The 133412-nt window shown below is 45.3% G+C and overlaps 2 protein-coding genes across 3 annotated transcripts; one reads left to right on the top strand and one right to left on the bottom strand.

The window, feature by feature from the left end:
- Positions 1-2633: 2633 nt before the first annotated feature.
- g0s2 (G0/G1 switch 2) lies at positions 2634-3599 on the bottom strand. Its single transcript, XM_070859443.1, has 2 exons — positions 3441-3599; positions 2634-3181 (listed from the first exon to the last, which is right to left on the bottom strand). Exon 2 carries the CDS (start codon positions 3166-3168, stop codon positions 2881-2883), a length of 288 nt encoding a protein of 95 aa, XP_070715544.1. The 5' UTR covers positions 3169-3181; positions 3441-3599; the 3' UTR covers positions 2634-2880.
- A 52892-nt stretch (positions 3600-56491) lies between these two features.
- On the top strand, positions 56492-130310 carry LOC139227894 (laminin subunit beta-3-like). Of its 2 annotated transcripts, XM_070859027.1 has the most exons (24): positions 56492-56512; positions 74189-74275; positions 74680-74741; positions 78238-78401; positions 87463-87589; positions 96528-96601; positions 98178-98363; positions 98634-98697; positions 101257-101450; positions 102778-102898; positions 104545-104733; positions 106163-106321; positions 108777-108973; positions 110222-110330; positions 112690-113059; positions 114544-114713; positions 116350-116558; positions 118028-118216; positions 118510-118654; positions 120010-120217; positions 121334-121475; positions 122373-122549; positions 125590-125740; positions 129985-130310. In XM_070859027.1, exons 3-24 carry the CDS (start codon positions 74717-74719, stop codon positions 130122-130124), a joined length of 3510 nt encoding a protein of 1169 aa, XP_070715128.1. In that variant the 5' UTR covers positions 56492-56512; positions 74189-74275; positions 74680-74716; the 3' UTR covers positions 130125-130310. The 2 variants fall into 2 exon arrangements, with proteins under 2 accessions (XP_070715128.1, XP_070715129.1); XM_070859028.1 differs by lacking the exons at positions 56492-56512; positions 74189-74275 and adding an exon at positions 74294-74312.
- Positions 130311-133412: the final 3102 nt, after the last annotated feature.

The following is a 133412-nucleotide window of genomic DNA, read 5'->3' as shown; positions in this document are numbered from 1 at the left end:
TCCCGTTCCTGTACCATTATCTCTGGGGTGCTCCAACAATCTATCCTTGGACCTCCTCCTGCTTCTCATCGACATGCTGCCCCTGCAGCGACATCATCCAAAAACACAATGTCAGGTTCCACGTGTATGCTGACGACACCCAGCTCTACCTCACCGCCACCTTTCTCGACCCCGCCACTGTCTGTCCGACCTTGGTGTTGCATTTGACTCCAAGATGAGCTTCCAACTATATATCCACCCCATCACCAATACCGTTTACTTGCACCTCCAAAACATTGCCCAACTCCACCCCTGCCCCAGCTCATCTGCTGATGAAACCCTCATCCATGCCTTTGTTGCCTCTAGACTTGACAATCCAAAGCTCTCCTGGCCAACTTCCTCTTTCAATTTGAGCTTATTCTAAACTCGGCTGCCCGTATCCTAACTTGTATCAAGTCCCGTTCAGCCATCACCCTGACCTACATTGGTACCCGGTCCAGCAACACCTCAATTTAAAAATTCTCATCCTTGTTTTCAAATCCCTCTATGACCTTGCCCTTCCCTACCTCTGTAACCTCCTCCAGCCCTACAGCCCTCCGAGATCTCTGCGCTTCTCCAATTATGGTCTCTTGTGTATTCCTTATTTAAATCGCTCCACCATTGGCAGTCGTGCCTTCAGCTGCCTGGGCCCTAAGCTCTGCAACTCCCTTCCTAAACCTCTCCACTTCTCTTCCCTCCTTTAAGACATTCCTTAAAACCTACCTCGTTGACCAAGCTTTTCTGTCAAAATATCTCTTTATGTGGCACGGTGTCAAATTTTGTTTGTTAATGCTCTTGTGAAGCACCTTGGGATGTTTTACTATGTTAAAGGCACTATATAAATACAAGTTGTTGCTGTTATTGTTGTTTGTATGCATCAGCCAAGATGTAACAGGTTGAGAGGAAGAACTCTTTAAGCAATCACTTTGTCCTTGCACTTTTTAATAGGGAAATGCTAGATAGCTTTCACCTTGGCAGATATTCAGAGGCTATTAAAACTTTTCCTCATCTGCTCCCAGATCCTCTAGACTGTTGACAACACAGTGACATTTTCTGTGTCTCCCCACCCCCCATAACCTGGACTGCTCTCCCGTGGGTGCCCTGCAATTCTAAATAAGGGCAATCCTCCTTCAGGGTTTTGACATGCTCAACTGTGCATTCGTCATGGTGTAAGTTAGCTGTGTACCGCTGTGTTCCTTGTTTGTACTTCTATAATTATTAAAATATAATAATGTATAAATGTCCATGTTAGCTTAAAAATATCTGAACTATTGCACTCAAAAGTGTCCCCTGTACACTATAAATTTGATCACCTGCATATCTGTCAGTGATTAAAATTTTACATTATAAAAGCTTCCTTGCAATCGCAATATAAGTTTCATAACTCAGCAACTAGTATCGTGTTCTGCACTAAGTCTTGCTCACCCGTCACTCTCATACTTACTGAGCTATTCTGACTCTGTCCCTCAACATTCAATTTAAAATTCTTGCTTTCTTCAAATCACTCCATGGCCCCACTTTGCCTAGCAATCTCCGCCAGTCTTACATTCCCTCCTGAAACTTTCAGTCCTCCAACCTTTTTTGCATTCCCCCTCCTTTTAGTACAATGTCGGTGCTAGCGCTCTCAGTGACCTCTGCCCTACTTTCAGGAACTCCTGCCATAAACGCCTCCACTTTGTCATATCTCTACCTTCTTTCTCACAACCTTTCGGTTATCTCTCCTCACACATCATGTCTTGACCTCAACTCATTTGCGCATTTTATCTTTTTTCTTCTTCCTATGAAAAGTGTCTTGGGGAGTTTTCTACGTTGAAGGTTCCGTGTAAAGGCGAGTTATTGGTCTTCCAGATGAGATGTTAAAGCGAGGCCCTGTAGACCTTAGGCAGATGTAAAAGATCCCATGGCACTGTTTCGAAGAGCAGGGGCGTCCTCCCCGGTATCCTGGCCAATATTAATCCATTAACCAACACCCAAAACACATTATCTGGTCATGATCACACTGCTGTGTGTGGGAGCTTGCTGTGCACAAATTGCCTGCCGTGTTTCCCACATTACAACAGTGACTACGCTTCAAAAGTATTTCATTAGCTGGAAAACACTTGGGTATGTCCTGACAGGTCGTGACAGGCGCTATAAAAATGCAAGTCTTTCTTTTTATAGTTAATTCTTATAATAAACCTGATTTTAAAAGAATCTTGCACTGTGCATTGTAACTTTCATTGTAGAGCATGGCTATAAATTGACATTGTTTCAAAACTGCCGTCAAAATTTTAAACTGTAATCAGTGATAAGTACAGTACAGTGGGGCAAGGTTCTAACCACAGAACACCAACTCCTAAGAAATAATGAATCCTTTTTACAATATGTTTCTATTTTTCCTTTGGATACAGTCATAACTCAAAGCTATTTTTATGCCCAAATGTGATACTTGTTAAAGTCATATTAAAGGGTTACAGGAAAGGGCAAAAGAGTAGATATGAGGACCTGGCATCAGATGAGGGGCTGAATGGTCTATTTCTATATCAAAATGTACATGATTCCAGCAGTATTTGTTGCAGTTTTTCTAGGACTAACCGCAAAGCCACTTTAAGCACTTAAGACAGGCAGGCCAAATGTGTTTTTATGCTTGATTAAAAAATACAATTTATTAAATGTAGAAATGCATATATGAAGTACAACAGTATTAAAAAAAAAGTATTCACAGGATACCGGAATGGTATAAACATGTAATACTGCTGCACAGCAGCAAATTGCTAGTTCAACGAGCTATTTTTTTTACCGAAACTCCCACATGGAGTTTCCAGTAAATTATTACAACTGAGTCACACGTGGCTGCCCCGCAGTCCCGTCCCATTCACCGCTTCAGGATGCGTGCTTCCTGTGCACCCCGATCCTGGCCGCCGTCTCTTGCTTTTCCAGCCGCTTTCGCTGCTGCTTGCGCAGTTCTAGGGGCAGCGTGTCCTCCGGTGGCCGCTCCTCGCTCTCGCTCTCACTCGACCCGAACGGGTAGCACACCGTCTCCACCAGGCCAATGACCACGCCGAAAAACGCCAGCACCGTGCCCAACACATAAATCTTCACCATCTTCCTGTTGGGTCTCTGGCTCAGCATTTCCCTGGCGAACGGGATCAACTCGCTCACGGTTTCCATCTCGGTTCGGATGCTGAAATTCAAAAGTCACACACATACATTAATGAATGAAGAAGCCGACAGCCATTAACTGCAGCAGACCGCGTGAACCCCTCAATAGTTCCCTCAGAGTCACATCATCTGTGTTAGATATTATACGATTACATTACAAAGTGCAATTGTGCCATTATCAAAAGATGAATCAATAAACACGATGCCTCAATGTATCATTTTCCAAACTACCAATTTGAAATCTCCTTAATAAAAACAGAACATTCTCAGCAGGTCCTTACCTCGGTTATTTCCTTTCTTGGTTGAATAGTTGACTGAAAGTTGCAGTATTCCCACAGGCTGTGACTGCACTGCGCTGCGCTGCACTGGCCACCAGCACTGTTTCTCGTCCACCACAGTGTGTGAGGCTCCAGACGCCGCTCGGGGCTTTTTATGCCGAGCCTTCCACAACGCCCCGTCCGCGTCGTACTCCGTGTGCTGGGGCCCCTGGCAAATCTGAAGGCAGGTCACGTAGCGCACACGCTAACAGCACGCATTGGGCAAAGGAGAATGAGCCCAGCCCCCCCATCCCAGAATCGAGCCAGTACCCAGTACGAGCAGGACATTTTTCTTTCAGCTCAAATGAGATTCGGAATCTGAGAAGTGAATGGCTGTTGCTTCGCGAGAGGCAGAGAATTCAGCTTTTCGCTCTCTGAGAAGTTAGCTTCAGTCAGTTGGTAACACCTCCCCCTTTCCCCTCTTCATAAATCCGGAATCATGGAATGCTTCAGCACAGAAGCAAACCATTTGGCCCATTTCTTGTGTCATAGAATCATAGAATAGTTACAGCACAGAGAGAAGCCATTTGGCCCGGCGAGCCCGTGCTGGCTCTCTGCAACAGCACCTCAGCTAGTCCCACTCCCCCGCCCTTTCCCCGCAGCCCTGCAATTTTTTTTTCTTTCAAGTACTCATGCAACTCCCTTTTGAAAGCCGTGATTGAGTCTGCCTCCACCGCCCTTTCAGGCCGTGCATTCCAGATCCTAACCACTCGTTGCGTAAAAAAAGTTTTTCCTCATGTCACCTTTGGTTCCTTTGCCAATCACCTTAAATCTGTGTCCTCTGGTTCTCGACCCTTCTGCCAATGGGAACAGTTTCTCTCTATCTACCCCGTCCAGACCCTGTGTGTCAGCCGTGGCTCAGTGGGTGGCACTCTCCCCTCTGAGGCAGAAGGTTGTGGGTTCCAGCCCAACTCCAGACACCAGCACATTATCTAGGCTGGCATTTTAGTGCAGTACTGAGCGAGCGTTTCACTATCAAAGTTACTGCCATTCAGATGAGGGAAAGTTCTTTGGGACATCCTGAGGTCATGAAAGATGCTATGTAAATACCAGTTCGTAAGTCTGTGTCAATGGCGTTCTTGACATGATCCACCTACTCTAATCTCAGTTTCCTTCTGGCACCCCTCACTCTTTAATATTCCTCTTCATGAAAAAACCTAATGCAGGCGCAGTCCATTTGAAGCAGTCCCAGTAAATCCCAGGGCAGCATAGTGGAGCCAGATTCCTGATGTAACACCTTCTCTCCACAACACCTGAAAGCTGAGCATTCCCCAGGTTAAGCAATGAGGAAAATCGGCTCCATTTTGTTCTGTTGGACAATCCTGGATGGAGTGTTGACAGACCATTCCACCATCACTGCATTCCTGAATTACCCAACATCTACATGGGTGCATTTTCCAACAGGAGTTACTGGATAGAGATCAGGTTCCCCAAAATTACAACCTGGATCAAAGGCAGAAATGGTATGGAGGGGGGCAGATCGGCTGCCTGTGGCAGGTATTTGGGGCAGCCATTTTCCAATAAAGGGCAGGCGGGGGAGGAACTAGATGGATATTCTGTCGTTACTCCCATGTCAAGGGAGGGGTGGCAGGGAACCCCAGGAATTCCTCCCTTTATACCCGTGATTTCAATTTCTATTGCCCAAAAGCCAGGCAATACTGCAACAGAGTGTCGGGCATTACTCAATCCCTGCAAACTTCTGCCTTCTCCCCACATCCTACAACATGGTACTCAACCACCTCAGAAGGATGAAAGGCTGAGTGAAACCTGCTAGAATTCAACCCTTAGACCTTCTAGCCCCAAATCCCCCGCTTAACCAACAGAGCTGCGTAAGTTTGTGTATACAAAAGCCTTCAATGTTCCAGTCCTAGCTCCTCCAGATCAGTGTATGAAAGAACCCTGTGAAATTTTGATCAGAATTTTACGTGCATTATGGTCATGACTATCTCCCCTCCCTTAGTTTTTCCCTATTTACTTGTCCTCTTCCCCCAAAAGTGTCAATTCGATAGAGTAGCCATACAGAAGATGTGTCAACTTGTGGGGGGGGTCCAAAACTAGGAGCCATAAATCTAAGATAGTCACCAATAGGTCTAGTAAGGAATTCAGGAGAAACTTCTTCTTGCATAGAGTGATGCGAGTGTGGAATTCTATACCACATGGAGTGGTTGCAGCGATTAGCATAGATGCTTTTAAGGGAAAGCTAGATAAGTACATGAGGGAGAAAGGAATAGAAACATAGAAAATAGGTGCAGGAGTAGGCCATTCGGCCCTTCGAGCTTGCACCACCATTCAATAAGATCATAGCTGATTATGCAACTTCAGTACCCCATTCCTGCTTTCTCTCCATACCCCTTGATCCCTTTAGCCGTAAGGGCCACATTTAACTCCCTTTTGAATATATCTGATGAACTGGCCTTAACAACTTTCTGTGGTAGAGAATTCCACAGGTTCACAATTCTCTGGGTGAAGAAGTTTCTCCTCATCTCGGTCCTAAATGGCTTACCCTTTATCCTTAGACTGTGACCCCTGGTTCTGGACTTCCCCAACATCGGGAACATTCTTCCCACATCTAACCTGTCCAATCCCATCAGAATTTTATGTTTCAATGAGATCCCCTCTCATTCTTCTAAATTCCAGTGAATATAAGCCTAGTCGATCCAATCTTTCTTCATATGTCCATCCTGCCATCCTGGGAATCAGTCTGGTGAACCTTCGCTGCACTCCCTCAATAGCAAGAATGTCCTTCCTCAGATTAGGAGACCTTGTACACAATATTCAAGGTGTGGCCTCACCAAGGCCCTGTACAACTTCAGTAAGACCTCCCTGCTCCTATACTCAAATCCTCTTGCTATGAAGGCCAACATTTCATTTACCTTCTTCACCACCTGCTGTACCTGCATGCCAACTGTCAATGACTGATGTATCATGACACCCAGGTCGTGTTGCACCTCCCCTTTTCCTAATCTGTCATCATTCAGATAATATTCTGCCTTCCTGTTTTTGCCACCAAAGTGGATAACCTCACATTTATCCACATTAAACTGCATCTGCCATGCATTTGCCCAAGTCACCCTGCAGCCTCTTAGCATCCTCCTCACAGCTCACACTGCCACCCAGTTTAGTGTCATCTGCAAACTTGGAGATATTACATTCAATTCCTTCATCTAAATCATTAATGTATATTGTAAATAGCTGGGGTCCCAGCACTGAACCTTGCGGTACCCCACTAGTCACTGCCTGCCATTCTGAAAAGGATCCGTTTATTCCTACTCTTTGCTTCCTGTCTGCCAACCAGCTCTCTATCCACGTCAATACATTACCCCCAATACCATGTGCTTTAATTTTTCATTGTAAGGATAAATTGATATGGTGGGATGTAGTAAGGTGGGAGGAGGCTCATGTGGAGCATAAAGACAAGCATGGACCTGTTGGGCCGAACTACCTGTTTCTGTGCTGTAAAGTTCAATTAATTTTATGTTGGAGTACATCTCTTCTGTGCCTTCTGGTACCTCATCTAAGTGGCTATTTTTCATCTGCGATGTGAGGCAGTGAATATCAGCAAGTCATTCAACTGTGGATGTGTTGCTGTCTATTCCAAGCCTGTCCTCACCTTCTACCTATATGCTTGTACTTTCTATTGTGGGTCAGTGTTAGTGAAAATAAATTCACATAGACTCTGGTAAGGGAAGAGAGACAACTTTATTGCTAACAGAGCTCTGGGAGAAGAGTTGAGGTCCCGCGATCTGCGAATCACCTTCTCCCCGAGTGCCTTGTGCCACGGGGTTATAAGCAGTTTACAGGGGGCGGAATACAATCATTTAAATTTATTTACATACAACCAATCAATCCATATGGCAACGCAATTCATTTACATACAACCAATCAATCCATATGGCAACGCAATTCATTTACATACAACTTTTTAGTCCTAGTGAAACCTGATAGCATGGCGCGAGTTTGGGGGCCCTTCCTCTGTATCTTCTTTTGTGGTTAGTTATTCTGTTGCAAAGCTTTCTATGAAACAGTGGCCTGCACCTGGCCAGAAGTCACTTGTTGCTGCAGAGTTCATATCAGGGACAGCAGATAGGCTTCTTGGTACAAAGTTCATTTAGTGGTGGCTTACCCCATCATGCTTTGCTATGTCTGAAAATCCACTCCAACAGTTCCCCCTGTTGGTCCTGGAGGATGTTCACGAAATCCAGATGACCACAATGAAGGTGGCTCAGTGCTTACCTTCGAGGCAAGTTACTTCCCTGCCTTGCCTGTAGCTCTAGCCTACCCTTCATAGGTAGTGGTCTGTGCCTGCGTCGTCTGCTCCATCTTCCTCTGTGTCTCCGGGTGTTCCCATCAGTTGTTCTTTTCCGATGATCATGCTGGCAACCGGCACTATTCGGGCCATCATGACTTTACAGCAGATATTAAAACATCCGATAATCAAGCAACAAGTAATTATTATTACAACAAGAATAACTACTCCATGCGTTAAATAGGACCCCCAGGATCCCCCTAATAGCCAGTCAAGCCAGCTATTCCCCCTTTTTGGGCCTTGTCTGAACTCGTCAAGCTGCTTTCTTATGGCGTCAATGGCTTGGGTGATATTGTATGATTCATCCGTAACCTGCGTTATACATTTGTCTCCTATTTTTGGCACTAATTACCCCCGCTGATCCCCCCACAGACAGGGCCCCGAGGAACCCGTGGCCGAGTGATGATCCCAGCGTGATAGGATCCTCCAAATCGGCACAGAACTCCTTGCTGATGGCCCGCGTTACTATCCTTCTCCGGGTATGCCCCCTTTGGGGGAATGGAACAGTGAGTGGTCCTATAGTTCCTACTGCAAAGAGGACCGGGAGGGTCAGTGTTGCTGTCTTGAAGGTGCCGTTGAGGAGGAACACGAATCCCTCCTTACCTCTATAACACTTTGCGTCGGTGTTGCTAACACTCGTGAACTGCTTATACCACCAATTGCTCAGTTCCCTTGAATTTGAGCCCGATCCTACCAATTGTTAAGCATCAAACGGGTATGTCCATGTTTCTGAGCTGACATGAGTTCCGTTGCACTGACCGCAGGTAACTTGCCTCCCTGCGGTCACATTCAGGCATCTTTGCTCGTTACAGGTGCAAGTAAACTGGTCTCTATGCACTCGACGCTGACGGCACACTGCGTCTGCACACAGGTGGCGTTCTCGGGGACCAGGGCATATACACACACCCCCATCCTTGCCCCGAGAAGCAAAGCGGGTAGCTTGCATTGTCTGAGCATACCGTTTCGTCCTTTCCCTGGGACCCCCTGCACACAGGATCTGTGGGATTTATTAATTCCATGCAACTTCCCTGTATACCCCTTCTATATTCGCCCGTTTGTCCCTCACAGGGTGCGTCCGAGGTATCCGCCGTATATAAGTCACGGAGGGTCCACCCAGTGGTGGCCACGATCAGGGCCTCTACTGATTGGGCTAGTGGGTAACATACGGTTCGATTGCCGTGTAAACGTATATGGGTCTTGAAAAACAAGTTATCTTCTAATCCTATTAGCTTTACAACTGTGACAACATAGAGTAACGCGATTATATACACTATCTTAGACATGTTTGTTACGCTCAAACAATACAATATTTACACATTAGCAGTAGCCGTAATTTGGACTTGATTGCAGTCGTCACCTGTTCGGGGTGCATAAACAAGTATCCTGGTTACATTATCGTGAATCACATGTCTTATGTTTACTCATTAGTTTCTTTGTACAATTTCAACTGGGTCCAATGTTTCCATACACTCTTCCCTCTTATGTCCAGACAGGCACAGGTGTCTCCATTGATTATGACCTCATATGGGCCATTCCATTTTGGTGCAAACCCTGGTTTTTCAGGTAATGTTTTTACCATGACGCGACGTCCCGCCCTCGGGACGTCAGGGAGCCTTTCAAGCTCTTTCTGAGCGTCTCTCTCTTCCTGATTGTCTCTCACTAATTTACGCATCCCTTTGAGTTGAGTGCTTAGTTCCAAAACATACCGTTTAATTTTGTCTTTTAATGGGCCTACGTCGGCCCCACCTGTTATGATGCTTTCTGGTAATTGCATCGCCCTTCCTGTCATTCGTTCATAAGGGGTTATTCCGGTTGTCCGGTTTACCGTGGCTCTTAACTTCATTAATATAATAAGGTAATACTTCTGTCCACGTTCTTCCTGACGTTTGCATGGCCTTGGCCAGGGCATTCTTAAGGGTACGGTTCATGCGTTCTACCATTCCAGAACTCTGCGGGTGGTAGGGGATGTGGAATTTTTGTTTTATGCCCATTAGCTAGCATACTGTTTTTGCAATCTTCCCGGTGAAGTGGGTGCCTTGGTCGGAATCTATCTGAAGAGGCACTCCCCATTGGGGAATCACCTGCTCGGTCAATATCCTTGCCACTGTTGAGGCAGTGCAATCACGTGTGGGGAAAGCTTCCACCCACCGGGTAAATTGATCTATAATGACTAGGCAATATCTTTTTCCATGCGATGGGGGAAAAGGACCTGTGAAATCAATTTGTAAATGTTCCCATGGCCCCCATGGACGGGGCTGGTGTCCCATTTTAATTTTAATGGGCCTGCCTGGATTATATTGTGCGCACGTAATGCATCGATGGCAATGTTTGGCAATATCTCTCCCCATCCCCTTCCACCACTAATCTCTTCCAAGACTCCCGGTCATGGCCTCTCGTCCCGAATGGGACAGGCCATGGTGCAACTCCAATAAGGTATTCTGTATGCATTCAGGCGCCATTACCTTGTTGTTTCGTCTCCAAACGTTATCCTTCCCTTGCATTGCGCCCTGCTTTGTCCACATACCCCTTTCTTCCTCAGAAGTGTCCTGGTGTAGTTTCTCGATACTTATCTGTTCGTCTCGGACCCCAGCGGCGCTGACTGAGGCTTTCTCACACTCCTCTTGTTCTAATGCCTCTTGTGCAGCTAAGTCCGCAGCTTGATTTCCCTGGTGACTCAGCCAATCTGGACTGGTTCGGTCCAGTTCCCTTTGGCGGGCTTTAATTTTAATGACCGCTACCTGTTTTGGTTTACTACTGGCTGCTAAGAGAGCTTCTATTCTCAGCTGGTGTTTTATGGGATGTCCGCTGGCTGTGATAAAACCGCTCCTCCCCCATGTGTCATATAATCGTGTACTACCCCGAATGCATATCTACTGTCCGTATAGATATTAACGATCTTACCCTCTGATAGTTCCAGTGCCCGGGTGAGGACTACCAATTCTGCCACCTGAGCTGACGACCCCCACTAATTCGCCTTGATTCGACAGTCTCTAGATCCTGGTGAACTACGGCCCATCCGGTACGAGGTAGTCCCTCTACGTATTTTCGCGAGCCGTCCACAAACAAGGTTTGTTCTGCGGTTTGAAGGGGCGTGTCTTTTATTCTATCCTCTTCCATGTCCATATCCACGACCCGCAATCGTGGGGCTCTCCCTCTTGCACTATGCCCTTCGCGGGGTTTTCCCCAACATCTCTAATTATAGTTATTGCTTTGTTGGGTGGCAAGAGGACTGCTTCCCACTTTGCCCGTCTCATATTAGAAACCGTTCTCAGTTTTCCTGTGTTTAACATTTCTACCAACGTGTGTTTGGTGTGGAGAATGATGTTTCCGATCATTAACATGGGCTCGCTTATTTTTACTGCCCAAGCTGCGCAGTCTAGTGCAGCTATACATCTGGATAATCCGGTCACCACCGGACCTTCGGCGGTGGAGTAATAGGCTATAGGTCTCCTTTTATCCCCGTGATCTTGGGTGACCACGGCCGTATAGAATCCATCTTCATTGTTACAGTGGATGTGGAAATCTTTACCCATGTCAGGCAGTCCCAATCCAGGTGCGGAGACTAGTTCTGACTTGAGTTTCCTATACGCCTGTTCTTGTTCAGGGCACCACTCTATAAGGTCTAGGGCCGGTTTTCCTCCTTTTACGAGTCTTTGTATAGTCTCGGCAATCTTTGCAAACTCAGGGATAAAGTTCCGGCTGTAATTAAAGAGACCCTGTACCTTCCTCACCCCCCTTACCATTACTGGTCAAGGCATGTCCTTAGCAGTCTTTTTCCTATCCGAGGGAATTTCTTTCAATCCTAGGTTCAGGACTTGGGTTTTCCCTACCTGGGCTTTCTTGGGGTTAACCTTAAGGCCTGCCGTCTCCAAAGCTCGTAACACCAGGTATAGGGTTGCCTGATGTCCCTCCTTGGTTTCTGAAGCTATTAATATGTCATCAACATATTGTAAAATACTATTTCCTGCCGGTACTTCTATTTGTTTTAGTATGTCGCTCATGACTCGGTGGAATATGGCAGGACTATTATGGAACCCTTGTGGTAATCGGGTCCAAGTATATTGTTTATCCTCCACCGTGAAGGCGAATTTCTCTTGTGATTCTGGGTCGAGGGGAAGTGCCCAGAAGCCATTGGTTATGTCCAGGACTGTAAAGATTTTATGTTCAGGAGATAATCCATTAAGGATTGTGGAGGGACTGGCCACTATTGGGTATAGTTTGGGGATGACCTTATTAAGGGCGGTGTAGTCAATGGTTAGTCTATAACTCCCATCTGACTTCCCTACTGGCCATGTTGGGGAGTTAGTGGTGCTAACAGTTTCTCTTAAGATACCTTTTTCCACCAGTCCCTTTACTATTTCTACAAATGCTGTTCTGGCTTCGGGTCTTATAGGGTATTGCCGGTGTGGTTTATGAGATGGTCCAGGGACCTTAATAGGGTCCATGTCCGCCTTTCCGGTATCCAATTTTGTCTGTGCCCAAACCCCGGGCACAGAGGCACAAATGCCGCCATATCCCCCAGTTTCGGTATGTCAGTTGGTTTTTGTGGCTGTTGCTACACTTAAGCTTTCCATATGGTGAGCTATCTGTCCCAAATCTCCCTTACTGCCATCTGCCTTTGGCCATGTTAATTTCCCCTTGCCACAATCAATCAGGGCCTGAAATTCCATCATTACGTCATCCCCCAATATTGTTCCCTCACGATTCTTGCATACGTAAAATCTCATGGGTATACATAAATTATCAATTTCCACCACTTGGGTGGTGCTTAGGTAGGCCGGTGTTGGCCGTCCATCTATTCCATTTATTAAAGCCTTTTTGTCGGTTACGGGAAGGGGTAGATTGGTAATGGATATTGAGGCTCCAGTGTCCACTAGCCTCTCACACTGTCGGCCCCCTACTAGTGCAGACACATATATTCTTTCCTCCTTTTTACTTTGTACAGGGGCCGCCGGGCATCACTGGGTGGCTTTGTACTCCTGCCACTGCTGATATTCCTGTTCTGACAGGGTCCTTGCCTTATTAGGATAGTCATTTTTACTATAGCATGTCACGTCTAAATGTCCCTTTTTGCCACAATATGTGCATTGATTTTCCATGCGTTTCCCCTTACATTCTTTGGCAAAGTGACCCACCTTCCCGCAGTTATGGCATGTTCCCTTTTTCTGTCCTCCCCTCCCCCCCCCCCCCCCCCCCCGTCCCTGCTGCAAAAACCTTTTCTTGTTTTATCTTTGTTGGGATTTTTCATCGCCCCCTCCCTGGACGCCACTAGCCCACTCGACCAGTTCATCATAATCCTGGGTTACAATTATTCCCATTTTTATAATGGTCTGGTGTGCAGCGGATAGACCGTCTTTAAATGCCTGGATAAATGCTCGGTCGCCGCGGCCCAGGTTTCCATGTCCAGAGCATTCTTGATATATCTGGAATAATCGTTCCCCATACTCTGAGGCTCCTTTCCCCTTTTGTTGTTTGGTTGTAGTCATTTTACTCCAATTAGTAGAGGCATTACCTAAAGTGTAGTTGGTGGCCCACCCAAACTGTATCCAGCTCTGGCCAAAATTTGGTAGTCACACACCGGGGTTCTAATTTGCCCAGGGATGCCATTATCTGCTGTCTCTCGCCGGGGGTAAATGGTTTATAGGTTGCAGTGGGATTCGCTGCAGTTCCTTCCCTGGTGACTGGCGCCGCCGGGAAGGTTTCTAGATCTTCCTGACCCGTGGCTGTTGCCTCATCTTGGTAATCTTCGTAAGGGGGAAGTGAGGCTGTTTCTCCCCCCCCCATTGGGAACGGTTCTGAATCTGTTGTTCTAACGCCAGGCATTTCTTTTCCCATTCCCTACATTTTCCTTGTGCCTGACTTAATTGTTTACTTTCCTCTTCCCTTTTCTCTCTAATGTCCTTTACTTGCTCAATTAGTCCTGCTAACTGATGTACTAGTAATACTCCGGCCTTTTTGGTTTTATCTTTCTTTTGTTTTGCCATCCAATTTCGTTGTTGTTCTAATTTCTGGGATACATCCCAGCCGTCTTTCTGCATTTTTTAATTAAGACTTGTCGATCGGTCATGTAAGAGTTAATTAGGGACCCGGGCGGTCCACATTTTACGGCCGTTTCCTTACCTGCCATTGAAGATGTTTATTCTATGTTCCTGTATTCCCCTCTAGTTTATGGAATTTCCGAACTTAAATACCCACGGCCACGATTCACCTCGCAGAGACCTCTTGTCTTGCTCGCGAAGATTAACGTGTTTCCTTACCACCGGAGTCCGGCTCTTGGTTGGAGTGATCAGCTCCCTTCCGCACCAATTTCTATATCACCTTCTATGAACATTGGACTAAAATAATCAACCCCCGCATCACTAATTACTTTACTTTCAGTCTGTGTTGTACGCCACTACAGTCTGAATTTCTTAACTCTAATCACATACTATCACATACTATCAAGTTATGTCTCTTTCCTCACTTAATCTATTTTATTCGTTTGATACCACTTCGCCAGCCAGCTGCTTCCCCCAGTATAATTTCTGGGTGGTCAGAAATTGACTACTATCCCATTCTACTGGGTCATACGACTATCCAGCTCTGCGGTATCCTGTTCGTGACGCCAATTTGTTAGTGAAAATAAATTCACATAGACTCTGGTAAGGTAAGAGAGACAACTTTATTGCTAACAGAGCTCTGGGAGAAGAGTTGAGGTCCCGCGACCTGCGAATCACTTTCTCCCCAAGTGCCTTGTGCCGCGGGGTTATAAGCAGTTTACAGGGGGCGGAATACAATCATTTAAATTTATTTACACACAACCAATCAATCCGTATGGCAACGCAATTCATTTACATACAACCAATCAATCCATATGGCAACGATATTCATTTACATACAACTTTTTAGTCCTAGTGAAACCTGATAGCATGGTGCGAGTTTGGGGGCCCTTCCTCTGTATCTTCTTTTGTGGTTAGTTATTCTGTTGCAAAGCTTTCTATGAAACAGTGGCCTGCACCTGGCCAGGAGTCACTTGTTGCTGCAGAGTTCATATCAGGGACAGCAGATAGGCTTCTTGGTACAAAGTTCATTTAGTGGTGGCTTACCCCATCCTGCTTTGCTATGTCCGAAAATCCACTCCAACAGTCAGTCAAGAGCAGAAACCCTACTCAATCCCGACCACCCACACCCATCCCCCACCCTCCCGCCCTTGGTTTGGGTACATTGATATCACTTTATAAGCTCCGATGTCACCTTGGCTAAGACCAGCTAACTCAGCAGAATCCAAAGACTCCAAACTGGGACCATTCTGACTGTATGACTCAGTATCATACAGTGCATTTACTCAATTAGCCAGGAATCCTATTTTGCTATGCTAATTACTTGGTAATGGCTGCCTGCATCCTAACTCGCACCAAGCCCCATTCACCCATTACCCCTGTGCTCGCTGACCTACATTGGCTTCCAGTTAAGCAATGCCTCAATTTCAAAATTCTCATCTTTATTTTCAAATCCCTCCATGGCCTCGTCCCTCCCTATTTCTGTAATCTCCTCTAGCCCCACAACCTCCTAGATGACTGCGATCCTCTAATTCTGGCTGCTTGAGCATCCCTGACTATAATCGCTCCACTATTGGTGGTCGTGCCTCCTGTTGCCTAGGCCCTAAGCTCTGGAACTCCTTGTCTAAAACTCTCCACCTCTCCACCTCTCTTTCCTCCTAGATGCTCCTTAAAACCTACCTCTCCATGCGCTAATTTCTCCTTATACGGCTTGCTGTTAAATGTTTATGGCATAATACTCCTGTGAAGCGCCTTGGGATGTTTCACTACGTTAAAGGTGCTATATAAATACAAATTGTTGTTGTTGTAACTACAAATACATTTCTCCATTTTTTAATCTGTTGTACCTTTGTTTAAAATTCAGCCAATGGGAAGGGGAGGGCGGTGAGGGGTTGAAATTTGCTGCATTGCCATCTAGGTCTTAAATATGCCTTGAAATCCAACTTTTCAAAAACAAGATTGTAAAGAATCAATTTACAATTTTATTGATGTTTGTAAGTATTTACTTCACTTGAGTTAGTAAGTAGTAAATTACTCATGTTCTTTCAAATCATGAATCCATAACATTTTGTAAATAAGATTACAGATCCGCTGTACAGTTGGAATCAATACCAATTGTCCTTGTTCTTTTGCAAGCTGCCTACGTGAAAATGAAACAGTTCACCAAATCTCACTCACCCATCACCCCTGTGCTCGCTGACCAACATTGGTTTCCAGTTAAGCAACACCTCGATTTCCAAATTCTCATCCTTATTTTCAAATCCCTCCGTGGCCTCGTCCCTCCCTATTTCTGTAATCTCCTCCAGCCCCACAACCTCCTAGATGACTGCGATCCTCTAATTCTGGCTGCTTGAGCATCCCTGACTATAATAGCTCCACCATTGGTGGCCGTGCCTCCTGTTGCCTAGGCCCTAAGCTCTGGAACTCCCTGTCTAAAACTCTCCACCTCTCCACCTCTCTTTCCTCCTAGATGCTCCTTAAAACCTACCTCTCCATGCGCTAATTTCTCCTTATAAGGCTTGCTGTTAAATGTTTATGGCATAATACTCCTGTGAAGCGCCTTGGGATGTTTCACTACGTTAAAGGCGCTATATAAATACAAGTTGTTGTTGTTGTAACTACAAATACATTTCTCCATTTTGTTTAAAATTCAGCCAATGGGAAGGGGAGGGCGGTGAGGGGTTGAAATTTGCTGCATTGCCATCTAGGTCTTAAATATGCCTTGAAATCCAACTTTTCAAAAACAAGATTGTAAAGAATCAATTTACAATTTTATTGATGTTTGTAAGTATTTACTTCACTTGAGTTAGTAAGTAGTAAATTACTCATGTTCTTTCAAATCATGAATCCATAACATTTTGTAAATAAGATTACAGATCCGCTGTACAGTTGGAATCAATACCAATTGTCCTTGTTCTTTTGCAAGCTGCCTACGTGAAAATGAAACAGTTCACCAAATCCCACTCACCCATCACCCCTGTGCTCGCTGACCAACATTGGTTTCCAGTTAAGCAACACCTCGATTTCCAAATTCTCATCCTTATTTTCAAATCCCTCCATGGCCTCATCCCTCCCTATCTCTGTAATTTCCTCCAGCCCCACAACACCCCTAGATGTCTGCGCTCTCTAATTCTGCATTCCTAAGCATCACTGATTATCCCGCTCAACCAGTGGTGGCCGTGCCTTCTGTTGCCTAGGCCCTAAGTTCTGGAACTCCCTGCCTAAAATTCTCCACCTCTCGACCTCTCTTTCTTCCTTCAAGATGTTTCTTAAAACCTACCTCTTTGACCAAGCTTTTGGTCACCTGCGCTAATTTCTCCTTATGCGGCTTGGTGTCAAATTTTTATTGCATAGCGGAAGATCGGGGGAGGTGGAGCGGGACATCGGAGAGGCCTACAAAAGGCCCAGCATCATCGACCAGCCAGGGGGAGATCGGGGGAGGCGGAGCGGGATGTCGGAGAGGCCTACAAAAGGCCCAGCGTCGACGACCAGCCAGGGGGAGATCAGAGGAGGCGGAGCGGGATGTCGGAGAGGCCTACAAAAGGCCCAGCATCATCGACCAGCCAGGGGGAGATCAGAGGAGGCGGAGCGGGATGTCGGAGGCCTACAAAAGGCCCAGCATCATCGACCAGCCAGGGGGAGATCGGGGGAGGCGGAGCGGGATGTCGGAGAGGCCTACAAAAGGCCCAGCATCGACGACCAGCCAGGGGGAGATCGGGAGAGGTGGAGCGGGACGTCGGAGAGGCCTACAAAAGGCCCAGCATCATCGACCAGCCAGGGGGAGATCGGGGGAGGCGGAGCGGGACGTCGGAGAGGCTCAGCAGGTGCAGCTGCAGCAGGGAGGCAAAAAGAAGTAGAAAGAAATCGAAAGGTGACATCACAGCCAAGTGGTTAAGTGATTGGCTGGTGATAGGTAAGTAGTTTTTCTTTTTATTTTTCTTTATCAGTAAGTAACCTTTCAGCATTGTTGTTGCCAAATTAAGTTAATCTAGGGGTTAAGTCATGGCAGGAGAGCTCGGGCACGTGTTATGCTCCTCCTGTACTATGCGGGAAGTCAGGGTCGCTTCCAGTGTCCCTGACAACTACGTGTGCGGGAAGTGTATCCGCCTACAGCTCCTGACGGACCGCATTGTGGCACTGGAGCTGCGTGTGGATTCACTCTGGAACATCTACAACGCTGGGAATGATGTAAATAGCACGTTTAGCGAGTTGGTCTTACCGCAGGTAAAGGATACACAGCCAGATAGGGAATGGATGACCAACAGGAAGAGCAGTGCAAGAAAGGTAGTGCAGGTCATCCCCCCTGCAAAACAAATACACCGCTTTGGGTACTGTTGGGGGGGATGACTCATCAGACTCACCAAGTTCATGGCACCGTGGGTGGCTCTGCTGCACAGGAGGGCAGGCAAAAGAGTGGAAGAGCTATAGTGATAGGGGGTTCGATTGTAAGGGGAATAGATAGGCGTTTCTGTGGCACAACCAAGACTCCAGGATGGTATGTTGCCTCCCTGGTGCTGGAGTGGAACTAAACTACAGAACCACTGGGAACCTGTTCAACCTTCGCTGTCTCCAGGCCAGGTCCAAGACCACCTCAACCTCTGTCACCGAGCTACAGTACGCGGGTGACGCTTGTGTCTGCGCACATACAAAGGCTGAACTCCAAGACACGGTCGCCGAAAGCATGGGCCTTATGCTATACATCAGTAAGACAAAGGTCCTCCACCAGCCTGTCCTCACCGCACAGCACTGCCCCCCAGTCATCAAGATCCACGGGGCGGCCCTGGACAACGTGGACCATTTCCCATACCTCGGGAGTCTCTTATCAACAAGAGCAGACATTGACGACGTGATTCCAGTGCACCAGTGCAGCCTTCGGCCGCCTGAGGAAAAAAGTGTTTGAAGACCAGGCCCTCAAAACTGCCACCAAGCTCATGGTCTACAGGGCTGTAGCAATGGCTCAGAGACATGGACCATGTACAATAGACACCTCAAGTCGCTGGAGAAATACCACCAACAATGCCTCTACAAGATCCTACAAATCCCCTGGGAGGATAGATGCACCAACATTAGCGTCCTCGACCAGGCCAAAATCCCCAGCATTGAAGCACTGACTACACTAGATTAGCTCCGCTGGGCGGGCCACATTGTTCGCACACCAGACACGAGACTCTCAAAGCAAGCGCTCTACTCGGAACTCCTTCACGGCAAACGAGCCAAAGGTGGGCAGCGGAAACGTTACAAGGACACTTTCAAAACCTCCCTGATAAAGTGCAACATCCTCACTGACACCTGGGAGTCCCTGGCCAAAGACTGCCCTAAGTGCAGGAAGTGCATTCGGGAGAGCTCTGAGCACCTTGAATCTCATCGCCGAGAGCATGCAGAAATCAAGTGCAGGCAGCGGAAAGAGCATGCGACAAACCAGTCCCACCCACCCTTTCTCTCAACGACTATCTGTCCCACCTGTTACAGGGATTGTGGCTCTCGTGTTGGACTGTTCAGCCACCTAAGGACTCATTTTAAGAGTGGAAGCAAGTCTTCCTCGATTCCAAGGGACTGCCTATAAATACAAGTTGTTGTAACTACAAATACATTTCTCCATTTAAAAAAAAATTCAAGCAATGGGAAGAGGGGTAGGGGCTGAATCTGCTGCATTGCCATCTAGGTCTTAAATATGCCTTGAAATCGAACTTTTGAAAAACAAGATTGTAAAGACTCAAGTTACAATGTTATTGATGTTTGTAAGTGTTTACTTTAGAATAACGTATGCCCAGAGTTAGTAAATTACTGATATGTTCTTTCAAATCATGAAACCATAACCTTTTGTAAATAAGATTACAGATCCGCTGTACAACTGGTATCAATACCAATCGTCCTTGTTCTTTTGCAAGCTGCCTACGTGAAAATGAACCAGTTCACTCAAGAAGGAGGAGGGGGAAGGGAGGAGAGAAAGCATGAAGATATGTGCAGGGGTATCGTGTGTCAACAGACAGTGGCAGGAAGGGACTGGGCCGTGCAGTGAATTTCCAGCACAGCATTCTCAATCAATTCACCGATCGACGATCAGGGTTAGATTCAGCCAGCTTCAGGGGAAAAGGACAAAAGACCCCGCCACTCTCTCACACATACTCAACCCAGCGAAACCTGCAATTTTCAGAATAAACCTGACTGCAAATTAGGGTAGCCAGCCCTCCCCAGGATGAGGTATGGATCTCCCGGGCGCCGGATCATGTTCGCCTTTTCAATTTCCCGCCGCTGTGGGATTCGAGGAGGTTCGAGAGTGGAGAGGGTGCAGGGGATTGGGGGAGAGAGGGAAACTGGGGAGAACATAAGAACATAAGAATTAGGAACAGGAGTAGGCCCCTCGAGCCTGCTCCGCCATTCAACAAGACCATGGCTGATCTGGCCGTGGACTCAGCTCCACTTACCCGCCTGCTCCCCATAACCCTTAATTCCCTTATTGGTTAAAAATCTATCCATCTGTGATTTGAATACATTCAATGAGCTAGCCTCAACTGCTTCCTTGGGCAGAGAATTCCACAGATTCACAACCCTCTGGGAGAAGAAATTCCTTCTCAGCTCGGTTTTAAATTGGCTCCCCCGTATTTTGAGGCTGTGCCCCCTAGTTCTAGTCTCCCTGACCAGTGGAAACAACCTCTCTGCCTCTATCTAGTCTATCCCTTTCATTATTTTAAATGTTTCTATAAGATCACCCCTCATCCTTCTGAACTCCAACGAATAAAGACCCAACCTACTCAATCATAAGGTAATCCCCTCATCTCCGGAATCAGCCTAGTTAATCGTCTCTGTACCCCTCCAAAGCTAGTATATCCTTCCTTAAGTGAGGTGGCCAAAACTGCACGCAGTACTCCAGGTGCAGCCTCACCAATACCCTATACAGTTGCAGCAGGACCTCCCTGCTTTTGTACTCCATCCCTCTCGCAATGAAGGCCAACATTCCATTCGCCTTCCTGATTACCTGCTGCACCTGCAAACTAACTTTTTGGGATTCATGCACAAGGACCCCCAGGTCCCTCTGCACCGCAGCATGTTGTGATTTCTCCCTATTCAAATAATATTCCCTTTTACTGTTTTTTTTCCCAAGGTGGATGACCTCACATTTTCCGACATTGTATTCCATCTGCCAAACCTTAGCCCATTCGCTTAACCTATCTAAATCTCTTTGCAGCCACTATGTGTCCTCTACACAATCCGCTTTCCCACTAATCTTTGTGTCATCTGCAAATTTTATAACACTACACTCCGTCCCCTCTTCCAGGTCATCTATGTATATTGTAAACAGTTGTGGTCCCAGCACCGATCCCTGTGGCACACCACTAACCACCGATTTCCAACCCAAAAAGGACCCATTTATCCCGACTCTCTGCTTTCTGTTCGCCAGCTAATTCTCGATCCATGCTAATACATTTCCTCTGACTCCGCGTACCTTTATCTTCTGCAGTAACCTTTTGTGTGGCACCTTATCGAATGCCTTTTGGAAATCTAAATACACCACATCCATCGGTACACCTCTATCCACCATGCTCGTTATATCCTCAATGAATTTCGGTAAATTAGTTAAACATGATTTCCCCTTCATGAATCCATGTTGCGTCTGCTTGATTGCACTATTCCTATGTAGATGTCCTGCTATTTCTTCCTTAATGATAGCTTCAAGCATTTTCCCCACTACAGATGGAGAATGGGGGGAGAGAAGGAGACTGGGGGAGAAAGGGAGAATGGGGTGGGGGGGGGAGAGAGACTGGGGGAGAAAGGGAGACTTGGGGAGAGAGGGAGAATGGGTGGGAGATGGAGATTGAAGGAGAGAGGGAGACTGGGGGCGAGAGGGAGACTGGGGGAGAGATGGAGACTGGGGGAGAGATGGAGAATGGGGGGGGAGAGATGGAGAATGGGGGGGAGAGAGGGAGAATGGGGGAGAGATGGAGAATGGGGGGGAGAGAGGGAAACTAGGGGAGAGATGGAGAATAGGGGGAGAGAGGGAGAATGGGGGAGCGATGGAGACTGGGGGGGAGAGAAGGAGACTGGGGGAGAAAGCGCGACCAGGAGAGAGATGGAGAATGGGGGGAGAGAAGGAGACTGGGGGAGAAAGGGAGAATGGTGGGGGGGGGGAGAGAGAGAGACTGGGGAGAAAGGGAGACTGGGGGAGAGAGGGAGAATGGTTGAGAGATGGAGAATGGGGGAGAGATGGGGAAGAGAGGGAGACTGGGGGAGAGATGGGGAATGGGGGAGAGATGGAGACTGGGGGAGAGAGGGAGACTGGGGGAGAGAGGGAGACTGGGGGAGGGAGGGAGACTGGGGGAGAGATGGGGGCGGGAGGGAGAATGGGGGAGAGAGGGAGAGAATGGGGAGAGAGGGAGAATGGGGGAAAGATGGGTGATTGGGGAGAGAGAGGGAGAATGGCGAGAGAGGGAGAATGGGGAATGTGGGTCGGGGAAGGAGAATGGGGAATGGGAGAGAGGGAGAGTGGGGAATGGGGTCATGGGAGAATGGGGAGAGATGGGCATGGAGTCAAGGGAAAGCTGGAGAATAGAGGAGGGAGGGAGACTGGGGAATGAATATTGGGCGAGAGAGGAAGATGGGAATAGGGTCATGGGATGGGTTGAGAAAAAGAGACTGGGGAATGAGGGTCAGGGAGAGAAGGAGAGAGGAATAGGGTTGGAGATGAGGAGTGAGAGACACTGGAGATAGGGCGATGAAGAGGAGAGGGAAAGTGGAGTTATGGGGAGAGAAGGAGACTGGGGAATGAGGATCGGGGAGAGAAGGAGAGAGAAATAGGATTGAGGATGAGGAGAGAGAGTGACATTGGGGAGCAGATGGAGAATTGAGGTATGGGGAGAGAGGGAGATTGGGAAATGGCAGTCGAGGGAGAGAGAGAGGTGCTGGGTGTTGGGAGTATTGGGGCTTGGGCAGGGTGGGGGGAGAAGAAGTCTGGGTTGGATGGGGACTCGTATTTTCTGCAGAGCTTGGAGCAGCAGCAACAATGTGGTGAGTTAGAGTGGTGTCGTGAGAGGAGTGAGTGAAACCTGAGGCCTTTACTATGGGTAAAGATGGAAAAATTGATTCCACTACTGAACAAATGGGGACCAAGGGGATGGAGACTGATGATTCTAACTGAAAGAAGCAAAGAGGAAGGGAGAAGGTAACTTTAGGGTTATTAGACCATGGGATGCTTCACCATGGGGTAGAGACTAGAACATCATTTAAAAGAGAATGGGCTACATTTTTGAAAAAGGGGAATATAAAAGAATCTGTAGAATGTGGTTACAGGAGAGAGCGCCAGTACACGCACCAGGGACCGAATGGCCCAATTCTGTGCTGTAATTACTGTAATTCGATGAAAACGCTCCTTTATTGAGTCTGAGCCCATGGAGTGGTTTAGAAATGTTGGTGCTGAGCTGAGTTGAGGCCCCTGTGAGAAGTGCCTCCAAAACTGAGCCTGTTGCCCTTGGTGCGATTTCAGTTTCTTTCAGTGCTGGACGGTTTTTGCTGTGTGAAGTTCAGGTACAGATCGGCTCTGTGTGAAGTTTCTGTTAATATGCTGTCAAACATTGAAATCTTTATTTTCAATGCTTTGGTTCCTTGGACAGATTTGTGTGTACTTTTGGAAGAGGCTTAGTGAGTTGCAGTAAATGGTGATAATGGTACCCCCTGCCCCCAACCCCCGCACCCCCCGCAATGGTGAGTGTGAAAGGAAAGGCTTGGATATTGTAGGAATGCTTTATGGTGTTGGTGTGGGGTGGTGCCAACCTGGTGTATCACGTAGCAGCCAGGGTGTGCAGAGTCAAGTGAAGTAAATGTGGCCATGGTGAGGCCATCCTGGGCAGCAATGTGGTTAGGTGCTGATGCCCTCTGTCTTATGTAGCATCAGGTGATTGTGGAGAGGTTGGTGTGGTTGTTGGTGCTGCTGGTGTGCCTGATGATGCTGGTGTTGAGGCCGATTGTGGTCAGATTCTGAGGCCCAAGGTGAGAGAGTACAAAGGGCTCCCATGCTGATGGAATAGATGGCAGGTGAAGTAGAGATGACAGAAGCGATCTGTCAATGGCAGGAGAGGTAATGAGGTCAGACTGCATGGAGACTTTGAGTAAAGACTTTCAGCATACTGCATCTGTAGTGGAAATGTAGTTTAGAGATGATAGTGTTTAAGTGAAGATATCTGAATCAGCTGGGAGATTTGAGTTGACATTTGAAGCTGTCAACTCATCAGCTGATTCAATGGCCACTGAGCTCCTGCCTCAGCTTCACTGATGATGTCTAGGCAGAGCGGGAAACCAGTGGGAGACCTGTGAAAGGTCAATAGCTGGGAAAAAAATCATTGTTAAGTGGTTGTAAACAAGGCAGTAATGATTTGAATTGTGTCCCCCACCACTGCCTGTCAGCTCAGTGCTGCCAGACCCGGCATCGGGAAATACAGATGAGCGCGTTTTGACAGTGGGTTCCCGACCCACTGTCAATCATTTTAAATTTCACAGGTGATCGCCACCCATCACATCTGCTGAGCGCCAGCAAAATTCCGGCTGCAGAGTCTAAACCAGGAAGTATGAATTAGAACATTTAATTCATTGTAAAATTAAGTACAGAAAGTGAAACAAAGAGAAGTAAAGAAAGATGGGACTAAGAGAGAGAAAATGGACAGAAAACAATTTAATATATAATTTTTTCAAAATCTCCAACAATAATTAAATTCTGAAGGAATAAGACTCCACATTTGTAAAATTACATTTTCAGTGCCAGATAGGTTGTTTGGCAGTAATTAAGACTTAGCATCAATGTTCCCGCTAAGCGCCATGCAGTCACTGGCAAGGTCTCGCACAGGCCACTCACCGGCTTTTACATTGTAGGTACCATGTATGAGCAAGAATTTGAATGGGCCATGCATTGGGGAGGCAGGCCATGGAGGAGGCAGTGCGGCTTATGGAGAGAATTGTTTCCCACGGCGATAAAAATTCTCTTACACCTGAATGCACCAGTCCTAACCTTTTTCTGGTGTGTTTACTGGGTAACTAGTGGCCAGGGCCATTAGAGGGAGCAGCGTGCAGCAGCCCGGCCCGGAAATCGGCACGGATCCGGCCTGCAAGACCATCAGCAGGCCGGGGCCATTAGAGGGAGCAGCGTGCGGTGGCATGCCACTGCAGGGAGCAGCGCATGCTGCTGCAGGAGGGCGCCGGCTGCGAAGCCAGGTCGCTGATTGCAGTGCGGGCAGGCACAGCAGGAGGGGCGAAGGAGCGGCAGGAGTTTGCAGATGGAAGTGACCGGGGCCCAGCAGAGGCGTGAGTGTGGGGCTCGGAAGAGGCGAGGACTCAGGGGCAGCAGGGGCCAGCCCACACTGCGATATGTGTGCGCGCTCGGTCCGTGCAGCAGAGCTGGTCTCCAGTCGTCTTGGGTAATCCTTGCCACTGGACCAAGACCTAGCTCTGTCGAGCCCGTGTGGTGGTTGGTGTGCAATAGCCACTACACGTTTAAAAAAATCCACGCACAGGCATCTTCCACCCTTCAAGATGTAGTTCGGGATCTGGAATATTAGTTCGGGATCTGGTACATTGAAACACCTGTGAACTCATCCCTTTTTGTCGTGGAAGCAAGTCATCCTCGCTTCGAGGGCCTGCCTACGATGATGATGATGATGATGAGTGGGTAAGTACAGCTATTTCACGTCCTTACTTGGATTTCAATGCTTGAATCTCTCAGCGAGGTACCGGTGGAGCACTGCTTGTGGAGATGCAGGGCAACTCAGACAGCAACTTCCGGATTTCCGCATTTAACTGCGCATGTGCGGACTCCGGGAGCTGCTGTCCGATTTACTCCATAATAACAGTGAGTGTCGTTAGCCTCATCGTTATTCTCAACACAAAATTGGAGCGAATAATTCACCAAATATATCTCGTTGCCAGCACCTGAGACACTTCAATTGTATTTCATAGTTTGGAAAATATCAAAATTGAAAGAACAACCTGAAATAATAAATAGCACATCTTCTGCAAATCACATTTTTAATAATCGTATAATAATCCATTAAAAAACTTGCTTTTAAACACAAAATGGAGATGTTTCTGTAAGTGAACTGTGATTGACAATACGAATGATATCATCTATACCAGGTGAATGTCATTGCAGCCAACCTATTTTATTTTCCTGTTTGATTCACAGAAATCCAGCGCGTCTGCCTGGAAATGAGACTTAGCACCCAATCTCTATTTCATTGTTTACAGCAGTGAAGTGCCATTCACCGTGGTCAAGTTTAGAAAGTGCAAGCAAACCCATTCACCCCAGTTCCTGGACAGAATCCAATCTTTGACTCTCACTTGCTCTCCTCCACCTCTTGCCACCGAGAATCACTACATAACACGTGCTTCAGGAGGATGTGCTAAGTGATTGAGAGCCTGCTGCTGAGCAACAAGTTAAACTTTCAGTGCCAGACTGCAGTGCTGCTAAACTGCAGAGTTCGAATATCATGAAGTATAAATTGAGGTTGTGAGAAAAGTTAATGAGATTCTTAGGGTGACAAGCAATCAGGAATGTGCTCTTGTCACTTTAATGGCACTTTAGGATGAAACTTTAGGCGAAGGAGCGGCGAGACACTGTAGAGGGTTGTGATCGGGCCCCAGGTGAGGCATGAGTTCAGGCCCAGGGGCAACTCGGGCCAGCCCACACTGCGATATGTGTGTGCATTTGGTCCGTGCAGCAGAGCAGGTCTCCAGTAGTCTTGGGTAATCCTTGCCACTGGACCAAGACCTAGCTCTGTCAAGCCTGTGTGGTGGCTGGTGTGCAATGGCCACCACATGTTAAAAAAAATCCACACACAGGCATCTTCCACCCTTGAGATTGTAGTTCGGGTTCTTCTTTCGAAACACCTGTGAACTCATCCTTTTTTTTGGCGTGGAAGCAAGTCATTCTCGTTTCGAGAGACCACCTATGATGATGATGAGAATGAAACTAACAGATTTTTGGTCTTACATGCAGATGTCCACTAGATTTCAAAATAGATATAGAATTGGCCCATTAGCTCATCTATAGAAAGCTTTGGATTTATTTAGCTCCTTTCATGACCAGCGGAAGTCTCAAGGTGCTTTACGGCTAATTAAGTATTATTGGAGTGTAGTCACTGTTGTAATGTTGGCAATCCATCCAGAATAAGATGCATGTATTCTGCCCATAACAGATTCAACAGACTCTTGAATAAATCTAATGTTTTTACCTGCTAGAAAAGTACCAATAGAGAATTCCAAGTGTTGATCACTATGAAGACGTTTTCTCTGATTAGAACATAAGAAATAGGAGCAGGAGTAGGCCATTTGACTCCTCGAGCCTGTTCCACCATTTAATAAGATCATGGCTGATCTGATCATGGACTCAACTCCAATTCCCTCCCCATAACCCTTTATTCCCTTTTCACTCAAAAATCTGTCTCCATCTTAAATATATTCAATGACCCAGCCTCCATAGCTCTCTGGGGCAGAGAATTCCACAGATTTACAACCCTCCTCATCTCAGTTTTAAATGGGTGGCCCCTTATTCTGAGACTGTGCCCCTAGTTTTAGTTTCCCCTATGAGTGGAAATATCCTCTCTGCATCCACCTTGTCGAGCCCCCTCATTATCATATGTTTCAATAAGATCACCTCTCATTCTTCTGAACTCCAATGAGTATAGGCCCAACCTACTCAACCTATCTTCATAAGTCAACCCCCTCATCTCTCGAATCAACCTAGTGAACCTTCTCTGAACAGCCTCCAATGCAAGTATATCCTTCCTTAAATACAGAGACCAAAACTTTCACTAGTTTTAATTTATACTCCTTCTTCTAGTATCCTAGCATACCTTGTGGCATTAACCTTATTAGGTATCATTTCATACCTTGTGTACTGATATAAGACTCCCTTTCAGTTGCTTCCTTTCCTGTCAATGTGTAGCACCCTGCATCTATCTGTGTTCAATTTTTTTGAATTTAATTCAATTTATTTAAATGCAGATTTTATCTAACTATGTCTTAAACTGATAGTTACAGACTTCAGAAGGACTGGTGAAATGGGCAGACACAAGGCAGATGAAATTTAACGCAGAGAAGTGTAAAGTGATGCATTTTGGAAGGAATAATGTGGAGAGGCAATATAAACTAAATGGTACAATTTTAAAAGGGTTGCAGGATCAGAGAGACCTGGGGGTTTCTATAAAGTGACAAAGGTTCTACTTGCCTTGTTTAATTGATAAAACATATTCGGTTCTTTCTCACTTCTGAACCAAATGCCACTCAACAATCACAACGTAAGAGGAAATCAGTAAAGTGAAATCAGCCACATATGTTGTATTTGTCATAACGCATTGTGAGTAACACTGGGAACATTATACTATTGAATATAAATACAACCCTCAGAGTAACAAATGTAAATAATTTGATAAAATAAAGGGTTTGGTAGAAAGGATAGTTATAACTTCTGTTAACCAAGGGATCAGCATCCTGACATCGATTGGTTTTAATTTCATATTCTTATACAGCAGAGATCTAATTTATTCTAATATCAATTATATTACTTTTCCTAAGCCATTTCAAATAGGATTAGACTTTTTGGTAAAAGCACAGTAAAGTAGGTTAAGGTTCACACTTTTTGTATGAAGTAGAATTTGATTCCCATCGCCACTGCTTCATTTCCAGCAGTGAATTTCCATTCTGTGTGATTGAGTTGCATTGATGTAAATAACCCCATTCACCGCAGCAGGACAGGATAGAGAAGCTGGCAAACTGCCTCTGACTCACTTGTTGTGATTATGCTATCGGGTAGCACAGTGGTTAAGTTGCTGGACAAGTAATCTAGAGGTCTGGACTAATGATACAGCGACATAACTTCAAATCCCACCACGGCAGCTGAGGAATTTAATTTCTGTTATTTAAATAAATCTGGAATTAAAATGCTGGTATCAGTAATGGTGACTTTGATGAAAGGGAGCATTTGTATCAGTACACAAAATTCTTGAAAATTTCTCATGCAACTGACATAATGCTGTTTTGTATAAATTAAATTGAAGCAAAAGGTGGCATAAGATGAAATAAATGCAGGAAGAATGTTCCCAATGTTGGGGAAGTCCAGAACCAGGGGTCACAGTCTAAGGATAAGAGGTAAGCCATTTAAGACTGAGATGAGGAGACACTTCTTCGCTCAGAGAGTTGTGGGCATATGGAGTTCTCTACCACAGAAAGTTGTTGGGGCCAGTTCGTTAGATATATTCAAAAGGGAGTTAGATGTGGCCCTCACGCCTAAAAGGATCAAGGGGTATAGAGAGAAAACAGGAATGGGGTACTGAAATGCATGATCAGCCATGATCATATTGAATGGTGGTGCAGGCTCGAAGGGCCGAATGGCCTACTCCTGCACCTATTTTCTATGTTTCTAAACCATGGCTCCTACACAGGTGTATAAAGAAATAGGAGGCTATTATTTGGTTTAACTAAGGTAGGGTGGGTTATCTGTATAATTCAAACTTTGTCCAAGTATCTCACTCATTTATTCTGCCTGTGAAACCTTCAGGGCATTCTCATGCAATCAAACCTATGGAAAGACATTATTTGAAGATTTGAAGTCACCAAAGCAGGGTAGCAAAGTAGTTTACTGGACTAATAATCCAGAGGCCTGGACTAATGATCTGGAGATATGAGTTCAAATCCCACCACGGCAGCTGGGGAATTTAAATTCAGTTAATAAATCAAATCTAGAATAAAAAGCTAGTGTCAGTAATGGTGACCATGTAACTACCAGATTGGTTCACTAAAGTCCTTGAAGGGAAGAAATCTGCTGTCCTTATCTGGTCTGGCCTATATGTGACTCCAGACCCACAGCAATGTGGTCCAGCAAGCTGCTCAGTTAGAGATGGGCAATAAATGTTTTGCAGTGATGCCCACATGCCATGAATTAAGAAAAAAAATCCATTAAAATGTGTGCAGCAAAATTTGTTGTAAGAAACTACTTGACGTTGTTTTTAATACTGTTGAGCGGGTTTAGTTTACTTACCAAACAGAGAGAAGGTGAAGCAGATAAATAGGGAGGGAGAGGGAGTCCAGAAGGTAACAAGGATCTGAAAAGACAAATGGAGGCATTTCAAAAGACAAAAACAGACTTTTGGTTCACAAAAACATGGTTTTATTTTGGCTCTTAAGAGCTCAAAGTTGCAATTCAATTAATACAAGGTCTGGTTGAGGTTCACGATGGCAGATGTTGAAAGCAGCAAAAGAATATTGAGAGATTATTTCTCCACTTTCCACCCAATGGCTCGAGCTAGGATACAATTCAGGCACCAGCACATTCTGGAACATCAGCCAAGTGGCCTTTCTTAAAGTTTGAGCCTTGCAGACAGGTGTCGACAGACTATTTGAGCATGGAGGGCATACTGGATGTAGAGTACTTTTAAATACATTGAGGATATTGTAAAGTATTATGTAAATATATAAATGTAAGTTACTCTCTTGGCTGAATCCGATTATTTCCTTCTCCTACATTCATACATGCACACTTTCCAGTTGCGTCACTGGATAACAATCAAGAGTGGGAACCTTGGCTGAGTCCCCCCCCCTGCCAGAGACCATGGACACTGAGGCCTTTTGTACTGATACAATTGCTCATTTGAGTGAGATCAAATAACTTAGTAAAGACCAGCGATCAAACCTGGGACCTTCAGAACCTTCTGATCAATATGGCTGACTAACATACCAGATGGAACTTTTACCATTGAAGGAGCTGCATCATGAGATTTTTCATTAGAAAATTGAGAGAGTCAGCTACAATCAGCAATGTGAAGGGAGAAAAGTACCTGTTTCAGAGCAACATTCAGGTAGTGAATGTCTGATTGCTTGTTGCTTAATGTGAGCAGAATTAGATTTAAGTGTGGTCCGGGATTTTGTTTTATTTATTTTAAGAATGAGAGGTATCAAATACATTAAAATAGGGAAAATGCCATGGATATTTACGGACAATGAGGTGATTTATTCAATGTAACAGTTATAAAACTTTATTCGGTTTTAGATAGGATAAGCTTAAAATGTTAAAGTGAAACTGTAGTTTAGGGTTAAGTTCCAGCAAATATTGGTGGAAACTGGAAAAAGAATAGTTGGCAATGGGTCTGTTAATAGACTGTAAACATGTTGGCACTAGAGAAATCAAACAGACAAAGTGCACAGAATGCCCTTACCCTCTATCACTCCTGTGTGTCCGATCCCCTGAAGTGAGTTCCTCTGTGTGCAAGCTAATATGAGGGGAGGGGAATAATGGTCTAGGGTGTGTAGAGGAGAAACTGCACACCGCTGTTTATAAGAAATTGGGGAATGAGAAAAAGTACTTTGGCCTATCAGGTCTGTTCTGTCCACAGACCATGTACAAAATTATTGTGTTTCTTATCCAACCAACTCAATCTCCTGAGGGGTGCAAATAACCACCATTAAAGTAAAGCTCTAAGAAGGTAAAGTTCTGTGACACTTCTCCATAAGCTCCCTCCCCGAAAACAATTCCACAACATCCCACTCCAGGGACTTGAGCATAAATCTAGGCTGACACTCCGGTGCAGTGCTGAGGGAGCACTACACTGTCGGAGGTGCTGTCTTTTGGATGAGACGTTAAACGGAGGCCCGGTCTGCTCTCTTAGATGGACGTAAAAGATCCCATGGCACTATTTTGAAGAACAGCAGGGGAGTTATCCCTGGTGTCCTGGCCAATATTTATCCCTCAATCAACATAACAAAAACAGTTTAACTGGTCATTATCACACATTGCTGTTTGTAGGAAATTGACTGCCACGTTTCCCACATTACAACAGTGACTACACACCAAAAGTACTTCATCGGCTGTAAAGCGTTTTGAGATGTCCGGTGGTTGTGAAAGGCGCTATATAAATGCAAGTCTTTCTTTAATCCAACCTCACAGCCCGCGCTCTCTAGTGCTGGCCAGTTGCAGATCACAGATGCATGATCCCAGCAGCACAGCAACATTTATAATATTTGTTAACCCATGTCTAATTGTTATCCTTATAACCTCAAATCCGATTCGTAACAGATACCGAGGTTGTTTTTTGTCTTTCCTGCCTGTGTGCGAAGCATGGCCTGGACGGTGCACAGTAAGGAGGATTGCATGCCCGTACAGAACCTGATGGATTATCCTTCCATTCACTTCAATGGAAGGAAAACCAGGCAAGCTCAGTTGCCAGTGCGTAAGCCTCCCTGCCGGGTTTATCTTTCTGCGTTCTGCCCAGGTGATACTTAACGCCTAGGTGCAAAGACAAAAATCTATGCCAGTAATTCCATTCTTTTCAAAATAATTTGCTTTGTATCAGGTAGCTACTGACACCGAGATCTATTCTTATTCTGTGAATTGTAACCTTTCGCCTACTAAATCTGTAAATGTAGATGACCCATTGGTAAATGTTTACTATTTACCTAGATTGCCCTGCATGTAACTTGATACTGACACATGTACCACATCTAAGTAAATCATTACCGTTAACCCAGTTTACCACAAACACGACTTGACACCGGGTTAGAGTGCCAGATGTGAGTGAATTACTACAGCTGACTCAATGTTCACTCCTGGAGATTTTGGGGGCGAAATTGCATATCATCCCGTTTGGAGGCGGTAACCTTCGCAATGCGGGACTTCCTGTGCCCGGCGCGGAGGTCCTGCCCCGCGATCTAAATTGGGGTTACTGCCCCCCCCGAGAGGGAGTGGAACGCAATGTCGGGTGCTCCACTTCCTCTCGGGGGCGGGTCTGGGGCGCTAAACGCACGCAGGTCGAAGCCGCGTAGGGCTGACCTGATCACCGGGCCCTCCCCTTCCATCAAAGAGGAGAGCACGCTGCAAGCTCCGGGGAGGTTTCGAGGGGCCTTCACTAGGTCACCGGAACTGAAGCAGAATGCCGGGCTGCACCATCATGGCACGGACCGTGTGAAAACACCCACGGATGCTGGACCGGTTAGTCGGCCAAAAAATAAATATGAGGCCGCGCACCTTCCCTTTAAGTTTCGCCACGCCAGTGAAGTGTGGCCCGCTTTGTGACCCGTGAGGTTGGCGCCGATGTCGCCCGTGCCAGCCTCACAAGGCGCTGCCCAATTTCCGTGCGCGGCGATGATGTCATCGCTGGAGGCGCAGTTTCCCGGGACGCTACCGGTCTTGTGCCTCCGCTAATTCCTGCGCAATTCCACCCGCCCAGGCAAAAACACATTTGTGCCCCATTAGCGCCCCCCCGCCCCCCCCCAGCGGTGCTAATGGGAGGCGCACACCAGGCCAGTTTCGCCCCATGGTTCTCTACATGTCAAAATAATAATCTTACTAAAACAGTCTGTCGTCACAATTTTCAGTTTTGACACATTCTGATCCACTTGGCTCTATGTAGGTTAAGTGCGATATTCAATTTTTAAAAATCCAGTGACCTTGGACTATTACCAAGAGTGTTTGGGAATTGCTTGAGACAGGTGCAGAGTTACAGGGCAGACAGAACTTAATGTTCTCATGAACCTATGTTCATATCGATCTTTGCCCAGGGAAACCTGAGCACTACACAAGGCTTTCCTCTGACTTTTGTTCAACTGTTTTGTTTATCTCATTTAAATATTCTGTTGGCTTTGTTGATTGCTGCTTTGCATTGGTTGGATACGTTGAGTGTCAGGTCTACTCCGATTCCTACACTTCTTTGCTCAGACTCTGGTTGAATTTTAATGTTAGCAGAGAGCTTAGCTGTTCTCAGTCAGTTGGGACAAGAGTCAGGGCATTATCATCGGCTTCAGTGTTCCTGGGTTAAAAAGAAAGAAACACAGCCTGGTTCCCACTACCAATTGCTGTTGGAAAGTGCGCATGTGTGGCTGATATTGACAGGATCAGGCCTAGCTGTGATGCGGCAATCAGTCAACTACCCTGCTGAAACTCTCTGTCTACTAGTGATTGGCCACTAGGTTGGCTGCAAATGTCGGTGAAACCTGTTTTTTTATGTTTTCAGGATGTGGGCGAGGCTAGCAAGATTGCATTTATTGCCTATCCCTAATTGCCCAGAGAAAGTGATTGTGGGCCTTCTACCTGAACTGAACCATTGCAGTTTTTGTGCTGGTGCTGCTGTTAGGCAGGGATTTCCAGGATATTGACCCAGTGATGATGAAGGAATGGTGATATATGTTCAAGTTAGGGTGACATATGAATTGGAGGGGAACTTAGAGGTGGTGATGTTCCCATGACACGGCTTCTCTTGACCTTCTCGGTGGTGGAGATGGTAGGGGAGTGTCCCGACCCGCTGGGGAAAAAAAACACTTTCCCACCCAACCCGCCACTAATGGCACCCACTGACCTCCGCTTCCCCAGAAAATCTCAGCCTCTGTCTTTGCAACCGGACCTGAATGCTGTACTCAAATTGCAGTGTGACCTGAGCACTACACAAGGCTTTCCTCTGACTTTTGTTCAACTGTTTGGTTTATCTCATTTAAATATTCTGTTGGCTTTGTTGATTGCTGCTTTGCATTGGTTGGATACGTTGAGTGTCAGGTCTACTCCGATTCCTACACTTCTTTCTGCTTTAAAAAAAAATGGCATACTCGGCATGTGGGCATCGCTGGCAAAGTTGGCATTTATTACCCAACCCAAACTGCCCTGAGAAGATGGTGGTGGGCCTTCTTCGTGGATCGCTGTTAGGGGTTTGATACAATTGAAGGGCTAGCTAGGCTACTTCAGAGGGCAGTTAAGAGTCAACCACGTTGGCAGGTGACTGGCTTCACATGTAGCCTCAGACCAGGTAACGACGGCAGGTTTCCTTCTCTAAAGTGAACCAGTTCACATTAGTGAACCAGTTGACTTTTTACGACAATCCTACAGCTTCATGGTGACTTTTACTGAGACCAGCTTTTTATTTCCAGATTTTTAAAAACTGAATTCAAATTCTCAAACTGCCATGGTGCGAGTTGAATTTGCGCTCCCTGGATTATTAGTACATATAAATTGGCCAGAAAAAGCAGCAAACCTGAGGACTGGGAGAAATTTAGAATTCAGCAGAGGAGGACAAAGAGGGGGAAAATAGAGTACGAGAGGAAGCTTGCCGGGAACATAAAAACTGACTGCAAAAGCTTCTATAGCTATGTGAAGAGAAAAAGGTTGGCGAAGACAAACGTAGGTCCCTTGCAGTCGGATTCAGGTGAATTTATAATGGGGAACAAAAAAAATGGCAGACCAAATACTTTGGTTCTGTCTTCACGAAGGAAGACACAAATAACCTTCTGAAAATACTAGGGAACCGAGGGTCTAGTGAGAAGGAGGAACTGAAGGATATCCTTATTAGGTGGGAAATTATGTTAAGGAAATTGATGGGATTGAAGGCCAATAAATCCCCAGGGCCTGATAGTCTGCATCCCAGAATACTTAAGAAAGTGGCCCTAGAAATAATGGATACATTGGTGATCATTTTCCAACAGTTTATCGACTCGGGATCAGTTCCTATGGACTGAAGGGTAGCTAATGTAACACCACTTTTTAAAAAGGGAGGGAGAGAGAAAGCGGCCAATTATAGACCGGTTAGCCTGACATCAGTGGTGTGGAAAATGTTGGAATCAATTATTAAGGATGAAATAGCAGCGCATTTGGAAAGCAGTGACAGGATCGGTCCAAGTCAGCATGGATTTATGAAAGGGAAATCATGCTTGACAAATCTTCTGGAATTTTTTGAGGATGTAACGAGTAGAGTGGACAAGGGAGAACCAGTGGATGTGGACTTTCAAAAGGCATTTGACAAGGGCCCACACAAGAGATTGGTGTGCAAAATCAAAGCACATGGTATTGGGGGTAATATACTGACGTGGATAGAGAACTGGTTGGCAGACAAGAAGCAGAGAGTCGGGATAAACGGATCCTTTTCAGAATGGCAGACAGTGACTCGTGGAGTGCCACAGGGCTCAGTGCTGGGACCCCAGCTCTTTACAATATACATCAATGATTTGGATGAAGGAATTGAGTGTAATATCTCCAAGTTTGCAGATGACACTAAACTGGGTGGCGGTGTGAGCTGTGAGGGGGACGCTAATGGGCTGCAGGGTGACTTAGACGTGTTAGGTGAGTGGGCAAATGCATGGCAGATGCAGTATAATGTGGATAAATGTGAGGTTATCCACTTTGGAGGCAAAAACACTAAGACAGAATATTATCTGAATGATGGCAGATTAGGAAAAGGGGAGGTGCAACGTGACCTGGGTGTCATGGTTCATCAGTCATTGAAAGTTGGCATACAGGTACTGCAGGCGGTGAAGAAGGCAAGTGGTATGTTAGCCTTCATAGCTAGGGGATTTGAGTATAGGAGCAGGGAGGTCTTACTGCAGTTGTACAGGGCCTTGGTGAAGCCTCATCTGAAATATTGTGTTCAATTTTGGTCTTCTAATCTGAGGAAGGACGTTCTTGCTATTGAGGGAGTGCAGCGAAGGTTCACCAGACTGATTCCCGGGATGGCCGGACTGACATATGAGGAGAGACTGGATCAACTGGACCTTTATACACTGGAGTTTAGAAGGATGAGAGGGGATTTCATAGAAACATACAAGATTCTGACGGGACGAGACAGGTTAGATGCGGGTAGATTATTCCCGATGTTGGGGAAGTCCAGAACCAGGGACACAGTCTTAGGATAAGGGGTAGGTCATTTAGGTCTGAGATGAGGAGAAACTTCTTCACTCAGAGAGTTGTTAACGTGTGGAATTCTCTGCCGTAGAGAGTTGTTGATGCCAGTTCATTGGATATATTCAAGAGGGGGTTAGATATGGCCCTTATGGCTAAAGGGATCAAGGGGTATGGAGAGAAAGCAGGAAAGGGGTACTGAGGGAATGATCAACCATGACCTTATCGAATGGAGGTGCAGGCTCGAAGGGCCGAATGGCCTACTCCTGCACCTATTTTCTATGTTTCTATGTTTCTAAAGGGACATTGATCCTCAGTTATTTCAACACCATTCATGGAGTGCATATGTTGCTTATTTTTCCTTCCACTGTCTGCATTAAGTTTCATCTGGTATTGCTCTGACCACTGATGTATTTTATCCAACACATTCTTTAAGTTTTGAGCTGCCTCCTTTGAATTCATATCCCGAGTTTGGTACCATCTGCAAAATCAGCCAATTTGCATTGATTTAAACTGTGCAGTATAACTAGCTTATAAAATCGTATTTATAACACTCCCAAAAGAATGGCTCAACGAGTTCTTTGAGAACCTAGGGCTCAATATTGCCCAAGTCCATTTTATGGGGTATTGCCAGAGTTACTCCCGTTTTTCTAGGCCAGAAATGCACCAAAAATATTTGTCCAAAGTCTCCCCGCTGTATTATTCAAATTTGGTGCCGTGCAGCCTGTCCAGTCGCCTCTGAGGGTGGAGCATGCTGTCTGCGCCGAAAAAACAATGCTGCACCTTCTGCGCATGTGCGAAAAAAGAAAAAACGTTTTTGACGTGATCCCAATGGGCGCGCATGCACAGTACAGATCCGGATCTGCAATCGGCCATTTTTAAAGAGCCAGTTGTGTGTGTGAGAATGCTGAGTGCTGTGTGAGAGCATTGGAAAAATCAGAGCTGCAATACAAGATACAACGCGGTGCAAGGACCAAGAATTTCTTGCAGGGTGAAGTGGAGGCACTAGTTACTGTGATTGAGGCCAAATGGCAGGAGCTGGATACCAGCAGAGGTCACAAAAGTTCCACCCAAAGAAATGAAGAAACGCTGGAACCAACTTGCAGTAGATTACTGTGCAATGGTGACCACCGCGAGATCTGGAGGCCAGTGTTAAAAGACATGACAGGACCTAGGTCAAGTAGTGTCAGTAATATTTTCATTTATTCAATGGAATTGCAATTGTAAATGTGACCACCCAGCAGAAAGACACCCTCTCCAAAAAGTTGCATTTTCATCTTTTCAGAGGAAGGTGGAACATAACAAAAGGGAAAGAACTTGAACAGGATGAAGCCTGGCAAATCTGCAGCCACTGACACCCTTGGAAGAGAGAGTTGCTGCTTTGATGGGTCCTGCCTGGAGAAAAGCAACCACCACTGCACAAGCTGGGCCCACACTCAAGGGAGAGGGTAAACCCTGCAAATTCCATAGTCTGGCTTTGCTAAATGTTAAGTACTGCGCGGGCTAGAGATGTATGTAACCTTTATATATATACTTAAGAAATGCACACCTTGACCACAGGGGGTGAACTTGTGGGAGACACTCCTCACCTGGTCACCCAGGTATATAAAGGGAGGTCCCACGCAGGGTCACACTTCTTGGTCCTGTGATTAAAGGTTCAGGTCATGGAGTGACCTTGTCCATAGAATGTGCCTCATGTGGATTTGTGGTATTGTGTAAGGACTTTACATTGGCGATGCGAAACGGAAATCAACAACCCACGAGAATGGTCACCGGCAGTACAGATGAATGGTACTGTGTTGGTGAGGACTGGGATGAGTTCATTGAGAGGCTCCACCAGAGTTTTGTCATGAAGGACTGGCTGGGAGACGCAGCGGCCGACAAGCGAAGGGCTCATCTGCTGACCAGCTGTGGACTTAAGACTTACACGCTCATGAAAGACCTGCTAGCACCCGAGAAGCCGGCGGACAAAACCTTCGAAGAGCTCAGCAAACTAATCGGTGAGCATCTCAAACCGGCGAGCAGCATACACATGGCCCGACACAGATTCTATACACACCGACGTCGGGAAGGACAGAGCATACCGGATTTCGTTGCAGACCTCCGGCGCTTGGCCAGCCTCTGTAAGTTCACAGACGCCTGCAGGGGGGAGATGTTAAGGGATTTCGTCATTGAGGGCATCGATCATGCCGGGATTTTCAGAAAGCTAATTGAGACCAAGGACTTGACCTTGGAAGCGGCGGCTCAGATTTTTATGGCGGGGGAGGAGGAAACCAAGATAATATACGAGCGCAATTCTGCCTCCAACGTGGCGGTGGATCAGGGAGTCAATATCATAAACGTGACACAGAGCCCTGCAGGCAGGCAAGGGCAGGTCGAGACACCCCAGGCAGCAATAGACCCAAGAGTAAGTCTCCAACAGAGACAATGGCAGGCCGAACGGACATTTACGCTCCCATAGTGGACAATGCGGCTGGGATGGGGCCATTGACACCACTAACTGGGTGCTCAAGAGCAGTCAAAGGGACAATCAGTGAGAAATGCCTTGCAACAGCTCTTTTGTTCACAAAAATGGGAATCTCAGTTCATGCTGGAGATGTGGGGGCAGACATGCTGCCAGGACTTGCAGGTTTCAACAGTTCGTCTGCAGAAATTTAGCCAGAATGTGCAGAAAGCCTGTAATCAGGCTAACATATGAGGTGGATGAACCAGATGAGGGGTCTGCGAGGCAGGATGACGCTTGGGGCAAATCAATGGACGCTGAAGTTCAGCGGGTTCATGTGGCAAACATTCACAGCTCATATACCAAAACGCCACCTATGATGATAAAAGTCCTATTAAACGGCATTCCTGTACGCATGGAGCTGGACACAGGGGCCAGCCAGTCACTCATGAGCGTTCAACAATTCGAAAAGCTGTGGCCACTCAAAGCCAGCAGACCCAAACTAGAACGCATTGAGACGCAATTACGGACGTACACCAAAGAAATCATTCCAGTGCTAGGCAGCTCAATGTTGGCGGTCACACACAATGGATTGTTGAACCGGCTGCCGCTCTGGATTGTCCCGGGCAATGGTCCTGCACTGTTGGGGAAGAGCTGGTTAGCTGAGATGAACTGGAAATGTGGGGATGTGCACGCCATGTCATCTGTGGAGCGAAGTTCATGGTCACAGGTTCTACAGCAATTTGAGTCACTATTTCAACCTGGCGTCGGGCCGTTCAAAGGTACCAAAGTAGTGATACGCATCACCCCGGACGCCAGACCAGTGCACCACAAAGCCAGAGCTGTGCCGTATGTGCTGCGGGAGAAAATTGAGAGTGAGTTGGACTGGTTGCTGAGAGAGGGCATCATCTCGCCCGTTGAATTCAGCGACTGGGCAAGCCCCATCTTTCCATCCTAAAAGTGGATGGCTCGGTCAGGATCTGCGGCAACTACAAGGGCAATATCAACCGGGTCTTCCTACAAGACCAATACCCGCTCCCGAGAGCGGAGGACCTTTTTGCCACGCTGTTCACCAAGTTGGACCTCACTTCAGCCTACATGACCCAAGAACTGGCCAACGAATCTAAACTACTGACCACCATCACCAGGCACAAGAGACTGTTTGTTTACAACAGGTGGCCGTTTGGCATTCGATCAGCGGCCGCGATTTTTCAAAGAAACATGGAAAGCCTGCTCAAATCCATTCTTGGAACAATCGTATTTCAGGATGACATCCTCATCACCGGTCGTGACACCGAGGAACACCTCCACAACCTGGAGGAGGTGCTATGCTGACTGGACTGGGTAGGCCTGCGACTCAAGAAGTCTAAGTGTGTGTTTTTGGCTCCCGAGGTCGAGTTTCTGGGCAGGAGGGTTGTTGCAGACGGGATTCGGCCTACCAAATCCAAAACGGAGGCGATTCGACGAGCACCCAGGCCCTGCAACACATCGGAGTTGCGTTCATATCTGGGACTCTTGAACTATTTCGGGAACTTTCTGCTGAACTTAAGCACATTGTTGGAACCACTACACGTGCCCCTTCATAAGGGTTGTGATTGGTTTTGGGGGGACTGTCAGGAACGGGCTTTCAATCGGGCGCGGAACCTACTTTGTTCAAATAAGTTGTTGACCCTGGACAACCCCCGTAAGAAATTGGTTCTGACATGTGATGCATCATCCTATGGGGTTGGGTGCGTGTTACAGCAGGGTAACGCTGAGGGCCAACTACAACCTGTGGCTTATGCCTCCAGGTCGCTCTCTCAAGCTGAACGGGGATATGGGATGGTTGAGAAGGAAGCACTCGCATGTGTCTACGGGGTGAAAAAGATGCATCTGTACCTTTTTGGCAGGAGGTTCGAATTAGAAATGGACCACAAGCCGTTAACATCCCTGTTGTCAGACAGCAAGGCTGTCAATGCCAATGCGTCAGCTCGCATACAGCGATGGGCTCTCACGCTCGTTGCGTATGACTACACCATCTGGCACCGACCCGGCACCGAAAATTGCGCTGACGCACTCAGCAGGCTTCCACTGGCCACCACTGAGGGGGCATCGGAGCAAAGCACTGAGATGGTCATTTTTGTCGATGTCTTTGACAGCGCAGGCTCCCCCATCACAGCCCACCAGATCAAAATCTGGACCAACAGAGATCCCTTCTTGTGCTTGATTAAGAAATGTGTCCTGACTGGGGATTGGGCGCCCGCACACAGAGCATGCCCTGAGGAGGTCAGACCGTTTCACAGACGGATGGATGAGCTCTCCATCCAAGCCGACTGCCTACCATGGGGCAGCCGGGTAGTCATGCCCCAGAGGGGCAGGGAAGCATTCATCAGGGAACTCCACAGTGAGCACCCAGGCATCGTGCTGATGAAGGCCATTGCCCGGTCACATGTGTGGTAGCCAGGAATTGATTCAGACCTGGAACACTGTGTTCGCAGGTGCATGACGTGTGCCCAGCGAGGCAATGCCCCCAGGGAGGCCCCACTCAGCCTGTGGCCCTGGCCCACCAGGCCATGGTCACGAATTCACATAGACTACGCGGGCCCGTTCATGGGAAAAATGTTTCTCATTGTGGTTGATGCGTACTCGAAATGGATCGAGTGCATCATTTTGAATTCGTGCACGACATCCACTACCGTGGAGAGTCTGCGCGCGGTCTTTGCGACCCACGGCTTGCCGGACATCCTTGTTAGCGATAATGACCCATGTTTCACAAGCTATGAATTCCGGGAGTTCATGTCAGGTAATGGCATTAACCATGTCAGGACAGCACCGTTCAAGCCGGCCTCCAATGGCCAGGCGGAACGTGCGGTCCAAATCATAAAGCAAGGCATGCTTCGGATTCAAGTACCCTCCCTTCAATGCTGCCTATCGCACCTCCTGCTGGCCTATAGGTCCCGACCGCACTTGCTCGCTCACGGGGGCCCCACTCGCGGAGATACTCATGAAACCAACACTCAAAACTCGCTGTCCCTCATTCATCCAATCCTGTCCAATATTGTTGAGGCCAAGCGCCAGTCCCAAAACGAGTACCATGACCAAAATTCAAGGAGGAGATGTATAGAAATTGATGACCCCGTATTTGTTCTCAATCACGCTTTGGGGCCCAAATGGCTTGAGGGTACTATAATAGACAAAGAGGGGAATAGGGTCATAGTGGTTAAACTTAACAATGGGCAGATATGCCGCAAGCATCTGGACCAAGTAAAAAAAAGGTTCAGCATGGACTCTGAGGAACCTGAGGAAGATCATGAGATGGCAGTTATACCATCGCCAGTGAACAAGCAACAAGAATATTCAGCAGCATGCACAGTACCTGTGGTCAGCCCGGACAGGCCAGAATCACCACAGGTGACAGACACGCATACCAAAGCTCAACAATCAGAGCCCCAACTGCGGCGCTCCACGAGAGAGCGCAGACCACCCGAGAGACTTAACCTATGATCCCAATAAGATGTTGACGGGGAGGTGATGTCATGTATGTAAGCTTTATGTAACAACACTGCAATACTGTATATTCGTAAGAAATGCACACCTTAACCACAGGGGGTGAACTTGTGGGAGACACTCCTCACCTGGTCACCCAGGTATATAAAGGGAGGTCCCACGCAGGGTCATCACTTCTTGGTCCTGTGAATAAAGGTACAGGTCACAGAGTGACCTTGTCCATAGAATGTGCCTCATGTGGATTTGTGGTATTGTGTAAGGACTTTATACTTTGGTTCCTTGGGATGTCTCCGTCAGCTACGCTTCGGTTGATGCAATATGCTATCATTCATTGTGGTCCTTCAAATCAGCCTGCTGCCTGCGCTGTGTGAGCCTACTCATGTCACCCACCCTGCCCCCTCCTCTGCTGCTAACCATTTGTCTGTGTTCTGTTATATTTTGCAGAACTTGAGACCAACCTTGACGATGCAAAAGAAGATTCAGACGAGGACAAGCCTGAAGAGAAAAACATCTTCCAATCCCACCCTCCAGACCAAGAGCATGGGGGTGGGGGGAGGAGGGGATGGAGATGGATGAAGCCCCCACTGACTTTGGAGGAGGTGCAGGTGCTGCCCGTTGAGGTGCTAGCCCCTTCCGTGACTGGTGGTTTGAGTGTTGGTGGGACATTCCATGGTTTCCTACCATCCGAGGCTATGGGTCCCAATGGTGGGGTGCAGCGAGGCACACCCAGAGCTCCATGATCCGAGGCTACGGGTCCCAGTGGTGGGGTACAGCGAGGCACACACAGAGCTCCACCATCCGAGGCTACGGGTCCCAGTGGTGGGGTACAGCGAGGCACAACCCAGGGCTCCACCATCCGAGGCTACGGGTCCCAGTGGTGGGGTACAGCGAGGCACAAACCAGGGCTCCATGATCCGAGGCTACGGGTCCCAGTGGTGGGGTACAGCAAGGCATACACAGAGCTCCACCATCCGAGGCTACGGGTCCCAGTGGTGGGGTACAGCGAGGCACACCCAGAGCTCCATGATCCGAGGCTACGGGTCCCAGTGGTGGGGTACAGCGAGGCATACCCAGGGCTCCACCATCCGAGGCTACGGGTCCCAGTGGTGGGGTACAGCGAGGCATACCCAGGGCTCCACCATCCGAGGCTACGGGTCCCAGTGGTGGGGTACAGCGAGGCACAACCCAGGGCTCCATGATCCGAGGCTATGGGTCCCAGTGGTGGGATACAGCGAGGCACAACCCAGGGCTCCATGATCCGAGGCTACGGGTCCCAGTGGTGGGATACAGCGAGGCATACCCAGGGCTCCACCATCCGAGGCTACGGGTCCCAGTGGTGGGGTACAGCGAGGCACAACCCAGGGCTCCACCATCCGAGGCTACGGGTCCCAGTGGTGGGGTACAGCGAGGCATACCCAGGGTAAGGAGGGGAAGGAGAGCTCTACAGCGCTCTCCTGACAGATAAGAACATAACAAGAAATAGGAACAGGAGTAGGCCATACAGCCCCTCGAGCCTGCTCCGCCATTCAATAAGATCATGGCTGATCTGATCATGGACTCAGCTCTACTTCCCCACCCGCTCCCCATAACCCCTTTATCCCCTTATCGTTTACAAAACTGTCTATTTCTGTCTTAAATTTATTCAATGTCCCAGCTTACACAGCTCTCTGAGGCAGCGAATTCCACAGATTTACAACCCTCTGAAAGAAGAAATTTCTCCTCATCTCCTTCTTAAATGGGCAGCCCCTTATTCTAAGATTATGCTCTCTAGTTCTAGTCTCCATCAACAGTGGAAACATCCTCTCTGCATTCACCTTGTCAAGCCCCATCATAATCTTATACGTTTCGATACGATCACCTCTCATTCTTCTGAATTCCAATGAGTAGAGGCCCAACCTACTCAATCTTTCCACATAAGTCGACCCCCTCATCTCCGGAATCAACCTAGTGAATCTTCTCTGAACTACCTCCAAAGCAAGATTCCATTGGCCTTCCTGATCACTTGCTGTAACTGCATACTATCCTTTTGTGTTTCATGCACAAATACCCTAGGTCCCGCTGTACTGCGGCACTTTGCATTCTTTCTCTATTTAATTAATAACTTGCTCTTTGATTTTTTTCTGCAAAAGTGCATGACCTCACACTTTCCAACATTACATTTACATGAGGAGGACATCTGTCCATGATGGGCAAAGTCTTCACTCTGACTTTCTCTGACATTTGTCATCCCTTACCTTTACCCCCGTCCCACAGTTTGTAAGAATAAAAGTGTTCAGTAATGGCAAAATTGATTCTGCAGCACTTGCAATCTTTCTCCATTGATATAATAACTTGCTCTGTGATTTTTTTCTGCCAAAGTGCATGACCTCACACTTTCCAACATTATACTCCATCTGCCAAATTTTTGCCCACTCACTTAGCCTGTCTATGACCTTTTGCAGATTTTTTGTGTCCTCCTCACACATTGCTTTTCCTCCTATCTTTGTATCGTCAGATGTGGTTCAGATGATGGCAATGAGTGCGGAGAGCACTGACCTTACACGATCACTCCTGGATACCATCAGTGGGGTGGGTGATGAGGTAGCGGGACTGTTGGGCGAAGTAATAGCAATCTCATGAGAAATGGGAATGATGTCCATGACCATGACTGAGGAAATATCTCAGTCGGCTGAAACCATGTCAGTGACCATGAGGGAGGGAATGTCACAGGTAGTGCAAACACTATCAGTGAACATGAGGGAGGGAATGTCACAGGTAGTGCAAACACTATCAGTGAACATGAGGGAGGGAATGTCACAGGTAGTGCAAACACTATCAGTGAACATCAGGGAGGGAATATCACAGGTAGTGCAAACACTATCAGTGAACATGAGGGAGGGAATATCACAGGTAGTGCAAACACTATCAGTGAACATCAGGGAGGGAATGTCACAGGTAGTGCAAACACTATCAGTGAACATGAGGGAGGGAATATCACAGGTAGTGCAAACACTATCAGTGAACATCAGGGAGGGAATGTCACAGGTAGTGCAAACACTATCAGTGAACATGAGGGAGGGAATGTCACAGGTAGTGCAAACACTATCAGTGAACATCAGGGAGGGAATGTCACAGGTAGTGCAAACACTATCAGTGAACATCAGGGAGGGAATATCACAGATAGTGCAAACACTATCAGTGAACATGAGGGAGGGAATATCACAGATAGTACAAACACTATCAGTGAACATGAGGAAGGGAATGTTGCAGGTAGTGCAAACACTATCAGTGAACATGAGGGAGGGAATATCACAGGTAGTGCAAACACTATCAGTGAACATGAGGGAGGGAATATCACAGGTAGTGCAAACACTATCAGTGAACATCAGGGAGGGAATATCACAGGTAGTGCAAACACTATCAGTGAACATGAGGGAGGGAATATCACAGGTAGTGCAAACACTATCAGTGAACATGAGGGAGGGAATATCACAGGTAGTGCAAACACTATCAGTGAACATGAGGGAGGGAATATCACAGGTAGTGCAAACACTATCAGTGAACATGAGGGAGGGAATATCACAGGTAGTGCAAACACTATCAGTGAACATGAGGGAGGGAATATCACAGGTAGTGCAAACACTATCAGTGAACATGAGGGAGGGAATATCCCAGGTAGTGCAAACACTATCAGTGAACATGAGGAAGGGAATGTTGCAGGTAGTGCAAACACTATCAGTGAACATGAGGGAGGGAATATCACAGGTAGTGCAAACACTATCAGTGAACATGAGGGAGGGAATATCACAGATAGTGCAAACACTATCAGTGAACATGAGGGAGGGAATATCACAGGTAGTGCAAACACTATCAGTGAACATCAGGGAGGGAATGTCACAGGTAGTGCAAACACTATCAGTGAACATCAGGGAGGGAATGTCACAGGTAGTGCAAACACTATCAGTGAACATGAGGAAGGGAATGTTGCAGGTAGTGCAAACACTATCAGTGAACATGAGGGAGGGAATATCACAGGTAGTGCAAACACTATCAGTGAACATCAGGGAGGGAATGTCACAGGTAGTGCAAACACTATCAGTGAACATCAGGGAGGGAATGTCACAGGTAGTGCAAACACTATCAGTGAACATGAGGGAGGGAATGTCACAGATAGTGCAAACACTATCAGTGAACATGAGGGAGGGAATATCACAGGTAGTGCAAACACTATCAGTGAACATCAGGGAGGGAATGTCACAGGTAGTGCAAACACTATCAGTGAACATGAGGGAGGGAATGTCACAGATAGTGCAAACACTATCAGTGAACATGAGGGAGGGAATATCACAGATGGGTGCAAACACTATCAGTGAACATGAGGGAGGGAATGTCACAGATAGTGCAAACACTATCAGTGAACATGAGGGAGGGAATGTCACAGATAGTGCAAACACTATCAGTGAACATGAGGGAGGGAATGTCACAGGTAGTGCAAACACTATCAGTGAACATGAGGAAGGGAATGTTGCAGGTAGTGCAAACACTATCAGTGAACATGAGGGAGGGAATATCACAGGTAGTGCAAACACTATCAGTGAACATGAGGGAGGGAATATCACAGATAGTGCAAACACTATCAGTGAACATGAGGGAGGGAATGTCACAGGTAGTGCAAACACTATCAGTGAACATGAGGGAGGGAATATCACAGATAGTGCAAACACTATCAGTGAACATGAGGGAGGGAATGTCACAGGTAGTGCAAACACTATCAGTGAACATGAGGAAGGGAATGTTGCAGGTAGTGCAAACACTATCAGTGAACATGAGGGAGGGAATATCACAGGTAGTGCAAACACTATCAGTGAACATCAGGGAGGGAATGTCACAGGTAGTGCAAACACTATCAGTGAACATCAGGGAGGGAATGTCACAGGTAGTGCAAACACTATCAGTGAACATGAGGGAGGGAATGTCACAGATAGTGCAAACACTATCAGTGAACATGAGGGAGGGAATATCACAGGTAGTGCAAACACTATCAGTGAACATCAGGGAGGGAATGTCACAGGTAGTGCAAACACTATCAGTGAACATGAGGGAGGGAATGTCACAGATAGTGCAAACACTATCAGTGAACATGAGGGAGGGAATGTCACAGATAGTGCAAACACTATCAGTGAACATGAGGGAGGGAATGTCACAGGTAGTGCAAACACTATCAGTGAACATGAGGAAGGGAATGTTGCAGGTAGTGCAAACACTATCAGTGAACATGAGGGAGGGAATATCACAGGTAGTGCAAACACTATCAGTGAACATGAGGGAGGGAATATCACAGATAGTGCAAACACTATCAGTGAACATGAGGGAGGGAATGTCACAGGTAGTGCAAACACTATCAGTGAACATGAGGGAGGGAATATCACAGATAGTGCAAACACTATCAGTGAACATGAGGGAGGGAATGTCACAGGTAGTGCAAACACTATCAGTGAACATCAGGGAGGGAATGTCACAGGTAGTGCAAACACTATCAGTGAACATGAGGGAGGGAATGTCACAGGTAGTGCAAACACTATCAGTGAACATCAGGGAGGGAATGTCACAGGTAGTGCAAACACTATCAGTGAACATCAGGGAGGGAATATCACAGGTAGTGCAAACACTATCAGTGAACATGAGGGAGGGAATGTCACAGGTAGTGCAAACACTATCAGTGAACATGAGGGAGGGAATGTCACAGGTAGTGCAAACACTATCAGTGAACATGAGGGAGGGAATATCACAGGTAGTACAAACACTATCAGTGAACATGAGGGAGGGAATGTTGCAGGTAGTTGAAACATTTTTGCTCAAAATGTGGGCGGGAATGTCACACTGTTGAGACACTGTCAGGGACAGCTGTTGGAGTTAGCTGCTGCAATAAGGGAACACGCCCAGACCTCGCATCCATTGACAGAATCAAGTGTCACTCCCACTCCAATCCCCACTCCAGCCTCTGAGGAGCCCCAAGCCGGGCCCTCCACATTGCCGCTTGCCTCCATCCCCCCTCAACAGGTGCGCACTACCTGAGATCTTAGAAAGAATAAGCTTGGTACCAACCCCAGAAACACTGCGCCACCGCCTGCGGGCAGGGGTGGTGGAGTCACCAAGAACTAGCGCGGTGGAATGTTTTAGAATAAGGTGGAGGAGAGATGGGTGCAGCCTTTCTTTGCTGTTGTTGTTGTTGTTATGATATTGTTACTGTTGTAACTGTTGTTCTCAACTTAAACATTTTTTGTAAGTTATGTAAATTTACAAGTTTAAAAGTTAGTAAGTGATCGTAAAGTTTGTAAGTGATCGTAACTAAAAACTTTAAAGTTTGATACAAGAATAATTTTATTGAAGTTAAGTTAAGTACAAAGAACTGTTTGTTAAATTTTTCAATAAAATATATTTTACTTTAAAACTGAATCATTTACATTATTTGTCCCATTATTAACACAACTTTTGGAACTCAAGAAGAATAATTTCCCTTATTTGTTTGATTATTAACACAACTTTTGAAGTAATCAAGAACCGTTTCCATCATTAGTTTCATTAACAAAACACAACATTACGGAACAGGTCCAAACAGTAAATATGGTCCATGTGGAATAGTTGTCACTGAGCCTTCAGGCAGCAAAGCGTTCACGGATGAGCTGCTGGCGCAAGGCTCGAACAATCGTTAAAAGGGCACGATGGCCCGCCCTCCTTCGCCGTCGTGCTTTGGGTTCAGTTACTTGCATGGCTTCCTCATCCTCATCCTCCTGCTCGTCATCTGCATCTTCCTCATCACTATCATCAGCCACTCTTACCTCAGGTGGGTCTTCTACTACCAGCTGTTGCTGCCTCATGATGGCTAAGATATGCAGCACACAACAGTGAACTGATCGACAATCTCAGGGAGGCACAACAAATAGCCTCCAGAGTGATCCAGGCATCGGAAACGCTGTTTCAAGATGTCAATGGTCCTCTCTATGATGCTGCGCATCGCAATGTGCGACATGTTGTATTCACGGTCAGCTTCGGTCCGGGTTACGCGTCGGGGCGTCATGAGCCAGGTGGTGAGACCATACCCTTTGTCTCCCAGTAGCCAACTCTGCCTTTCTGGCTGCTGCTGAAATGTGGCAGATATACCGCTCTCGCGTAGGATGAACGCATCATGGGTTCTCCCAGGGTATCTTGCATCGACTGACATGATGCGATGCATGTCGTCACACACGAGCTGTACATTAATGGAGTGGAAGCCTTTTCTGTTCCTGTACATCTCGGAATCCTCCAAAGGTGTTCGCAAGGTGATGTGGGTACAATCAATGCAGCCCTGTACCTTTGGGAAGCCAGCAATTCTGGAGAAGCCCACAGCCCTGTCACGCATTGCCTGGGCAGTCATGGGGAACTTTATGTAGTCATTCCTCCAGGTATATAGTGCAGCTGTCACCTGCCAAATGCAGACATGTGTTGCATGTTGAGAAATGGCACACACATCCTCAGTTGTAGCTTGAAATGATCCGGAGGCATAGAATAAAAGTGCAGCTGTAACCTTCACTTCAACTGACAAAGCCATCCTCCTGACGCTTCTAGGTTTCAGGTCTGCTTTCACCAACTCACAGATCTCAGTTACAACTTCTTTGCGGAAACGCAACCTTCTGCCACAGTCTGCTTCACTCAGTTGTAGGTACTGTCATGTATCTCACATTACAGTATATAACTGTATCTTACCATGCTATGCATGACTGTAACTGGATATGACCTGTAACAATAAGCATACCTTACCACCAGGGGTGCACTTGCAGGAGACACTCCATACTTGTCCCACTGAGGCATATAAAGGGAGGTCTCAGGCAAGTGCACGACTGGGAGAGCTGGAATTAAAGGTGCAGGTCCTGAGTGACCTTAACTTCAGCATGTGTCTCATGTAAGTTAGTACATTAGAGTCAGGACTTAACAGTGGCGATGAGTTACGGGATCACAGAATCCACAGAATGGCTACCAACAGCTCAGATGAGAAATACAATGCTGGAGACAATTGGGATGACTTTATAGAAAGGCTCCAGCAAAGCTTTGTGACCAAAGACTGGCTGGGCGACGATAAGGCAGACAAGAGAAGAGCCCATCCCTTGACCAGCTGTGGCTCGAAAACATACGCTTTAATGAAAGACCTGCTGGCACCCGAGAAAGCAACAAGCAAATCGTTTGAGGAGTTGAGCACACTGGTGAGAGACCACCTGAAGCCAGCGAGCAGCCTACACATGGCCAGACACAGGTTCTACAACTACAGATGCTGTGTGGGCCAAAGCATACCCGACTTCGTGGCGGAACTTCGGAGGCTGGCTAGTTCATGTGAGTTCCCCGAAGAACTAAGGAGAGAAGTACTGAGAGACTTTTTTATTGAAGGAATAGGCCACGCAGACATATTCCGAAAGCTTATAGAGACTAAGAACTTGACTCTCGAGGCAGCAGCACTGGTCGCACAGACGGTCTTGGCAGGCGAAGAAGAAACGAGGTTGATCTATACTTCGGGTACGACAACCAACGAGGCATCAGAACAAGGGGTTCACATTGTGAAATAAACTGCTACCCCCACACACAGACAAAGGCAGGAGAGCAGGCCTTCAACAGCAGACAGTGGCGCCAGAAGCCATCAAAATCAAGGGCCACATGAACGGCCGATCACACCTCATCAACCCACAATGCGAGCAATCAACAACAGATTGAGAGAAGCTCAAGGGAGATCAGCCAGATATGGCTCATCCTTCGGAAACAATGGAAACGGTCAGTGTTGGAGATGTGGGGGAAGGCACTCAACCAGGGTGTGTCGAGTTCAGCATGCCGTTTGCAGAAACTGCAACTACACAGGGCATCTGGCTTGCATGTGCAGAAAAACAGCAGCTCGGCTGGTGTACGAATCGGAAGGATCGGAAAGCGGACCAGAAGACGGTTGGAACAGTGCACGGGACGCCAAGGTACAGCGGGTTAACATGATCAATGTCCACTGTTCTTACACCAAGATGCCTCCAATTATGATGAGGGTTCTACTCAATGGGATACCCGTCAACATGGAACTGAACATGGGGGCCAGTCAATCCCTCATGAGCGTTCAACAATTTGAACAGCTGTGGCCGCACAAAAGCAACAGACCAAAACTCACAAAGATCGACAACAAACTAAGGACCTATACTAAAGAAATCGTCCCAATCCTTGGCAGCGCCATGCGCTCAGTCACACACAAATAGATCGAGTGCACCATTTTAAACTCGAGCACCACCTCCACCACTGTGGAGAGCCTTAGAACCATGTTTGCAATGCACGGCATTTCTGACATATTGGTCAGTGATAATGGTCCGTGCTTCACCAGCGCAGAATTTCACGATTTCATAGTTGACCACGGTATAAATCACGTCAAGACGGCACCTTTCAAGCCGGCCTCCAATGGCCAGGTGTAACGAGCAGTGCAAATCATTAAACAAGGCATGCTCAGAATCCAAGACCCCACGCTGCAGAGCTGCCTGTCGCGACTGCTGCTGGCATACAGATCTCGTCCGCATTTGTTGACTGGGGTTCCCCTCGTGCAACTATTGATGAAATGAACCTTAAAGACCAGGCTCTCGTTAATCCTCCCAGACATGCATGAAATTGTTGAGGCTAAGCGTCAAAAGCTAACTGAGTATCATGACCAAAATTCAAGGGGGAGATGGAATGAGATAAGGGACAAAGTGTTTGTGCTAAACTATGGTCGGGGTCCCAAATGGCTTGCAGGGACAGTAACAGACAAAGAGGGAAACAGGCTACTGGTTGTACAAATGGACAATGGCCAAACCTGCCGAGGCATGTAGACCAAGTAAAAAGTAGATTCACTAATAACACTGAAGAACCAGAGGCAGACTACAATGTGGAACTCACACCACACCTGGTGGACAGACAGGTGGAACAACCTGAGGAAAGGGCAGTCTCAACAGACAGCCCAGGCGAGATACCAGTAATCATACTGAATGAAACAGACAGCCCAGGCGAGATACCAGCAATCACACCGAACGAAACAGACAGCCCAGGCGAGATACCAGTAATCATACTGAATGAAACAGACAGCCCAGGCGAGATACCAGCAATCACACCGAACGAAACAGACAGCCCAGGCGAGATACCAGCAATCACACCGAACAAAACAGACAGCCCAGGCGAGATACCAGTAATCATACTGAATGAAACAGACAGCCCAGGCGAGATACCAGCAATCACACCGAACGAAAAACAGGCACCAAGGCAAACAACTGAACCACAACTAAGACGCTCCACGCGAGAGCGCAGACCACCTGATAGACTGAATCTATAAAGGCAATAAGACCTACAGGGAGGGTGATGTCATGTATCTCACATTACTGTATATAACTGTATCTTACCATGCTATACATGACTGTAACTGGATATGACCTGTAACAATAAGCATACCTTACCACCAGGGGTGCACTTGCAGGAGACACTCCATACCTGTCCCACTGAGGTATATAAAGGGAGGTCTCAGGCAAGTGCAGCACTGGGAGAGCTGGAATTAAAGGTGCAGGTCCTGAGTGACCTTGACTTCAGTATGTGCCTCGTGTAAGTCAGTACATTAGAGTCAGGACTTAACAGGTACAAACGCCTGTCTCGATATACCCGAGGTGGGTAAGGCCTCCTGCCCAGCACCCTACGGGCTCTGAAGTTCCTCAAGCGATGACGTTGAATCATTTGTTTCCTATGTAGCACCATGATGCAGAATGCTCGCACAAGGTATGGCATTGTCAGTATTGGTTACATTTTAACTTTGCAAGGAGCTCAAAATGGCAGGAAGGCAGGCAACACAGGTTCTTTCTTGTCTCTCTGTACGGACCAGACACTGGTCTCAGCAGTCTTGTGAATTCTCCCTCCGCCGCCCCCTCCCCTGGGATCATTGCAGTCTTATGACTTCTCCCCCTCCGCCCCCACCCCCCCAAACCCCCCCCCCCGCGCCCCTCCGAGGCTCATTTGCTGCGTAGTGCAGTCTTCCAATCCCCACTGCCACTGCCCCAACCTCCCCCCCCCCCACCCACCTCACCGGGCTTGTTTTGCAGACGAGTCCTGAGCCCCTGTGTCTGGGTGCAGGGTCGATTCTGCCATCCGATGCTGTGACCCTCCAGCTCTGTTTGAGGACGTTCGATGGTGGCGTGAGAGTAAAAAAAAATGAAAACGTCAGAATTCCATCAAACTTCCTCTGTTGAAAGGTAAAAAAAATCATCTTTATTCGGGATATTTTAAATGTTAGACACTTCCTCCAAAAACTTTGATGTAAAACAATGGCATCGTTCAGTGCCGATTTCTCTCAATGTGCACTGCTTTCTGTTAACTCACCAGAAGGTTTTTCAGGAGTGGTCAGATACACCGACCTAGCTGAATTTTTTTTGGGGGTACACTGTGAAAAATGGCGCATGCATGAGGGAATGCCAAAAAACAGCTGAACATAAAAAAATCGTAACTAACTCAGTTACGCCGGCACAGTTCCTGGGGGAAATACTTACGCCAAAAAAAATAGTGCAAATGACCCGGGAAATTGTCGGAGGGGCAGTATTGCGGAGGGGCAGTACAATATTGTATCTGAAAAACACAAGTGACCATTCTCTCTTCCCTCAGTGCCACATCAGAAAAATCATAGTTTCAGGATAAGGGTCGCTCAGAAGAGGATATATAAACCCATGCAGTACAAGGTCCTGAATCACTAGCAATCAATTTAGCTGTATCTGTTTTGAACACTCATGCAAAAATAGCTCAGGACTTTGTCTTCCAACAGATGAGTGCCAAGAAAAACAGTAAACAATTTTCTCTTCTCTAAAATTTTAGTCAACATTGGTAGTCATCAGGATGTGGGTGTCAGTGCTGAGGAATGCAAATTTTTAATGCTTTTTCCCCATCAGTTTCAGTATCAAGTATCATAAGAACATAATAAGAACATAAGAATTAGGAACAGGAGTAGGCCATCTAGTCCCTCTAGCCTGCTCCGCCATTCGACAAGATCATGGCTGATCTGGCCGAGGACTCAGCTCCACTTACCCGCCCGCTCCCCATAACCCTTAATTCCCTTATTGGTTAAAAATCTATCTATCTGTGATTTGAATACATTCAATGAGCTAGCCTCAACTGCTTCCTTGGGCAGAGAATTCCACAGATTCACAACCCTCTGGGAGAAGAAATTCCTTCTCAACTCGGTTTTAAATTGGCTCCCCCGTATTTTGAGGCTGTGCCCCCTAGTTCTAGTCTCCCCGACCAGTGGAAACAACCTCTCTGCCTCTATCTTGTCTATCCCTTTCATTATTTTAAATGTTTCTATAAGATCACCCCTCATCCTTCTGAACTCCAACGAGTAAAGACCCAGTCTACTCAATCTATCATCATAAGGTAACCCCCTCATCTCTGGAATCAGCCTAGTGAATCATCTCTGTACCCCCTCCAAAGCTAGTATATCCTTCCTTAAGTAAGGTGACCAAAACTGCACGCAGTACTCCAGGTGCGGCCTCACCAATACCCTATAAAGTATCCAACCACGAATTTAAATAGTTGGAAAATCAGGCGTAGTGTGGACCAATGTTCCCTCTAATTCTTTTTTCATGCATGGTCCCTTTAAACTTGCCTTGTAGCTGCCGTATCTCTTCCCGTGACAACAGCTGGTGAGCAGCCTGCCCGGGACCTCCAGATCAGTGCTGAGGGGGAACATTGGCGTGGATCCAAGTCTCCAATATCCATTCCTGTGGGTTGAGGTTTCATGCTGGGAGCACATCAGAAAATGACCGCTAATGTATGCTTACTGCTGCCATATAAACATGGCACCTACTATTCTGATCAATTACCAGTTAAACATTCCAGCCCATACATTCACAGATAGCATGCCCCTGTTGTCAGCAGATGGTCTTAAAAGGAGAAAATGCAACTTTTATTTTAACAATAGCCAGTTTAGAAAAGTAATTTGCCTACTCCATATATATGAGGATAAAGGAAGCAATATAATTTGAATCAAGATAGGCCTCAGCTCTGTCATAACCACTAAGAAACGCCTCGATTTCAAAATTCTCATCCTTATTTTCAAATCCCTTGATGGCCTCGCCCCTCCCTATCTCTGTAAACTCTTCCAGTCCCATAACCTCCTCCCCCTCCCACCCGAGATGTCTGCGCTCCTCTAATTCTGCCTTCTTGAGCATCCCTGAGTATAATCACTCAACCATTGGTGGCCGTGCCTTCTGTTGCTTAGGCCCCACTGCTTAAACCTCTCCGCCTCCCTACCTCTCTTTCCTCCTTCAAGACGATCTTTAAAACCTACCTCTTTGATCAAGCTTTTGGTCATCTGCCCTAATTTCTACTGATGCAGCTCGGTGTCAAATTTTATCTCATAATATTCCTGTGAAGCGCCTTACACTATGTTAAAGTTGTTGTTGTAAAGAAAAAATAAAGACTTGCATTTATATAGCGCCTTTCATGACCACCGCACGTCTCAAAACACTTTACAGTCAATAAAGTACTTTTGGAGTGTAATCACTGTTGTAATGTGAGAAATATTATATATTATAATATTACAAACTATTGCTCTGTTACAAAATATAGCAATATTTTGTTTAAATTTCCGTTTTCAGTGCTAAATTTCATTCACCCTGAAGGATCTCCAATGATTGACAGTAAAGGAGTTACCAATTACATCACGTGCCTCACACTGTTTACCACACCACAACAGGCTTATCTTTGTCAATCGGATGCCATTCTAATTTTCTGCTTTGATGCTCAAGCATTCTGAGCCTTCACCCTTCACCTAGTTTTCTCAACTGAAAACTATTTTGAATCATAATGGCCGAACAGAAGCAACTCTTAAGCAACTCGAAGCAGTATATAAAGTTGCCAAACTCACTTCCAGTTGGTGATCAGCAAATACAGTTTTTTTTTCCTCTTTCCATTTTTTTACGATGTGGAGAACTGCCGTTCCAAGAACAACAAAACAATATTTACCGTCTGTGCATTGTAGCTTGCCTGGAACCTTTATGTGCTGTTTGCATTTATATAATTTATTCTTTCTTGAGTTTTTAACAAATCCGCAACAAAATATATCCGAATGAGAAGGAAAGACTGTGAGAGAAGGAATAACCATCTGTGAGTAACTAAGGAAATAAGGGATGGTATCAAATTGAAAACAAGGGCATACAATGTGGCCAAGACTAGTGGCAGGCCAGAGGATTGGGAAACTTTTAAAAGCCAGCAAAGAATGACGAACAAAATGATTACGAGAGTGAAGCTAGATCATGAAAGTAAATTAGCACAAAATATAAAAACAGATAGTAAGAGTTTCTACAGGTACATAAAAAGCAAAAGAGTGGCTAAAGTAAATGTTGGTCTCTTACAGGATGAGACTGGGGAATTAGTAATGGCGAACAGGGAAATGGCAGAGACGTTGAACAAATATTTTATATTGGTGTTCATGGGAGAAGACACTAGGTTGGGCCTATACTTGTTAGAGTTCAGAAGAAGAGTTCAGAAGAGGTGATCTTATCGAAACATATAAGTTAATGAGGGAGCTCGACAATATGGGTGCAGTGAGGATATTTCCACTCATAGGGGAAACTAAAACTAGGGGACATAGTCTCAGAATAAGGGGCTGCCCAGTTAAAACTGAGATGAGGAGGAATTTCTTCTCTCAGAGGATTGTAAATCTGCGGAATTCTCTGCCCCAGAGAGCTGTGGAGGCTGGGTCATTGAATATATTTAAGGCGGAGATAGACAGATTTTTGAGTGATAAGGGAGTAAAGGGTAACGGATGAGCGGGCAGAGAAGTGGAGCTGAGTCCATGATCAGATCAGCCATGATCTTATTAAATGGCAGGGCAGGCTCGAGGGGCCAAATGCCTTACTCCTGCTCCTATTTCTTACGTTCTTTTGATAGAGAGGGAACAGGGCATATTCACTAGGATGTTGCCTGGTATGACGAAATACAAATATGGAGAAAGACTTGAAAATTTGGGGCTGTTTTGTTAGAACAGAGGAGATTACGGGGTAAATTGTTAGTGGTGTTTAAAGTCTGATAGTTATGTTTAAAGTTATGAAGGGATGAGACAGGACAGATGTTTCCAGTAGTTGAGGGGTCTAGACCAAAGGGGCATAAAATGTAAGACATTTAGGACAAAGAGCAGCAGAAACTTTCATACACAGAGGGTTGTGTGGCTCTGCGATGCACTGCCAGAGTAAGTGATTAGGGACCATGTCGACATTTAAGAATACATTAGATAGGTGATTGAAGGAAAAGGGGGATAAAGGGATATGCAAAATGGGCAAACCGCTGGATTAGGATTACTACTCACATCGAGGGTAAAACCAACATGGACTGGTTAGGCTAAACTGCCTGTTTCCATGTTCTAATTACTGTGTTAATTGTATAGATATTTAAAAATGCTGGCAAAATCCTAATGCATGTGATGTATAAGACAGGTCTCCAAACAGTTCTCCTTCGTGGTTGAGAAGTCCTAGGCAATCAGCGGAAGCGTTTCCCCCATCTATGTATGAGATCCAGGACCAAGCCCTGAGGTGGATTTGTGACCAAAAAGGGAGAGCAAACTGCGGGATGGAGATCTGCGGTCCATACTGACCTGGCACTATGTACTCTGGAGGGAGTCAGTCTCGTGGTGGGCATGCCTCTTTGCCAAAGACCCTCAGAAGATAAAGCAACCAATGATTAGTAAGCCTGATATGTGGCGCTGGACATGTACATCTAGAACTTCAAGGTGGCTGGCATGTCACAAGCCACCCAAAGCAGACCCTTCCATTGTGCTGAAGAAAGTCTGAGATTTGGGATGACAGGTGCTGAGAGGTGGTTTCTGGAAGCTAGGTACAGAACTCTCCCTCATAACATCATCACCATCATCATAGGCAGTCCCTCGAAATCGAGGCAGACTTGCTTCCACTCTAAAAGTAAGTTCTCAGGTGACTATACAGTCCAATATGGGGATTACAGTCTCTGTCACAGGTGGGCAGACAGTGGTTGAAGGAAAGGGTGAGTGGGGAGCCTGGTTTGCCGCACGCTCCTTCCGCTGTCTGCACTTGGTTTCTGCATGCTCTCGGCGATGATACTTGAGGTGCTCAGCGCCCTTCCAGATGATCTTCCTCCACTTAGGATGGTCTTTGGCCAGGGAATCCCCGGTGCCGGTGGGGATGTTGCACTTTATTAAGGAGGCTTTGAGGGTGTCCTTGAAGCGTTTCCTCTGCCCACCTGGGGCTCGCTTGCCGTGTAGGAGTTCCGAGTAGAGCGCCTGCTTTGGGAGTCTCGTGTCAGGTATGCAGACAATGTGGCCCGCCCAATGGAGTTGGTCGAGTGTGGTTAGTGCTGCGATGCTGGGAATGTTGGCCTGAGCGAGAACACTGATGTTGGTGCGTCTGTCCTCCCAGTGGATTTGCAGTACTTCTCCAGCGCTTTGAGGTGCCAACTGTATATGGTCACTACTGCCCTGTAGACCATAAGCTTGGTGCCAGATTTGAGATCCTGGTCTTCAAACACTCTCTTCCTCAGGTGACCGAAGGCTGCACTGGCACCCTGGAGGCAGTGTTGAACCTTATCATCGATGTCTGCCCTTGCAGATAATAGGCTCCCAAGGTATGGAAAATGGTCCACATTGTCCAAGGCCGTGCCGTGGATTTTGAGGACCAGGGGGCAGTGCTGTGAGACGGGGTTAGGTTGGTGGAGGACCTTTGTCTTACGGATGTTTAGTGTGAGGCCCGGGGAGACACTCATTAAGGACACTGAGGCAGTCAGGGCCTGCAGGAAGGAGCACTTTGAAGATCTCCTTAATCGAGATTCTGCCTTCGACATGAGTGTCCGCGACTCCATCCCACAGCATGCTACCCGCCGCCATCTTCGTGAAACCCCAGCCCTGCACAAGGCAGAAAAGGCCATCCATCAGCTCAAGAACAAGGCATCAGGAGCAAATGGAATCCCCGCCGAGGCACTAAAGTATGGCGGAGAAGCTGTATTGGCATGAATGCATGACCTCATCTCTCTTATCTGTAAGGAGGAGAGCATGCCGGGAGATCGTAATTGTGACCATCTTCAAAAGTAGGGACAAATCCGACTGCGGCAACTACAGAGGAATCTCCCTGCTGTTGGCCACTGGGAAAGTCATCACTAGAATCCTCCTCAACCATCTTCTCCCCGTGGCTGAAGAGCTCCTCCCAGAGTCACAATGCGGATTCCGTCCACTAAGGGGTACAATGGTTATGACCTTCACCGCGCAACAACTACAAGAGAAATGCAGGGAATAGCACCAACCTTTATACATGACCTTCTTTGACCTCACAAAGCCCTTTGACACTGTCAACCGTGGGGGACTATGGAGCATCCTCCTCCATTTCGGCTGCCCCAAAAGTTTGTCACCATCCTCCACCTGCTCCACGAAGACATGTAAGCCGTGATCCTGACCAATGGATCCACCACTGGCCCAATCCACGTCCAGACCGGGGTCAAGCAGAGCTGCGTCATCGCGCCAACACTCTTCTCGATCTTCCTTGCTACAATGCTCCATCTCACTTGCAACAAGCTCCCCACTGGAGTGGAACTAAACTATGGAACCAATGGGAACCTGTCCAACCTTTGTCGCCTCCAGGCTAGATCCAAGGTCGTCCCATCCTCTGTCATCGAACGACAGTAAGCGGACAAGACTTGCATCTGCGCTCATTCAGAGGCCCAACTCTCATAACATAGCTATCTCTCCGTTGCCGTGAAACCTGACTTACAATGTCTACCACATGAAAATTGTCAGATATAACTACCTACATTGTTAAGTACCAACTCTAAACTCAAATTAAACTCACTGCAGAAAGTTAATGTGTGTATCTAGCAAGTTCTAAAAAATAATGCGGAGGCTAAGGATGAAATGCTTATTGTACGAGGCAAAGGCAGAGCAGCGTAAATGGACCAGCAAGTTATGGCGATTCGCAGCTCATGGCCTATCTCTACTTCACCTGAACTTGCTGAGCGGGCATTGTGATCTCGTTATTGGTTTTCCAGCTAGGCATGGGCCATTATTGCAAACAATTATATTGCTCCACCAGAAGGGGGAGCTACACCTCCTCCTTCAATTGTTGGCGTACCAGTGAGTGCACACACATAAAAGCCTCAAACTTAATTACTTTGCTATATGTTGGGACACTATTGGTCAGTGTTATAAATTTTAGTGTGGGTAGGTGTATCTCTGCAGCTGTTACGTGAATGATATCTGACTGGATTCTCTCCGGGATGCAAAGGTGGCAGAGGTGGGGGGGAGGGGGCTACCAAAAGAATCATAGAAACATAGAAAATAGGTGCAGGAGCAGGCCATTCGGCCCTTCGAGCCTGCACCACCATTCAATATGATCATGGCTGACCATGCAACTTCAGTACCCCATTCCTGCCTTCTCTCCATATCCCCTGATCCCTTTAGCTGTAAGGGCCACATCTAACTCCCTTTTGAATATATCCAACGAACTGGACTCAATAACTTCCTGTGGTAGAGAATTCCACAGGTTCACAATTCTCTGTGCGAAGATGTTTCTCCTCATCTCGGTCTTAAATGGCTTACTCCTTATCCTGAGACTGTGAACCCTGGTTCTGGACTTCCCCAACATCAGGAACATTCTTCCTGCATCTCACCTGTCCAATCCTGTCAGAATTTTATATGCTTCTATGAGATCCCCTCTCATTCTTCTAAATTCCAGTGAATATAAGCCTAGTCGATCCTGTCTTTCTTCATATGTCAGCACTGCCATCCCAGGAATCAGTCTGGTGAACCTTCGCTGCACTCCCTCAATAGCAAGAATGTCCTTCCTCAGATTAGGAGACCAAAACTGCACACAATACTCAAGGTTAGGGCCTTGAGTATTCTCACCAAGGCCCTGTACAACTGCAGTAAGACCTCCCTGCTCCTATACTCAATATAGAATTGGAAATAGCCATGCATGCCCCAATATGTCACTGCATTGAAACCAGCTCTGATTCTGTTCTAACCCAATATCTACATATTCACTTTGCAGTCATGGTCGTTGGCTAATGATCAGCACCATTCAATGATTTCCCTCCTCCCTAGCCCAGGGGTACTGACCAGGGATCAAACCTGGAATCTTCCTAGTCTGCGTCAGCCCCAGTGACTCTGTGGGTAGCACACTCACCACTGAGTCAGAAGGTTGTGCATTGAAGCACTGACCACACTTGATTAGCTCCGGTGAGCAGGCCACATTGTCCGCATGCCAGACACGAAACTCCCAAAGCAAATGCTCTACTCAGAACTCCTTCATGGCAAAAGAGCCAAAGATGGGCAGAGGAAACGTTACAAGGACACCCTCAAAACCTCCCTGAAAAAGTGCAACATCCCCACCGACACCTGGGAGTCCCTGGCCAAAGACTGACCTAAGTGGAGGAAGTGCATCCGGGAGGGCGTTGAGCACCTCGAGACTCATTGCCGAGAGTGTGCAGAAATCAAGCGCAGGCAGCGGAAAAAGCGTGCGGCAAATCTGTTCCACCCTCCCTTACCCTCAACAACTATCTGTCCCACCTGTGACAGAGACTGTGGCTCTCATATTGGACTGTTCAGCCACCTAAGGCCTCATTTTAAGAGTGGAAGCACGTCTTCCTTGATTCCGAGGGGCTGCCTCTGATGATGATGATGATGATGATGAGAAGGTTGTGGGTTCAAGTTCCATGCCAGGACTTGAGCACATAACTCTAGGCTGACACTCCTTCTTCTTAGGCAGTCCCCCAGAGTCGAGGAACTAAATATTCAGGGGTATTTGACAATTCGGCAGGACAGACGGAAAGGAAAAGGAGGTGGTGGGGTAGCCCTGTTAATAAAGGATGAGATCAGTGCATTAGTGAGAAACGATATTGGCTCAGAAGATCAAGATGTTGAATCAGTTTGGGTGGAGATAAGGAATAATAAGGAGAAAAAGTCGCTGGTGGGTGTAGTCTATAGGCCCCCTAACAGTAACTACACTGCTAGATGGAGTATAAATCAAGAAATAATGGAGGCTTATAAAAAAGGATGGACAATAATCATGGGCGATTTTAACCTTCATATTGATTGGACAAAGCAAATTGGCCAGGGTAGCCTTGAGGAAGCGTTCATAGAGTGTATCCGGGATAGTTTCCTTGAACAGTACGTTGCAGAACCAACCATGGAGCAGGATATCTTAGATTTGGTACTGCGTAATGAGACTGGATTAATAAAGGATGTATCTATTTGTACTAACTGAAATGCAGCCGTTTCTCTGATTGGCATTCCAGACCTTTGATGATTGATCCCCTTGGTGTATAAGCCTGAAGTTCCCCTGGAATGTGTAACTGGAACCGCCCAGCCCAAGTACTGAGTGACTTTCAACTTTGTAATTCGATCCATTACCCCAGCGTAAGTGCATCCCTCTGTCAGCTGAAGACCTTACCCCAGCACATGTGCTGCCTCCCACAGCCAAAGTCCATTACCCCAGCGTAAGTGCATCCTCCGTCAGCTGAAGACCCTTACCCAAGAGCAAGGCCTTACGCCATCCCCCCATAGATGGGGCATTGTGTGGGATTTTTAACAGGTTTATTGGGTATTAAGTGAATAGTGACAGTGTCGTGACTTCTGGATTTCATCCACCCCAACGATGTCCCTTGTAACACATGCACTGAGCTCGCACCCACCAGGGGGCAGGAAGAACGTGATCCGTCTTCTCTGAGTTCCCTCTCTCCTAACTAGTGGAGTGCTGCAGGAATCGGTGCTGGGGCCTCAACTATTTATAATCTATATTAAGACTTGGATGAAGGGACCGAGTGTAATGTAACCAAGCTTGCTGATGATACAAGGGTGGGTGGGAAAGCAAATTGTGAGGAGGACACAAAAAATCTGCAAAGGGATATAGACAGGCTAAGTGAGTGGGCAAACATTTGGCAGATGAAGTATAATGTGGGAAAATGTGAAGTTATCCACTTTGGCAGAAATTTGCTTTCCCACCCATCTTTGTATCATCAGCAGATTTAGCTACGTTACAATCGGTCCCTTCATCCAAGTCATTATTATAGAGTGTAAATAATTGAGGACTAAAGAAGTCTTGCTCCAACTGTACAGAGTATTGGTGAGGCCACACCTAGAGTATTGCATACAGTTTTGGTCTCCATATTTAAGGAAGGATATACTTGCATTGGAGGCTGTTCAGAGAAGGTTCACTAGGTTGATCCCGGAGATGAGGGGGTTGACTTATGAATAAAGGTTGAGTAGGTTGGCCCTATACTCATTGGAGTTCAGAAGAATGAGAGGTGATCTTCTCAAAACATATAAGATAATGAGGGGGCTCAACAAGGTGGATGCAGAGAGGATATTTCCACATAGGGGACATGGGGCCCAGCATTGCCCAAGCCGTTTCTTCGGCGTACTGACCTGAAGCGCGGCAACTTTGTGCATTGGAAAGGGTGCCGGAAAAAAGGGGCCCCACCTTTGCCGCTCTTCGGAGTCCCCGGAGTCCTGGCGTGGCGTGCAGTCTGAAGCGGGGGGGCGGGGGTGTCCGAGCAACAGGCCAGCGCAGAAAGCACTGCCGGCACCTGTGTGCATGCGCAGTGAAGGCTGCGCTCATGCTCCTGCCCTCCCAGCGCGTCCTACGAGCTGTGAGCAGGACCCGATGCTCGCAGCCCCTATCCCCGGCCGAAGGGACGCCCGATCTCGCCGCATCCTATCCCCGGCCGAGTGGCCTCCCGCACCGGCCGGCCGGCCCGCTGAGTTCCCGGTCGAGGTAGGACTTCAGTTTTATTTTTTATTTAGTGGTTATGTGTGCTTGAGAGTTTTGATTGGGGGGGGGGGGGGGAGAGGAGGAGAGTTTTGGGGGGGGGGGGAGAAGGAGTGTTTTGGGCAGGGGGCGTGGGAGGGAAAGAGTGTATTGGGGGGGGCGGAGAGAAAGAATGTATTTGGGGGGGAGGAGGAGAGTTTTGGGGGTGGGGGAAGTGTTTTGGAGGGGGCGGGGAGAAAGAGTGTTTTGTATACCAGCATCTCTCTCTTTCTCTCTGGCTAACCCCCCGCGCCCCCCCCCCACTCCCCCACCCCGCCCTGTGAGAGCTCCCGTTTCTCCGGTAGGATTTACTTCATTTTTATTAGTATTTTAATTGTTTGAGTTTTTCCTTGCAATGTTTGGTGCTTGGTTGTTGAGGTCTTCTCCAGTTCCCTTCCCTCCCCTATCCCTGCCCTAATGTCTGCCGAATGTGCGCTGCTTTTTCTTCACTGCCCGCAAGGTTTTTCAGAGCTGGCCACATACGCTGACCTAAGTCGATTTGGAGTAAGTGTTTGCTGGCCAAAGTGGCATAAATGGCCAAAACTGGCGTAAGTGTCTGGGAACGCCCCCTTTTGAAAAAAAACCTGACCTAAAAAAAATCGTATCTAACTGACTTTAGAGCAAAATTTTTGGGGAAAATGGCATTTTTTAACTTACGCCAGAAAAAACAACTTACTCCAAAAAAATTGATGCAAGCCATGGCCAAAGTTGGGCCCATAGTCTCAGAATAAGGGGCCGCCCATTTAAAACTGAGATGAGGAGGAATCGCTTCTCTCAGAGGGTTGTAAATCTGTGGAATCCTCTGCCCCAGAGAGCTGTGGAGGCTGGGTCATTGAATATATTTAAGGCAGAGATAGACAGATTTTTGAGCGATAAGGGAATAATGGGTTATGGGGAGTGGGCAGGGAAGTGGAGCTGAGTCCATGATCAGATCAGACATGGTCTTATTAAATGGCGGAGCAGGCTCGAGGGCCAAATGGCCTACAACTGCTCCTATTTCTTATGTTCTTATGGTAGAGAGGGTACAGGGCATATTCACTTGGATGCTGCCTGGTATGAGGAAATACAAATATGGAGAAAGACTTGAAAAATTGAGGCTGTTTTGTTCGAACAGAGGAGATTAAGGGCTAATTTGATAATGGTGTTTGTATGAAGGGATGAGACAGGGTAGATTTTTCCAGTAGTTGTGGGGTCTTGACCAAAGGGGCATAAAATGTAAGACACTTAGTATAAAGAGCAGGCTTGAGGGGCCAGGTAGCCTACTCCTGCTCCTATTTCTTATGTTCTTATGACTTGCTTCCACACTAAAATGGGTTCTAAGGTGACTGATGAGACCAATGCGGGATCTACAGTCTCTGTCATAGGTAGGGCAAATGGTGATTGGGAGGACGGGTGAGTGGGGTGCTTGATTTGTCGTACACACCTTCCACTGTTTGTACTTGGCATCCGCGTGTTCCCGGTGAAGAGACTCGAAGTGTTTGGCACCCTCTCAGGTGCTTCTTCTCCACTTTGATTGATCTTGGGCCAGGGATGCCCAAGAGTACATTTTTCCAAGGAGGCTTTGAGGGTGTCCTTGAAGCGTTTTCTCTGCCCTCCTAAGACTCGCTTGCCATGACGTAGGTCGGAGTAGAATGATTGTTTCGGGAGTCTAGTATCGGGCATGCAGACAATGTGGCCTGTCCATCTGAGCTGATCGAGTGAGGTCAATGCCTCGATGCTGGGGATGTTGGCCTGAGAGACAACATTGACGTTAGTGCGCCTATGCTGCCAGTGAATTTGTGACAGTCCAGTGCAGTGCTGAGGGAATGCTGCACTGTCGGAGGTGCCATCTTTCAGATAAGATGTTAAACCGAGGCCCCGTCTGCCTTCGCGAGTGGACGTAAAAGATCCCATGGCACTATTTCGAAGAAGAGCAGGGGAGTTATCCTTGGTGTCCTGGCCAATATTTATCCCTCAATCAACAAAAAACAGTTTATCTGACCAGTATTACATTGCTGTTTGTGCGCGAATTGGCTGTCGCGTTTCTCACGTTACAACAGTGACTACACTTTATTGTCTGTAAAGCACATTGAGACATCCAGTGGTCGTGAAAGGCGCTATATAAATGCAAGCCTTTCTTTCTGTATGGCGGACCAAATGATGCACTTACCGACTAAGCCATTTAACAACTCCATGAGATTTTTTATATGAACATACACAAAACGACGGACAGGAAAAGGCCTGCTGGCCTGTCCCGCCTGTCCCACATGATGGTGAAGCTTCCCTATCCCACCCAGACCTGGAATGGCAAAAAACCTGATAAAACCTGGCCAATTAGGGGGGAAAGAAAATCTCGAAAATCTCGAAAATCCCTCTCCGACCCCCTTAGGCATAGTTCAGGAGATCACACTAGTCCTGATTATTATTATATGGTACCTACCTCGTGTACTAGGTTGTCTTTACCCCAGCCCGAAACAAGCCTAGCTCTCGCTTGATATAATTCAGCGAATCAGCGTTCACTGCACCAGCGGCAGTCTGTTCCACTTGGGAACTTTTCATAGGTACATTCTCATTAAAAGCTCATCTTCAGATCAGAAACAATTTTCATGGCAATTCCAGGTTACCAAAATGCTCTATAATAGTCATCCAGGATGTAATTTGTATTGGTCTGTGCCTGTGGGGACTCTGTTTTGCCAAGACATGTATTGTACACTAAAGGCTGCAACTTTGCTTTAGTAAATCCTGTTTCAGAAAAGAATGTCTGACGAGGACACCTCATTGCGGGTTTAAAACTCCAGTTGAGTCAGCAGAGGTCATAGCTATTTTTTTAAATACACTCAAGCGTCAGTATTTGTCTGTGCTTTTCACAGTCGGGTGCAAGATTTTTACCAGGTTGTTAAGTTAGGAATGCTTTATTTCACACTAATCAAACTGAGTTAGTGCTTTATTTTCTTCATGTCCTTTGTCCTTTCACAAATGAACTCACTGGGAATGTTTTTAAAAAATTCATTCTTGGGATGTGGGCATTGCTGGCAAGACTGGCATGTTTTGCCCATCCCCAGTTACCCTGAAAAGGGAATGGTGGGCCTTCTTCTTGAGTCGCTGCAGTCTGTGTGGTGAATGCACTCCCACAATGCCGTTAGATAGGGAGTTCCAGAGGTTTGACCCAGCAACAATGAAGTAAAGGCGATGTGTATCCAAGTCAAGATGGTGTGTGACTTGGCGGGGAACTTGGAGGTGATGGTGTTCCCATGTGCCTGCTGCCCTTGTAAATAGAAACATACAGGCCTCGATATTAACCACCCCATGATGGGCAGGAGAGGGTCGCTGTTGGGTTAAACACTTAAATATTGGAAATGCGTCTTTTTACGGCAGCGGATAGCGGGCCGTCCAAATGTCCCACCGTGGAGAGGCGGGACACTTAATTAACATATTTAAATTGGGCTCCAACATTGCAATTGGGAGCCTGATTTCCAATTGACTGTGGCTGCGAGGGTTTTCCAGGGGGCGGGAAACCTGGCAGTGAAAGGGAGGCGGAAGCTGCCAACTCCACAAGGTAAACACGCCTCATGGGAGGAGCTGGAATGCTCTCCCTCGTGCCCCTCAAAGAAGCCTTCAGCGTTCCCAACCTCGATTGCCAGCCTCCTCCCCTAGCCCCTCCAGCAGAGGGTACAGTCTGGTCACCACATTACAGGAAAGATGTAATTACACTAGAGCAGATGCAGAGGAGATTTACAATGAAATTGCATGGACTGGCAAATTTTGGTGATGAGGAAAGATTGGATAGGCTGGGGTTGTTTTCTTTGGAATAGAGGAGGCTAAGGGGAGATTTAATTGAGGTGTATAAAATTATGAGGGGCCAAGATAGAGTGGATAGGAAGGACCTATTTCCGTTAGCAGAGGGGTCAATAACTAGGGGGCATAGATTTAAAGTAGTTGGTAGAAGGATTAGAGGGGAGACGAGGAAAAATAATTTCACCCAGAGGGTTGTGGGGGTCTGGAACTCACTGCCTGAAAAGGTGGTAGAGGCAGAAACCCTCATCACATTTAAAAAGTACTTGGATGTGCACTTAAAGAACCGTGACCTACAGGCCTACGGACCTAGTATTGGAAGGTGGGATTAGGCTGGGTAGCTCTATTTTGACCGACACGGACACGATGGGCCGAATGGCCTCCTGTGTCGTAATTTTCTCTGATACTATGATTCTATGATGTGTGTGTTCTTTTAAGAGTTCCAGACATCACCACTGTCAGCCTGCCTGGCATGTTTAGGACCGAGCGCTAGGGTTGAAGTTTGCACTTGTGATGTTAAGTCGGCGTTGCAAGCCGATTTACATCACATGCCGTCATCTTGTTGGGGATTGCGCCGGTTACCAGCAGCGCAAAGGTAGGGACAAAGATTGCAGCTGCCGCGGGAACCGCCAGCACCTGGCAAAAGAGCGGCTCCTACCATTATATCGCCGTTAATGGCGCTACAGAGCGGCGCTAAGGCCATGAATTTCTTGCCCTTTAGGACACAGAGAAACTATTTTGTGTGCACAGAGGTGTTATGAGGCTGTGGAATGCACTACTAGTGGTTCAATCAAGTGCATGTCAACATTTCAGAATAGATTATATAGGTGGTTAAAGGAAAGGTGAAGAAGGGGATATGGGCACAGAGCGGGTGCATGGGACTAGGACTACTGATGTAGCCGATAAACACCAGCAAGGACAGGCTGGGCTAAATGTACTGCTTCCATATTGCGCTTTCTATGTAATTATTTCCCTCTGTACTCACAATTGTAACAACAACAACAACTTGTATTTATATAGCGCCTTCAATGCAGTAAAACCTCCCAAGGCGCTTCACAGGAGTATTATGAGACAAAAAATTTGACACCGAACCACATAAGGAGAAATTAGGGCAGGTGAGTAAGAGCTTGGTCAAAGAGGTAGGTTTTCAGGATGGTCTTAAAGGAGGAAAGAGAGGAAGAGAGATGGATAGGATTAGGCAGGGAATTCCAGAGCTTTGGGCCCAAGCAGCAGAAGGCACGGCCACCAATGGTTGAGCGATTATAATCAGGGATGCTCAGGAGCGCAGAATTAGAGCACCCCAGATATTCTCAGGGGGAGGTTGTGGGGCAGGAGGAAATTACAGAGATAGGGAGGGGTGAGGCCATGGAGGGATTTACAAACAAGGATAAGAATTTTGAAATCAAGTCGAAGCTTAACCGGGAGCCAATGTAGGTCAGTGAGTACAGGGGTGATGAGTGAACGGGACTTGGTGCGATTTAGGACACAGGCAGCCGGGTTTTGGATGACCGCGAGTTTACATAGGGTAGAGTGTGGGAGGCCAGCCAGGAGTGCATTGGAATAGTCAAGTCGAGAGGTAACAAAGGCATAGATGAGGATTTCAGCAACGGATGAGCTGAGGCAGGGGCGGAGACGGGCGATGTTACGGAGGTGGAAATAGGCGGTCTTAGTTATGCTGCGGATATGTGAGCGAAAGCTCATTTCATGGTCAAATATGACACCGAGGCTGCAAACAGTCTGGTTCAGCCTCAGACAGATGTTGGGGAGAGGGTTGGAGTCCCTGGCTAGGGAACAGAGTTTGTGGCAGTAACCGAAAGCGATGGCTTTGTTCTTCCTAATATGTAATTGGAGAAAATTTCTGCTCCTCCAGAATTGAATGCCGGACAAGCAGTCTGACAATTTAGAGACTGTGGAAGGGTCGAGAGAAGTGGTAGTGAGGTAGAGCTGGGTGTCGTCAGCGTACAGGTGGAAATGGACGCTGTGTTTTCGGATTGGGTCAAGGGGCAAAACATAGATGAGAAATAGGAGGGGACCAAGGATAGATCCTTGGGGGATACCAGAGGTAACGATGCAGGAGCAGGAAGAGAAGCCACTGCAGGTGATTCTCTGGCTATGATTAGATAGATAAGAATGGAAACAGGAGAGTGCAGTCTCACCCAGCTGGACGACGGTGGAGAGATGTTGGAGAAGGATGGATTGGTCAACCGTGACACAGGCTGCAGACAAGTCAAGAAAGACGAGGAGGGATAGCTTGTCTTTGTCACAGTCAGTAATTTTGAATTTTTGATGAGAGCCGTTTCGGTACTGTCTCAGGGGCGGAAATCTGATTGAAGGGATTCAAACATGAAATTCCAGGAAAGGTGGGCATGGATTTGGGAGACGGCAACATGTTCAAGGACTTTGGAGAGGAAAGGGAGGTTGGAGATGGGATGGTAACATAAGATAATATAAGATAACATAAGAATTAGGAACAGGAGTAGGCCATCTAGCCCCTCAAGCCTGCTCCGCCATTCAATAAGATCATGGCTGATCTGGCCGTGGACTCAGCTCCACTTACCCGCCCGTTCCCCGTAACCCTTAATTCCCTTATTGGTTAAAAATCTATCTATCTGTGACTTGAATACATTCAATGAGCTAGCCTCAACTGCTTCCTTGGGCAGAGAATTCTGCAGATTCACAACCCTCTGGGAGAAGAAATTCCTTCTCAACTCGGTTTTAAATTGGCTCCCCCGTATTTTAAGGCTGTGCCCCCTAGTTCTAGTCTCCCCGACCAGTGGAAACAACCTCTCCGCCTCTATCTTGTCTATCCCTTTCATTATTTTAAATGTTTCTATAAGATCACCCCTCATCCTTCTGAACTCCAACGAGTAAAGACCCAGTCTACTCAATCTATCATCATAAGGTAATCCCCTCATCTCCGGAATCAGCCTAGTGAATCATCTCTGTACCCCCTCCAAAGCTAGTATATCCTTCCTTAAGTAAGGTGACCAAAACTGCACGCAGTACTCCAGGTGCGGCCTCACCAATACCCTATACAATTGCAGCAGGACCTCCCTGCTTTTGTACTCCATCCCTCTCGCAATGAAGGCCAACATTCCATTTGCCTTCCTGATTACCTACTGCACCTGCAAACTAACTTTTTGGGATTCATGCACAAGGACCCCCAGCATGTTGTAATTTCTCCCCATTCAAATAATATTCCCTTTTACTGTTTTTTTTCCCAAGGTGGATGACCTCACACTTTCCAACATTGTATTCCATGGTAGTTTGTAAGGACAAAGGGATCAAGGATTGGTTTTTTGAGGAGAGGGTTGATGATGGCAGATTTGAGGGAGAGAGGGACAGTACCTGAGGAGAGAGAACTGTTAACAATGTCAGCTAACGTGGGAGCCAGAAAAGGAAGTTAGGTGATCAGCCGTTTGGTGGGAATATGGTCGAGGGAGCAGGAAGTGGGTCTCATGGACAGGATGAGCTCGGAGTGGTCATGAGGGGATATCGGAGCGAAACTGGGGAAAGATATGAGGTCAGGGGGGATCCTTAGAGGAAATTTGGCTTGGTGGGCTACACAAAGCAAGAGAAGTGGCAGAGGCAGCTGAACGGATGGTCTCAATCTTAGAGACAAAGAAGTTAATACTTTGCTAACATTTATATATAATTTATAGTATTTCATGGGCTGTGTATCATTCCCCACAATTTTCTTTTCTCTAATACCAAGTTCCCATTTACTGTATTTATCCAGTTATAAACTGGCGTGTTGTGATACATGGGCGCTGTCTCTCTAACAGCCAGGAATCGGATTACAGTACGTACTCAATTGTGCCTTCAGGTCTTTGCAGTAACTTTCCTCAGACAAGTTGTAACACCTGTAAAGTTAGCTCATTGGGCTGTAATAGCAGGGTGGTGGCTTGTTTGTTTTATGAGCAAAGCGTTATTCAACATGAACACATCCGGGGAGATTGTCTAGACAGGCTGCTCAGAAAGCTGAGAGTGAATCATATTCACAGGTGTAGATAACAACAAATCCTAAACATACTGCAATGAGTTCAGTAGGCATCTGTACATAGATCATCACGATTTCCTTTCAAAATAATGACATGTTTTTTTAAAATGTTAGAGATCAGGGATTTTGTTTCATAATATGAGCACCTTTATGAAAATATCGATTCTAAACTTGATGAGGTAAATTTGGCACGATGCCTGTGATATTTTTCAGTGTGCTCTGGGTGTATGTGAGGCCTCACCAGCAGCACAGTGCCTTGCAAGATTTAGCCTAACAGCCTGAAACTTTAATAGAGTTAGTGCTGTAGAATCAAGAGTAGACGTTAATTTCACTCTTGAAGAATGTAGCTTATTACTGAGTGACACTATCTTACTGGGGGTGTCAGGTTATTTATTCGAAACAGGTCACTGCAGTTAATATCGCGGCTAATGGAATTGTGATAGATCAGAGATCTGTCCTGTTCAAAGTATAAGAATTTATAGATATATATTTAGGAATGTGTACTCTGTCGGAACTGTTTCAATTTTTAAAAATATCATCTGAGGTTACTTTCTTGCAGAGAATATGCACTCTGCTCACTTACCATTGAAGTAGTTCGTCTGCCCTCTTCTACATCATTATTTATAAATAGTTCCTCATCGTGTACAGCTTCTTGGGCCAGACGCATCAGGCTTTGCTGATTTGTTGCTATAAGCAAGGTTACCACTTCAGGAGGGGATACGATAGTTATTCCGAATGGCCAAACTAACAAAATAAGCACTGAGTTTCAAAAGCCAGCTAGGCATACACTTGTCTGAATTAGCATCTCCTGGTCATAGCAGATGCATCCAGATGCATTTAATACTGAGTTAACAGTGTTATCTAACATTGATCACCAGACTGTCAACGGCCTACTCTTTATTGGCAGCTTTCATCAATTATGAACAACACTTGTCTACCTCACTAGTATCAGCCTGAAAAAGGAGACTCTGTGAAATATCATAGACAGTCCCTCAGAATCGAGGAAGACCTGCTTCCACTCTTAGCATGAGTTCTTAGGTGGCTGTACAGTCCAATACGAGACCCACAGTCTCTGTCACAGGTGGGACAAACAGTCCGAGGGAAGGGGTGGGTGGGACTGGTTTGCCGCATGCTCTTTCCGCTGCCTGCGCTTGATTTCTGCATGCTCAAGGCGATGAGACTCGAGGAGCTCAGCACCCTCCCAGATGCACTTCCTCCACTTAGGCGGTCTTTGGCCAGGGACTCCCAGGAATCAGTGGGGATGTTGCACTTCATCAGGGAGGCTTTGAGGGTGTCGTTGTTACGTTTTCGCTGCCCACCTTTGGTTCATTTGCCGCGAAGGAGTTCCGAGTAGAGCGCTTGCTTTGGGAGTCTCATGTCTGGCATGTGAACTATGTGGTCTGCCCAACGGAGCTGATCAAGTGTGGTCAGTGCTTCAATGTTAGGGACGTTGGCCTGGACGAGGACGCTAACGTTGGTGCGTCTGTCCTCCCAGGGGATTTGCAGGATCTTGCGGAGACATCGTTGGTGGTATTTCTCCAACGACTTGAGGTGTCTACTGTACATGGTCCATGTTTCTGAGCCATACAGGAAGGCTGGTATTACTACAGCCCTGGTGACAGTTTTGAGGACCTGGTCTTCAAACACTCTTTTCCTCAGGCGGCCGAAGGTTGCACTGGCGCACTGGCGGCGGTGTTGGATCTCGTCATCAATGTCTGCTCTTGTTGATAAGAGGTAAGGGAAGTGGTCCACGATGTCCAGGGCCAGCCGTGGATCTTAATGACTGGGGGGCAGTGCTGTGCGGCGAGGACAGGCTGGTGGAGGAGTCTTACTGATGTTTAGCATAAGGCCCATGCTTTCGTACGCCTCAGTAAATGCATCGACTATGAAATATATTTCTTATGTAAAAGCTTTTCATCAAGGGCATGTTATCTGAGCTATGAAAATATTGCAGAATACTGCAAGATTTTGGGACTTATATTGTTTGGGAACTGTTTTAAAGTATTGGTGAGAAATGATGATAAGAAGCCATAAGATAAATTTGAATTACAATGAAAAATACTTAAAAGAATATTGAACTTTTTTAACAAATTTGAAAGAACACGCACAAGGTAGAACTTAATTGATATTTTAGGTAAGAACTGTAAGATTAGTAAGTGTTTGTAATGATATGCAGTATTGCACCAGAGGGTATTACTGCCAATGGGTGTGTACATGACTGATCCTGAGACATTCCTTCATGACCCGCAGACTCACGCAGCCTAAAACACTCCCAGGTGAGGGCGTCGGTTAAAAGAGAAGCTCACACTTGCAGAAGTAGAGACGGGACTGAGACAGGTAGGAACAGCCAGCACGGGGGGAGCTTAATATAGAAGTAAAGAGATTTTAATACTGGTAACGTTTGACTTTCAGAATTAGTGGTTTATGATACATTTGGATAATAAGCGGAAGTTTTTCCCTAAGATTTACTATCAGCTCACCTCGGTAAATCTACAGGACTGAACAAGGACTTTGATAATTCTTCAGTTACATTATTTTATCAGATTGAGAAGCCACAAAAATCTGTAAAGGCTCAAGTCCATGTATCCGCTCAAAATTTTTAGCTTGATTTCTGATGCAATTGTATTTTGATTTCATTTACAAAAGGTTGAATATATTTTAAAAGATTAAAGATGGCTGATCAAATGTCAGCAGAAAGACAGGAATGCTTGTTCAGAAATATTTATTTTTTCCCCCCACAGGTTTTCTATTTTTAAGAGGTTCCCTTTCAACGTGGAGATGTTGCAGCTATTTCTGAGTCTGGGTGAGTTTGACATTCGTTAAAATTGAACGTAAAAATAGATGTATAATTAAATATATCAGCGAGGTTTTACCTCTCGCTGTTCTGCTTTTCTATAACCTTTCTGTGCTTCATTCTGAAAATGAATAGTTCTCGGGAGCTAATTTATATGTGAAATTGGCTGATGCATCTACTTTAAGATAAAAGACTTAAAACATTCCAAGAGAAACATCACACGTGCATATTACTTCTGGGCATGTTTGGACATGTTTTCTAACATTAAGCAAGTGAGGCAGTCACACACAAATCCTTATCAATATTTTTTACTGTAAATACATTTTGAGTATGATTTTCTTATAGGTATGTCACGACTGCTAACACTGTTACTAAGGGGAAGTCTAATGGGGAGTTAAGTACACTGGTCAGTCAGTCAACACTAATGTTATTTCTGCTAGCATTAATGGATTAAGTATCAATCTTTCAAGAAGCAAATACAAAGGTGAGCAGTTCCATCGAACTCTATCTGTGTTTGTGGCACCAACCAGAGAGGGTAAGGGCTATCACTCTGAGACTGTATTGGTTGAAGTATGGTAACATGATTTGTTAAATGTCTCAGTCCACCAATGTCTACATATAAAATTCTGACGGGATTGGACAGGTTAGATGCAGGAAGAATGTTCCCGATGTTGGGGAAGTCCAGAACCAGGGATCACAGTCTAAGGATAAGGGGTAAGCCAGTTAGGACCGAGATGAGGAGAAACTACTTCACTCAGAAAATTGTTAACCTGTGGAATTCTCTACCACAGAAAGTTGTTGAGGCCAGTTCGTTAGATATATTCAAAAGGGAGTTAGATGTGACCCTTATGGCTAAAGGGATCAAGGGGTATGGAGAGAAAGCAGGAATGGGGTACTGAAGTTGCATGATCAGCCATGATCATATTGAATGGTGCTGCAGGCTCGAGGGGCCGAATGGTCTACTCCTGAACCTATTTTCTATGTTTCTATGTTTCTTTAACTCAAGCTCCATTTGGTTGTGGGTCCATAATGATCTGTCACCATATCTGATTATAAAGCTATGTAATCTGGGAGTATATAATTTTAAAGCCCATTGATATCCATGAATATTATTACGGACGCACAATGTGAACCATACAATGCAGCGATATTTGAGCTTGCAGATACTATGGCCTAGAAATTGGCCTCCTTAGTGCCTCCCGTAATCGCCGGCGGGGGAGTGCTAACCACTTACTGACCAGGCGTGGCAAGATGATAGACTCCCACTGATTTCGATGGGAGGTTTGCAGCGGTGGCAGGACATTGCACCCCGATCTCCTTTGCCCGGAGGTTGTGACATAATCACCGCGCACATCGGCCCGGTAGCGCCCCGGAGCCGAACTCCAGTTCCACCCCCCCTGCAGCATCACCTGGCGAAAACACCGACAGCTGCAGGAGGCTTTGATCAGGAGGCCGGGCTCTTGGGGGCCGAAACTTAAAGGCGATGTGGCCGAGGCAGGTAATAAAATTCCGAAATGGTGTTTACCATTTTTTGGCTTCCTCTTCAGCTGCGATCGATCAGCCTGGCACGCTGCTGCAGTGCATTGGGCAGATCGGGCCGGATCGTGTCGTGGACCAGCTAAGCATTTCCAATGCAGAGCCTGCAGCGATGGCCCTTCCCTTTCAGGGAGGAATGGAGCCTCCGGACGTGGCTGCGCTGCATGGCGCATTGTGCTGCACACCTACCGTCCCGCCTGCGTCCTGTTGCGCTCCATGAGGGAAGTGGAATGTTTGATTTAGCGCACCATTTCCTTCCTGTATGCAAACCCCGAATTTTTTGAACGTTGAAAATGGGGCGCTCCCGAATGTTTCCCCCGATAGATCACAAATATAAATGTGAATTTGAACATGAGCAAAATGAATTTGATCCAAAGATGGAAAACTTGTCAGTAAGACCAAAGCTAGAAGGCCAACATTTAGCATTCTTGATGACAGGAGTAAGATCTCCCAAAAGTATCTCTGGGTGACTAGAGCCTTCAATCATGTCATTGGCCAATTCAAAGATTTATGTTGACTTTTGAAAGTATCTCTAGTGAACTGTAAACACTACCGCCTTCAACTCTGTAAAACTTTAGTTATTTTTACCACTTTTTTTGTTGTTTTTTTTTTTGGTCTTCAGTCCTACCCTGGGGGTTGTGAGAAGAATGCTGAGGTTGGACCCAAGTTAGATCAATGAATAGTTTATCATTGTTTCCATTGTTTTCTTGGTGCCGCAACTAATGGCCAAAGAAAAGCTTAAGTGTAAATATTCACTGAGGCTGGACTCGAAACCTAGAACTCACAACCCATGTTGGGTCACCTGACATGCACACCAACATGTTGGGTCACCTGGCTGTTCACTTGCCTATAGCTTTAAGAGAAAATTAGTTCGAGTTCCTAAAGAAAACACTGATTGTTTGACTTTGGATTTGTTTAGTCAGGTTCCAAATTACTGTTGCAAAGTGTTAATGTCCAATTATGTTTAAAGTCTTCAATAACCTCATTAATTCAAAATGAAATCCCAGTGAAATCCTTATATCACACAGATGTAAACGATATCTGTACATTATGTGTTTCTGAGGAAAATAGATCACAAAATATGAGAACTTATATTTGGTTCTTCATAATGTACAATGCACGAAAACTGCAATATATATGCAAGTAGAATGCCACGGTGTCCGTAGTCCTGGTTGAGGTAAAAAGTAATTATATTCATGGCCAGAAGTCAATGCGCAGTTTAAACTTTCACTCACTGCGCCTGTTAACACTGAGGTGCTAGGAAATAAATTGTGCAAATATTTGTTTTCTAGCATTTTATTGCATTTCTCAAAATCTAGTTGATCAGTCCAAGATGCAGTGTGAAAGATCTAGCTGAGTAGTTTGCTAATTATTCAAAAAACGTTTGAAAAATAAATGTGACGTGTACTAGAAAATCCACTTATGAAGTCAACCAAAAGTGCTAACAGTGGTTAAGTTTGTTGTTATGGTACAGAAGGAAAATCACCAGCCAGTGGTGAGTTATTTGGTCATAGCCGTGGTGGCAGTAAGTGCATTATAAATTACCTCAATATATCCAGGTTCAGGAGGTGAAAGATCAGCCTGAGTTCCAGCAACTCCAGATGAAAAATGTTTATGTGTGGATGTAGATTTAGGACAGGGCTGGGTCTGGCTATGATGTCTCCAACTTTCCAATACCTGGGCCATGTGAAAAATGGCCACTTAGCCAAGCCACAGTGGGCAGCAGTTATTCAGGACTCCTTATTCCCCTTGGCATGGTGCTGTGAGACACAAAAGCACTGATCCACTGTGTCAGCTAAGCGTGCAGAGCATATATGGCGTTCGTTTTTTAAATCCCTATAAGCTATTTCCCACTAACAAAGGTTACGCAAAGTATTCTTATTTATTCATTGATTTTTAACATTGCTTGAATGCAATGTTAATTAGTGGAGTTATTTCATGCTCTGACTGTAACTATTTGTGTTTTCAGTATTTGCAAGTTGTGTAACGGCTCAGACAGACTGCTCTGGACAAGCATGCTACCCCACACCAGGAAATCTAGTCATAGGTCGTGTGAATAAGCTTCGAGCTTCATCTACATGTGGCCTCTCTGCATCTGAGAGATATTGCAGCCCAAGGACGTACTATGGACGGGTCAGTGATAGTAATGTAGTAAGCATTTGCTCCTGGGTTGTTGGCTAGCGACAATAACTTGCACTATAATTAATTAATCACATTTTTAACATCCTTGATGACCATTCATTAATCTGGCTACCAAGTGGCCAATTTTACCATGAAAGAATTAATTTTTTCAAATATATACTATTCCTATGTTTGAGAGAATTGTTTTAAATATAAAATTATAGCAGATGTATATCTGGCCATAATACATTTGACAGATTTTGTGGAAAAGCTCAAAATGTAGTTAAATGTTGTTTTTTTAACACTTCTGTGAAGTGCCTTGGGATGTTTTACTTTGTTAAAGGCGCTATATAAATACAAGTTGTTGTTAGTTACATAAATCTCTATCATGATCTTTTAACATGATCAAAGTGGCTATTATATTTCCTTTTTTCGCCACTCCTCTGCTGAAGGTGTTGACTCCTTGCTGGAATATGATTGCATGGGCAGCAGACGTGTTCTGATACATTCCGCAAGTGGCCATTGTTCACGGTGTGAGCCTGGACAGTGAATGCCAGCAGGCCACTGGCCTGGGATGGGATGGGATGGGGAGTATTAATCCCGACCCTGTTCTATCCTGTCCTCATCCGATGTTCACGTGTTCATTTCCAGCAAGCATTACTGGATAGCAGAAAGGAACGGGAACCTTTCCCCTTCCCTAACCAAAGTGTGCTGGGGCCAATTGTAGCACGCCTGCCATCATTCAAGCTGAAATCAAGCAATTGAACACAAACCAAGATCCTGGGCCCTTCCTGATCTGTATAACTCACTTACTCACTGGATAAACGTGCTGAGCCATTGAGGAAATCTCTGGGCCATTTCTGACCTGCAAAAATGACCCAGTGTATGGTGCAACACATTCTGATTGGCTGATTTAATTTGAATCACAAATACATCCATGCTCTGGTGAATAATACTCCCAGATATTGAAGGAACAATTTTAGCATGGCATTTCCTGTATAATTTAAATAAAAACATATGTATTTTCCAGCATTTTACCCCAAAAAGCAATAATTGGCAAAATTCTGATGAAAACTAGAATGTAGAATTTGATTTAAATGATACCATTGCCACACAGCTTCATGTCCAGCAATCAATAGCTTGGGTTGTAAGAAATGTTCAGCGTAATAAATTGAAACTCATTTAAGATTTTGCTAGAGAAAAAAAGAAAGATTTGCATTTATATAGCACCTTCCACAACCTCAGGACATCCCAAAGGGCTTTACAGCCAATAAAGTATTTGTGTAGTGTATTGTAATGTAGGAAACACTACAGCCAATTTGCACACAGCAAGCTCCTACAAACAGCAATAGATAATGACCAGATAATCTGTTTTTGTTATGTTGATCGAGGGATAAATATTGGTCAGGACACCAGAATAACTCCCCTGCTCTTCTTCAAAATAGTTCAATGGGATCTTTTACATCCATTTGAGAGAGCAGACGAGGCCTCGGTTTAACATGTAATCTGAAAGACGGCACCTCCAACAGTACGGCATTCCCTCAGTAACGCACTGGAGTGTCAGCCTAGATTTATGCGCTCAAGTCTCTGGTGATTTACTTTGCGAAATTACAATTGTCTCACTCTGCTAATTCCCATGATTATGTGCTTATTTTGTGGTTCCTTCATGAGCACAGAAACCACGTACACCATGCTGAACTGGGCAGTGATGAGAGTTCAGTGATGTTTATCAATCTGGGTTATTAGCCCACTTTGAGCGTCTCTGCACGCCACACATGTTAGGCTGTACCCAAATATTTCTGCTGGGTTGTTCTGACTTGATGGTTGCCTAGCCCGGTTTTTCACTCTGCAGTATATGAAATGATATATTACGTAATGAATGCAGACACTTGGGTGTAGCTTCCTGTTTAATCAGCAAGGGTGGGTCTCAGTTTTATTTACCCAAAGGCATGTTTCACTGACAACAGTATAACCCATTCGGGACTGGACTATCACTTCTGCAATAGAATTTGAACAATTACAAGATCACACTTCTTTAATATATACCAAGAGCATTTAAGAACCAACCTTTTAGTTATAGTGTTTCTCACTATAGTTATGAGGATGTTCCGCAAACAGGGAGCATTGCCGGAAAGCTTGAGGCTGTATCTATGGTCACTTTTAATTTAAGTCCAGCAGTGTAAACCTGTGTATTTAAACCAAACTTAATGTTAAAATAATACTCAGTATTACAGATGCTGTAAAAATCATTGCTAATAACAAATAAAATATGTTTATTAATTTACATATATATAGATATTTAGCCCTCTTGAATAACTATGCAAATGCAAATTAACCGGAAAGACGCCCACTGATTTAACTTTCAGCAACAATACGCTGCAACACATCAGTCCTGCATAAACAATAGACAACCCCCCCAAAACATTAAATTAATCAATCATTTTAATTAAGCAATGCAAATAACGTGGCAAAATGGGAATTTAGCGCTGAATTTATTTTAAAATATCAAATAATTTGAATGAAGTAACTTTGGAGTTGAGAGGAGTTGATTATAGCTAAATAAAGTTTTATATACAATCACTCTATCAAATTGGAAGAATCCTACTCAAATAGCTGTATACAGCCAGATCAGCAGTGTTTGTTGGATGCTTGGAATATTTGAGGACACATATTTGTAATCCGATAGAAAGTTCACTTGAGGAAATATTCCCACAGTTGCTAAAATGCCTGGCACAGGATTCAGACCCCCAGCTTTGCCAGTTGTCTGTAAAATACACTTGCAGCAACAGGAAAGTTGTCCTTTTGAACAATGACTACGTGCTGAACATTCTAGCCAGATTGGTCACAGTCTTATCAAAGTGTAAAATTATGCAATGGTCTATACTGGAACCCCAATGACTCAGCCATTCACAAAGCAGGATATGGAAAAGAATACAGTACATATTTCAAAGTAGCACATTTTGGGGAGAGCAAAAAAAATCCATATGTGCCTGTTTCTGTGTTACAAGTGACATCTAATTAGATTTGGACAAAGCTCATTAGAAACTGAATACAGGTCATATCAAAGTGCTGGCACCACCATGCAAATTAATAGTCTGGGACCAGAAACCCATTGGATTAAGCCCATCCACTGTGTGTACTCATCCCTCTTGCTGACTTTGCTGTATTCAAAGCTAGATGATAAGAGATATGCTGTGGAAAACCTTCACAAATTGAGCTGAACTATCACGCATGAAATAAATGCCTGTCATTCCCGTACATCTCCTTTTAGTATTGTTCAGTCAAGTACCTAAAATAAGTTTACACAGGATTACATAGGATTACATAGGATATACGGCACAGAAACGGGCCAGTCGGCCCAACCAGTCCATGCCGGCCTTTACGTTCCACTTGAGCCTCCTCCTGTCTTTGCTTATCTAAATCTATCAGCATAACCCTCTATTCCCTTTTCCCTCATATGCCTGTCTAACCTCCCCTTAAATACATCTATACTATTCATTTCAACCACTCTGTGTGGTCGCGAGTTCCACATTCTCATCACTCTTTTGGTAAAGAAGTTTCTTCTGGATTTCCAATTGATCACTATCTTATATTGATGGCCTCTAGTTATGCTCTTCCCCACAAGTGGAAACATTATCTCTGTGTCCACTCTATCAAAACCTTTCATAATTTTAATGACCTTTATTAGGTTGATTGAAATGCAAAGGATATTTGTTTTAAACTGAAAAGTCATAGTGAAATTGTCTTTGCACTGAAGAAACAGAGACTGAGGGTACAGTAGTCAACACAGATAAAGAAACGTTCTCCTCCTTGACAGTCCCCATCACGGTCGGCTGAGATATTGATCTCTCATTTGTGGGAAATTGTTGTCAAGAAAACATCTCCTAAAATGTTGATGTAGCACCTACAATGATCTAGGAAAATGTCATCGAAGGACATTGAAACTTTATAAATGTCATTGTTTCATTTTCCCTGTTACCATAGTCAGCATTCTCTGAGATTTGGGCCCTGATAATCCGCAAGCCTTTTATCCCAGCGTAAATCCCTGGATTCACCCACCGATGTATCTGGGGTCAGGAGTATGTTCCCTGCTTCAATATCATTGACGGACATCTGCTCCATTATGGGCACATCTCGGGAGCCCGCCATAGCAGGGGCTGTTAATTCGATGTTTGCAGCCATTACAGGGACCCCCTCAAAGCCACCCTGAAAAAGTGTAACATCCCCATTGACATCTGGGAGTCCCTAGTCAAAGACTGCCCTAAGTGGAGGAAGTGCATCCAGGAGGGCGCTGAGCACCTCGAGTCTCGCCGCCGAGAGCATGCAGAAATCAAGCGCAGACAGCGGAAAGAGCGTGCGGCAAACCAGGCTCACCCACCCCTCCCCTCAACGACTATCTGTCACACCTGTGACAGGGAATGTGGTTCTGGTATTGGACTGTTCAGCCACCTAACGACTCACTCTAAGAGTGGAAGCAAGTCTTCCTCGATTCAGAGGGACTGCCTATGATGATGGTTTGCAGCCATTTGTATCTGTGCTGGCATCACTGGCGTGAAGAATGTTGTTTTTGGACACCTCCGGTTCCCTACTAATACGCCACTTGTTCTTTGAGCATCCAGGCCAGGAGCCAGTCCTGAGCCTCCGGGTGTGCTGCACATCTGTCAGCCAGGAGGCTGGTATGTCTCCTTTCTTACATCTGTCACATCAGGGTCCGCTGTCTTAGCCATTCCTCCTCTGATATTAGGGACCATGTTTGAGGTGAATGGAGTTTCTACCCCAATCAGGTCCCAGCAGAAATTAGCCGCAGAGGCCAAGGCCCACCAGATCATTGGTCCTGGCCTAATTTGTAGGCCATCTACTTCGACCCCATCAAACATGTTGGATGGAGTGCAATGGAAGTCCTGCAGATTCTTGGGCCATTGAGATTTTTATTTCTGTTAATTAGGGGCTATCTTTGAATGGGCATTATCAGAAGGGAACTTCACTCACCGGTTAGCATATCAGGAAATTCAGAAAGTTGCTGCCTGTGGTTTTCTACCCATTCATTTTAAGCAATAGAAAATTGTGATCAGAGTGCTGGCCAGTTGCTGATAGGAGGCATTCGTAAGTTCAGCATCACTTTACCAAATTTCTTCCACGTTAGATGGATGATTCATCTGCCACCAGTTCTTATGTTCTTATATACATAAGAACATAAGAATTAGGAGCAGGAGTAGGCCATAACGTCCCTCGAGCCTGCTCTGCCATTCAATAAGATCATGGCTGATCTTCGACCTCAACTCCACTTTCCTGCCTGTAATACTGAGACCAATGAGTAGTGGTATTGCAGTACTCTCAGACCTCACTAAATAAAAGTGTTTAGTTCAGTTACTACCAGACATGAAACTACCATCATTCCAGGGTTGTGTTATTTTGTCACCCTGCTACTTGCTCTGTAGGCAACTTTCTACTAAGCTGCATTGACTATAATGAAATGTTAAGAGCTTTTTGTCGTCTATTATTAGATCATACGAGCTAAGTTGAGTATTAAAAGTACATGGCTGAGGCACTCAAGTCCGCAGCCTCCACGGTGAAGCTGCTTTGAAGAAAATGATTTCAGTGGGACTATCACTCTGATTGGAAGCAAGTCAAACACAGTGCCAGGCACACACGGCCTCGCAACTAGCTTTACAGGGCAAAGGTTAAACTTTAGTCAACGTATTTCACCATGACCGTCTGAAAAATAATGCTGGCTGCAATTGCTGTCTGGAATTCTTGCCCATTTTGCAATCACCAAAAATGAAATTCAGAACAAGAAGTAAAGTAGAAAACATTTTCAATTCTGGAAGTGGGGATACAGTGAATCAAATTCTGAATTATGTGTGAGCAAAAGATTATTCCGAGGCTTATAATGCACTGGTCAGGCCACACTTGTACTGTAGACAATTTTGATTGTTACTCTACAAAAGGGACACACATGCACCGGAGAGGCCGCATGTCCCAAATTTAAAAGTGATAAACTATAGGTAAAGATTATAGAAGCTTAAACTGTGCAGTATGAAGGGAACTAGTTTAAATTCAGATCGCATCAAGGTATATAAAGTATTAAATGGTATCGAGAGGCCCCTCAATCTCCAGCCCTACCAATGCTCTGAGATCTCTGCGCTCCTCCAATTCTGGCCTCTTGCACATCCCTGATTTTAATCGCTCCACCCTTGGTGGCCATGCCTTCAGCTGCCTAGGGCCTGATCTCTGGAATTCCCTTCGTAAACCTCTCCAGTTCTCTGGCTCACTCTCTCCTCCTTTAAGAAGCTCCTTAAAATCTACCAATATGACCAAGTTTTTCCTGTCCTGATATGTATGTGGCTCGGTGTCAAATTTTGTTTGATAGCACGCCTGTGAAGCTTCTTGGGATGGTTGACTACATTAAAGGTGCCATACAAATGCAAGTTGTTTTTTTTGTTCCGTTCAGTGGAGCACGGCCTTTCCAAATGGCCCTGGCTTCTTAAAGGAGGAGAGAGAGCCAGAGAGCTAGAGAGGTTTAGGGAGGGAATTCCAGAGCTCAGGCTTTAGGCAGCTGAAGACACGGTGAGCCGAGAATATCACTTCCATATAAGTCAGGCCTGTTGGACAAGAGGACACAGATTCCAATTAGTAAAAAATACATTTAAAATCAATCTTTGAAAAGTGTCCATATTCAAAGGACAAATAAATACTTGAAATAATCTCTTGTGTAAGGCAGTGGACTCAAAGAAATTGGGGGAATTCTAAATGTAATTTAACTCTAGGTTAGGTTGGTTGGGATAATAGATGGCTGAATGTGATGAGTTGAATGTTCTTTTTGCATTTTTGACTTTTTCATAAGTTTTTCGAATGGCTTATACAGGTATTTACATAGTATGCAAAAACAGGAAAGTGAAACATAACTAGGACGAGAAACCATCTATAATATTGGACAGTTCAGTAACTCAGTATACTGGTTCTGTAACATACTGGTCCACAGAGTAATGGGGCACAGCTTGTTGTTCCTGACATGACAAAGGTTTAATCCCAGCCATTTCATCATGGGATGCATCAAGTGAAGTTGAGGTACCTCCTGAGGTATCCGCACGTATCTCAAACTGGTTAGTTACATAGGGAGCAAGTTACTGCCCGCCCTTTTGGCTAGTGAACGGTTTGAGGGACATGGAGATCTAAACAAAAGGGAAAGACAAACATTTCAGGATGAGTTTAAACATTTAAAAAAAATCTAATTTATTTTCATAGTGCCATAGTTCTTTCATGAGTGTTGTGAAATGACGAGCAGTAGAACAACCAAGAGCAGGAATTTTCTCAGGGCTGTTCCCACTCCAGCACCATAACTTGGCAGGAATATCATAAGTATTACAATGGATTGATTCCACTGAGATCATATAGTTACTTTGCATAAATTAGGTGTGTGTCATAATTGTGTTTCGCAGAAACAAGGCAAACAATTATTCGGACCATGGGATTGGGGCAAGTGACTTGGATTGGTTGGAGATCCCGAAAATCTTTACACTTACTGCATGTTCTGTGATTTGTTGCTCAGGTTCCGCAGTTTTGCATTTAAACTCTTAGAATAGAATCATAGAAGTTTACAGCATGGAAAGAGGTCATTTCGGCCCATGCCAGCCAACAAGAGGCTATCCAGCCTAATCCCACTTTCCAGCTCTAGGTCCGTAACCCTGCAGGTTACGGCACTTCAAATGTGGTGAGGGTTTCTATCTCTACCATCCTTTCAGGCAGTGAGTTCCAGACCCCCACATCCCTATGCGTGAAGAAATTTCCCCTCAAGTCCCCTCTAAACCTTCTACCAATTACTTTAAATTTATGCCCCCTGGTTGTTGACCCCTCTGCTAAGGGAAATAGGCCCTTTCTATCCACTAAATCTATGTCCCTCATAATTATAGGTCTCTGCTCAGCCTCCTCTGTTCCAAGGAAAACAAATCTAGCCTATCCAATCTGTCCTCATAGCTAAGATTCTCCACTCCCCGGCAACATTCTCGTAAATCTCCTTTGTACCCTCTCCAGTGCAATCACATCCTTCCTGTAATGTGACCAGAACTGCATGCAGTACTCCAGCTGTGGCCTAACCAGTGTTTTATACAGTTCAAGCATAGCCCCCCTGCTCTTGTATTCTATGCCTCGGCTAATAAAGGCAAGCATTCCGTATGCCTTCATAACCACCTTATCAACCTGTCCTGTTACATTCAGGGATCTGTGGACATGCACTCCAAGGTCCCTTTGTTTCTCTACACTTCTCAATGTCCTACCATTTAATGTGTATTCCCTTTCCTTATTAGCCCTCCCCGAATTTATTACCTCACACTTCGCTGGATTAACTTCCTTTTGCCACTGTTTTGCCCACCTGACCAGTTAATTGATATCTTCCTGCAGTCCGCAGCTTTCTTCTTCATTATCAACCAAACAGCCGATTTTAGTAACATCTGCAAAAGTCTAAATCATAGCCCCTATATTCAAGTCTAGATCATTGATGTATATCACAAAAAGCAAGGGACCTAGTACTGAGCCCTGCAGAACCCCACAGGAAACATCCTACCAGTCACTAAAACACCCATCAACCATTACCCTTTGCTTCCCGCCTCCGAGCCAATTTTGGATCCAACTTGCCACTTTACCCTGGATCCCATGGATGTTTACTTTTGTGACCAGTCTGCCATGTGGGACCTTATCAAAAGCTTTGCTTAGAGGCAGTGAAGATGTATGTTTCTGAGCAATAACAGACTTATCCAAAGAAGAATATAGAATTGGAACAATTAACTACTGAAAATATTCAGTGCGCAAACCCACGTTTGACTATTGCAACATTCCTGTATTAAACAAATCATCAGGTTAAATGTACAAGCATTGCAACCAGCCAATCCTTGTTTACTTTAATGCAATAATGGTTCATGGATTAGAGCAAATCTGTGCCAATACCACCTCAGCTGCAGGGCAGCAATCGATAAAGATTGAATAAAATATTCATCTTTTCCATTAACTGTGCGAAACAGTGGACTATTTTATAAAGAGTCAAATAAGCCACTGAAATGACGTGTGTTTTGTGCCTCAGGAGCTGCTGCAGTGCTGTATCTGTGACTCCAGAAACGAATACAATCCCGTATATTCCACAAACAGCCACCGAATTAAGAATGTGGTTCCTTCGGGTGCATTGAGGAGCTGGTGGCAATCAGAAAATGGTAAGGATAGCATGTCACGTCATGTAAGACACACAATAAAATAAGGCACCACGTTTTCATGGAATTATATTCCTATATTGAAAATCACATGGAAAAAAAAAGTTTGAAGCAGTATCAGACTGAGATCGTTTCCAAGTGGGTGCAGCTCCTGGAGTAACCAGCAATAGCCTCCTCTGAAGCCCTGTGCTGTAGCAGGCACTTTATTAACTCCAGGGTAAGTGTTGTTAGTTCGGCTTCCAGATATTCATTTAGGTTTTACTATGCTGCAGCATGAGATCTCATTGTACTCACCTTAATGTCAAAGCATGCAAGACACTTTACTTTAGAAACAGTGAATGCCCATTAAGATTTCCCTCTGAAATGGCTTGATAACATAAGAACATAGGCCATTGGCCCCTTGAGCCAGCTCCGCCATTTAATATGATCATGGCTGATCTGATCTTGGGCTCAACTCCACTTCCCTGCCAGCTCCCCATAACCCTTCATTCCCTTATCGCTCAAAAATCTGTCTATCTCCACCTTCAATATATTCAATGACCCAGCCGCCACAGCTCTCTGGGACAGAGAATTCCACAGATTTATGACCCTGTGAAAGAATAAATTTTTCCTCATCTTAGTTCTAAATGGACGACCCCTTATTCTTATACTATGCCCCCAGCCTTAGATTCTCCCACAAGGAGAAACATCCTCTCTACATCCACCTTGTCAAGCCCTCTCAGTATAGAAACATAGAAATTTACAGCGCAGAAGGAGGCCATTTCGGCCCATTGTGTCCACACCGGCCGACAAAGAGCCGCACGGCCCTCGGTCAGCAGCCCTGAAGGTTACATATGAACCTATGAGCAATGAACAATGGCGGAAAGGTAAAGAGCACACAGCCCAACCAGTCTGCCCCACACAACTAAAACATTCTACACCCCAACCGGAGTGATGTGATCTCCTGGGAGAGGCAAAAACCAGATAAAAACCCAGGACAATTTAGGGAGAAAAAATCCAGGAAAATTCCTCTCCGACCTATCCAGGCGCTCGAAACTAGTCCAGGAGATCACCCTGGCCGTATTCGATTCCCTACAGTACTTACCATTATATCTGCTCCGCCCAACAAAAGGTCATCCAGTCTAATCCTAATTACCAGCACTAGGTTCGTAACCCTGCAGGTTACAGCACTTCAAGTGCCCATCCAACCATCTCTTAAAAGTGGTGAGGGTTTCTGAATCCACCACTCTTCCAGGCAGCGAGTTCCAGATCCCCACAACACTCTGAGTAAAGAAGCCCCCCCTCAAATCCCCTCTAAACCTTCCACCAACCATCTTAAAACGATGCCCCCTCGTAATAGACCCCTCCACCAATGGAAATAAATCCTTACTATCTACTATGTCCAGGCCCCTCAATATTTTGTACACCTCAATGAGTTCTCCTCTCAACCTCCTCTGTTCTAATGAGAACAAACCCAGCCTATTGGAACCGGTTCTGGGGGAGGTGGGACCAGTACAAACCGGACGGTCTGCACCTGGGCAGGACCGGAACCAATGTCCAAGGGAGAGTGTTTGCTAGTGCTGTTGGGGAGGAGTTAAACTAATATGGCAGGGGGATGGGAACCAATGCAGGGAGACAGAGGGAAACAAAAAGGAGACAAAAGCAAAAGACAGAAAGGAGATGAGGAAAAGTGGAGGGCAGAGAAACCCAAGGCAAAGAACAAAAAGGGCCACTGTACAGCAAAATTCTAAAAGGACAAAGGGTGTTAAAAAAACAAGCCTGAAGGCTTTGTGTCTTAATGCAAGGAGTATCCGTAATAAGGTGGATGAATTAACTGTGCAAATAGATGTAAACAAATATGATGTGATTGGGATTACAGAGACGTGGCTCCAGGATGATCAGGGCTGGGAACTCAACATCCAGGGGTATTCAACATTCAGGAAGGATAGAATAAAAAGAAAAGGAGGTGGGGTAGCATTGCTGGTTAAAGAGGAGATTAATGCAAGAGTTAGGAAGGACATTAGCTTGGATGATGTGGAATCTATATGGGTAGAGCTGCAGAACACCAAAGGGCAAAAATCGTTAGTGGGAGTTGTGTACAGACCTCCAAACAGTAGTAGTGATGTTGGGGAGGGCATCAAACAGGAAATTAGGGGTGCGTGCAATAAAGGTGCAGCAGTTATAATGGGTGACTTTAATATGCACATAGATTGGGCTAACCAAACTGGAAGCAATATGGTGGAGGAGGATTTCCTGGAGTGCATAAGAGATGGTTTTCTAGACCAATATGTCAAGAAACCAACGAGGGGGGAGACCATCTTAGACTGGGTGTTGTGTAATGAGAGAGGATTAATTAGCAATCTCGTTGTGCGAGGCCCCTTGTGGAAGAGTGACCATAATATGGTGGAATTCTGCATTAGGATGGAGAATGAAACAGTTAATTCAGAGACCATGGTCCAGAACTTAAAGAAGGGTAACTTTGAAGGTATGAGGCGTGAATTGGCTAGGATAGATTGGCGAATGATACTTAAGGGGTTGACTGTGGATGGGCAATGGCAGACATTTAGAGACCGCATGGATGAACTACAACAATTGTACATTCCTGTCTGGCGTAAAAATAAAAAAGGGAAGGTGGCTCAACCTGTGGCTATCAAGGGAAATCAGGGATAGTATTAAAGCCAAGGAAGTGGCATACAAATTGGCCAGAAATAGCAGCGAACCCGGGGACTGGGAGAAATTTAGAACTTAGCAGAGGAGGACAAAGGGTTTGATTAGGTCAGGGAAAATGGAGTACGAGAAGAAACTTGCAGGGAACATTAAGACGGATTGCAAAAGTTTCTATAGATATGTAAAGAGAAAAAGGTTAGTAAAGACAAATGTAGGTCCCCTGCAGTCAGAATCAGGGGAAGTCATAACGGGGAACAAAGAAATGGCAGACCAATTGAACAAGTACTTTGGTTCGGTATTCACTAAGGAGGACACAAACAACCTTCCGGATATAAAAGGGGTCAGAGGGTCTAGTGAGGAGGAGGAACTGAGGGAAATCCTTATTAGTCGGGAAATTGTGTTGGGGAAATTGATGGGATTGAAGGCCGATAAATCCCCAGGGCCTGATGGACTGCATCCCAGAGTACTTAAGGAGGTGGCCTTGGAAATAGCGGATGCATTGACAGTCATTTTCCAACATTCCATTGACTCTGGATCAGTTCCTATCGAGTGGAGGGCAGCCAATGTAACCCCACTTTTTAAAAAAGGAGGGAGAGAGAAAACAGGGAATTATAGACCGGTCAGCCTGACCTCAGTAGTGGGTAAAATGATGGAATCAATTATTAAGGATGTCATAGCAGCGCATTTGGAAAGAGGTGACATGATAGGTCCAAGTCAGCATGGATTTGTGAAAGGGAAATCATGCTTGACAAATCTTCTGGAGTTTTTTGAGGATGTTTCCAGTAGAGTGGACAAGGGAGAACCAGTTGATGTGGTATATTTGGACTTTCAGAAGGCTTTCGACAAGGTCCCACACAAGAGATTAATGTGTAAAGTTAAAGCACATGGGATTGGGGGTAGTGTGCTGACATGGATTGAGAACTGGTTGTCAGACAGGAAGCAAAGAGTAGGAGTAAATGGGGACTTTTCAGAATGGCAGGCAGTGACTAGTGGGGTACCACAAGGTTCTGTGCTGGGGCCCCAGCTGTTTACACTGTACATTAATGATTTAGACGAGGGGATTAAATGTAGTATCTCCAAATTTGCGGATGACACTAAGTTGGGTGGCAGTGTGAGCTGCGAGGAGGATGCTATGAGGCTGCAGAGTGACTTGGATAGGTTAGGTGAGTGGGCAAATGCATGGCAGATGAAGTATTATGTGGATAAATGTGAGGTTATCCACTTTGGTGGTAAAAACAGAGAGACAGACTATTATCTGAATGGTGACAGATTAGGAAAAGGGGAGGTGCAACGAGACCTGGGTGTCATGGTACATCAGTCATTGAAGGTTGGCATGCAGGTACAGCAGAAGGTTAAGAAATAAAATGGCATGTTGGCCTTCATAGCGAGGAGATTTGAGTACAGGAGCAGGGAAGTGTTGCTACAATTGTACAGGGCCTTGGTGAGGCCACACCTGGAGTATTGTGTACAGTTTTGGTCTCCTAACTTGAGGAAGGACATTCTTGCTATTGAGGGAGTGCAGCGAAGGTTCACCAGACTGATTCCCGGGATGGCGGGACTGACCTATCAAGAAAGATTGGATCAACTGGGCTTGTATTCACTGGAGTTCAGCAGAATGAGAGGGGACCTCATAGAAACGTTTAAAATTCTGATGGGTTCAGACAGGTTAGATGCAGGAAGAATGTTCCCAATGTTGCGGAAGTCCAGAAACAGGGGTCACTGTCTAAGGATAAGCCATTTAGGACCGAGATGAGGAGAAACTTCTTCACACAGAGAGTGGTGAACCTGTGGAATGCTCTACCACAGAAAGTTGTTGAGGCCAATTCACTAAATATATTCAAAAAGGAGTTAGATGAAGTCTTTACTACTAGGGGGATCAAGGGGTATGGTGAGAAAGCAGGAATGGGGTACTGAAGTTGCATGTTCAGCCATGAACTCATTGAATGGCGGTGCAGTCTAGAAGGGCCGAATGGCCTACTCCTGCATCTATTTTCTATGTTTCTATGTTTCTATCCAATCTTTCCTCATAACTAAGATTCTCCATTCCAGGCAGTATCCTAGTCAATCTCCTCTGCACTTTCTCTACTGCAATCATGTCCTTCCTATAACACGCCGACCAGAACTGCACGCAGTACTCCAGCTGTGGCCTAACCAAAGTATTATACAATTTAAGCATAACCTCCCTGCTCTTATATTCTATGCCTCGGCCAATAACGGCAAGCATTCCGTATGCCTTCTTAACCACCTTATCCACTTGGCCTGCTACTTTCAGGGATCTGTGGAGAAGCACTCCAAGGTCCCTTTGTTCATCTACACTATTAAGTGGCCTACCGCTTAATGTGTATACCCTTTCCTTGTTAGCCCTCCCAAAGTGCATCACCTCACACTTCTCTGAATTAAATTTCATTTGCCACTGCTCTGCCCGCCTGACCAGTAGATTGATATCCTCCTGCACCCCATGACTTTCCTCTTCATTATCAACCACACAGCCAATTTTAGTATCGTCTGCAAACTTCTTAATCATACTCCATATATGCAAATCTAAATCGTTAATGTATACCACAAAAAGCAAGGGACCCAGTACTGAGCCCTGCGGAACCCTACTGGAAACATCCTTCCAGTCACAAAAACATCCATCAACCATTATCCTTTGCTTCCTACCTCTGAGCCAATTTTGGATCCAACTTGCCACTTTGGCCTGGATCTAATGGGCTTTAACCTTCATGACCAGTCTACCATGTGGGATCTTATCAAAAGCTTTGCTAAAGTCCATATACTCTATATCGTACACACTATCCTCATCGACCCTCTTGGTTACCTCCACAAAAAATTCAATCAGGTTAGTCAAACACGATCTTCCCTTAACAAATCTGTGCTGACTGTCCCTAATTAATCCTTGACTTTCCAAATGTACATTTATCCTATCTTTCAGGAATTTTTCCAATAATTTTCCCTTTCTCCCTTCTTAAACAAGGGTACTACATTAGCAGTCCTCCAATCCTCCGGCACCATACCCAGATCCAAAGAGGTTCATGTTTCAATAAGATCACCTCTCAGTCTTCAAAACTCCGGCACGTATAGGCCCAATCTGCTCAACATTTCTTCATAAGTCAACTCCTTCATCTCAGGAATCAATCTAGTAAACCTTCTCTGAACAGCCTCCAATGCAAGTATATCCCTCCTTAAATAAGAAGACCAAAACTGCACGCAGTACTCTCGGTGTGGTCTCACCAATACTCTGTACAGTTGTCGCAGGACTTCCCTGCTTTTATACTCCATCCCCCTTGCAATAAAGGCCACCATTCCATTTGCCTTCCTGATTACTTGCTGTACTCGCATACTAACTTTTTGTGTTTCATGCACAAGGACTCCCAGGTCCCTTTGTACCGCAGCATTTTGTAATCTCTCTCCATTTAAATAATAATTTGCTTTTTTATTTTTCCTGCCAATGTTGATAACTGCACACTTTCCCAAATTATACTCCATCTGCAAAATGTTTGCCCACTCATTTAGCCTGTCTATATCCCTTTGCAGAGTCTTTGTGTCCTCCTCACAATTTGCTTTCCCACCCATCATTGTATCATCAGCAAACTTGGCTACATTCTTCCAAGTCATTAATATAGATTGTAAATAGTTGAGGCCCCAGCACCGATCCCTGTGGCACCCCACTAGTCACTGTTTGCCAACCGGACAATGACCCATTTATCCCGACTCTCTCTTTTCTGTTAGTTAGCCAATCCTCTATCCATGCGAATAAATTACCCCCAACCCCGTGAGCTTTTATCTTGTGCAGTAACCTTTTATGTGGCAGCTAGTCAATTGCCTTCTGGAAATCCAAATACACCACATCCACTGGTTCCCTCTTATCCACCCTGCTTGTTACATCCTCAAACAACTCCAACAAATTTGTCAAACATGATTTCCCTTACATAAAACCATGCTGACTCTGCTTGACTGTTTGAGGCTTTTCCAAATGTCCTGCTCCTGCTTCCTTAATAATGGACTCCAGCATTTTCCTAATGACAAATGTTAGGCGAACTGGTCTATAGTTTCCTGCTTTCTGTCTCCCTCCTTTTTTAAATAGGGGCGTTACATTTGCAGTTTTCCAATCCATTGGGTCCTCTCCAGAATCCAGGCAACTTTGGCAGATTACAACCAATGCATCCACTATCTCTGCAGCCACATCTGTTAAGTTACCCCAGGATGCAGGCCATCAGGTCCAGTGGACTTGTCCAAATTTAGACCTAGCAGTGGAATATAGGACTCCTTATTTACAGATTCGGCTTTTAAATCCCAAGGCAGGCTGCCTTTTGAACCTGCTCACTCTCATTGGAGGAGCGTCAACAATTCTTAGGCAGACGGTGAGTTCAATACCCTGTGCGGCTCAGCAGGTCTATACGCATTGGCCCAGAAATGAGCTTAGGCCAGCTTACAGGCAGCAAATGGGTGCAGGGAACTATCCTATCATCTGGGGACGGAGGCCCAAGAATCGAGAAAAATTGGTCCTTGGATCTGACCCAAATAACCGTGGCAGGCTGCCAGCGCCTGTCATGCCTCCACGGGCACCTCCCCTGACTGAAAAGATAAGAGTATTGGACTGGAAAAAGGTAAAGTTCAATGAGATAAAAAGAGATCTGGGCCAAATTAACTGAGTGGACAAATGAGGAAACACGTGAACAGGTCAGCGGTAAGAAATTTTCAGATATGGGATTGATAGCGTACAAAGTAAATGCATTATTGTAAGGCAAAAAGGAGATGTATCAAAGAATAGAGTTCTGCAAATAAGTGGAGACATTAAAATTTAATTGAAACGTAAATGAGAGGCTAAAAGTAGAGTCAACAATGCTAAAGGAAATCCTGAGAATGTAGAGTATATGGATTTTGAAGTAAATATTAGGAAAGATAGAAAGAAAGATTTGCATTTATATAGTGCCTATCACAACCACTGGACATCCCAAAGCGCTTTACAGCCGCTGAAGTATTTTTGGAGTGTAGTCACTGTTGTAATGCAGAAACATAGTAACCAATTTGCACTCAGCAAGCTCCCACAAACAGCAATGTGATAATGACCAGATAATCTGTTTTTGTTATGTTGTTTGAGGGATAACTATTGGCCAGGACACCAGGACAACTCCCCTGCTCTTCTTCGAAATAGTGCCATGGGATATTTTACGTCCACCTGAGAGAGCAGACGGGGCCTCGGTTTAAAGTCTCAGCCGAAAGACGGCACCTCCTTTGTGCTCAAGTCCCTGGAGTGGGACTTAAACTAACAACCTTCTGACTCAGAGGCGAGGGTGCTACCCACTGAACCATTGGCTAGAGAAAAACTTGGTCAAAGTGGTGGATTTTAAGCACGGTCTTGAAGGAAGGGAGAGAGGTGGAGAGGCGAAGAGATGTAGGGAGGGAATTCCAGAGCATAGGGCCTAGATGGCTGAAGGCACAGTTGCCAATGGTGGAGCGAAGGGAGTGTGGTATGCCCAACAGGCCAGAGTTGGAGAACCACAGCGTTCTTGGAGCGTTGTAGGGCTGGAGAATGTGACAGAAATAGGGAGGGGTGGAGGCCATGAAGGGATTTAAACTCAAGAATAGAAATTCCAAATTTGAGGTGTTGGGGGCCGGAAGCCAAGTTAGGCCAGTGAGGACAGGGTGCTTGATAGGATAACCACAGCAGGGTTTAAGATGAGCTGGTTTATGGAGGGTGGAGGTCGGGAGGCTGTTCAAGGTAGCATTGAAATAGTTGAGTCTGGAGGTGACAAAGGCATGGATGAGGGTTTCAGAACAGATGAACTGAGGCAATGACAGAGATGGGCGATGTTACAGAGGTGGGAGAAGGCATAGAAACAGGCGTAGGAAGTCGAAGTGTGTGGGCAGTGATGGAAACTATAGTTATGAGGAGAGACTTGAGATACTGTAACTAATTCCACTAGTGCAGAGAAGGTGATTTAATAGAAGGCTTTAAATTTATGAAGTGTTTTGATCTAGTGAATCGAGAAAGACTTTTCTCTGGCAAGTCTGTGATGCGAAGTCATAAATTTAAAATTATCACTAAGAGTGTGAAGAGAGGTCAGTCAAGCATGGAATAAATTCCACAGGGAGTAGTTGAGGCACAGACCATCGCATTTTTACGGGCAAAACGGTTAAGAGAACAGTGTGGGCATTGGATTCATTTTGGATCGCTCTGGCATAGAGCTGGTACAGACAAGGTAGGGTGAATGACCCCCTTCTGTGCTGTAATATTTAATGTATCTTCTTTGATTGATGTCATCTGACTCTGTCTCTATCTCTGCATTTACAGATCAGGATCAGGTGTCTATACAGTTAGACATGGATGGGAAGTTCCAGCTTAGTGATCTTTTTCTAACATTCAAGGTAAGACACACCCTTTAATATGGGGACCACGTAGCTGTTTTCTTTTCTGCATTGTGCCTATTTTCTCCCTGTATCTACATTGTCCTCAGCTGGAGAGTAGGATGGAACAATAGCAGGCAACCCCGTGGATATCGCCAGAGGCAACCAATTAGGTCGCACGCTTGCTCAGTGTGAGAAGCCGTTGATTTCTCTCCATCCCACAGATGTCCCGGACCAACACCATTGATTCGGAGAAGCTGTAGTGCAAATGTCAGTTGATTCAGGAATCCCAACTCTCATGTTATTATTGCTACACTCCCAGTGACGGCATTTGCATCTGAAACCCAGAGAAAATAAAATTTTCAAATTTCTCTGAAAATGACCAAATCCATGCACAGTGATGAAACACAAAACAATAGTTTCTGTATTCACTGATGGGTCAGATAATCACAACCAAAGATTTTGACCCTTCTGATTAGTTCTAAAGGAAATATCTATTCATTTATTACTGTTACTATGTATACTACTTCCAATTTTGTCCTGATTTATTCAAAACTCTGCTGCGGGTATCTTATCAAGCACTGCTGGCTTGTAATATGCTGTCGGTCATTACCAGTACTGTTCCTTCTTAGACTTCTGTTGATTCCATCTCCCTTCACCAGTACCGACTGAAGCAATGCTCCCGGTTGTATCTGTTGTTTTATTTAGCTAGACCATCATCACCATCATCATAGGCAGTCCCTCGAAATCGAGGCAGACTTACTGCCACTCTAAAAGTGAGTTCTCAGGTGGCTGTACAGTCCAATACGGGAATTACAGTCTCTGTCACAGGTGGGACAGACAGTGGTTGAAGGAAAGGGTGGGTGGGGAGCCTGGTTTGCCACACGCTCCTTCCGCTGCCTGCGCTTGATTTCTGCATGCTCTCGGTGACGAGACTCGAGGTGCTCAGCACTCCCGGATGCTCTTCCTCCATTTTGGGTGGTCTTAGGCCAAGGGATTCCCAGGTGCCGGTGGGGATGTTGCACTTTATCAAGGAGACTTTGAGGGTATCCTTGAAACGTTTCCTCTGCCCACCTGGGCTCGCTTGCCATGTAGGATTTCCGAGTAGAGCGCTTGCTTTGGAAGTCTCGAGTCGGGTATGTGGACGATGTGGCCCACCCAACGGAGCTGGTCGAGTGTGGTCAGTGTTTCTATGCTGGGGATGTTGACCTCAGCAAGAACACTGACGTTGGTGCGTCTATCCTCCCAGTGGATTTGCAGGATCTTGCGGAGGCAGCGTTGGAGGTACTTCTCTAGTGCTTTGAGATGTCTGCTGTATATGGTCCACGTCTCTGAGCCATAGAGGAGGGCAGATATCACTACTGCCCTGTAAGCCATAAGCTTGGTGCCAGATTTGAGGTCCTGAACTTCAAACACTCTCTTCCTCAGGCGACCTGGAAGTGGTGTTGACTAAGAGCACTACTTCAGGGAATGACTAAGAGTGCTGTACAAATGTCATACATTATGAGTTTGTTTATCTCAGCGCACATGTGATCCTCCTAACATCTCTGAACTCAAATAATGCTTTTAATGCTTTCTGCTTTATTTTCCCCTTCAGTCTCCACGGCCGGCTGCCATGATGGTTGAGCGCTCTACGGATTTCGGTCAAACCTGGAAACCGTACCAGTATTTTGCCGATGACTGTGCCGCCTCCTTCCCTCAAATCCAAACAGGACAGCCCCGGAGTTTTGATGATGTGCGCTGCCAAGTGCAGCCCCGGAAACATGATTCATCTGATGAGCAGGTACAGCCACCCACAGTAATATACTGAGGATCACAGCTAAACACTTTCAACCTATCATTCTCAGCACCACCGCTTCGCCTATCTATTCCCTCCTTCAGCTGGGAGAGTGAGCAAACACATTGCTGTAACACGTAAATCAGTGGCTGTATAATGTCAGAAATACAAAATGCAATTCTATCTGTTGAATATGATGCTAAGTTGCAACCTATGAAAATTATGTTAACTAAATGAAGCATTTTGACTGTCTCTTCTTTCCATGTTTGATTGTAGGTGACATTTCGCCCACTCACGCTGGCTGATTATATCAGTAGTTTAAAGAGTGACAAGATTAACAGTAAGACATTTCTTTGACCTAATAAATCCCAATTTATATTTATGATTTCTCAATTTTTAAATGACTTCCGGGTTTTTGGATGCCTTTGTTAATATTTAGAGTATTTTGTACAATACTTATCAAAATAATTAGAGCTTACACGTACACACACTCACAGTGAGTTCCTAATTATCTTGCAGGGAAGCTGCTAAGCAGACCTAAGGAAGCTACTCTTCCTGAATGGATATGCACTTCTGATTTAATTTTTGGCTTAGAAAATTATTTCAAGCAAACCCAGAGGCAACTTGTTGGAATCAAACCATTGAATCTTTACTGTTTTGTTTAATTTATATACATACAGTATAATTGATTTTCCATGGTGTTACACATGGGGAATCAAGATAGATTTAGCCATCAGATAAAGCAGGGTTAGAGGGCAGTGGATGATTGGATCAGGGCGTGCATCCGCAATTCAATCTCCATTTTAAAATCATTTGTTCCGTGCTCATTTTTATTTCTAGTTAAATAGCAAAACTGATGGCAATTTGGGAAGCAGAGAAAAAGAACTGTTTGGAACATAGGAACTTCTCTGCAGTTACAGAGCTGGGAGATGCAAACCCAAGACAGTGCAGTGTCACCACTGGCAGGAGAGTGTAATTATAGTTTAACCAGTAACAGGAAATGGCCATTACCATTATAACTGTGATGGTGATGAGCTTATAATGGAAAAGGTTAACACAAATATGACAAAACGAAGTAAAGTTTTATACATGGGAAGTGCATGTAGACTTATTATAGATATTTAGTAATGATTATGGCCAGTTTTGTTGTGTATACTCAGTGTGAGGGGCTTGTACATTCTACTTAAGTGCCTCAGCCGATACCTTGATACTTCAACATAGGGCCCAAGTTTCACGCCACAAAGTGCACCTAAAAAAAACTTCCAGATTCTCCAGCTCCCTGCAGGTCATTTGCAGCTCGGCGCAGCGCAGCACGAGCTGTAGGGGGCGGAGCCAGGTACCTGCACTAAAAACAGTGCCGGGACCTCTGCACATGCGCGCTACAGTGGGCGCGCATGTGCAGTAGCTCCAGACGCCTGAAACTGTGTGGGAGGGGCCGAAGCACGCAGCCCCTAGCCCTGGTCGAATAGCCTCACTGGGGCTGCGTGAATAAGGCTCCTCCCATGCCAAGCACCTGCTTCCTCCCGACCCGACTCGACTCCCGCTTCCCGCCCCCCCCGCCTCCGGACCGACTCCCGCTTCCCCCGCCCCCGGATCCGACCCGACCGACCAGACCCCCCGGACTGGACCCGACCCAACTCCCGCTTCCACCCCCCACTCCGCCCCTGGACTGGACCCGACCTAACCTCCCTCCCCCCGACCTGACCTCCCTCTCCCTCCCTCCCCCCGACCCGAACAGAACCGACCTCCCTCCCACCACCCCCCCGAACCGCGCTCCCCCCGACCCGACCCTGATCCCGACCCGATCCAACGCCACCTACCTGTAAATCTGGTGCTGGGGACGAGCCCTGCCCGAAGTCTTGGGCCCCACCCGAAGTCTCGGGCCCAGCCCGTTCAGCCTCCCTCCCCCTTCTCCTTTCCCCCCCCCCATCTCCTTTCCCCTCCCCATCTCCTTTCCCTCCCTCTCCTCCCCCCCTCCCCCTTCTCCTCCTCCCCCCTCCCCCTCCTCCCCCCTCCCCTTCTCCCCCCCTCCCCCCTCCCCTTCTCCCCCCTCCCCCTTCTCCCCCATCCCTCCCCCTTCCCTCCCTTTGCTCCCCCCTCTCTCCCTCTACCCCCCTCCTCCTCCTCCCCTCGCTGTCAGAAACACAGACACTGACAGACAGAGAATGAGAGACACACACACACAGACAGAGAGATAGAGACACTGACAGAGACACACTGGGGGGTGGGGGGGGCATCTCAGCACGCTGTTGGAGGGCTCCCGGTGCTGCAGTCGGTAAGTAGAAAATGTTTTATTTATTGATTTTAAAAAAAATTATTTCTTATTAATATTTTTTGATTGATTTATTGGTTGATTTATTGATGTTTTTATCATTTATTATTGATGATGGCTCTTTATTTGTAAAACTGAAGTGTTTAATGTTTGTAAACTTCCTTTTAAACCCCCCCCCCCCCATTCCCTCGCCTGATTTGTAACCTACGCCTGATTTTCTAAAGTGTAGACAAGGTTTTTTTTCGAGCGTACAAAAATCTTCACTTACTCCATTCTAAGTTAGTTTGGAGTAAGTTTTCACTGACAAAACTTTGAAAACAGGCGTAAGTGGCCGGACACGCCCCCTTTTGAAAAAAAAATTCTGTTCCAAAGTGAAACTGTTCTAACTGACTAGAACTGGAGCAAACTGAATGGCGAGAATTCCGATTTCTAAGATACTCCGTTCTACACCAGTTGCTCCTAAAAATCAGGAGCCAATCATGGCAAAACCTGGGGCCTATTATTCTATTACAAAGCGCATTAGTTCTCATCATTTAAAATTGATTCTTGAATTTCAGCACATCGAGAAGAATCATGAGACCCTTGCTGTATTTTTAAGTAAACCAAACACTGTCTCTCTATTCTTAGACTTAGCACCATTTACAAACCTGAGGGTTAACTTTATCAAACCATACAAGCCAGCTTCAACCCAAGAGCTTCGCAATGTCAACGACTTCTACGCTGTGTATGAAATGAAGGTTCAGGGCAGCTGTTTCTGTAACGGACATGCATCCAGTTGCATTTCAGAAGATAATTCTGTATATACTCCACGAGGATCAATGGTGAGAATTCCATTATCATTTCAAGATGCAAATAAGCAACAGACTGACAGCCATTACCGTACATCTTTGCATATCTGAGTCTAAAGTACTGACCACTACGATGCCTTCATGTATAGAACAATTAAATTGGATGTTATTCCGCAAGGCTCATGTGGTTCGTGAACTATGGAAATAGGAAGAACAGTCACAGAAGGGCATTAATAATATCAAAATGAAAGTTGTACAATAGCAGAAATATGAAGCCCAATTCCATCCAAAATATCATCTACTTACTGTAACCTATGAAAACTAGCATAAATCTTGACAATTTGTCAGATAGCATCGATTATAATAAATCCTTTTAATTACGCTATAGGATTTCTGAGTAGGATATTCTGTAGCATACATGGTAAAAGTCCAACATCGGCATTACTGTAACATTGACAGCAGGAATGTTTGGGGTTGCAATCTGCAAGTTCCTTTACACAAACAATTCCTAGTTTGGGGTGCTCTGTCTCCCTGTTCCTCAATGTATCAGGTTTTAAATCCTCACTCTTGTGTACAAATCCCTCCACAACCTTACCCCACTGCAACCTCCTCCAGCCTTTCACACCTCCCATGTCCTCAAGGCCTCATATTCTGGCCTTCTGTGCATCCCTCTGTCACAGCCAATTCAGTCTTATTCTCGGTAATTCCTTTCCTAAACATCTTCATCTCTTTATCTCTCTCTCTCCACCTTCCAATATTGTCTGAAAGCTATCGCCTCCCATCATATCTTCTAAGGCTCACACCAAGGCTCGGCATCCATTCCTTTCTTCTTCTCTGAAGCTCCTTGGGAAATTGAAGGGACCATACAAATGCAAATAGTTGTTGCTAGAGAACTGAAGATGACAGTGGGAATTCAAGTCTGCTGCGTTCTTTGCAGTAAAGACAGCAGTGGAGAATGACAACGGTTTAGGGAAGTCGAAGTTATGTCAAGACGGAATTTCCATGATCTTTAATTCAGAAAGCCAGAAATTCCTGCCCCTATCTCCCCTTACTTGGGCTTTCAGAGTGCACGGACGAAGAATTACACTGAAAGAAATGCAGGTTATTACCCGATGTCTGACATGATTCTGATTCCATGAGTGAAGCTGACCCAAAAATCTCACAAGGAGCGGGTAGCTCATGAGTGGACTCAAAATGGATTCAAACATTTCAACACATCGCTCATGTACGTGAGCATCTATTGTATATTTGAGAAACGTGTGTTGTGTCGATGCTGCTTGTGGTTGGGTCGAAATCCTGCCCTCTGCTACTTGTTTGTACTTTAGAGTGGTGTCAGTAGCTCACAGTTCATTTCTTTCAGATTCAAGAACAATGTGCCTGTAAGCACAACACTGCTGGTAAAAATTGTGAGATGTGTGCGAGCTTCTACAATGACCAACCCTGGAAGCCAGCTGATGATTACAGTCCCAACGGGTGTAAAAGTGAGTAATTGTCCTACTCTCTTTCTTTGGCTCCTAGGAAGGACTTCCTGGATTCAGCGAGTCATAGGCTGATTTCAGAGGGCGATCAGCTGAGGAATTACTGATGGTGATAATTGGTGGACGAAAGATTCACATCTTCACATGACATTTCTCTGTCTGCTACTTTGGCGGAAACATTTACCTGTTTATTTTAAATGGGTTAATGTCCATGTTAGCAGAATCCCATACATTAATCATTCATCCGCTATTTTTTTATTTTTATTCATTGGATGTGAGCATCGCTGGCAGGGCCAACATTTTTTGCCCATCCCTAATTGCCCTTGAGAAGGTGGGGGTGAGCCGCCGCCTTGAACTGCTGTTCTTTGTAGAGGTTTGGTACAACGGAGTGGCTCATTAGGCCATTTCAGAGAGTCAGTTGCTGTGGGTCTGGAGTCACATATTGACCAGACCAGGTAAGGTCAGCAGGTTTCCTTCCCTAAAAGACATTAGTGAACCAGGTGGGTTTTTAGGACAATCCGGCAGTTTCATGGTCACCATTACTGATACTAGCTTTTCGTTCCAGATTTAGTTAATTAACTGAATTTAAATTCCCCAGCTGCCGTGGTGGGATTTGAACTCATGTCTCCAGATCATCAGTCCAGGCCTCTGGATTACTGGTGTCAGTAACATAATCACTATGCTACCGTTCCCACCACTCGTCAGTTTTGGGCTATAGTTTTATGTGTCCAATATATGTCTCTCTAAGCGGGGGTGGCATGGTACTTGAGGATGGCAGGCAGTGTTCTCACTAGCCCATCCTCTCACTCTGCACCTAGTTCTATGCCAAACAGCAACTATCATTTTTATCAGGCTTGAAGCTGGTTCTTCAAATTAGTTCTCTTCCTTTTGCCAATGTGTTGCTATTCCTTTATACTCGTTTTTAGTGGCAGTTTTATAAATTCTTGCTCCTGCTCATCATGAGCACATGTCAGGAATTCGGGCATGAGCACCTCTAATTTCATCCATCAAAATTAATGAATGGAAAATCATCCTTTGAATTCCCAAACTGCACTCCTGGCAATGAAGCTCTGAGAACAGATTTGTAAAATGACCACATAAACCCAATTATTTTCTGTATTACAATTAAATTCTGTAGCACATTTCCATAATTTTGTATTGGCAAATGTCCACCTAGCTGGTGATAAGAGTCATTCGTATTCGGATAGGACAGCTGGATACTATGGGAGGCTGAAATTATGGTGCGACAGGGCCTGTGGTTGGAGTTTGGGTTTCTAAGCCTATTGTCGCAGTATTGTAGTTTCCTGGTCACAGGGATAAGAATGAAGAAAGAAAGACTTGAATTTATATAGCGCCTTTCACAACCACCAGACGTTTCAAAGCACTTTACAGCCAATTATGTACTTTTGGAGAGTAGTCACTGTTGTAATATGGGAAACACGGTGGCCAATTTGTGCATAGCAAGCTCTCATAAACAGTAATGTGATAATGACCGGATAATTGTTGACTGAGAGATAAATATTGGCCAGGATGCCATTGGAAAGAAAAAGGTCCAGTGCCGGCCCTGTTTAGGCTTTGAGTGACCCACTTTGTGCGATAGTTGGACGGAATTTTTAGCTATAATTTGCTTTTCTTTCTTTCTCCTTCAGAGTGCAACTGTAACAATCACTCCCAGAAGTGTCGCTTTGATCCGGAGGTGTACCGAGCTAGCGGAGGGGTCAGTGGTGGGGTTTGCGAGGACTGCCAGCACAACACAATGGGAAACAACTGTGAGCGATGCAAGCCCTCTTTCCACCGCAGGCCACATCGGGATATTACAGCAGCCGACACCTGCGTTGGTAAGTGAATTCCACCCAGTACCACAATCCGGCTCAGCAAAGAGATAGGGAAGAACATTCCAGACCAATAAATTGATTAAAATATATACAGGCGGGACAAACTTTCAATTTACTACAGTTTTCATGACACAACAAAGCCGATTCATTATCGTAGTATTTTGTTTTGTACAGCAGGGCTTCTTCATAAAACTGTTTATTGGGAACGAGACAAAAAGTGAGGAATGTGTTATTGGGGATAAGCGGCAGACAAAATTAAAACCTGATTTGGGTTGAATTTGGGGGTCTCAATTGAATTGTTCATTACTGGTTTGGGTCCTAACATCTTATTTTACTCCCATTTTGTAGGGGTGGAGGGGTGGGGGGAGGTATGCCAATGCACCATTCTGCAAAAGAGCTGTCAAGCAAGTAACCAGATCCTAGACTTCTGCCAATGTTGTGTGTAACCAGCAGCTGACAATGGGCCCGAGAGCAGTATGGGATCCCATAAACGCGCATGTAATGCCGAAGAGCAATTATTCCGTCTTTTTTCCTCATGATTATCCCTCCCCTTTGGGAAATCACTCCTTGCTGCATGGCACCTCCCTCTGTCGGCCTGGCCACAGTCAGGATTCACACAAAGGGACAGAGGCTTGGTTCTTATTTATAAATAGCCAATGTCTGAAAGGGCACTTTTGGGGGGGAGAAAAAAAGCAGGATTGTCCAAAAAGAGCAGAGTTGGGCCTGGGGAAATCAGTAAACCCCTTCTTCCCATTTTGTGCTGTGCTTTGCTGAACGTACAGAGAATGAAAGCTCTTCAGTTTGCACATTGAATGAACATAAGAACATAAGAAATAGGAGCAGGAGTAAGCCACCTGGCCTCCCGAGCCTGCTCCGCCATTCAATAAGAACATGGCTGATCTGATCATGGACTCAGCTCCACTTCCCTGCCCGCTCCCCATAACCCTTTACTCCCTTATTGCTCAAAAATCTGTCTGTCTGCACCTTAAATACATTCAATCCTTCACAGCTTCCACAACTCTCTGAGGCAGAGCATTCCAAAGATTCACGACCCTCTGAGAGAAGAAATTCCTCCTCGTCTCAGTTTTAAATGGGCGGTCCCTTATTCTGAAATTATGCCCCTTAGTTCTAGATTCCCCCACGAGAGGAAACATCCTCTCTGCATCTACCCTGTCATGTCCCCCTCAGAACCTGATATGTTTCAATAAGATCCCCTCTCATTCTTCTAAACTCCAATGAGTAAAGGCTGTTGTCCACATCTTACTGCAACAGTTAAAGATCTCAACTCCTCAGGACTATAATGGACAGAATCAATGAAAATATTTAGCATTACACAACAAAACATAGAGCATAAACATGATATCACATATTAAAGACAGAGCACTTTAGCCGGACCCTGATAACGAATACCTATTTTATTAATTATATTTAGTAGCTTGCGACTGTGACCCCAGCGGCTCCGTGGACGGCGGGATGTGTGATCCGCGGACCAACCGGTGCAGGTGCAAAGAAAACGTGGAGGGTCCTCGATGTGACCGCTGCAAAGCTGGCTTCTATAGCCTGCGCGCCAGCAATCCCCGGGGCTGCCTGAGTAAGTAAATACACCATTACACACCGTTATAGTCTCAGCAAGATCCGGTCCAATATTTAATGTATGAATCGCTCTGCAGGGTGTGTCTCTGCATAATGTCAACGGCAGGTCTTCGCACTAGTATTCAACAGCCCTCATTTCCTTAGCTTCTTGAGGACTGCTTATTTAAACTGGGTAACAGTCAAACCCAGCACTAATCAGCATTAAATTAGGAGTCACACTCACACGGGTCAGGGGGCGGGGGGGCAGGAGGGATGATCTTGGTGTATCGTTTACATTTCAGGAAATTACAGCCACTCCAGTCAAAGCCCAGACTTTCCAGTTAAAAAGCAGTGCGCTCACTGTAGTAAAGGTAAGCAGCAACTCCAGGAATAGTTGGTGAGGGAAATAGAAATGTCACACTTGTACATTAAAAAGAAAGAACTTTCATTTATAAAGCGCCTTTCACAACCTCTGAATGTCCCAAAGTGCTTCACAGACAATTAAATACCTTTGATACTAATCCCATGGCACTATTTCGAAGAAGAGCAGGGGAGTTATCCCCGGGGTCCTGGCCAATATTTATCCCTCAATCAACATAACAAAAACAGATTATCTGGTCATTATCACATTGCTGTGCGCAAATTGACTGCCGCGTTTCCCACATTACAACAGTGACTACACTCCAAAAGTACTCATAAGAACATAAGAATATACGAATTAGGAACAGGAGAAGGCCATTTAGCCCCTCGAGCCTGCTCCGCCATTCGACAAGATCATGGCTGATCTGGCCGTGGACTCAGCTCCATTTACCCGCCTGCTCCCCATAACCCTTAATTCCCCTATTGGTTAAAAATCTATCTATCTGTGATTTGAATACATATAATGAGCTAGCCTCAACTGCTTCCTTGGGCAGAGAATTCCACAGATTCACAACCCTCTGGGAGAAGAAATTCCTTCTCAACTCGGTTTTAATTTGGCTCCCCCGTATTTTGAGGCTGTGCCCCCTAGTTCTAGTCTCCCCGACCAGTGGAAACAACCTCTCTGCCTCTGTCTTGTCTATCCCTTTCATTATTTTAAATGTTTCTATAAGATCACCCCTCATCTTTCTGAACTCCAACGAATAAAGACCCAGTCTACTCAATCTATCATCATAAGGTAACCCCCTCATCTCCGGTATCAGCCTAGTGAATCGTCTCTGTACCCCCTCCAAAGCTAGTATATCCTTCCTTAAGTAAGGTGACCAAAACTGCACACAGTACTCCAGGTGCAGCCTCACATTTGCAGCAGGACCTCCCTGCTTTTGTACTCCATTCCATTCGCCTTCCTGATTACCTGCTGCACCTGCAAACTAACTTTTTGGGATTCATGCACAAGGACCCCCAGGTCCCTCTGCACCACAGCATGTTATAATTTTTCCCCATTCAAATAATATTCCCTTTTACTGTTTTTTTTTCCAAGGTGGATGACCTCACATTTTCCGACATTGTATTCAATCTGCCAAACCTTAGCCCATTCGCTTAACCTATCTAAATCTCTTTGCAGTCTCTCAGTGTCCTCTACACAACCTGCTTTCCCACTAATCTTTGTGTCATCTGCAAATTTTGTTACACTACACTCTGTCCCCTCTTCCAGGTCATCTATGTATACTGTAAACAGTTGTGGTCCCAGCACCGATCCCTGTGGCACATCACTAACCACCGATTTCCAACCTGAAAAGGACCCATTTATCCCGACTCTTTGCTTTCTGTTAGCCAGCCAATTCTCGATCCATGCTAATACATTTCCTCTGACTCCGCGTACCTTTATCTTCTGCAGTAACCTTTTGTGTGGCACCTTATCGAATGCCTTTTGGAAATCTAAATACACCACATCCATCGGTACACCTCTATCCACCATGCTCGTTATATCCTCAAAGAATTCCAGTAAATTAGTTACACATGATTTCCCCTTCATGAATCCATGTTGCGATTGCTTGATTGCACTATTCCTATCTAGATGTCCCGCTATTTTTTCCTTAATGATAGCTTCAAGCATTTTCCCCACTGCAGATGTTAAACTAACCGGCCTATAGTTACCTGCCTTTTGTCTGCCCCCTTTTTTAATTGGTTGCAAAGCGCTTTGAGACACCCGATGGTCATGAAAGGCACTATATAAATGCAAGTCTTTTTTTCTATACCTGGGCCATTCTATTACTGACCCGAAAGTGTTTGATGTGAACACTGATCTATAATAGGTGCAAAAGAGTTCCATTCCCCAACGCTCGCATTCCCATCTTGACAAGTTCAAAATGTAAATGGCCAGAAATTAAGGCTGGCTGCATCACGGGCATACAATCCCTCCTGTCCGGTTTCCCTCCGCCCTCCACCCACGCAATGTTTCACGCCCAAGCTCTAATGAGGGAGGTCTGCCCCATAGGCTTGGGAAAGCAGAATATTCTGAGCTGAATACTGTAAGATTTTGCTTTAATTTTCAGAATGCACATGCAATGGACTGGGATGCCACCCTGATGGCGGATGTAACCAGGCCACTGGCCAGTGTAATTGTCTACCAAAGGTGATCGGCCCAAACTGCGATCGCTGCGCCGAGGGCCACTGGAACCTGAGAAGAGGAGTTGGCTGCGAGGCTTGCAGCTGTGATTCCAGAAACTCTTACAGCCAGCGATGTGATGAGGTACAGTATAACTCCCATCCTCCCCGCTAAAAGTACTGCTAACCATTCCAAATAAAGAGGGGTTCCATTGAGCAGCAGTCCTGTTGCTAATTTATTGAATGTTTTTAAGTGTTGAATTTCACAGAAACAGAATTGAGCCATCAGAGATGAATCATGACGTTTTTTTCCAAAGTTTTCTCCTCGGAGGTTCTTACAGATTTTGCTGATGCTATATTTTAAGGCAGTGCAAAGCCATGCATAACCTTAAACCTAAGGTCTCATCATGTATTGCACGTTGTTTGAAGTACTGATGTATAGCTAGAGATGCCATAGTATGGTGTGCGTGTAAAGCTATGATATGTAATTTTACACCAATATATTTTCTTAAAACATGTTTAAACTAGATTTATGATTCATACTCTGGTGTAATTTGTATTCCAGTTTTTACAGCATGCGTAATAGGTGATGTATATGAAAATGTCCCAAGGCACTTCACAGGAACGTTATCAAACAAAATTTGACATCACTTCCATGAACTTCTGCTCTAACAATATAGGTTAAAATTTACAGTTTGGTTGTTGGGATTGACAGTCGTGTCTTTATCTTGTGTGATCTTTTATTATGCTGAAGTGTGCAATCACTGGGTGCACACGACGCTGACAATATGACAAAGAACAACAGTGCAGTCTTCACATTTTTTATTTCGTAACTCTCTTATAGAAACATAGAAACATAGAAACATAGAAAATAGGTGCAGGAGTAGGCCATTCGGCCCTTCTAGCCTGCACCGCCATTCAATGAGTTCATGGCTGAACATTCAACTTCAGTACCCCATTCCTGCTTTCTCGCCATACCCCTTGATCCCCCTAGCAGTAAGGACCTCATCTAACTCCTTTTTGAATATATTTAGTGAATTGGCCTCAACAACTTTCTGTGGTAGAGAATTCCACAGGTTCACCACTCTCTGGGTGAAGAAGTTCCTCCGCATCTCGGTCCTAAATGGCTTACCCCTTATCCTTAGACTGTGACCCCTGGTTCTGGACTTCCCCAACATTGGGAACATTCTTCCTGCATCTAACCTGTCTAACCCTGTCAGAATTTTATATGTTTCTATGAAGCACCTTGGTACGATTCACTATGCGAAAGGCGCTATATAAATACAAGTTGTTGTTGTTCAGTGAAATACCAAAAAGGTGCATGGTTTGGGGGCCTCTTCACCCAGGTGCAATGTAACAGAGAACTGATGCATTCCTGTATTGTTCTGTCCAGGTCACCGGTCAGTGTCCCTGCAGGACAGCCAATGGCGGAAGAACTTGTGGTGGGGCAGATTTGCAAAAATGCCTGGACTACTACTACAGCGTGGGTACAGATTGCGTACGTAAGTACCTCAAGCCTTTAATTCTTTCATTTTACTGAAGCAAACGTAATTAACCTGATCGAAACATCTTGGGTTCCTTCTGTCAAAGTCTCCTGTCCTGTCAGATCCCACTGGTGCATGCAAATTTCTGAAACAAGTCCCACTCACTCTGTTCAGTACAATGTAACAGGGGAAAAAAGCTATGGCGCCTCAAAGGTTCAAAAAAAGGAGTGTTATCATGAATTGGATCAAGTGCCTCAGTCTGTGACATCATACCATTCCTTAACCTTTAACCTGCAGAGGAGATTCGAACATGATTGCATTCATGAAGCATAAGTAAGGAATGTCTTCCAGAATGGAAGTGATTATTATCAGTGTGGAGAAGAATGCACTGTGAAGCTGTGCTGGGTTTGACCGAGCCGACTTGTATCACATCTCTCAGTACTGAATAAGCTGTCAGCTCTAAGTAAATCCTCGCTGGATAACCTGGTACAGCTGAGGCAAGTCTGAAATGGAAACAGGAGAGGCTGACACAGTGGAACTGAATCCAACAGCCTGAGGAGAAGCAAGCAGCGGGCAGATTATTCCGCCAGGATAGTGTTCCAGTGCAGCGTTTCCACCCCATGATAAACCCATATCCCCCATCCCCCACCCCGGAAACAGTGACATACCCAGCCCTCATCACCAACAGCTGCAGCCATGAAGAAAGTGAGAGTGATTATTAAGGTCTGAAGTCATAAAAGTCAGTTTTAAGTTACTCCTCAGCTGTTCGCTCAAACCAAATCAAACTTCGCTCTTGCAATTTATGTTGTGTTTTGAAATGCTTCGTGTTCTATTAACATTCTCTCCTTCCTATTCACTATTCTAAATCATTTCAAATTGTGACTGATCTCAAAATGTATTGTGAAAATGCGTCCCAGTACCTTTGATGTAATCATTTTAACCCTTGATTTTATTCCCTTCATTGTTTCTTCCTGGCTAATAACCTCTTCTTATCCTTCGTTTTTTTCTTTCTTATTTCTTAAGTTATCTTCTCCCAGCTGAGAAACTGGGCTGTTCAGATACAAACACCTTCAAGGCAGCTGTTTGTGCTGCCTCAGAGTATCTGTCTCTCATAGTCTCATAGTCTTCGACGACTGAGAAGCCCCCTCTAGTGGTCTGATTGAGAACAGCAGATCAAACTTGAACCCTCACATTAATAGGAGTCATTGGTAAGGTTCTGTTACTTCTGCACTTGCCATCCCATAATATTCTGCTTATTACCATGAGTTGGCGAGCGCAGAAGCAGAAAACCTGGTCACAGAATTATAAACTATTACGGCATGGAAATAGGGCATTCGACCCATCGAGTCAGCACTGCTGTTTCTTTCCACACAAGTCACTTAGTCTAGTTCCGCTCTCCTGCTTGCTCTTCACACCCTCCCTTTAATATTTCTCTATTTCAAACAACCCTTTAATTTTTTTTAAATCCCCCATCGCCTCCTTAGCAATACTGGCTGCCAGTAACACAACAAGTGCGGCATTAACCCATCACTGAAATGCACCTCCAGATATGGGTGGGCATGCTCACATGCTCAGTTGCTGACAGAAATGTGTCATCCGATGCGTTTCCTGACATTATTGAGCCTCCACTGTCACATCTGACAGAAAATCCCAGAAGTGGCGACGGAGGCCAAGGGGGTGCTGGGACAAGCGACTGCCACATTTCCCACTCCAACATAGGCAGGAACAAAGGGGCAAATCTGCATCTAAACGTCTTGCTCTATTAGAAATGGAATCCAGATTTTTCTCTAGATTTCCGGGTTTTGATCATGATACAGTTGCGTATTAACATTAATGTGCTCGCTGACCTACATTGGCTTCTGGTTAAGCAACACCTTGATTTCAAAATTCTCATCCTTATTTTCAAATCCCTCCATGGCCTCGTCCCTCCCTATCTCTGTAATCTCCTCCAGCCCCACAAACACCCCCCCCCCCCCACCCCCCCGGCCCCGCGATGTCTGCATTCTCTAATTCTTCCCTCTTAAGCATCCCTGATTATAATCGCTCAACCATTGGTGGCCGTGCCTTCTGTTGCCTCGGCCCCAAGCTCTGGAACTCCCTGTCTAAACCTCTCCGCCTCTCTACCTCGCTTTCCTCCTTCAAGACACTCCTTATAACCTACCTCTTTAACCAAGCTTTTGGTCACCTGCGCTAATTTCTACTTGTGCGGCTCGGAGTCAAATTTTTAATCTCATGATACTCCTGTGAAGCGCCTTGGGATGTTTCACTATGTTAAAGGCGCTATACAAATGCAAGTTGATGTTGTTATTGTTGATGTCACAGTGATATCAGTTGAATGTTCTAAATGCATCCTCTTTGAAACTTGCTCTCCGGACAGGATGTAATTGTGACCGAAGTGGTAGCGAGGCTGGCGGATGTGACAAGAGTACAGGACAGTGCCTGTGTCGCGCAGGTTTTACAGGGAGACACTGCAACGAGTGCACGCGGGTCCGCGGTTACTGCTCGGACTTTCCATACTGCCAACAGTGTCACCCGTGTTTCCAGATTGTTGATAATCAACTAAGCACACTAAATATTCGGCACAAAGCGCTGGTAAACATAAAGCTGCCAGGTCAAGCAGGCAATCGCTACGATTCTGAGATAAGTGTAATGGAAAATAAACTGCAACAAGTTCAGGCAATAATGAGCAATCCAGCCGTGGCAGACAGCACAATCTCAGAGGTGTACGAGAACTACAACCAACTCAGGTAGGAATGGATGAAATAATTGATCAAATGTTAATCATTTATTTATCACTATATGTTTTACAAATTGACTTTTTTTTCAGTGCAGGACTTTAGTTTTCACTTTGTTGCCCTATTCTATGGATGCCCTTTAGTGCATACAGTTCTCCACCTGACAGAGGCAGGCAATTTACTCTCATTTGTCAGTCAACAGGTTGTGGGTTCAAGCCCCACTTCAAAGATGTGGGAACATAATCTAGGCTGACACCTCAGGGCAGTACTGAATAACTGCTGCACTGTCAGAGGTGTCATTTTTCAGATGAGACGTAAAACTGAAGCCCTCAGATCCCAGAAGAAGAACAAGTGTTTTCCTACATTACAACAGTGATTACACTTCAAAAGTACTTAACTGTCAAACATGTTGTGGCGTCTCGAGGTCATGAAAGCTGCTATATAATTGCATGTTTTTTCTTTATTTTTAATACTGATATCACATTAATGCATAGTATAAGTAAAATAACGGATTTAGGGGTGGTAAGTTACACAAAAATAATTTAAAAGTCTGGGAAATTTTTAACCTACTTTGGGGGTGTGTATTGCCAGTGTCACTCCTTAAACTATTTCCACGGTAGAAATATATAGTGATTTCACTGACTTTTAAGGTTGTTTTTAAGATTGTACAGTTACACGTCAGGTGTGCAGTTCCACTTTTCTCACAGTGACTTGGTTTAAGTGCAGCTGAAAGGCACCAAGCTGACTCAAACATCTGAATCTAGACTGAGCCACTCATTTTGAAATCTGAATGAGAAAACAAAGCTTTGACTATAGCCTAAGGCTGCAAGATCCTGACTCGGGTATTAATGTATAAAACTATCAGTTGGGTCTACAACAACATGTTCAGTATCTGACTGTTGCTGTATTAGAAGTGAGATTGGAGCAAAAGTACAAATGTGACAATTCCATATCAAAACCTGTAATGGTTCTGTACAATCCGTTCTGCCTGTTAGTGCTGCACTGGAGTCGAGACTTTATTCCACAGGCTGTTTGTGTGTAGTTGGATAAGTGGTCAGCTGTGACTCAGTGGGTAGCATACTCACCTCTGAGTCAGAAGGTTGTGGGTTCAAGACCCACTCCAGGGACTTGCGTGCAAAAATCTAGGCTGACAGTCCAGTGCAGTACTGAGGGAGCGCTGCACTGTTGGAGCTGCCGTCTTTTGGATGAGACGTTAAACCGAGGCCCCGTCTGCTCTCTCGGGTGGATGTAAAATGTCCCATGGCACTATTTCGAAGAAGAGCAGGGGAGCTATTCCTGGTGTCTGTAACAAAAGCAACAGATTACCTGCTCATTATCGTTTTGCTGTTTGTGGGAGCTTGCTGTGCGCAAATTGGCTGCCACGTTACACTACAACAGTGACTACACTCCAAAAGTATTTCATTGACTGTAAAGCGCTTTGGGACGTCCTGAGGTCGTGAAAAGTGCTATCTAAATGCAAGTCTTTCTTTTCACAGAACGGAGGTTGAGCAGATCAACCCTGACAACAATATTGTGGATGAAAGTTATCGGCTGCGCAGTGAAATGGATGTCTTGAACAGCAATATTAAAGGCATTGATAGCCAATTACAGAGTACGAAGGAGAAAATGGAGCTGTTCATCAGTGAAGGCTCACAAGGCACCCAAGGTATTATACCCATAGTACGGCTATGCTAGTGTTATATTTTAGTAAATGATCACTTTGTGTCTTTTTCAACATTCACAGTCTGAGTGCAGTTGGTTTTTAAACTAAAGTTTCATTTAATGATGCTGCACCTTTAATTGTTAAGAGCACCGTGTGGAACTGACCGGGGGGGGGGCTGCGACTGTGTTCATCCCCGGTTAGTGCTGAGTAATCTCAGTCAATCTCAGTCATGCAGTGCTGGTTAAGAAGGTAAAAATAAATCAGCCAGCTTTTCCGCGGCAGGCCACCCACTATCTAGCAGCTCCCGCGAGAAGGGGCATGTGTGCAGAGATTCAGTGAGGGCAGGGTTGGGCTTGGGCTGTGTTGACCCCACGTCCCGGATTGGAATAACCTGTAAATATTTACTGTCAAAACTCATCGGGAGAATAGGCCGCTTTGGCCAGTATCAGAGGGCAGCTGGCTCCTCTGGAACCGTACTGCGGCCCAAGGTTGCACCTTCAGGGAGTCAGGGGAGATCATTAGAAAGCAACGTTGTTTAAAGATATTGCATCTACAGTGGCACAGTAGTGGCACAGGAGTAGCATGACGTGTCAATGAGCGGGAGAAGGTTCTCGGCCTGATATTGGGAGCTTTGAGACTCAGCCAGGGCATCGGGAGGAGATATTCTATACAACAACAACTTGTATTTATATAGTGCCTTTAACGTAGTAAAAGGCGCTTCACAGGAGTATGGTAGGACAAAGCATTTGACACTGAGCCATATAAGGAGAAATTAGAGTCAGTGACCAAAAGCTTAGTCAAAGAGGCAGATTTTAAGGAGCATCTTGAAGGAGGAAAGAGAGGTAGACAAGCGGAGAGGTTTAGGCAGGGAGTTCCAGAGCTTGGGGCCCAGGTAGCTGAAGGCACAGCCACCGATGATTGAGCGATTATAATCAGGGATGCTCAAGAGGACAGAATTAGAGGCGCGCAGATATCTCGGGGGGGGGGGCGGGCTGTGGGGCTGGAGGAGATTACAGAGATAGGGAGGGGCGAAGTCATAGAAGGATTTGAAAACAAGGATGAGAATTTTGAAATTGAGATGTTGTTTAACCGGGAGCCAATGTAGGTCAGCGAGAAGAGGGGTGCTGGGTGAACGGGACTTGGTGAGAGTTAGGACACGGGCAGCCGAGTTTTGAATGACCTCACGTTTACGTAGGCAGAAGGTGGGAGGCCAGCCAGGAGTGCATTGGAATAGTCAAGTCTAGAGGTAACAAAGGCGTGGATGAGGGTTTCAGCAGCGAATGAGCTGAGGCAGGGGCGGAGGCGGGCGATGTTACGGAGGTGGAAATAGGCAGTTTTAGTTATGGTGCATAAGTGGGGTGAGGGATAATTGGAGGGATGTCTGCCTGCATCACTCTCACGCACAGCTCTGAGACTAGATTGGAGCGATATTGGCCGATGACTGTGGATACGGTACTTGCCCAGACTCCCTGCAGGGTAAAATGAATAGAGAATCTGAGACTGCCCGAGAAAACAACACACAAAATGAGAGAAATCAGTGTTAGTAATCATACAATATCTGAACACGCTACTGTTTACCTTTCTGCTGAACACAGCAAGTATTCTGATCAGGGTTACTGATGATTTCTATTTCCTTCAGGTACATTCAGCAACATTCTTTCATCATATCAACGGTCTGGAAGAGCAAAGGACAGGGTTGCCGCAGTGGAACCCATCATTCTTAAATCGAGAGAAGTTCGGTTAACTGCAAGCCAGCTTGTTAAACACATAACCACAGATAACAGGAGTAAGCTGGAGAAGCTGAAGGATGGCCTCAAGTCCCCCGATGTAACCCCTCTCATCAACAAAGTAAGGGATCATTTAAATAACAGAGCATGTGAATTAGCACAAAAAGCAGTTAATCGTGGGCGAAATGAGCAGCCATGATATTAACGGGGTTGCAATGGGACTGTCTGTTTCATTCAAACACTGACTTGTGACCTCTCCAAAGAACAATTGTTATAAGTGAATTGACTCAACTCTATTAGTCTCGGAAAAAGTTGACAAATTAAGATGTATCCATGCCGTTCACAGGGCACAGGCTTTGTGAGTATTCCTTTTCTCAGGCGAGTTAAAGGATCATTAAACACTTAAAATTCAACTGTCATAAGAAATAAGAGCAGGAGTAGGCCATTTGGTCCCTCGAGTCTGCTTCGCCATTCATCAAGATCATGGCTGATCTACCTCAACTCTACCTTTCCACACTATCCCTACATCCCTTAATTCCATTTGTTACCAAAGATTTAGCGACCTCTGTCTTGAATATACTCAACGACTGAGCATCCACAGCTCCCTGGAGTAGAGAATTCCAAGGATTCACAACCCTTTGAGTGAAGAAATTTCTCCTCATCTCATCTCAATCCTAAATGGCCGAACCCTTATTCTGAGACTATGTTCTAGATTCTCCAGCCAGGGGAAACATTTTCCCAGCATTAACCCTGTCAAGCCCCTTTAGAATTTTATATGTTTCAATTAGATCACCTCTCATTCTTCTAAACTCTAAGTAATATAGGTCTAGTCTACTCAATCTCTCCTCGTAGGATAATCCCCTCCTCCTAGGTACTATCGCTGCACTCCCTATAAGGAAAATAACCAACAAAACACAATATATGTTTAAATACATCTCCTGTTACAAAGTGCATTCCATTTTGCACCTCAGCTAAATAATAACATCACAGAACCTTGTGATTTACTGACTTCATCTTTGATTACACTTTGGTTGACTAGTTATTGAGTCTTATTCTTCACAAGGACTCCAATTTTCAATAGCACAGTGATGCGCTGTACAAGTATTTTATATTTCTAGAATTTCAAAGTGAGTCTAGATAATCTCCCGCGTTTCTTTTCCACCATCATGAAGGACCAGCCCTTGGGTCCGCTGTGGTGTAAACATGACTCTATTGTTTGGTCCCAGAATTGTTGATGTAACCTCAACCAGTTCCTTTACTGAAACGCAATGCTATTCTGTAGTTGTTGGTATGAGTTTGGTCCCTGCATACTATTAAACTGGAGCATTAGCACTTTGCTGAGCTTTGCCTCTGGTCACTGAACCACATGGAGGTTTGCACCTCAGTTCTGCATAATTCGCAATAGCTCACGTTCTGCCACATGACTGCAGACCCATGCACCAGGGGCTGTGAAAATCTGGTAGACTTTCTTTTTCGGACTTTTCTAAAGCCTGTTTTTTAATTTTATTAACACAGATTATGTTTTTTTATGTTGTTGAAGATTTATCACGATCTTTAACTCATGCCATTATGATCTTCCCCCCCCCCCAGGTGTGTGGTGGCTCCAGGAAGGAACCTTGCACTGCGGAAAGGTGTCCAGGTGACCTTTGTCCTGAAACCTGCGAAGGTGTCAACTGCCAGGGAGCTCTCCAGCTGGCGAAGAAAGCTATTGAAGATGCTGAGCGAGGAAGTACTTCTATACCTGATGTCTCCAACAGAATCTCACAGCTCTCCAAAAGGGTAAGCATATTTTCTAAAATGTTCCGAAATAATAACAATATGTGGCACACTCTTCCCTTCTAAGATGCAGTTGTAAATGTCGTCATTGTTCTTCCCTGCAAGCTGTTTGTGGGAGAATCACAATATTGACTATTTTACTTTCAACCATTGAATTTTGCCAACAACTATAAGTAATTGAATGTCACCATTGTGATTTGGATGTTTTTAACTGGTTAGGTTTTAACCTTGATACCAAATAGTGATAGCTTCAGTCGTGGAGAATGGGCTATAACCTCACCTGTGCTCATTTCCAGCTTCAAAATACAGAGCAAATGGCGCAACGAATTAAAAGCAGCACCTTGAGCTTCACAAATCGAGTTGTCTCAGCCAAAGACGAGCTGCGAAAAAACATTGCAGACATCAAGACCCTCATCGCCACAATCAAAGATTTCCTGACATGTACGTGATCAGCTGCCTATAGTCTTTTCTTAGTCTACTTTAATTAATTTGCCCTGATTGTCATGAGTAAAAAGCACAGAGCAGAGCTCTGTCTAAAACTGGCCTAGATTGTGCATGTTCCCATCCATCATACTCTATCCCCTCTCCAGTTTCCGTCAGCTGATTGCACTTGTCACAAAGCAAGAAGTGGAATAAACTAACACTAACGCAATGATGTGTCCTCCATAAACATTGGAATTTGTCTAACTATACTATTAGTAAACCTTTATCTTCAGGTTATGTGATTTAATAGCGCTATCACTGCATAGTCTGATTCAATTGCATAGTTGCTACAATGATATGATCGTATCACATTGAAAACTGAAGATTGGTGATTCTGCTCTTGTCTACTTAAATGGTACACGTTTCCCTTTTTGTTACTCTGGGTTCCACCTGAGCCAGTCGATCCTTGGCCCTGCGACTCACATAAGCCTAAAAATTACTTTTGCTGATAGTGGATGAACACTTAGCAAATTCCTCTGTTCACTATTTCAACTCTTTATTTTAACTGAGTTAACACCTCCACTAATATAAGAACATAAGAAATAGGAGCAGGAGTAAGCCATTCGGCCCCTGCTCCGCCATTCCATAAGATCATGGCTGATCTTCTACCTGAACTCCACTTTCCTGCACTATTCCCATATCCCTTGATTCCCTTTATATCCAAAAATCTATCGATCTCTGTCTTAACTATGCTCAACGACTGAGCCTCCACAGTCTTCCGGGGTAGAGAATCCCAAAAATTCACCACCCTCTGAGTGAAGAAATTTCTCCTCATCTCAGTCCACAATGTCCAACCCCTTATTCTGAGACTGTGACCCCTGGTTCTAGATTCCCCAGCCAGGGAAAACATCCTCCCTGCATCTACCCTGTCAAAGCCCTGTAAGAATTTTGTATGTTTCAATGAGATCACCTCTCATTCTTCTAAACGCTAGAGAATATAGGCCCAGTCTACTCAATCTCTCCTCAGAGGACAAAATGGATAAAAGTGGAGAAAGAATTACAAAATGTCATACAAATTTGTTAATATCACCAACAACCATTTTGAAGGTAAAATGTGGCCAAAGGTATTTATAAAGTTTATGTACATAAGACGCACTTCACTTCAGAATTACTTCACGTTACTCAGTGTGGTGTGAGATCTTAAAAGGACGCTCGTCAAAGATAGTTAAGGGGAAACAAAGATTGTACCTTTGACAATGCCCAAGGGTGGGTGATTCCAAGTCATGAAGCTTGAACGATGGTGATGGATTGGGTTGATACCATTTTACTTCCACAGTGCTTTAATAACATTATTTACATATTAATTTTTACAGCATCCCAGGCAGACCCAGATGAAATTCAGAGGATTAGCGAGAACGTTCTTGCCCTCAAACTTCCCACAGATGCTACAACAATCAGAAATAGGATCACCAGTTTACGCAACATTGCAGCCAAACTTCCTGACGTCAGCGAAATTCTGGCAAATACACAGGATGATGTTGCCAAGGCTAAGGCGCTTCTTGAAGATGCAAACAAAGCCAGGTACCAAACGAGTCCCATTATAGATAATATCAGGCATAAGACAACCTGATCATGCTGCACCATTGCCATCTACTCCCAACTGATGCATTCCTGCATGGAGGGCATTTGAAATGTTTCCATTTTTTGGAGCAAAGTTTATTAAAATGATAATATATATTTATAACCAACAATCTTAGAGTCGTGCTGCATCTCGGTGCGTTACACTGGTCCTAGCTAAAATATCATCTTAAATAAGGTAGGATATGATTGTAAAAGGACACCTAGAGTTAAGCTCATTGGCAAACATCCTCTCCCTTCCCCCAGTATTATGGGAACTATACTTGCACATTGAAATTGAAAAGAAACCTGTCAATCCTGAAAGGAATTTATGATCTTTCTAAGTCTTAAAGAGGTTCTCCATCTAACAGTCACTGGGATGGAAATTCGGTTGGAGGCTACTTAGGTCGTTAAGGCGGCGGAGCGGTAAGTGGTTTGCGTCTGCAGCCACAAAATTCAGTAACTGGGCCCTGAGTGTGCGGCGGAGCGCTAAGGGAGGCGTTCCACACCTCCCTTAGGGCGCTAGGTCGGCTGTGCAAATGAAAATCCCGAGTTAAAGAGATGGGCTTGGAGCGCCTTAAGAAAGGTTTCCCTGGGGGGAAAAAAATTGTTAAAAAAAACCCACAAAAAACATTCCCAACACCTTTCTCAACCCACATAAACATAAATCGCAAAAAGAAAAAAAAGAAAAACCATCAAAGAAAAACCTGATGTACTCAGTCCTTCCCTCAGCATCGCCGGAACAGCTTGGGCCGCCCGCTTTCCCAGGCGGTCCCACTACGGCGCGCACTGCAGGGTCAGCGCCAAACAAAAATCATTGCGCAGTGGAAACTGGGGGCGTTGCACACCGGCTCGCCGCCCCCGGGTGGTACTGGTCAGCACCGTCGGCACCAGCACACTGAATGCGCCAACGCCGCAAAAGGCCGCCGCTCACAGCCCCGAAGACCTTTAGCGCCCTGTTCCGACCCTTTCCAAGGGCGTTAAGCCAACAAATTTCTACCCCGATGTCCGTGATATATGATTGAAGGTACATTCACATTAAGGTGACCTCATTCTTCTTTCTTTGGCGATGTGATCCAGGGACCGAGCTAATAGAGTGAAGAATAATATCAGCGAAGCGCAAGATGCTCTGCGTGATGCCGATAGTGCCCTGACGAAGGTGAACAACGTGATCGAAGATGTCACAGAGGCTATTGACACCGCACAGGAACAACTGACAAACGTAAAGGAAACTCTTTACAAATTCAAACCTCCTTCAACCATAATGAAAATCACATTAAAATTCCTGCACTATGTCCCCCAGGAATGTTGAATTAGAATTTACCCATACCCAAACCAGAGGTAGTTTAATTTTTGAGTGTTCTCTTTTTCTCCTTTCTTTCTTTCACCATGACACAGATTCCTCCTGCACAGATGTCTCCAAACGTTCTCTCAATATTGCTTCATGCTCAGCCACCACAAGTTCAAATCAAACTGAGCAGACCATGCAATGCCATTTTCCCTCCTTCCCCTCCAGTAATGGAGGAGGATCTTGCTTTTGTATCTGTCCAGTGCAGCAAATCAGAAAAAAAACACTTAGGCAACAACAGCAGATGGATTTGATTGATAGTTGGCTTTGGAATTTGAACCACAAAGTATTCTGATCACAAACCAAGTGCTCTACCGTTTACGGTCCTGGCCAAACGCACATGAGCACGTATCTTTTCATCTTTATTTTATTGGCATCTATTTGTGACCGAAAACACATCGTTACTCAAAAATTAAACAACTCATTTACCTTAAATGGCGACATTCATAATTTTATTCATTTGGCTATAAACTGATGTTTGGAATGTTTCGAAGCAAATTCTGAAAATGATACATGTAAGATTTGTTTTCTGTGTGTTACTGTAATGGAATACGGAACTGTTCTAAATTAGAGGTAATTCCTCTCTTTCTCCCTCCATTCATAATTTGCAGTTGTACATTGTTGCTGCATTACAAGAACCACATAGGCTGCTATTACAGAGAATTGGCACACCATATATGGTTACCCAAAGTACACTGGATGCTGTGATTGTCTGTGTTTCCATTTTGGGGCTTTGATGATAAGCATGTCCGTATCGTATCTATCTTTCAGACCGAGGACAAGCTCACTCGCACAGAAACTAATTTGCAGGATATAACAGATCGTCTGAGAGATCTCACGAATAAAATCAACAATCTGCAGAAGCAAAACAATCTTAACCGGCAGAAGGCCAGAATATTAGAAAACAGTGCTACGGACGCACACGACATGGGGGAAGAGGCTCAGCAGGTAGATAATCAAAAAATTAAATAGGAAAAAAGCATTGTGATGGTGTTTCAATATTTATTTTATTTCACATATTGCTAATTATGTATTTAGTTCTACAATAATTAATTTAACAGAAACTTAAGGGCCGAAATTGCCCACCGCCCAAAACGAGTCCCACCTACCGCTCTTGATGTGTTCTGTCCGCCCCAATGCACCGGGCGGACAATCTGGAGCAATTCAGCATTTGTGGTTTTTATTGGAGCAGGGTGGAAGTGGCCTCATCATTGGGGCGGAAGTGAGGTCGGGTTGGAGTAGCCGCCACTAGCGGGGTGGTAGTGGGGGGGGGGGCGGGGCGGAAGTGGCTGAGGCTCTCAGGCATCAGCGTCGCGCGCTGATGACATCATCGCACTGGCGCGTCACAACTTCCCTCCCCTTCAGTTAAAGGGGAGGGTCGCTGCTGACTCTGCTGTCACTTTAGTGGCAAACACTGGACCGCCAGGGAGGGTCTCGGCCGGCAGCGCCACCTCCCCTTGAAGGGAGGCTGCGCCATCCACTCACAGAAAGGGTACCGACAAACAAAAGCTGTCGGGGGCACTGAAGGGTGGCGGCGCTGCTCCCGCGAGGCAATTTTCGCAAAGGGCAATTTCCCATGGGGAAGTTTCAGGAAGGGGTTACCGCCAGTCGGTAAGGGGTCGGCGCGTGCACGTCACGGCAGGAAAACGGGTGGAGCGGTCCTCTACACCGCTCCAAAACTTAGAGGAGGGCAATATCTAAAATGGCGGCCCCTCCGCAGATACTCGGTGGCCAGTCTACACCGACCTGTGGCCGCCGCTTTCGGGCCATGGGCCCTATAGAAAGGGGCAATTTCGGCCCCTTAGTTTTTAGCTCTCATCGATACCACTACTTTATTTTTTATTCGTTCATGTGATGTGGGCGTTGCTGGCCAGGCCAGCATTTATAGCCTATCCCTGATTGGCCTCGAGAAGGTGGTGGTGTTGAGTGGCTCGCTAGGCCATTTCAGAGAGCAGTTAAAAGTCAACCAGTTTGCTGTGGGTCTGGTGTCACATAAAGGCCAGACTGGGTGAGAACAGCAGATTTCCTGCCCTAAAGGACATTAGTGAGCCAGATGTGTTTTTAACAACAATTCGGTTGTTACCATTACTGACACCAGTTTTTTAAACCCAGATTTATTTAATTAACTGAATTTAAATTCCCCAACCGCCATGGTGGGATTTGAACTCATGTCTCTGAGATCATTAGTCCAAGCCTCTGGCTTACTAGTCTCATCATAGGCAGTCCCTCGGAATCGAGGAAGGCTTGCTCCCATTCTTAACATGAGTTCTTAGGTGACTGTACAGTCCAATATGAGAACCACAGCCCCTGTCCCTGGGGCAGATAGCCGTTGAGGGAAGGGGTGGGTGGGACTGGTTTGCTGCGCGTTCTTTCCGCTGCCTGCGCTTGGTTTCTGCATGCTCTCAGCGACGAGACTTGAGGTGCTCAGCGCCCTCCCGGATGCACTTCCTCCACTTAGGGCAGTCTTTGGCCAGCTTCTCCCAGGTGCCAATGGGGATGCTACACTTTATCAGGCAGGCTTTGAGGGTGTCCTCATAACGTTTTCGCTGCCCACCCCACCTTTGGCTCGTTTGCTGTGAAGAAGTTCCGAGTAGAGTGCTTGCTTTGGGAGTCTCGTGTGTGTGGCATGCGAACAATGTGGCCTGCCCAGCTTTGATGCTGGTGATGTTGGCCTGATCGAGGACACTAATGTTGGTGCGTCTGTCCTCCCAAAAGATTTGTAGGATCTTGCGGAGACATCGTTGGTGGTATTTCTCCAGCGACTTGAGGTGTCTACAGTACATGGTCCGCCTGAGGAAAAGTGTGTTTGAAGACCAGGCCCTCAAAACTGCCACCAAGCTCATGGTCTACAGGGCTGTAGTAATACCTGCCCTCCTGTATGGCTCAGAAACATGGACCATGTACAGTAGACACTAGTCTAGTAATATGGTCACTATGCCACCCTACCCACTTGATCCAGGAGGGGACAGTATTATCACTGATTGCAAACTGGTAAATGTCATTTACAAACAGCCTCTTGTTGACTTTAATTAAATACAACTCAACTATGTGACTATATCCCATATTAGATTATGCTTTGTATGAATTCCAGATGATTTTCTATTGAATATTAGAATGAGTTTTTGTTCTAAGTCACCTGAACAACTGCATGATGTGCTGATTGCAGTCCATCCCTGTGCCTTTTCTTTGATGCGATGTAGTTGAGGACAAGCTTTCCATGTTAGAAAAAAACTTAGCAACTTACTTTAAAATAGTTGCACTGTCTTGCAGTATATACTTACAAGGCATAAAATGACACAGCGATGGACTTTACCAGAATATAATTTCAAATAGTTTCAATAGTTTCCTACAGTGACTACGCTTCAAAAAGCACTTTGGGACGTCCAATAGTCGTGAAAGACACTATATAAATGCAAGTCTTTCTTTCTTTCTAGGTACATTTCATTTCTGAAACTGTTTCGAAATCTAGTTATCACAAAAATAGTGATTTAGGGAATTTAGAAAATTCAGAAGAAACTTCTTTACCCAGACAGTGGTGAGAATGTGGAACTCGCTACCACAGGGAGTGGTTGAAGTGAATAGTATCGCTGCATTTAAGGGGAGGCTAGACCAGCATATGGGGGAGAAGAGATTGGAGGGTTATATGGATAGATTTTGATGAAAGAAGACGTGAGGAGGCTCGAGTGGAGCATAAACGCCAGCATGGACTGGTTCGGCCAAATGGCCTGTTCCTGTGCCGTATATCCGATGTAATCCTGTGAGAAAACTCACCAGGTTGGAAATCGAATTAATTATTGCCATTAGTTTTTGCTTCTCCAGATGATTTTTTTAAAACTACACAGCCTTTAAGAAACTTAGATATAGAGGGGAAATCAACAACGAATGCATAGTTCCGATTGTTTGGCCCTCGTATGAAATGTGTGCCTTTTTATATCACTAAAGCTCAAGGGGTCATGTCTTGAATTGATTATTTTTTCTTTTTGTTCAGGATCTGAAACAACTTATTCTCCTGTACGAGAAACTGCGAAATAAGGTTCCAGAATCACTCCCAGATGACCTGTTAGATCGAGTGAATCACGTAAAAGTTGAGGCCAGTCGTTATTTTAAAGAAGTTCAACAGATCTTATGGAAAATTGGAAGTAAGTTATCGAAAATCATTTACCGTGAAGTCAGAGATATATATTTTATGACAAGATCGGCCGGTAATGTTGCAGCAAGATGGACGATGTTTTCTGTGTTGCTGAGAATTCAATTCCAGTTTAGAAAGACGCAACTCATTGGGAACATCAAAAATGGCAGTGGAAGTGCTCATATGTTCCACATGCAAACATTATTATCGAAAATATTGTAGTGAAATTGTATTTATTGCAGTGACTCAGTGGAGCTGAGTTTATTCTTTGTTTTGTCTTGGAAATAAGTAAAGATTCAAAGTGCTTGAATAAGTTCGGACCGATCCGTACCCATTTTGCACACCATTCACGTTTCCAGTGGTGGTTGAGAAGCTCGTGTCTGGACAAAGTCTGGAAAATCATTTCAATATGGAAGTGGGACAGAGTGCCAGCAGTGGCTCAGTGAGTCAGAAGGTTGTGGGTTCAAGTCCCACTCCAGCGACTTGAGCACAACAAATCTAGGCTGACACTCCAGTGCAGTGCTGAGGGAGTGCTGCACTGTCGGAGCTGCCGTCTTTTGGATGAGACGTTAAACCGTCTGCTCTCTCAGGTGGGCGTAAATGATCCCATGACACTATTTCGAAGAAGAGCAGGGGAGTTAACGCCGGTGACCTGGCCCATATTTATCCCTCAATCAACATAACAAAACAGATTATCTGGCCATTATCACATCACTGTTTGTGGGGGCTTGCTGTTTGCAAATTGGCTGCTGCATTTCCCACATTACAACAATGACTACACTTGAAAAGTACTGGTAAAGCACTGAGATGTCCAGTGGTCATGAAAGGCACTATATAAATGCAAGTCTTTCATCCTGAATGTTTGGGCAATGCAGGATATCCAGTGCAAATAACATGGTGGAAACTGGGCATCCAGGGTCACCAGTGAGTGACGTCAAACAGCAGGGTAGGATAATAAAAAGGGAACTGTTTTTGATTTTTTTTTAATGTACTTTTTCTGCTGGCACTTAAGTTTTCATGCGCTTTCATACCACTTGTTCTCATAGTTTTGGTCCCAAACCATTGCTGGCACCAATGGGATTTTCAATGGGAATACCCCTGTCTGAGGTACTTGGAAGAATAAGAGAACTGACAATCATCAGGCTCATCATCATAGGCAGTCCCTCTGAATCGAGGAAGACTTGCTTCCATTCCTGAAGTGAGTTTCTTTGGTGGCTGAACAGTCCAATACAAGAGCCACAGACGCTGTCACAGATGGGACAGATAGTCATTGAGGGAAGGGGTGGGTGGGACTGGTTTGCCACACGCTCTTTCCGCTGCCTGTACTTGATTTTTGCATGCTCTCGGCATTGAGACTCGAGGTGCTCAGCGCCCTCTTGGATGCACTTCCTCCACTTAGGGTGGTCTTGGGCCAGGGACACGAGATGCTCCCTACCCAACTGCCAGTAGCTGTATGCCCACATCTGCAGACCGAGATTAACCCACCTCATGTTGGCAGATGATTAGTACATGGGCATAATAATGAAGGCTCCTATTTCCAAAGGATGCTAGGATAGCAAACCTCATGACATGACTTGAATTTGGTTGCTTGCTCAGAAGCACCCGAGTCACAATGCATTGTTCTGTCAGTAGCATTGCAGGAAGTGAGGCGCAACAGGCTGGTCAACCAGCACCATAGCCTGATTGGCTGCGCCTTCTAAGGTGTCACCAGTCATATCTGCAGGCTCTGGCACACCAACTGTATGAACTGTCTTCCAAGGATCTGGTCATCAGACAGCCAGATGTAGTGCTTTAGCAACAATTGAACAGTGGATCGGGTGCTGGGCTGCTCGACCACTGGCCTACAGATGGATTGTGCACCTTGGGTTTCCGTCCCCTTCATTTTTGCCTGGCACTTCTGACCAGCTTTGGCAAAGCTTGAGATGCCTTTTACATAAGAACATAAGAATTAGGAACAGGAGTAGGCCATCTAGCCCCTCGAGCCTGCTCCGCCATTCAACAAGATCATGGCTGATCTGGCCATGGACTCAGCTCCACTTACCCGCCCGCTCCCCATGACCATTAATTCCCTTATTGGTTAAAAATCTATCTATCTGTGATTTGAATACATTCAATGAGCTAGCCTCAACTGCTTCCTTGGGCAGAGAATTCCACAGATTCACAACCCTCTGGGAGAAGAAATTCCTTCTCAACTCAGTTTTAAATTGGCTCCCCCGTATTTTGAGGCCGTGCCCCCTAGTTCTAGTCTCTCCGACCAGTGGAAACAACCTCTCTGCCTCTATCTTGTCTATCCCTTTCATTATTTTAAATGTTTCTATAAGATCACCCCTCATCCTTCTGAACTCCGAGTAAAGACCCAGTCTACTCAATCTATCATCATAAGGTAATCCCCTCATCTCCGGTATCAGCCTAGTGAATCGTCTCTGTACCCCCTCTAAAGCTAGTATATCCTTCCTTAACTAAGGTGACCAAAACTGCACACAGTACTCCAGGTGCGGCCTCACCAATACCCTATACAGTTGCAGAAGAACCTTCCTGCTTTTGTACTCCATCCCTCTCGCAATGAAGGCCAACATTCCATTCGCCTTCCTGATTACCTGCTGCACCTGCAAACTAACTTTTTGGGATTCATGCACAAGGACCCCCAGGTCCCTCTGCACCGCAGCATGTTGTAATTTCTCCCCATTCAAATAATATTCCCTTTTATTGTTTTTTTTCCCCAAGGTGGATGACCCCACATTTTCAGACATTGTATTCCATCTGCCAAACCTTAGGTTAAGCGAATGGGCTATCAAAATCTCTTTGCAGCCTCTCGGTGTCCTCTACACAACCCGCTTTCCCACTAATCTTTGTGTCATCTGCAAATTTTGTTACACTACTCTCTGTCCCCTCTTCCAGGTCATCTATGTATATTGTAAACAGTTGTGGTCCCAGCACCGATCCCTGTGGCACACCACTAACCACCGATTTCCAACCCAAAAAGGACCCATTTATCCTGACTCTCTGCTTTCTGTTAGCCAACCAATTCTCGATCCATGCTAATACATTTCCTCTGACTCCGTGTACCTTTATCTTCTGCAGTAACCTTTTGTGTGGCACCTTATCGAATGCCTTTTGGAAATCTAAATACACCACATCCATCGGGACACCTCTATCCACCATGCTCGTTATATCCTCAAAGAATTTTGAGCTTTTCAAAAACCTTTCAGAAGTTTTGTCATCGATTGTGACTTTCCCCTTTGATTATCCCCTCCCTTTAAATGTCACTCACACAGAACGGGTATATTAGAGTAATGGTCATGTTACAGTACTTTGTAAACCAGAGACCTAAACTAATGAAATGTGAGTTCAAATCACACCATGTTCCAGTTTAAAAAGAAATCTAACCCGGCATCAATAAAAGCCACCATGCTGCTGTCAAGTTAACCAATGTCGTTCCGGGAAGGAGTCCTGCTGTCCTTACTCAGTTCGGCCTCTATGTGACTCCAGTCTCACACCAATGTGGTTGACTCTTAACTGCCCTCTGGCAGGCAATAAATGTTAGCCTTGATAGCGATGCCCGCATCCCAAAGATAGCTTAAGGCAGATCAACAAAACCCATTATGAATTAGGCACCCCGAGACACAGGGCTTGATTTTGTCCCTTATTCGTTCACGGGATGTGGGCATCGTAAGCAAGGCCAGCATTTATTGCCTATCCCTAATTGCCCTCGAGAAGATGGTGGTGAGCCGCATTCTTGAATACAACTGAGTGGCTTGCTAGGCTATTTCAGAGGGCTGTTAAGAGTCAACCGCATGGCTGTGGGTCTGGTGTCACATATAGACTGAGCAAGGACGGCAGATTTCCTTCCCTAAAGGACATTAGTGAACCAGATGGGTTTTTACGACAATCCGGTAGTTTCATGGTCACCATTATTGATACTAGCTTTTTATTCCAGATTTATGTAATTGAATTTAAATTCCCCAGCTGCCATGGCGGAGGGGGGATTTGGACTCATGTCTCCAACCTACTGGATTACTAGTCCAGTCACATAATCACTATGCTAACTATCTTAAAATGATTTATCAGAAACTCAAAAGCTGAATGCAAGACTGTGCAGAGCAGCGAACAGGAATTTTGGTACAGGGTACTAGTCATTCATTTAAAGAGAGTATTTACAAACAATTAATTTGTATATTTGTAGCTAACAATCTACCACATCATGATCCGAGTTCAAAATATTACCCTGACAGTTTGACTCTGTTCTTATTTCAGCAATTGAACAATCTCTTGAAATGGGAAACAAGCAACTGGAGAACAAATCTGCTCAACTGGAAGATTATCAGAATCAAGTGACAAAGATCAAGCAATACATTGAATCCCAAGCACGTTTCTATGACCAGTGCTCACCATAACTGTTGGTGGGCATTGTGCGAGATGTAGAGTGGGTGTTTCATTTATAGTCATCTTTATTTTTGAAGATTGAAGCTATATTCAGGCTGGGCCTTTATGTATGCGACTCAAGGGCACTATGTGATTCAGCTGTACTTGGAAACAGCATTGCCCTCACCAAGTGTGAATAAAAAATACCCTGTTGAATATTTTTATTTCACTTCCATTTTTCATGACCTTATGAGTTTACTTCTGGTGAATAAAAAGCGTAGGTTTACCAGGCTACAAAATGAAAACCCTTATGCTCAATATTAAATATTTCAGACCCTGTTTAAAACACATTATATCGAGTTACTGTAATTCAATAAATGCTAATTTACCACGTCTTCAATATACAATCTGGGACTCTTGGAATTATTTGCAGAGATCACTGAAAATATGTGATCAACAAAGGAGTGATATTAAGCTTTACATCCCTGTGTTCCTAGACACAGTACATAGCACTTCTTTATTTGGAGAACTGGGGGACTTTTCATTTGCTGGCTCCCTGCCTCCCCCTCACTTGAAAAATGGGTGCTGGCAGACGGACATTTGGTGGGGTCCTTTTGCACCCATTTGCCTGAATTAATTTCCAGGCAGGCCTTCAAATGTGCATCCAGCAATCCTGCCAAAGCAGGCGAGAGGCTGTTTAAATGTGCCCATTGGAGTCCTGTTGTAGGACCCTGATTGCAATTTCCATGGAGAAATGGGTGGAGAATGGTAGTCCCAGTATCTCTGGGTCTTGAGAGGCCTAACTGGTCGTTCTTAAAGGAACAGTTGGAGGCCTCTCCAAAAAGGTAAGTTTAAAAAACAAGATTTTTGTGGAGCGGGAATGCTGCGCCAGGAGAAACAAAAATCTTCTCTCCCACTGCCGGCCCATTCTCGTCAAACCCCCTATCTGCTCCCTCCCCCAGTAAGCCTTACCTGCTGTGTGACTGCGAGCTACCGTCGGCAGGATACCGACGAGCTGCAGTGGAGCGCCTGTTTGGCACCCTTAGTTCACCAAAAAAATGTTAATGAGGTCTGAACCCAAAAATAGTTTGCTCCTTCTGGCCGCCGCATTGGGGAAGCAGCCTGGGTGCATTGCCAATATTGTACCCGTTTGGTGCCCAAGTGAAAAATGTTCCCCATTGTGTGCCATCTTGGGCACCCTACCTTTAAAATGCCACTAATACATTGGGAAGGCTCAGAAGCATAGAATGTGTCATGTATTCAACTGTCATTGTAATCCATATATAAACTGACCTAAGTTGTACACCATGAGAACACTGACCACTAGGTGGTGAACTTGTGGGAGACACTCCTAACCTGGACTTTCAGGTATAAAAGGGGAAGCTCCACCCACCTTCATCACTTCAGTGCTGGAATAAAGGATACTGGTCACAGAGTGACCTTCGCTCAAGTATGGGCCTCGTGTGCATTTGTACTGTATAGTAAGGACATATCAGAATGCTTCGTGTTCTTACGACTCTTAGTAATAAAGAAAAACTCATATACCTGAACTTGTCTTCGTTGGGGACACGAAGATTGAAGGGAGACACAATTCAGGTCTTTAAGATCCTGAGAGGTATTAATGATGTAGCCATGAGTAAGCTATATGACTTAGACAGTGAACAGAGAAAGAGAGGACACAGATTTAAAATTAACAAGCCTCAAGTGACTTGCTTAAAAACTACTTGTGTGAGACCCTTCAATGAAAAAACAACTTTCATGTTACACACTTTAATCTTTATATCTTCAACAACATTTCTCAGACAAAATATTTGCCACTTTATTCAACACACGATAGTCTATTCGCAAACCATAATTTACGCGTTTAAATTTACAGTACAAAATGCAGCTTTGAGAGACAATTAAATCCATCACTTCAAATTGAATGGATTCATCCTGCAAAAAATACGTGAGAGAATACAACTCACGGTTACCAGTTCAGTGGCTGCAAGCATTGATTGCCAAGGCAACCAAAGCAAATTCATTCCCATTGAGATCAGGGGAAATAAAAATCGTGCAGTTTCTGTAATAGGTGGCTGATCCACAATGCTAGTTTAATTCCGAGCAGCAAGTTCAAAATCTACTCCAAAGTGTCTTTTTCTCAGCTCAATCTGATTCTAACGCAAGTTAGATTTGGTGCCTTCACACGGCAATTCACCATCTCATTTAAAATAAAGTATTGCAACCAAACAACATAGAACAAACATTATTTAAATTTACAAAATGCTTCGTATTAAGCTGAATATTTTTCTTATTCTACTACGTTATTAACTGGATAACTGATTGGAGTTTGAGTGGCTATGGACATTAACTGGCCTGCAGTGCAAGGCATCCTAAAATGGCAATCAGCTGAAGAATATGGGCCCAGGTCTTAAAATGCACAAATGTAACATGGGGTGACATCGCTTAGCAGATTTGTATAAATCTTCAAACTGCTACCAGCACATGGCTCATTACTATTGTAACTTTCTGTAAATCGTGTTTCAGACACTTGAGCGTACAATTCCACATCCACGGAGATTCGAATATGCATGTGGCAGCATGTTGACTTAGGGCATTTTTATCTTCATCTTTTGCTGAAATTCTCACTGGGTCAATGGGGGTTTATGCTGTGACATATATGGCTATTTTTGTTTACAAAGAATTTGGTGTAAAGCAAAACACAGTACATTGAGTCAGAGCACTTCGGGTCTGTGGCACCATTTAAACCGCAACATGTACTCTACTTGTACCCAATCTGCTCTCCCAGCATAGAATCAGCACAAACATCAAACAGACCTGCAACAAAATGTGTAATTCAGAGGCGCAAGAACAACATCCCTGTTCGGAAACAACAGCTCTCAAATGACAGAATGTTGCAAATGAATCTTTTGTTTACAAATCAGGCCTGTTATCTTGACGACTATTTCACTTTTTTTGCTTCCAAATCCCACTGATTAAATATAATCACTCATTTCACAAGTGAGAGGAAATTTTGCATTGTGTTTCCAACAAAAAAGGGACCACATGCTGCAAATAAGATAGATTTGTTTTTTTTTTCCAAGTTTAACTTTTAAGTGAATCTCCCTTTATATAAAGAACCAAGTCATAATGACAGTAGTAGGGGAGTTTGAATACAGTTCTAGATTCTACCAGTTTCTGAATATGTGAAATACACCTTTATACCAAGTTACAAAACTATTGCACTACGCCACGTAATATTAAATACAAGTCTGCTGGGTCTGGTCTATGATTTCACTGTTAAGTTCTGCTTTATTAGAAGCTCTCATTGCCATACAAGG

The sequence above is a fragment of the Pristiophorus japonicus genome, chromosome 17 (assembly GCF_044704955.1).
Source record: "Pristiophorus japonicus isolate sPriJap1 chromosome 17, sPriJap1.hap1, whole genome shotgun sequence".
NCBI lineage: Eukaryota > Metazoa > Chordata > Chondrichthyes > Pristiophoridae > Pristiophorus > Pristiophorus japonicus.
This window is presented reverse-complemented; position numbering and strand designations above follow the sequence as displayed.

Coding starts and splice junctions, on each gene's coding strand:
- g0s2 (XM_070859443.1), bottom strand. CDS start 3,168: ATGGAAACCGTGAGCGAGTTGATCCCGTTCGCCAGGGAAATGCTGAGC.
- LOC139227894 (XM_070859027.1), top strand. CDS start 74,717: ATGTTGCAGCTATTTCTGAGTCTGG. Junction 106,322..108,776: donor CAATCCCCGGGGCTGCCTGA/GTAAGTAAATAC, acceptor TTTAATTTTCAG/AATGCACATGCAATGGACTG. Junction 118,655..120,009: donor AATCAAAGATTTCCTGACAT/GTACGTGATCAG, acceptor TAATTTTTACAG/CATCCCAGGCAGACCCAGAT.